The sequence below is a fragment of the Hyperolius riggenbachi genome, chromosome 1 (genome assembly GCF_040937935.1).
Source record: "Hyperolius riggenbachi isolate aHypRig1 chromosome 1, aHypRig1.pri, whole genome shotgun sequence".
Lineage (NCBI taxonomy): Eukaryota > Metazoa > Chordata > Amphibia > Anura > Hyperoliidae > Hyperolius > Hyperolius riggenbachi.
This window is the reverse complement of record NC_090646.1, coordinates 360,806,758-360,932,607: the sequence shown is the minus strand read 5'-3', so window position 1 is coordinate 360,932,607 and position 125,850 is coordinate 360,806,758. Positions and strand designations below refer to the sequence as shown.

Here is a 125,850-nt window from a genome sequence, read left to right as displayed (position 1 = left end):
TTGGCCATCCATAAAAACCAAATATCTTGTAGCTGAAAATAGGTGTCTCTTACCTCTGTATAGATATTGATTATAAACAAAGACCTAGTTTTTGGGACTTTTTTTTTAATGCATATTGTATGGAATATATCATAATTTGCAACTCCATTGTCTTTATTTCACAAACTATGTTTGCATTATTCATTTTATTATTTGGCTGGCTGGGTTCATAATGGTGGCTTCTTGCTAATATCAATGATACTGCTTGGATGAACTAAACAGCAGTCTATGTGCTGCCCAAACTACTCCCCATTCCATCACCACCCACAGGTAGTCAGGGAGAGCTAGGAGTGGAGACAATCCATGGTTTCTTCCTGAACTCATAGTGGATCTAACCCATCTGTGCTCCACAAAAGAAAGCAGAGGGAGGAGGTGAGCATGGTCTGATGTCGACTCTTGGCAGAGTAAGTCCCAGGCTGCAAGCAGCTCGGCAGTTTGAGCACATATCACTGGGTCATGTGACTGACCTTCCAAAGGGAATTTCTCTGGAACAGCGACAAATATAAAAATGGTGTGAGTAACGTTTACCTTTGCCAAAGATGAAAAATCTGGAAAGGGCAAACTGGGGCCTTCAGAATAATAAAAAAAAAAAAAAAAGTCCAACTGTTATGTTCGTCGTGCTTGTTGACCCTCCCACTAGCAGGCAAAGTGTTAACCAGGCATGGATCTACGCGACCACGGGTCTTCACCAGTGCTCCGCAAGGGACAATGGTCTTTGCAGCCTAATGCTAACCAGGTCATCCCTGGGACAGCTCCAGCCAGTGGTCAAGAGAACGGTACACTTCAGTGTGGAAGTCCAAGACCGAGCAGCAGATCAGGGCAGACATCATTGTTGGTATCCAGGCAAAGAGCCAGGGCAAGCAGCAGACAGGAGCAATCGGTATCCAGGGAAGAGTCGGAACAGGTGACAGAGGAATAATCTGTATCCAGACAGGAGTTGGGGCAGGCATCAGCCAGGAGTAATCAGTATCCAGGCAAGAGGCAGGTGGCAGACAGTATCATCAGGGTCACAGGCAGAGGTCAAACCAGAGGAGAGAGACCAAGCGTAGTCAGGCAGGCCAGGTCACAACAGGTGTATCAGAAGCAAGGTTTGGTCAGAGCAGGGAACACATGAACCAACACTAGTAGTCAGCACAAGTAGCATCAAATGCATAAGACTGGCCTTTTATACTTTTCCCCATTGCAACTTCACGCATGAATGTGCAAAGTCTTATGCTGTGCCACACAAGCGTGCACACACCCCCAGCCACAGTCTTTAACCCGCTGTCAGCAGCACGTATGGAAACGGAAGGACGCCTGTGCCTAAAGCGAGGAAGCCTAAGTATGGCACCAACTCTGTACAATATATCCAACAAGTCTCTAGACTGGAGACCACTGTAATTTTATTCTGGTCTTCCCAAACCTAACAGCATCAAGGGCCCAGACAGCAAGCACTGATGGGTCACAGTTGTGTTTTACGGTAATTCTCTGTGTAGTGACAGTTGTGTTTTTGCAGATTGGGTGACAATATAGAAATGGTAGCATGACCATGCTTGATATTGTAAAAGCTTTTATATTGAACACTTTGGGTTTGATTGTTGGGACAAATGCAGTTCGTTTTGTCCACCAGGAGCAAATGCAAACCTGTGGGTGACATTGCAACCTTTGGGGACATCTTTATTAAGTCTGGATTCTCAGCCAAGATGGCCCTTACTGGCCCAACCTAAATAGCCATTTAAAAGCATTAGCATGGATTCAGGCAATAAGATAACCAGCAACTAGTTGATGCCTTCTTCCATTAACTTGCATTGGTGTTGCTACCTACAGCATAGCAGAGCAATTCAGGCAGAGATCATTCATTGTTTCTTTAGCAATACCATTTACTATCATTTAACATTCCGAAATCCGCATTAAAAGAAAAATGAAATGAGGTGTATGGAGGTTGCCATATTTATTTCCTTTTGAACAAAACCAAGTGCCTGGCAGTCCTGCTAAACTTTCATGCATCAGTAGTGCCTGAACCACACACCTCAAACAAGTGTGCAGCTAATCTAGCCAGAATTCAGTCATAAATGCGATCTGCATGCTTGTTCAGGGTCTATGGATTTAACTATCAAAAGCAGAGAATCAGCAGGATAGCCAGGCAACTGGTAATGTTTAAAAGTAAATAAATATGCCAGTCTCCATATCCTTCTCAGTTCAAGTTCCCTATAAGTGCTACAATGGTAATTCAGTGATAATGCTGGTTTATGAATAGCACTCATAAGTTGCAGCAGTAAATGAGCAATAAATGCTTCAATGACATACGGTAGCTTTAGGGCTGGTTCACACGTTCGGCTCTCAGCAGCTCGTTACACTGTAGCCAAACACTTTTCTGTTGCCTAGCAGGAAAGCGTTTGACATTTTGTCATCAATTTTTTTCATCGTGTTTTTGAGCCCTAGGAAGATACTGTAACCTCGTTTACCACCGATGCTAGTAGCTACATGTCCGTCTGAACTGGCCCTTATAAATCAGCTCCTTCCTCTATACCATGAGACTTAAATTCAAACTACTTCCTCTGGTTGAAACAGTAGGCAGGGCAAGCTGCACATTTACCACAAGAACAAAAATCTGGCAGCAAACTTATAGATTTGTAGAGGACTCAATACACCAATACTGCATTATCCTTCAGATTGGTTTCCTAAAAACATCTAGAAGAAGGGATCCTATTACAGGAACTCACTTCAAAACTTAACAGTGTTTATGAAAGGAAACCTCTAGATCTTTGTACACTGCTGACACCTGGCATGTGTATGGAGGCTCCCGACCTTCCCTGATGCATGCCTGAAAGATCCAGAGTGACATCATTTTGGTTGAGCTCAGATGACTGTGCTCTGTCAGGCATTGCACATTGTGTCCCTTCAACTGGCTCATTAGCAACAGTACGTGTCACTAGTGACGTGACTGTACAATACTTGTCCCCAAACTGCCTCCTGAGGGATTGAGTCCTGATCCCTGTTGTCGGCAACAGTGTTTGTGCAACACCTTAATTCCTCTGTAGTGTTATAGGAGCTGTAGTGAAAATAACATAATGAATACAATTATTTATTTATTTTTTACAATATTCATTTATAGATTAGTCAGTGTTTGGCCATTGTAAAATTGTTCCTCTCCCTGATTTACATTCTGAATTGTATCACTGGCGGTGACATCTTTATTTCTACCAGGTTATCTGTATGGAATATTCATTACTGAGAGTTCTATGCACAGGGGGAGAAATGGCTTGTTTGGCAGCTGGAAAAAAAAGTCATTATGTCCCACAGTGCAACAAGGTTCACAGACAGCAAATTGTCAGCACCATGGTCATGACATCACACTGTGGGAGGGGTTTCACCACATTATCAGTCATACAGACTCCCCTAATGATCTATTCCAGAAAAGGTAATGATTTCTTGTGGGAAAGGGGGTATCAGCTACTGATTAGAATGAAGTTCAATCCTCAGTTTCAGTTCCTCTTTAACCTCCCTGGCGGTCTGAAGGCGGCGGGAAGGTTTTTTTTTTTTTTGCAAAATGTTTTTTTCTATCATGTAGCTAGCCTAGCGCTAGCTACATGATGCCCCCCTCCCTGCAGAGTCCCTCCCACCCCTCCGATCGCCGCTGACGTGCTTGCCCATAAGGAAATCCCGTTCTGAACGGGATTTCCTTTAGGGCTTCCCCCATTGCCATGGTGGCTATTGCGATGATGTCATCAATGTCGTTACGTCAGAGGGAGTCCCGATCCACCCCTCAGCGCTGCCTGGCACTGATTGGCCAGGCTGCGCACGGGGTCTCGGGGGGGGGCCCTCTAACGTGGCGAATCGGCGGCGATCGCAGTATACACACAGCTAGCAAAGTGCTAGCTGCGTGTAATAAAAAAACATTACGCAAATCGGCCCAGCAGGGCCTGAGAAATCCTGCGCGGCATAGCCCAAGCTCAGCTCGGGCTTACCGCCAGGAAGGTTAAGATTTTGATGCAGGCTACTGATTTGTATCCAAAAAATGCATGTAAAATCATGCATCCCAGACTGTTCTAGTATTCACTTTTACTGTACTATTGTTTTTCTGACCAATGACTTATTCTATTTTGCCGTGATTATCTCAGTGTTTCTAGGTCCTCACTGATTTTGTTTTGAAATTCTACGGTTGATATTAAAGAGGCACTGTAGAGACATATAGTAGAATTTAGTGTATTATTCAGAATACCCACTTTAACGGTAGTTTTCCTGGTTTCAGCATCAGAAACCCTTCCTAGAGCTCTATATTGGTATGTTACCCTGCCCTCACAGTGATGTCACCGTGTAGGCGGTTTAGCTATGTGGAATTCTCCCAGAGCATTCTGGGAGACCAGGTACTCTTTTCTATGTGCTTTGGAACACGGAGTACACAAACATTCCGCATAGGTGCACCTGACTGCACTATAGATGTTACCACCCATGATATAAATATCAGACTGTAAATCAGGGTGAGGAAAGATTTTACAACTGGCAAGCACTGACTAATTTACAATATTGTAAAAAAAAAAAAAAAAAAGCAATTTTCTTCATTAAGTTATATTCAGTACAGTTCCTCTTTAGAGATTTTCAGTTCATTTTGAAATTACAGGGCCAGCTAGCTCTGTTATTCTTTCTAAAAGCTCACGATGTTGCACTTTGATCCTTCTATTGAAATTATTGTATGAGGATGGTTTTAAATCCATACCATTATTGTGTAAAGCAAAATGACTTACAATCATCTGACATTTTCAATGCTGTGTTGTATATGAAGGCATCTTAGCAGTCCTTGACATTTTCCATTTCCCAACTGCTGATCTTGCTTTCAGTTCTCCTAGTTACGATTTTTTTTCTGCTGTGCTATGAGAAATTACAGTTTGCTGGGAAGGTATTGTGGAGCACAACAGACTGCTTCTTGGAGGGTCTCACTGACAAAACTGTATATTCTAAAATACTAATGCACACATTACAGTTGTATTATATTAAGCTTACAGTAAGTTGCACTGTGAATATTGTTTTCCCTATGTAGCTAGAACTTGCAGTTGGTATTATTGATATTGCAGCTCTGAACCACTTATCAACTGGTGTAGGATATTCTATCTCCTTAATCTAGTTTCAATCTGCAATGGATTTACATCAGAGGAGCCTATAGGCACAGATGTCCTGGCACCCTTGACTTCGCCCTCCATGAACATACAAACCCCCACCAAACTGCATGTCAAGTGTGCTGGCTAGCCAAGCTGTCACTTCTTCCTTACTTCGCTTGCCCTCCATGGGTAGGTTACAGGTGTCCCTTAGCATTAGGTAGCCAGGTGTTTCTCAATATTAAGTAGCTAGTTGTGCTCCCACTGAAGGGAGATCTCATTGGTGGAATGCCAAGAGCTGGATGAATAACCTCAGGGGTGTGCAGTGATGTCACTTCTTGTATTTGAAGTATAGGACACGGTCTCTGTACATCGCTCTCCTCTCGTCTCTGTGGCACATCGCTGATCTGGAGGTCTGACTATGGGGGCGGCCAGCGTAGCCATTTAGAGGAACCTTGACGTGCAGAGGGAGACCTGCTCTGTGCACAGATCGATGTGTGCGGGTGGGTGGGCAGGAAGGGTAAGGACTAGTGCATGCTATAACACTGCCCCAGGCTTTCCATTGCCCAAGGCATAGGCCTTTAAAAGGAGGGTGGTGCTTAATATCATCATTCTTCCTCCATTACCCATGGTTACCTGCTAGGAAACACGTGCATTCATCATGTTTGTTGCATAAAAAGGGCTCGACAGGCAAGGATATTACTACTGCTACTAAGATTGCACCTAAATCAACCATTTATAGGGTCATCAAGAACCTTGAGGAGAAAATTCAGTTGTTGTGAAGGCTTCAGGGCACCCAAAAAGTCCAACAAGTGCCAGGACTGTCTCCTAAAGGTGATTCAGCTGTAAGATTGGGGTGCCCATCAGTGCAAAGCTTGCTCAGGAATGGCGGCAGGCAGGTGTGAATACATCTGCATGCACAGTGAGGCATCTGGCACAATTCACTAAGCTTAACTCCTTGTCTTCAATAACTCTTCAGAGCTGTTTTACAGTTATCACAATTATATCACCATGGTGATAACTGTAAAACAGCTCAGAAGAGTTATTAAAGACAAGGAGTTAAGCTTAGTGAATTGAGGCCAATGTCTGGAGAAGAAAAGGTGAGCTCATGCCAATAGTAAAACATCCTGAGACAATTCATGTGTGGGCCTGCTTCTCATCCAAGGAAGTGTGCATTTAAGATGAACACAGCTAAATTTAGGCTCAGGGTGAAGCGAAAGATGGCTAACCATGCCCCCTGCTGAAACTCAGGGCCCAAATGATTGGCACATCGCTGCACAAAAATTAGCTGATCTTCAAGGGAGTGCTAATATTGCCATTTCTATTATATTTGTGTTTCATGACTTTTTTGCGACGTCCTTGCAATCATAGGCTGTATATGGTACAACATCAAGTATACCCATTCCGGGTCATGAAGTTCAAAAGTTATTAATTTCTGAATATTTGTTAGATTATGCTTTGAGAAGTGAGATGAATGAATTTATTTATTTCTTAATTGCTCATAAAGCACACTGAACTTATTTATCATTTTAATTTATTACGGCGAGCATGTGTATGGGTTTTTTTCAGACACCGTGTGAACCTGATGCAGGCTGTGACCTGCAAAACGCTTTGTTTTAGTGCTCAATAAAGACTCTATAATTTTTCAATAGTTTGCTGACTCATTTAACCCTCCATTAAGGCCTCTTTCACAGTGCGACGTTAAAGTTGCACGTTAAAACAACATTTTATTTAATGCCTTATGAAAGTAGTTGTAGTTGTGTTAGACCATCTGCACTCCAGTCATTCAATTGTAGAAAGCAAGAAGACCGGCACCATCCATTCAGTATCCAGTAAAGCTCTTTTATTAGCTCTTCAAAGGCATAACAGCAATAGAAGCGACGTTTCAGGGCAACCGCCCCTTTATCAAGCTATGGTGTGCAAAAGACAATCTAACAATAAATCTCACCATCTATATATACCCCAGCAGCCCACCAAGACAGCCAATCAGAAAATCCCACTATCAAACTAGCCAATCCTTCCAGTCTCACCTTGTGCGGACCTGATGGGTGACCTGATGGGTTTTCCTGGTACTGCTATTGGAGGATTCAAACTGTGTTCTCTCCACCTCACCCATCTCACCAACGGACGCCTCTATTCCGGCGCATGCCCTGCGCTGGGACCACTCCCACCAGGCCACCACACCGGCGGACCTGATGGGGAACTGGCTAACGTGACGCGGAACGCGGAAAAAACTCCGCCCACCGCGTCACCCAGCAACAACAGACGCAGGCGGCGTTGCTAACGCCGCTCTGCGTTGTGGATGTAACCATGGAGGGCGCCGGCCGAGGCGGCCAATGGGAAGAGACAACCCGATACTAAACAGCAGTTCCTCCCAGGAGGGTTTTTCAGACCCATCAGTAAATCAGGACGGATGCGGCGTGGCGGCCGAAAGAGGAGAGGGAGGAGGCGGCATGAGAGACCGATTGCGGTCACGACAACCGAGACAACCAAGGAAATAATTGTAGTTAATATATCCTCAGTTGCACTGACCTCGTCCCAGCTATCTGCTCTTAACTATGGCATTTCCTTCTCGCCTACTAACTCTCCAGACCCATTGGAAGTGGACATTGAATTGCAGCGATTTTTTCGGTCCATCAAATTGAAGTACTTTTTTTCAGTTCCTAGAACATTTGATAATAGTACTCCTCCTATAGAATCGGATTGTCTCACCTTGTGTGGTACTACGTTGCGGAATAAGAGCAAATTCCAGCCCACCTCATGTCAAATGATTGATATTTATATTAAAAAAGTACAAGATGAAGTGGACACTATGATGAGACAACCTAGCTATGAGGGAATTCGTGTACGACCCAACATCAGCAAATCAGAGAGATCGGCAATCAAGGAGCTGATGAACGATCCAGATATTACAATCAAACCCGCCGATAAAGGCGGGGCCATTGTGGTCATGGACACTAAAGATTATCAGAAGGAGGTCTTAAGACAACTTGCTTACGTTACAACTTATCGACCAATACCAAATGATCCAACAGTAGAGATTCAGGGGAAGATATTAGAAGCTGTGACTACAGCTAAGGCCCGCAGGGTTATTGATGATAAACTTGCTGAATATTTGATACAGCCATATCCGGCTGTTATATACATTTGTCCAAAGATTCACAAGAGACTGGACAATGCTCCCGGTCGACCAATAGTCGCCGGGATAGATTCGGTTCTAGCCCCTATTTCTAAATATTTAGATCAAGTTCTTCGACCTTATGTATTTTCTTTAAAATCATACCTGAAAGATACTCAAATGTTTCTGAATATTCTAAAACATCTACCTCCTATTGAGGAAGGGTGGCTGTTAGTCACGATGGATGTTGAAAGTTTATATACTGCTATACCGCATGAGAGCGGTTTGGAGGCAGTCAGTTATATGTTAGAAACGGAGTCAGATTATTCCAAAGAGCAGATACAGTTTATCTGTTCTTTGTTGGAAATGGTACTCAAATACAACTATTTCAGATATGAGGAACGGTTCTATATGCAGGTTAGGGGCACAGCTATGGGGTCGAATGTGGCCCCGTCCTACGCAAATATCTATATGGGAGTTTATGAGGAAATGTTTGTTTATTCTAGTGAACTTTTTCAAAAATATGCAATACAATGGTTTCGGTACATAGATGATATGGGCGGGGCCACATTCGACCCTAGTGGAATTTGTTGATCAATTGATGATAAAATGCCCAGACATTAGGCTTACTGTACACAGCTCAGATAAACAAATTAGTTTTTTGGATACATTGGTTATGTGCAAGGGCCAGAGACTGGTTACGGATCTCTATGTTAAGCCCACAGATGTGAACTCCCTGCTACATTTTTGGAGTTTCCATCCTTGGGCTACTAGGAGGTCTGTCCCGGTTGGACAATTCCAGAGATTACATAGAATTGTGGGTGAGGATGAGGTCAGGGCACAGAGGATGGAACAAATGCAACAAAAGTTTATTAATAGAGGTTATCCTGGGGACTTGGTTCAGGTAGCCAGATCTAGGGTGACAGATCTGCCATCTGTCACCCTAGATGACAGATGGCAGTCAGGAGACAGAGGGGGGATGTTCGGGAGCGGATACCGTTTGTCACTAGATATAATACACAAAGTGATTGTATAGCAAAAATAATTAAGAGACATTGGTTCTGCTCTCGAATAGCTTCCCTGACATACAATGTATGTATATGAACCCTCCACTTATCTCCAACAAGAGGGCCCCTAACCCGCTTGACCGTTTAGCTCATGCTGATTCAATTTTGAGAAGTCAGTCAAAGTCTAATCGCAGAGGCACGTTTCCGTGTATGCACTGTGTGCATTGTAATTCAGTGATTAACCACTTGAGGACCCACCCTTTACCCCCCCTTAAGGACCAGCGCTGTTTGTTTGGATCTGTGCTGGGTGGGCTCTGCAGCCCCCAGCACAGATCCGCGGCCACACAGAGCGATCAGATCGCCCCCCTTTTTTTCCCCCTATGGGGATGATGTGCAGGGGGGGTCTGATCGCTCCTACCTGCAGGCATGTTGCGGGGGGGCACCTCAAAGCCCCCCTCCGCGGCGACATTCATCGGCGGCCCGCAGGCTATTCACGGAGCCCCCCGCCGTGAATTGACAGGAAGCAGCCCCTCGCACGAGCGGCTGCTTCCTGATTAATCAGCCTGCAGCTGGCGACGCAGTACTGAGTCGCTGGTCCTGCAGCTGCCACTTTGCCGACGCACGGTATAAGCGTGCGGTCGGCAAGTGGTTAAGGGTGACTGTATTGTGCATCCACATAAAGGTAAAACATTTAAAATAAATGATTGTTTTACATGTGATTCTAGTTACGTGATATATGCGTTGAAATGTCCATGTGGATTATTATATGTTGGACAGACCATACAGAAAATGAAAAATAGGTTGTCGTCGCATAAGCATGCGATTAGAGAATCTTTGACTGACCAAGCGGTAGCTTATCATTTCCAACAGGCTCAGCATCATGTCAGTCAACTTAGATATATGATTATTGAACAGGTTGGCCCAATGAGGAGAGGGGGTGATAGGGTTAAGAAACTGTTATATAGAGAGGCATTTTGGATTAAAAAACTGGACACAATGGAACCAAGGGGCCTTAATAGAGAACTTGATTTACTACCTTTTATTTGATTATTCAGCCCATGTTCCATTGTGCCCAGTTTTGAGCTTGATGTGGGCTATTTTCTGTCTAACATTTTGCTCATTTTATAATATGTGCCATATGGGATGATAAGATTCACAGCTTGACTCCTGACACTGCCCCTATATATATGATATATGTTGATTGTGTTGGCTGGCGCTGCATACATGGTTCATGCGTCCAGCGCTAGCCTCTAATATGGTGATGTAACCTGAACTTTTTCTGCCATCTTCGGCGCTATGTCCATAGAATACAGTGTGAAAATGAGCGCTGCAGGGTCTTCCCTTAATATAGCAATGTTTAGTATCGGGTTGTCTCTTCCCATTGGCCGCCTCGGCCGGCGCCCTCCCTGGTTACATCCACAACGCAGAGCGGTGTTAGCAACGCCGCCTGCGTCTGTTGTTGCTGGGTGACGCAGTGGGCGGAGTTTTTTCCGCGTTCCGCGTCACGTTAGCCAGTTCCCCATCAGGTCCGCCAGTGTGGCGGCCTGGTGGGAGTGGTCCCAGCGCAGGGCGTGCGCCGGAATAGAGGCGTCTGTTGGTGAGATGGGTGAGGTGGGGAGAACACAGTTTGAATCCTCCAATAGCAGAACCAGGAAAACCCATCAGGTCACCCATCAGGTCCGCACAAGGTGAGACTGGAAGGATTGGCTAGTTTGATAGTGGGATTTTCTGATTGGCTGTCTTGGTGGGCTGCTGGGGTATATATAGATGGTGAGATTTATTGTTAGATTGTCTCTTGCACAGCATAGCTTGATAAAGGGGCGGTTGCCCTGAAACGTCGCTTCTATTGCTGTTATGCCTTTGAAGAGCTAATAAAAGAGCTTTACTGGATACTGAATGGATGGTGCCGGTCTTCTTGCTTTCAACAACATTTAATGCAGAATAACTCACTGCAATGAAAAATCAATGCCCTGTTCACAGTGCACACGTTGCGTTGGTGTCTAACGCTGTATGTTAAGTGAAAGTGCTGCATGCTGTGCGTTATACACGTTATTAGCTGCGTTAGACTGTTTGCACATGCTCAGTAATGACTTGGAAACATACTTTTCATTGCCTGTATACTCTACTGTATGCGACCATAACGGGGCATTAAGTTGCGTTGCGACTTTTTTGAGGCGTTGCTTTGTAATTTGCGTTGCGACTTTAACGTCGCATCAAACTACAATGTCCTACTGTGACAGAGGCCTTAGGCTATAAGAATTTTGGCTTAAGTCGTATGATCATCTGTGGGGTACCTCATAGCCCAGTATACATCCCCACTCCCCATGTTCTCCTTGGGGAGTAGGATGTATAATCCATTGGACACAGGCCCGGATTTACTGCACAGGAACCTATAGGCACAGATGTCCTGACACCTTAGACTTCACCCTCCATGAACCTACAAACCCCCACCGAACTGCACCACAGTATTAAATAGCTAGAGGTGCCCTCTGTCTGAAGGGAGATCTTATCAGTGGAATGCTGAGAGCTGGGTGAGTAACCTCTCATTTAAACTCTCATCAGAACTCTGCATAGGGAGGGAGGTACTTGGGGAGGGGAATGGGCCGCCTTTCCATCATCAAGCGCCTGTAGGCACGTGCCTACAGTGACTTATGGTAAATCCAGCCCTGATTGGACATCTTCCTGTAAGATCCTTTTCAAGGGAGAGACCCATCCCACAGCAGAAAATACAAAGACCAGAGTGAGAACAGGTTTTCCCCACCTGTTCAACACTGTGGCTGCAAGTTGTGGAACCCATACTTGGGAGTATTTATTGTTATAAGATCATAAATTCCCGGTACTACTAACTACTACACCAGAAGGGGGTTCTGTGTCCTTGTACCATTTGGAAGGCCCTTGGAAGCAAACCAGAAGTCTCCTTCATACAGAAACTTGGCTGTGTCGGGCAAAGTATTCGGCACCAGATTCTGAAGCTGAACTGGACAATGGAAGGTATGTTACAATAAGGTATACATTAGGTGTTAGGAGATGGGGGTATGGGTAGGTAGTGATGATGGAAGGCAAATTAATTTGTATGAAAATGTATGCAGCTTCAAAACGGTACAATGAAATCCCACTAAGGTAGAATTTGACCCATTCTGCATTAATTTGAATACAAAATGCATAATTATAATGTATGATCCTGCATTAATTTGGAATTTGCATCTCATTGACTATAGTGGTGCAGCACAACCCTGTGGACGGAGGGAGAACTGCTGCTCTAGAATCGGGGTGAGGTGAGTAATGTGCAGGGCTGCCGCAGATCTCTCTGCAGTATGATTTTTTTTTTCCTGCTTTTAGGGTCTAAAAGCAAGTGAAAAAAATTATAACACTTTTAGACCCTAAAATCTGGAAATATTCATATAGTCAGGGAGGTTAAAATTGGTACACACTTTCAATTATGATTGGCCAATCACTGACCAATTTTACCACCTTCATGTAGTATGAGAGTTTACCTACACCATCTGATCATAGTATTGTTAACCTCTAAACGACTGCTCCACGCCGATTGTCATGAGCATAATGGCTGCCCCAGGACCACTCCATGCCAATTGGCGTGAAGTGCTAGGGGCAGTGATTGCAGGAGATTGCGTGCATCTACGTATGAATGATGGAGCTCCGCTCCGCCATCAGTCTCCCAACGGCGATCGTCGCTAGGAGACTGTCAGACGGTGAAACCGCCGTCTATTTACTATGTATGGCGCTGTGATCTACGGCGGCACTGTACTGGGGACAGCCGTGTCACTCGGATGTCCCCTGGGGAGGCAAGACAGCGATACGCTTTCATAGGCTGAACCCTATGGCAGCCGATTGTGCTGATTGGCTGGTAGGAGGGGGGGGGGGGGGGGGAGGGAGAAAAAATATAAATGAAATAGGGAAATTTATAAAAAAAAATAAATAGATGTAAATGAATGTTACCACTGCCATGTATTATGAGAGCTTTCCTACACATTCTGTTAGTAGCATTCTTGTGGCCCTCATAGAACATTGAAGCTGTAAAATTGGCCAATCAAAGTTGCATGAGTATACACCCTAAAGCAAACTTGGCCCTCCAGCTGTTCCGGAACTACAAGTCCCACTATGCATTGCAGGAGTCGACAGCCAGTCATGACTCATAAAGGCAAATGCATTGTGGGACTTGTAGTTCCGTAACAGCTGGAGGGCCAAGTTTGCCCATGCCTGCCCTAAAGGCACACACTAGATTAAAGTCAGTTGAGGTAGCCGATAACTGCTTCTGCCAATAATCTAGTGTGTGTACAACAGCCCACTGCTGCCCTGCCAGTGATCCATCAGCTGGATCAATTTGTCCAAGCGACAGCTGATACCTTTGTACTCGCCGCGTAACGTGACGTCATGTCTGTGCCGCTTTGCCTCCCTGCATAGCAACAGAATGCATCATCTGTACAGCCTCAGCCCAGTGATCTCGTCTGTTATATTTGTGTCAAATGTAGAGTGGAAGTTCCTAAATCATGACTGAATTACTTCAGCAATCTGACTAGACCAAATCTCGAATTGTGTCAGTTGTAAAAAGTACATTCCATGGAAGCATTTTTGAAGAAGAGGCTATTCTCCCATATTGTCTGACAATTTTGTTTTGACTACAAAATCCTAAATATATACCTCCCGATTTTCACATTGCTTAAAAATATAGCAAGTAGTTAATAAAAACATTTAAGGTGGCCACTAATGATCCAATCTTTTTTCATCCAATTTTACCAAAACTATGTAGTAGAAGGTAAACTGAGCAAATATATTAAATGGATAATTTAGGCAGTTAACTTATATTACATAGAAATGGTAAGATTGGATAAAAAAGGTTGGATTATTAGTGGCCACCATTAGACTACTATCACCTATAGGAATTCAATTAATTTCTCCTTGCATTTAAATTTCATGTAAACGGAATAGAGCTTGAACTTGGACCAATAAATATTGACAGAAAGCTATTCTGATTTGTTCAGTTTAATGCTGCACTGGATTTACATGAAATTTGAATGCAAAGAGAAACTATCTGCATCTTATTGATCATCCCCATCACCTATCTATTATTAATTTCTCATACAGAGGCAATCCCCCATGTCATCTCAATAAACAGTGATTTTGGGTGGGGTGGAGCTCAATTCTTGTTCATAGACCACTAAAGGTGGCCTATGAGATATGAATAATTGCAGGTCTTATGCAAGATATAATGCAAATTGTATGCAGCATGGAATTAGACCAATCCAAAGCTGCTGCATACAAGTTGCATGCAAGCCAATATAACCATCTCTTCTTATCAGTTCTGACAAAGTGGTAATTTTATATCATATAAATGGTTTACTAAATCAATTCCAGACATAACTCACATACTATCACTGGTGTGTTCTGCGATAAAACATTTAAATAGTATGAGAAACTGCCTTAGCCCTGAAACCCACTAGCAGTACGTTACTAAGCAGGTGTGATTTGAAAATCTCCTGCTAATGTAATGCTATGGGTGTGATCCCACTTGAGAGATGTGATTTTATAAAAATCCCCCATAGCATTGCAATTAGCAAGAGCTTTTTCAAATCACTGGCGCTTAGAAAAGGCTGCTAGTGGGTTTGAGCCCTTAGGCTGGATTCACGCTGTGTGTTGCATAACGTTGCACATGTGTGAGTACTGCAATGGACATGTTATCTAGAAACGCACTGCATACTGTAAGTTAAGCCCTGTACACAAGCTAGATGAAACTCTGCCAAGGCAGCCGATAACTACTGCTCAGCCAGCAATCCATCCTGACAGATCATTTCGGCCAAGCGATGACCGAGAGCATTGTTCTCCCACTTACTCCGCCTGCCATGTAACATCACTTCTGCGCCGCTCCTCATATGTGTACAAGGCTTTAGGGCCCTTTCACACTAAGTCCATTGTGTTGGGTTGCAACGGGAGAATAGGAAAATGTTTTCAAAAGCAAAATTCTGGCACAAAATGTTGCTAGTGAGTTTGAGCCCAAAGTCTTCATTCCATATGCCTCCATGGCAGCATACGTATGGGTTAAGCCCCACCCCTACCAATTAACATGACCTTAGCTATAAAAGAAAGTGACCCCTAGCGAGCAGCAGTCTCATTTTTTTCTTCACCTCCGAATGGTAAAATGGGTTCACTGGCACATCTGCCCATTCCAATTAGGGTTTCACCATCAATGAAACCACCAGTGTTACTTTCAGACCATCTTTCTCGCTCCCACAATTAGAGACTGTCTGAGGTGGTGGCTAAACAACAACTATTAATCAATCGTTCAACCATAACTCGTAAAGATGCAAGCATGGTTTGGCATATCTACAGGTCGTATTAGCCTAGGTAAAATAGTCACAACAAAGCTGCTCTATCCCTGCAAATATACTCAAACGCAGGGTGCTTATATGGTGCTTCAAACCTTCAGCCATCACTGGAATGAGATGTCAGTCTCAGGTAGCAGAGTGGCACAAGGAGTCTGTTCCTCATGTTAGAGGTCAGCAATATTATCTCCAGTGCAGAAAGCAATCTCTGCAGCATCATGGCAGTTTATCTCATAGGGCCTCAGAACTCTGCGGCAGATTTTCTCAATTCACGGGGACTGAGACAAGAGCTTGTGGACACTCCGTAAAAGATATCCAGAGTGATCTGTGACCATTGGGTAGGTGGACCTGATGGCAGCCTACATCAACTAAATGCCAGCTCAAGGAGATTCACCCCCACATTCAAAAGCTCAGGGTGCTCTGGCAACACCTTCAGTTTCTGAATTGTCTGTTTTTTATCCTCCAACTCCAATTAACCACTTCCCGACCGCCTAACGCACAGCGGCGGCCGGGAAGTGGAGCCCTGAAGGACCGGCTCACCCACAGAGGCGGCGGTCCTTCTAAGGGCATGGGCGGAGCGATCGCATCATCCGTGACGCGATCCTCCGCCGGCGCCTGTCACCGCTCGCCCGCCGCAACATCCCGCCGGCTATACGGAAGCGCCGGCGGGATGTTAACCCCGCGATCGCCGCATACAAAGTGTATAATACACTTTGTAATGTTTACAAAGTGTATTATACAGGCTGCCTCCTGCCCTGGTGGTCCCAGTGTCCGAGGGACCACCAGGGCAGGCTGCAGCCACCCTAGTCTGCACCCAAGCACACTGATTTCTCCCCCTCTGCCCCAGATCGCCCACAGCACCCATCAGACCCCCCCCCTGCCCACCCCCCAGACCCCTGTTTGCACCCAATCACCCATCAATCACTCCCTGTCACTATCTGTCAACGCTATTTTTTTTTATCCCCCCCCTGCTCCCTGCCCCCTCCTGATCACCCCCCACCCCTCAGATTCTCCCCAGACCCCCCCCCAGACCACCCCCCCCTGTTTACTGTATGCATCTATCCCCCTGATCACCTGTCAATCACCCGTCAATCACCCGTCAATCACCCCCTGTCACTGCCACCCATCAATCAGCCCCTAACCTGCCCCTTGCGGGCAATCTGATCACCCCCCCACACCAATAGATCGCCCACAGATCCGACATCAGATCACCTCCCAAATCCATTGTTTACATCTATTCTCTCCTCTAAACACCCACTAATTACCCATCAATCACCCCCTATCACCACCTGTCACTTTTACCTATCAGATCAGACCCTAATCTGCCCCTTGCGGGCACCCAATCACCCGCCCACACGCTCAGATTGCCCTCTCACCCCCCCTTATCAATTCACCAGTGCATTAATTACATCTGTTCTTCCCTGTAATAACCCACTGATCACCTGTCAATCACCTGCCAATCACCTATCACCCATCAATCACCCCCCGTCACCCCCTGTCACTGCCACCCATCAATCAGCCCCTAACCTGCCCCTTGCTAGCAATCTGATCACCCACCCACAAAATTAGATCGCCCGCAAACCCGCCGTCAGATTACCTCCCAAATGTATCGTTTACATCTGTTATCTTCTCTAAACACCCACTAATTACCCATCAATCACCCCCTATCACCACCTGTCACTGTTACCTATCAGATCAGACCCTAATCTGCCCCTTGCGGGCACCCAATCACCCGCCCACACGCTCAGATTGCCCTCAGACCCCCCCCCCCCTTATCAATTCGCCAGTGCATTAATTACATCTGTCCTTCCCTGTAATAACCCACTGATCACCTGTCAATCACCTGCCAATCACCTATCACCCATCAATCACCCCCTGTCACTACCACCCAACAATCAGCCCCTAACCTGCCCCTTGCGGGCAATCTGATCACCCACCCACACCAATAGATCACCCGCAGATCCGACATCAGATCACCACCCAAGCGCAGCGTTTACATCTATTCTCTCCTCTAAACACCCACTAATTACCCATCAATCACCACCTGTCACTGTTACCCATCAGATCAGACCCTAATCTGCCCCTTGCGGGCACCCAATCACCCGCCTACACGCTCAGATTGCCCTCAGACCCCCCCTTATCAATTCGCCAGTGCAATATTTACATCTGTCCTTCCCTGTAATAACCCACTGATCACCTGTCAATCACCTATCACCCATCAATCACCCCCTGTCACTGCCACCCATCAATCACCCCCTGTCACTGCCACCCATCAATCACCCCCTGTCACTGCCACCCATCAATCACCCGCTGTCACTGCCACCCATCAATCAGCCCCTAACCTGCCCCTTGCGGGCAAACTGATCACCCACCCACACCAATAGATCGCCCGCAGATCCGACATCAGATCACCACCCAAGCGCAGTGTTTCCATCTATTCTCTACCCTAAACACCCACTAATTACCCATCAATCACCCCCTGTCACTGCTACCTATCAGATTAGACCCCTATCTGCCCCTAGGGCACTCAATCACCCGCCCACACCCTCAGAATGCCCTCAGACCCCAGCCCTGATCACCTCGCCAGTGCATTGCTTGCATCTATTCCCCCCTCTAATCACACCTTGAGACACCCATCAATCACCTCCTGTCACCCCCTAGCACACCTACCCATCAGATCAGGCCCCAATTTGCTCCGTGTGGGCTCCTGATCACTCGGCCAAACCCTCAGATCCCCCTCAGACCCCCTTCCGATCACCTCCCCAGTGCATTGATTGCATCTATTTTCCCCTCTAACCACCCCCTGAGACACCCATCAATCACCTCCTGTCACCCCCCTAGCACTCCTATCCATCAGATCAGGCCCAATACAACCTGTCATCTAAAAGGCCACCCTGCTTATGACCGGTTCCACAAAATTCGCCCCCTCATAGACCACCTGTCATCAAAATTTGCAGATGCTTATACCCCTGAACAGTCATTTTGAGACATTTGGTTTCCAGACTACTCACGGTTTTGGGCCTGTAAAATGCCAGGGCGGTATAGGAACCCCACAAGTGACCCCATTTTAGAAAAAAAGACACCCCAAGGTATTCTGTTAGGTGTATGACGAGTTCATAGAAGATTTTATTTTTTGTCAAAAGTTAGCGGAAATTAATTTTTATTGGGTTTTTTTCACAAAGTGTCATTTTTCACTAACTTGTGACAAAAAATAAAATCTTCTATGAACTCGCCATACACCTAACGGAATACCTTGGGGTGTCTTCTTTCTAAAATGGGGTCACTTGTGGGGTTCCTATACTGCCCTGGCATTTTAGGGGCCCTAAACCGCGAGGAGTAGTCTAGAAAACAAATGCTTCAAAATGATCTGTGAATAGGACGTTGGGCCCCTTAGCGCACCTAGGCTGCAAAAAAGTGTCACACATGTGGTACCGCCGTACTCAGGAAAAGTAGTATAATGTGTTTTGGGGTGTATTTTTACACATACCCATGCTGGGTGGGAGAAATTTCTATGTAAATGGACAATTGTGTGTAAAAAAATCAAACAATTGTCATTTACAGAGATATTTCTCCCACTTAGCATGGGTATGTGTAAAAATACACCCCAAAACGCATTATACTACTTCTCCTGAGTACGGCGGTACCACATGTGTGGCACTTTTTTACACCCTAAGTACGCTAAGGGGCCCAAAGTCCAATGAGTACCTTTAGGATTTCACAGGTCATTTTGCGACATTTGGTTTCAAGACTACTCCTCACGGTTTAGGGCCCCTAAAATGCCAGGGCAGTATAGGAACCCCACAAATGACCCCATTCTAGAAAGAAGACACCCAAAGGTATTCCGTACGGAGTATGGTGAGTTCATAGAAGATTTTATTTTTTGTCACAAGTTAGCGGAAAATGACACTTTGTGAAAAAAAACTATTAAAATCAATTTCCGCTAACTTGTGACAAAAAAATAAAAACTTCTATGAACTCACCATACTCCTAACGGAATACCTTGGGGTGTCTTCTTTCTAAAATGGGGTCATTAGTGGGGTTCCTATACTGCCCTGGCATTTTAGGGGCCCTAAACCGCGAGGAGTAGTCTTGAAACAAAAATGACCTGTGAAATCCTAAAGGTACTCATTGGACTTTGGGCCCCTTAGTGCAGTTAGGGTGCAAAAAAGTGCCACACATGTGGTATCGCCGTACTCGGGAGAAGTAGTATAATGTGTTTTGGGGTGTATTTTTACACATACCCATGCTGGGTGGGAGAAATACCTCTGTAAATGACAATCTTTTGATTTTTTTACACACAATTGTCCATTTACAGAGGTATTTCTCCCACCCAGCATGGGTATGTGTAAAAATACACCCCAAAACACATTGTACTACTTCTCCCGAGTATGGCGATACCACATGTGTGGCACTTTTTTGCACCCTAACTGCGCTGAAGGGCCCAAAGTCCAATGAGTACCTTTAGGATTTCACAGGTCATTTTGAGAAATTTCGTTTCAAGACTACTCCTCACGGTTTAGGGCCCCTAAAATGCCAGGGCAGTATAGGAACCCCACAAATGACCCCATTTTAGAAAGAAGACACCCCAAGGTATTCCGTTAGTAGTATGGTGAGTTCATAGAAGATTTTATTTTTTGTCACAAGTTAGCGGAAATTGATTTTAATTGTGTTTTTTCACAAAGTGTCATTTTCCGCTAACTTTTGACAAAAAATAAAATCTTCTATGAACTCACCATACTCCTAACGGTATACCTTGGGGTGTCTTCTTTCTAAAATGGGGTCATTTGTGGGATTCCTATACTGCCCTGGCATTTTAGGGGCCCTAAACCGTGAGGAGGAGTCTTGAAACGAAATTTCTCAAAATGACCTGTGAAATCCTAAAGGTACTCATTGGACTTTGGGCCCTTTAGCGCAGTTAGGGTGCAAAAAAGTGCCACACATGTGGTATCGCCGTACTCAGGAGAAGTAGTATAATGTGTTTTGTGGTGTATTTTTACACATACCCATGCTGAGTGGGAGAAAGATCTCTGTAAATGGACAATTGTGTGTAAAAAAAATTAACAAATTGTCATTTAAAGAGATATTTCTCCCACCCAGCATGGGTATGTGTAAAAATACACCCCAAAACACATTATACTACTTCTCCTGAGTACGGCAATACCACATGTGTGGCACTTTTTTGCAGCCTAACTGCGCTAAGGGGTCCAAAGTCCAATGAGCACCTTTAGGCTTTACAGGGGTGCTTACAATTTAGCACCCCCCAAAATGTTAGGACAGTAAACACACCCCACAAATGACCCCATTTTGGAAAGTAGACCCTTCAAGGTATTCAGAGAGGGGCATGGTGAGTCCGTGGCAGATTTCATTTTTTTTTTGTTTTTTAGAAGAAATGGAAACTTTTTTTTTTCTCACAAAGTGTCATTTTCCGCTTACTTGTGACAAAAAAGAATATCTTCTATGAACTCACTATGCCTCTCAGTGAATACTTTGGGATGTCTTCTTTCCAAAATGGGGTCATTTGGGGGGTATTTATACTATCCTGGAATTCTAGCCCCTCATGAAACATGACAGGGGGTCAGAAAAGTCAGAGATGCTTGAAAATGGGAAAATTCACTTTTTGCACCATAGTTTGTAAACGCTATAACTTTTACCCAAACCAATAAATATACACTGAATGGGTTTTTTTTATTTAAAAACATGTTTGTCCACATTTTTCGCGCTGCATGTATACAGAAATTTTACTTTATTTGAAAAATGTCAGCACAGAAAGTTAAAAAAATCATTTTTTTGCCAAAATTCATGTCTTTTTTGATGAATATAATAAAAAGTAAAAATCGCAGGAGCAATCAAATAGCACCAAAAGAAAGCTTTATTAGTGACAAGAAAAGGAGCCAAAATTCATTTAGGTGGTAGGTTGTATGAGCGAGCAATAAACCGTGAAAGCTGCAGTGGTCTGAATGGAAAAAAAGTGGCCGGTCCTTAAGGGGTAGAAAGCCCTAGGTCCTCAAGTGGTTAATTTCAAAATTCTTAGGAGACTCATCCTAGAACAAGTGGTACTTCTGGAGGTGGTTCCATTTTGGCCATGCGTCCCTGTAATTTGGAGCCTGAAATTGGAACCTCCTATTCCTCTTCCAGTCAGACCAAATCACCTGTCCCAGTGCCCAATTTGTCATCTGTCTCCTCGATCCCTTAATTTAATGGCTTAAGGATTGTGGGAGGAAGCTTAGAGACCTGGGAAACTCAGAATCATTGATAAACACACTGTTAAAAGCAGGAAAAATTACCACAAACACCTACTTTGGGATCTGGAAAATATTTTTTCTCAAATAATTTTAATCCAATGGCTCCACAAGCACAACATATTCTTAGCTTCCTCCAGATCGGCCTAGAAAAACAATTGGCCCACACTCTCAAAGTGCAGGTTTCTGCCATCTCTGCTTTGACGGATCACTGCTGGGTCTCTCACCCTTTAACCACTTGAGGACCTAGCCTTTACCCCCCCTTAAGGACCAGTGCTGCTTTTTCAGGTCTGTGCTGGGTGGGCTCTACAGCCCCCAGCACAGATCTAATGACAGGCAGAGCGACCAGACCGCCCCCCTTATTTCCCCACTAGGGGGATGATGTGCTGGGGGGTCTGATCGCTCCTGCATGCTGTAGGTGGCATGGGGGGCGGGGGGACCTCAAAGCCCCCTCCACCGCAGGATTCCCCCTCTACCTCTCCTCCCTCCCTTCCCCGAGAGATCGGAGGCTGCACAGGAATGGATCTGTCCTGTGCAGCCTCTAACAGGCTCCCCGCTGTCATGTGACAGCGATCCCCGGCTGCTGATTGGGCGGGGATCGCTGATCTACTACAACGCTGCTACTGTAGCAGCGTTGTAAAAATGTAAACAAAGCGGATTATTTCCGCTTGTGTTTACATTTAGCCTGCGAGCCGCGATCGACGGCCCGCAGGCTAATCACGGAGCCCCCCGCCGTGAAATGACAGGAAACAGCCGCTCGCGCGAGCAGCTGTTTCCTGTTTAATTAGCCTGCAGAGGTCCTACAGCTGCCACTTTGCCGATGCGCGGTATGAGTGCGCAGTCAGCAAGTGGTTAATAGTGCAATTTATGAAGGCTACCACCAAAACAAGCATCCTAATTGCAACCTTTTTCCAAGATGGGAACTATGCAGGTTCTCAATTACCTAGCAAAACATCTTTTTGACCCAGTGGAATACTGCAGGAGATGAGACTTAACTTTAATAACTGTACCTCTAGTCGCTATCTATTTGGCCAGAAGAGTTTCTGAGCTCCAGGATCTAGGGGCTCATTCTTGACATTCTACTCAGAGTAGTTTTGAGACCACTACAGCATTTCACTCTGAAGGTGGTGTCCAGGCTCCCCTTTACTCAGGATTGGACATTGCCATCTTTTATGGAAACAAATTCCTCTGATCTGCATTTTCTATATGTTTCAAGAACACTTAGAGCCTATGTGAATGTAACAAGGGAGCTACAGGAAATCAGAACAGCTCTTCATAATTCCATCAGGTCTGAGAAAGAGCCAGCTGACATCAAACTCAAAAGAGCTCTTTATGGTTCAAATGAATCAACAAAGCCTCTTATTAAGGCTAGCCTATTGTCAGGGTTATTGACCTTGTCTCTCTGGGTAGCATCACAGTGCACTCTTCTCAGGGCACAGCTGTCCCCTGTGCCACCTTTGCTATCCGGGCAAAGATTTGCCAGGCTGCCAACTGGTTCTCTGTCCATACTTTCGTTGTCCATTTCAGAGTCAATCCAGCAGCCTCCACTTCAGTTGAATGTAGAAAGAAAGTTATTTCTGAATCTGTTAAAGCCTTAATAGAAATTATTTTTGGTCAACAAGTCTTGTCCCTCCCTTACTTTTTTCTGCTAGCTAAATTCCTTACGTACGCTGCCATGGAGGCATATGGAAAACGGAAAATTGTATACTCACCTAATGGTAATTTTAATTTTTATGTGCATCCATGGCAGCATAGGGATTTCCCTCCCTTTCCTTTTGTTGTCTTTTTGCTGTTCTCCGGTTCGGCTAGTCAATGAGAATGCTGCTCGCTAGGGGTCACTTTCTTTTATAGCTAAGGTCCTGTTAATTGGTAGGGGTGGGGCTTAACCCATACGTATGCTGCCATGGATGCACATGGAAAGGAAAATTACCATTAGGTGAGCATACAATTTTCTGTTTTTTTGTCTTTTCCTGGTTCAGTGGAGATTGGGCCCTTTCACACTAAGTCAACACAATGCAAGAATATTCCTATGGAGCTGTAGTACAAATAATAATGTATTCATTGCTATTAAAGCTGAAGTTCAATCTTAATCAAATGTAGGCAGAAACAAGATGAGATGCCTATGAGTCTCAATAGAGTACACACAAAATTACCCATTTCTTAGGAATTTGTGTTTAAAGCAATAAATAAAAAAACAAAACAAAGGCATACAAAATATATTTTTATTGTATAGGTCGTATATGTACATCTTTACATAAACCCATGTCATAAAAAAGATCATAGCAAAAGGTTATCCATCAGCGTAATTTAAGGCTAGTTTCACACTGGGGCATTGCATAGCATTATAACGTACACATAATGCAAGAAAAAACATTTGCGGTGGTATGCATTGTGACGCAGGTAAAGAAGCAATTGGCCAATGTGCATTAACATTGTGTGCTTCTACCAACGCACTGTTTTCTGCATTGTAACATAGGAACCCGCTGCAACACCGCACAACTGATGACTGATGACGTGAACCCAGGGCAGGTTTAGACTTTTTTTCTGCCTGAAGCAAACTTTTGAGGCTGCTCCCCCCATACACAAATGTGTGTGTGTGTGTGTCTCACTGCAATCTCTATGGTGGAGCCCTTTTCCTTGTTACAGCCTGGATGCTGATGGGCGAGTGAATGGGTGCTGATAGGTGTTTGGCTGAGTGCGGATGTGTAGGTGAGTGGACGGGGGAAGGGAGACCACAGGGCAGAATGGCACATGGAGAGGAGGCGGGGTCAGCAGAGAGCAGTGCCTATTTAAGTAAGGGGCGTGTCAGCATACACAGATGTAGGCCTCGTTCAGACTATACGCTCTGCCTTGCGCATTTTGGCAGCGCATATAGTGTGCGACATGCAAGAATGGTAGAAGTGCATAGACAGCCCTTTTACCATTCCCATCATATGCACTGCGTAGCAGTGTGATGCGCTATCGCACTGCTGCATGCATTTTTCGGGAATCACAGCGCTGGCCCATTCACTGTAGTGAATGGGATCAGCAGCGAATAGTAGCGCAGATGGCATGTGATCATACGCGTTGTGTTCTGATTGCACTCCCATCTCCGCTAAACGATGTGAACGAGGCCTAATGCTGGGAGACGGTGTGTTTCTGCGGCATGATCGAGCCATTAGATGGCTCGATTGATAAATTCCGACGTGTCCGATCGCCCGCTGGATCGATTCCGCGCTCAATACCGCGGGCGGGACAATGGAAAAAACAAGCAGAAGATAAGAGAAGCGCCTGCGGGGATGAGCGGGAATCAATCCAGGCGCCCGCGGCGACGAGCAGGGACGAGCGGGAATCGATCCGGTGGCATAATCGAGCCGCAGAAACGCACCGTCTATTCCCAGCATAACAGCAGGCAAGCTCTGTGCTCTGTGAGTCAGGCAGAAGAAGAAGAGCAGAGGGAGAGACTGAAAAAGATCAGAGTGTAGAGATGATTCTGTCCCATACAGTCTGCTGCCATGAATCATGCGATTCAGTCTGCTTCGTGGTAGGGCCGCCCCTGTGTGAACCGTTCATATACTTTGAGGCCTGGAACCCTCTAGAAAACGCAAAACGCTATCGCAATCACTAGCAATTTGTGATAACGTTCTGCAATCGATTTTGGGAGCGATTTCCCTCCTTTTATACAATTCATTAGAATGGAAACGCTCCCAAAATGCTGCATGTTGTTTTTGTGATTTCCTTAATCGCAATCGCTCCAGTGGAATCAGTCCCATCCATTTACATTGGCAGAGCATTTAGGGAAATTAATAGCGATTGAAAGCGCTCCCTAAACATTTAAAAAAGCACATTTGACCTTGAAAGTTTGAGACTTATGCTAAGCCCTTACCTAAGACCATATGTAGCATTACAAAGTCCTCTGCTGTCAATTTACTGAGCTATAGCTGAGCCATGTAGCTGCCCTACGAAAAACAGATACAGTTCATGTAAGGGCACATGGGCAGAATGGTGGTTAAAAGCAGTGCTATGGTCTAAGGGCCTTCCACACAGTTGTTGCGTTGCATCCATGCAGAGAGGAACAGAGGCGCCAGCAGGGTAAAAGTGGATAAAACCTTTAAAATTTGCTTGGAGGAAGCAGTGGACTTACCTCCATAAAGCAGACACGAAACACTGTCTGTATAATAGTAATCACATTTATTATATAGTACCCCAAAAGTGCAACGCATTTCGCAGGCTACACCCGCTTCATCAGGCAATAAACGTGAGGACAAACAGAATTTCAGCAGTAGCAGGAGTAGCGCCTCAGACTGAGGCGCTACTCCTGCTCCTGCTGAAATTATGTTTGTCCCCACGTTTATTGCCTGATGAAGCAGGCGTAGCCTGCGAAACGTGTTGCACTCACAATAGGCTTGAAGGAGGAAGTGTGACGGTGTGAGGCTTGCAATGCGACCAATAGGATGCATGAAAGCTCATTGGAATGCAGGGCGGACAGTGGAATTATGGGTAAATAACCCATTCTATCCCCGCCGCACACCTGCACCAATTAAACCTCATTTGAATCATGAGTAATAACTTGTGATTGAGGTCGGAGAGCATCCCTGGTGAACATCCCCATACAATTGTATGGGCAGTGAGTTGATATGCAGAATTATTCTACAATGTAACTGAGAACTGGGCACATTCTGTTAACCATGCTATCATGTGATGACCCAGTGCTACCAGTCTTTACGCCTGGCCCCTACTATTTTCCTAGTAAGATCAATGTTGCAGCAGGAAATGTATTTGACAATAACGCAAACCTACAGACTAAAGAGGTACTTATCACATATAGAATGCAGTGTGACATATCCATACGGGATGTGTAGTTCAATTATATGACTTGTTTCAGACAATAAATACAGTTCTTCATAAACTAAAATGCTGGCAGTGACTTGCTTCCAGGATCTGCCAAATCCCCCTTTCCAAATACCATTTACCCTCCAACCTTAGAAACTAGATCTACTGTTTGTTAAATAAAACATCAGTAAGGGAGGACTGGATGCAGTTGCAGATGAACGCTGTTAAAACAGCACAGGAGATTTGGGTGCAGCCGGTGCCACCATAGGCCGTAATAGAAATTACGGCTATAGCTGCGCTCAGTGAATAATTTGGTTGCCGTCAAAAGACGGAGCTCAAATTACTTTTTAAACACTGTAATTCAGCCACCAGCAATAGCTTGAAGCCAAATTACATATAATTCCCTACCATACAAGGCGACCTGGAGGGGGAATAGTAGTAATTAACCACTTTACCCCCGCCCGTACGGATTTCTCCGTCCCTTTTTCCATCCTTTAACCCCCAGGGACGGAGAAATCCGTACTTTGCGCACTCCCGCCGCTGCCCGCACTCCCGCTCGTAAACACGCCGCCCGCCGCTAGTAAACACGCCACCGCCCACTCGCCCAGAGATCAACGAACGGGAAAATCCATTCCCGTTCGTTGATCTAAGCCCCGCAATGATCCGCTGCCGCTCGGCTGAGCAGCGCGATCATTGTGAGCAATAACAAACTCCCAGCCTCTTTCTACTTCCTGCAAGCGTCCGGAAGGACGCTTGCAGGTCGCATGAAACAAAAAGTTACTGTTGCCATCTTGTGGCCAAATAGTAAAACTACACCCTAAGCATTTTTTACACACAAATAAACTAGTTTTACACAAAAAATGTACTCCTTACCTCCCACACTCCACAATTTTTTTTTTGTAATTAAAAAAAAAATAAAAAATGTACAATTTAAAAAAAAAATACATAAATAGTTACCTTAGGACTGAACTTTTTAAATATTTATGTCAAGAGGGTAAAACACTGTTACTTTATAAACTATGGGCTTGTAATTAGGGATGGATGCAAAACTGAAAAAAATGCACCTTTATTTCCAATTAAAATATTGGCGGCAAACATTGTGATAGGGACATAATTTAAACTGTTTTAGAACCGGGATAAATAGGCATATACATTTAAAGGGACTCCGAACAGTGCAGAAACTATGGAAAGATGCATATCATTTTAAAGCTCTCTTTCTCCTCTTTCCAATGATATATAAACCACTGCCCTACGTCTTTTAGTTTTCGCTATTTTCGCGAATGAAATTGCAGCGGCCGCGATTTCAATCGCAAAAATAGAGAAAACTAAAAGGCGTAGGGCAACTATTTAGGTGTCGTCAGAAAGAGGAGAAAGAGAGCTTTAAAATGATATTCATCTTGCCATAGTTATATTGTATTACACAGGACGACACTTTCCCCAGTGTCAGCAGCTCCATTCTGCTGAATGCAGCTGCTGACTTTGACAAAAAGTCGCCCTGTGTAATACAATATAACTATGGAAAGATGGATATCATTTTAGAGCTCTCTTTCTCCTCTTTCTGGCGACACCTAAATCGTTGCCCTACGCCTTTTAGTTTTCTCTATTTTCGGGATCGAAATCGCGGCCGCGGCAATTTCAATCGCGAAAATAGCGAAAACTAAAAGACGTAGGGTGGCGGTTTATATATCATTGGAAAGAGGAGAAAGAGAGCTTTAAAATGATGTGCATCTTTCCATAGTTTCTGCACTGCTCGGAGTCCCTTTAATGGGTTTTAATTACAGTAGCATGCATTATTTAAAAACTATAAAGGCCGAAAACTGAAAAATAAATTTTTTTCCCACATTTTTTCCTATTTTCCCATTAAAACACATTTAGAATAAAATTATTCTTAGCATAATGTCCCACCTAAAGAAAGCCTAATTGGTGGCGAAAAAAACAAGATATAGTTCATTTCATTGCGATAAGTAATGATAAAATTAGACGAATGAATGGAAGGAGCGCTGAAAGGTGAAAATTGCTCTGGTGGTCAGGGGGTAAAACCCCTCAGTTGGGAAGTGGTTAACGACGGTGGGACTTGTGCAGGAGCAGGGAGAGCCATTATCGGCTTTATCCTGCGCCCAACTCTCCTGGGGGCTATTTCATAGTTATGCGTTGGAGAGCCTTGCACCAGCGCACCAAGTACATACCGAAACTGCGCAAAGTGACCCAGGGACATGCGGGCGCACCATGTGCCACCATAGGTGTAATGTGCAAAGACGGAACCCAAATTACTATAAAAACAAAGATAGCAATAGCTGGCATTGCTTCCCCCCCCCTCCCCCCACTCCTTCCCCCAGTCCATTGCGGCCTGGAAGAAGAACTGGTAATTAACACCGTCAGGACTTTTGCAGAAGCAGGGTGAGACGTTTTTCGTCTTCACCCTGCACCCAAATTTCCTGGTCCCATTTTCGCATGTATGCGCAAGTCCACCCTAATGCAAGTGATGATCTGTTGCTGGACCACTGTGGGCTATCCAGACAGAGACAGCTCTCACTCCACACCTAAGTCCTCTAGGCAAATGCTTCTATAGCGTCCAGCTCTGCACTGCAATCTAATACTGTATCCAGAAAACAGAACCAATTAGCAAGTAAGATTTGCTGTGCCATGTCCAGTTTCACTGTTCTCAGAGAAGCATCATGAAAATGCATTCCTGTATCTATGGGAAATGTGCTAATAAAGAAAAAAAAAAGAGGAAAAGGTAATTGAAGGATGTTGGATTACTATACAATGACAACACAGAGTACCTGCTTATTTTCTTAAAACCCAAAGTTTGAAATGTGAGAATTATCAAAGAGTTATCAACAGGAATTCATGAATCTATAGAAACAGAACACTATTGTTTTGATAAGTAGTAATATAGCCAGGGTTAAAAACTGCCTTATGTGAAAAATCCCATCTTCCCAAAGGTTTTGCATTGTGCTTGTACTGCGGTGTGTGGAGTGCCATGGCTGCCTGCATTATATCACTCTATATTTTAGGTAACTTCCCACATAAAATGCCGGTGGAATCACACAGGAAGTCTACAAGCTAGCTAGTTTTCGTTTCTTATTTGAGAATATTTCCTGGGCAAAGTGGATGCTGTGAATCTATTCCTCTGGTATTTGGAAGGGTAGAGAAGATATGCTAAAGGACAAGGTGTTACTTACATCCTTTAGAGTGTAAGCTCACAGGGGCAGGACTTTCTCCTATTGTTTCTTGTAGAAATTGTAAGCTTAGTTAATCACTGTACATTTGTGAATATAACAATTGTATTGTCTACCACTTCTGTATTATGTACCAATGTCTGTGTGTACAGCGCCACGTGACGATGATGGTGTTATATAAATCATGAATAATTATCACATATAAAGGGATATCCATAGAACAGAATGTTGTGTGCTTGATAGGCCTTCATGTCTTCTGTGAAATCCATACCGCTCCTTACTGAGGCAAATGACTTTCTCAGCAAAGGTATATTGGGATGCAGTGTTAGAATCACAGAATCAGCATTGCTCTGCAGCTAAAGTATTGTACAAAAGATGCTGCCATTGTTGTGACAACGCCCTTCCACTCGTGCCGCAATGCGAGTGGTGACATTGTTAACCCTTTGACCACTCTGCGTGCTGGAAACTCCTCTTGTACATCCTTCAATGTATGGCCTGGCTGGCGGGTTCTCTAGCTTCCATGTCACTTCACACCTGCAAAACAACATTAAAGTGGAACTCTAGTGAAAATAACTTCATGAATAAAATTGCAAAAAAAACTATGTACAGTTATCTATTATAGGCAGGGCTGGATGTGTACTTACCACCCAAGAACAACGGTTACCAGCCGCCCCCTGACCAATAGCATCTCAATCAACACTCCCACCCCTTTTCAATATTCAGATGCTCTCATCCCCTTGCAGTTTAGGTAGTCAGATGCCTCCCCCCCCCCATCACACATAGGTAGGCAGATGCTTTCACCCTCCACTATATATAAGCAGATGCGTTTCCCCCTCACCTGTAGGTGGCTAGATGTTTCCCCCACTCCCCCCAAAGGCAGCCAGATGCTTCTCCCCCAGTCCCCATAGCTAGCCAGATGCTTTTCCCCTCTCCTATAGGTAGACAGATGCTTCTTCCCCCTCCTCTTCCCTGTAGGTGGCCAAATGCCTCCCGCTCCAAATGGGTAACCAGATGTTGCCCCCGCTCCCCCCATAGGTAGCCAGATGCCTCTCCCCCACTCCCCATAGCTATCCAGATGCCTCTCACCCACATTACCAGCGAGTCACATGTGAGAGACGCTGGCTGGGGAGACAGATGCTGACTGGGACAGAGTGGAAGAGGACGTTTTGGCACTGGAGGTTAGTGGAGAGGTGAGTGACAGACGGCTGCTGTTCCTCCGCAGTGCCTGAGTCTGTAGCCACCAGTGGCTCTAATGCAGGGCTACTGCAGACGGGTCAGGTCTGACGGCCATGGCGGACTGAGTTTGTTTTTTTTAGTAATTACTTGCTTACTGCCCCGAGCTGTCCTTTATTCAGGCTATTTAATCTGGCGCCCTAGGCACTGGCCTATGTGGCCTTGCCAGAAATCTGGCCCTGATTAAAGGTATTACCTGAATCAGCATTTGTTGGTTTGATATTGGCACTTGCAAGTTCAATATGATATGCACTTACTTTTTCTTAAACGTGAGGAGCTTGTTGTGCTGGACAATGCAATCTTCAATGTTGAAGACCTGCTGCAAAATGTTATGACCCGCTTTCCCTTGAAAGATGATGTTTTCCTGCACAATCCCTTTGGTGTGGTCAAGAAGAGCAATTCCATAGTCACGAAATGACTGAATCCTGTTACGAGTCACCTATAAAGCAACACATGAGGTCTGTACAGATGGCAGTTGGAATACAGTAGTGTGAAAAAGACTTTTATAATAATTTGTAGAGATCATTCATCAGTGTACAGTCACTGCAATGGGCATGCTTCCCAGTTCAGTTATGAATAGCTTCCTTTAACATTCTACAGAGTGCAACTTTGCAATGTGCCATTTCACTTTATTTGATTTGCATTAATGCTGGTCTATCAGACTGATATGCTGCAAGATGTCGGCGGTAGCAGCAAATGATATCGGGACGAGCCTCAAAACCCTCGGCACTCTTCCGGCAGTGTGTATGTATGCATGTAATGTATATGTGCTGTAGTGTGCATTTATACAATACCTGTCCTGTGTCGTGGTGCCCATCCATCTTCCGCCGTTCTATTACCCCCATACACGCTGCCAGCACATAGCACACTGGCGCATGATGTCACACACATGCCATGCCGGCAGCGTATATGTGGTTAATTGAAGAGAGGCTGAAGATGGACGGGTGACCTAGGACAGGTAATGTATAAATGCACAATACAGCACATATACATTACTTACATCTCCACACACACAGGGGCGAGGCAGCGGACACAGCCGATTCTCAAGAGATTTAATGCTGAAATTGGTCGGGCATTGGCCTGTGGTGTATGGGCAGCCAACAGATCTCTCTCTTATCAGATTCAATTAAGAAAGAGATTTGTCTCTTAGTTGAATCTGCCCATCATTGCTAGATGTATGGCCACCTAATGTCATGCAATTGCTACCAAGGATTCTGGGATATAAAGCTTTTCCTTTAACCCGGGGTGTCCAAACCTTGTAGGCCAAGGGCCATATTGCCATTCTTAAGTGCTAGGGGGCGAACTAGCAAAAATAAGCGCAATTTTTGCCGATTGCCATTAGGTACACTATGCCTGTGCCATATTGTTAAATTAAACATTTCCAGGGGAAATAACCCTTATACCATGCATTGTTAGCATGCACTGTTAGCACAGTGGCAGCTGCTAATCAGTGACTGTTACTGCTGGTGGCCCCTGCATGTGGCACCAGCCACTACAACTTGCGGACCACATGGAATTAACAAATGCAGAGAGCTTTAGGAGCCATCAGTTAAGGGCCGGGCGGGCCACATTTGGCCCCCTCAGCCAGACGTTGGACATGCCTGTCCGCAGAGCATGTCCTGACATTGCTTAAAGAATCACTATTGCAGCTACTTGTAAAATGTAACCACTTACTGCGCCAGGTGCAGTATAATCACGGCCTGGGAAAACATCACTTAAAGTCCCAGTGAATATGAGTCTTCAGCGGCGGGGCGTGTCACTCGCTTTTGGGCTCTCGTCATAGCCCGCCAGTCTCCATGGCAATGAACGCTGGCATCAATGAGATGCCTGAGTCATTGTATCTTCCAGTTACAGTGCCGCGTATTACTTCCTATTCATGTACTCGCAAGTAGTAAATAATGCAAGATGACATCTTGTGGCCAAATAGTAAAAGTACACCTAAATACATTTTATTTAAGAATACCAACACTTACATTTAAAATTAACAGCTTCCCTCCCACACGTATTACACAAATATATTTTTTTGTATTAAAAAAAATGAAATAAAACAATGACATAAAAAAATACATAACTACCTTAGGAACTGAACTTTTTTTACGGGCTTGTAATTAGTGATGACGCAAAACTGAAAAAATGCACCTTTATTTCCAAATAAAATATTTGCGCCATACATTGTACTAGAATTATTTTAAACGATGCAATAACTGTGACAAATGGGCAAATAAAATGTGTGAGTTTTATCCACAGTAGAACATTGATTTGATATCCATGAGAAATGATTTTTTTTTTGCATTTTTTTTCTTCTTATTCCAATTAAAATGTATTTAGGATAAAACAATTCTTAGCATAATGTACCTCTCAAAGAAAGCTTAATTGGTGGCAAAAAACAAGATATAGATCCTTTTGTTGTGATTAGTAGTGATTAAATTAGTGGCGAAAGAAAGGGAAGAGTGCTGACAGGTGAAAATTGCTCAGGTCCTAAAGGGGTAAAAACCACTCAGTGGTCAAGTGGTTAAAATACATATGAAAAGTACATATGTCCCAGAGTAAAATGCTCTATAAATTACTTTTTTCCTATGTCACTATTGCTTGCAGTAGGTGGTAAAAATTTCACAGATCTGACAAGTTATGGACTAGTCCATCTCCTCACAGGGAATTACCAGTATTTCCTATACTCTTCACTAAAGCACTCCCTGGAAAGGATCTGTAGAAAGATGCCAGCCTGCCTATTCACAGGCTGCACACTATTCTGCCAGCTGCACTGAGCAACTGCCATTCAGTAAGGCCCAGTGCGCACCGGGCGGATGCGCCGGCCGAATCCGCCTGAAAATCCGCATGGCTAATGTATCTCTATGGGCTGGTGCACACCGGCGGTTTGAGGTTTTTTAGCAAACCGCAAACGTGCCTCTTGCTGCACGTTTGCGGTTTGCTTAAAACCTCAAACCGCCGGTGTGCACCAGCCCATAGAGATACAATAGCCACGCGGATGCTGATGCGGCCGGCGGATTGTATCAAAATCCGCCCAGTGTGCACTGGGACTAAACTCTGTCACCCGCACCCAAAACCGCTAGCGTTTTGTGGATCTGCTAGCGGTTTTGGTGTGCACTGGGCCTTAGTGCTTTTAAAGGACACCTAAACTGAGTGGGATATGGAGGCTGCAATATTTATTTACTTTTAAATGATACCAGTTGTCTGGCTGTCCTGCTGATTCTTTGTTTCTAATATTTTTAGCCAGAAATGGGTTAAGATGAAAATGGGACTCTAGCTAGCAGATAGCAGTTTTTGCCCACCACTGACGATCCCTTATCTTTTTTATCTTTTTTTTAGCAGGATTTGATTAGCATCCACCAGGCAATAGGCAACTGCCTAGGTTTGTCTTGTGGATGATCTGGCTCTGCTTTTAGCCATAGACCGTGAAAAAGCATGCAGATCAGAGGTTTCTGACTGAAGTCGAACTAGATTTGCTGCATGCTTGTTTCTGGTGTATGATCCAGATACTACTGCAGTTAAATGGATCAGCACTTCAGGTGTCCTTTAAAAATAATGAAAACCCTGAGAATACCTAACCGGGGGCTGAGGAACGATCTTTTGGGGTGACAGTTCTGTACAAACTGTTATTATGGAGCTGGAAGGAAGGTTGATGTGCAGTGCACTAAGGAGCAGCTACCAGCATGCAGGTGAGAAGGTGCACAATGTGCTTGGGGGCAGTTAGGCATCGGGCGGTATTAAACATCTGGCATGCTGGATCTATCTAACATCATTCCACTGATCACTCTGTAAATATATTGTATAATGTTCTGTAAGTTTGATCTAAAAACAGAATGCAGTCTCTTGGAACACTTCCCTACTTTGGCCATGATACTTTTTTCTCATTATTCCCCATTTCTACACTACTCCTGGTGTGGTAATCTAGCACTTACAACATCAAAGGATCTCACTGGAAAATATAAAAGTAAAAAAACAGTGATGATACCTTCATGTCAGCAACATGCATGAGCTGAATACCACAGCCACGATTTCCTATAATATCATTTTCTGTGATAGTTCCATCTCCCTTGGAAGCAATGCCATGGCTTCTGTTGTCATAGATACCGTTTCCCCTTAATTCCACTCTGCATCCTGCTTCTGCATGGACACCGCTCAGTCTGTTGCATGAGATGCTGTTGTTTCCAATCCGTACAAGCTGGTTGCTTTGAAACACAGCCACACCACTGTCACGGTTGCCATGTATGGCATTAGCTATGATGTTCAAGGCCTCGGTACTTTTAATGTAAAGTCCAGCAGCTGAAAAACAAAAAACAAATATAGTGACTTTGCAAAAGAAGTCAGCTCTACATTTAGCATTGGGAATATTTTATGTTGCATACTGGCACTAAAGCAACATACGCACTTTAGAGTTTCCGGAGCCAAAATAATTGTTTTCAACTGTTTCAGCTGGAACTCTGGAGTATGTATAGTAGAGATCCAAAATGGCGATATTTGAAGAAAAACAACCAATCGATATTGCTATTGAAGCAACTTCCATTGAATCTCCTGAAGCAGGGAGCTGCTGAGTCACCCTCTCCTCTCCAGAGAACAAAACAGGATGGTCAGCCAGGAGTTGAGCAATGTGTCTTTACAACGCTTGCTCCTAAAGAGTCACCCCAAATGAGCAATAACAATCATTTTGGGTGACAATAATTTAAAGTGGGTACACAAGTTAACTACTTAAGGACCCAGCTAATTGAAATCTACGCCCTTGTTTTGGTGGTCACCTGGCTGGCAGGGTGTAAATTTCAATTAGCCGCCACTGCGGGCATCCGCCGATCTCGCCGCTTAATCCCATCTGTCACCGCAGCTCACTGGCTCTGCCTGTCTTTATGACAGTAGAGCCCTGTGAGCAGGTCTGGAGCCGATTTCATTAGCTCCTGGCCCTGTCTTGCAACTCCTATTGGCTTACATTGAAAGACAGGGTCAGGAGTCAATAAAAGCAGCTCCTGACCGGCTCACAGGAACTCTGCCATCATAGAGACAGCAGAGTGGGTGGCCCAGGACACTTGCGGTGGGTATGTGCGGCAATTTGTTGTTATCCGTTGGGATTCTGCAGTTTCTGTACCAGCGGTCTCTGGTCCTTATAGGGGCAGAGACCGCTGGTACTTAAGTGGTCAATGGAGTCTGCCTTATCTGTAAAGGAAAATTATAGCATACAACCAAAATTGTTCATGATATGCAGCACATTATGAACAAATGCTACTCGATCCCTAGGGCTACAGTTCTGTGCACAAGCTCATACAGACATGTCTTTTGACTATAGCCAAGAAATGCGTTGTATTGTTATGGAGGGGAGGATAGGACAGAGCAGCAAAGGATGGAGTGCCTTCCAGCAGGCGGGGTGAGGAGGGGAACAATGTGCTTGGCTGTCTCCATTGCTTAAACATCTCGGGGGACACCTGAACACACACTAGGTTCTCAGCTGAAACGGATTTGAAAGGCCAACTCGGCCAATTTCCATCTAAACTGTATGAGGCTTAAAGAACTAAAACAAACAAATAAAAAAAAAGCTTTGACCATATTGCACCCACAGCATTATAAAAAAAAAAACCAAAAAAAAAAGAATACCTAGCTACTTCTCCACCATTGTTAAAATGTTTTGATAAGTGGGTTGCCGCATCAAATTTAGGCTACCACCATCTTAAAAAACATGCAACGTGCAAGTGTTTTTTCTGCAATTCTATTGGCATTTGTGATTCTGGGAGCCAGTGTAGTAGTTGTTCCCGAAGCAGGTAATTTCAGCGCATGGTGCTCAGCGCCGAAACTAGTCGCCGATGTGGTAGTAATGATATACTGTGCGGAACGCATAGGGGTAATTTGGGGTTCTGGGGGTCACCGGACCCTGAATTACATCTCCCACTGAGTTGTGACGACTTGGAGGGGGAATAGAATTTTACGCTGCAAGGGATTTAAGTGGAAGCAAGGTGAGCTGTCATTCTGCTCACCCAGCTCACCGGCAGCATACATATGTGTAATCGCAATCTCCGCTCTACTAACAATATTCTCCTGTCTAAGACTTCTCTCGATCCTCTCCCCTCCTCTGGAACACCCTCCCTCAACACATCATTCACTCACCCACACTAACCATTTTAGGTGCAACCTGAAAACTTACCTTTTCAGGCAAGAATAATAACCTACCTAGGTCTCTTCGGCCACTGACCACCATTTTTTTTACCATCTCACTCACAGCTTCCCTTCACCTATTGTCCTATCCCTTAAACCTTTGGACTGTTAAGCCCAATCTACACGATACGATTCTTTGTGCGATTCGATTACGATTCTATATACGATCCGATTAAATCAGACATGTCTGATCAGGATTCGATTCGATTTGCCATTGCATAACAATGGCTAATCGAATTGAATCGAATCCCTATCGGACATGTCAGATTTAATCGGATCGTAAATAGAATCGTAATCGAATCGCTCAAAGAATCGTATCATGTAGATGGGACTTTAAGCTTTTTGGCCAGGAATCTCTTCCCCTTTTGTCTCACAACGCTGTGTAACGTGTATGCATACCTCCCACTCCAGTGTAAAAACCTGCAGTTGACTTGTTCACTGTATCAGTTGAACTCCACCATTGTGTTGTATTGTTTACTTTGTATTGTTATGCCCTGTATGCTGTTGTACAGCACCACAGAAGATGTTGGCACTATATTAATCCATAATGATAATAATAACCCTTACTTGTAATTATAGTTGTTTTTGTGCTGAGAACTGTAGGGGTTGGGCCAACTAGCAGCGCTGTCCATGGGCTTGCTGATCACTGGCATTTGCTGGCGATTTGCAAAGTGCTAGGACAGTGGAACCCTATGAGGGCTATTCCAATACAGCGCTTGCGATTTGTAGAATTGCAAATGCACTGCCTGCACTTCTTTCAGAGCAATCAGGATTGAAGTAAGGCAGGAAAAAAATGGCATTTCTTGCGTTTGAGACTGCTAGTGGGTCCCAACCCTAAAGGTTCATACCCACGGCAAGATTTCATCTGCCAAGATGACACATGAACAATCGTTCAAACTGATATTGCATAGCGATCTTTCAAAGAAAAGTGGTAAACAATGGTTACAGATAGCTGATGTACTGCAATGCATGTGTATAGATCTTTAAGCAATCTTTATCTAGAACGTCTATGGAACTTCCCCCGCATCCTTCCTCGCTTAACAATCATATTATTGGTAATCTTCTTACAGTCTATTGCTGTTGTTAACATCCTAGCGATAAATATCCTTAGTATAAGGATCATGTAAACTCCATTGGCAGTTTCCAGGGATTGAAAAACACATTTTAAGGGCTGGAATGCACCTTCATGTTTTGTAGAGCAAAAGGTCTAGCCTAGCTTAGAACAAATAGTTAACCTATGGTGGCTTCACAGATTTTTTTTAAAGAAATTAGAAAATAACAAATGAGTATAAATCTTATCAATGTGAGTTGATATGTTACAGCAATGTTTCTGTGTAGATCACAGCACTGAAACGGCCCTCATCCAAATCTGCAACCACCTGCTCATGGCAAGAGACGGAGGAGAGTGCTCCATCCTGATACTGCTAGACCTTTCTGCAGCCTTTGATACAGTTGACCATGACATATTGATAAGCAGGCTACAGGAATACTGCGGCATTGATGGCATAGTTCTTTAGTGGTTCCAATCCTTCTTGAGTGGCAGAACTCAAAAAGTGTCTATGGGGCCCTTCCTGTACACCTCTGTACCATTTAAATCACAACATAATCTGGGCCATGGATACATGAAGGAAATGTTGCAGCTGCGTAGCAATCCCTGCAATCTCAGATCCACAGGTTCTAATAATCTAGTCATACCCAAAGTCCACCTGAAAACTCCTACGTTATGGAACTACTTACCTCAGCAGAGCAGGACAGCTCCATCTCTGGACGTGTTTAAATCCAGACTGAAAACCCACCTGTTCAGTTTGGCATTTGCAGAAATATAATTTTTGTAGTGTGAATACTTCATCCTACTACCAACTAATGAATCTGAAAGAGCCTAAGCATTTTGAGTCCTATGGGAAAAAAGCGCTATAGAAAGGTTATTGTTGTGATAGATTATATGCAAGCTCTGCCAAATGGTTGTGCATAAGGTTCTATTAAAATCTTTACCTACTAAAATCGCAGGTGTCTGCGACCGTGTGTGCGGCCTGGGGTAGTGCGCATGATCGGGCCGCGCGTGCGAGGGGGGTGGGCAGGAGGTTGCAGCCGTGCATATGCGTGCTGGAAAGTTTGTGTGAGGGCCCGTGCATGCAGCTGTAAGGGGGGGGGGGGGGGCCCGCCTGGTGCACGTTAATGCAACGGAACTAGCTTTGTTATAAAATGACAAGTCATTTGTAGAAAACTCATTTTGTAATTTAATTTTTTTTTCCATTTTAAAAGTGCCCAGATTTTTTTTATGCAACAGGGAGGAGATTAGCAGAAAACTTTGGAAACCTGCCCATACATGATAAAGAGGTCCCCCCAACTGCCGGCTAAAATAGATGGTATATGCATTTAGAAAAAAAAATGTATTGATAAAAACCGAAGAAATGGCAAATTGACGGAAGCCAGAGCTAAGCTCTAGCTAATATTACTGGTATGTTTATGTGTATAATCGGTTTACATTTAATGAACACAGCCTTATCCAGAAAAATGAAATTCATGTTCACTGTATGCAGCTAAACACCAGCTCTGATTGGAGCTGCCACTGAGCTTTCATGACAACTGAGGCATACCTTAAGTCATAAACAAACTAAAGAGACGGCACACAATTGGCTGCAAAAACTGTTGCTGTGTATTATGGAGCAAAGCACTGCATTGCATGTTATGGACTTCCGTCCTTCCTCAGATGGAAAGATGCATCTGAGGAAGGACGGAAGTCCGTAACATGTAATGCAGTGCTTTGCTCCATAATACACAGCAACAGTTTTTACAGTCAATTGTGTGCAGTCTCTTTCGTTTGTTTATGGTGAACCAGCGACTGCTTGGGCAATCCGGTCAAGACTGAGCACCGGCAAAGTGTACAGGTCATACATACCTGGTATACTGCTTCCAAGGCGTCCCTTCTACTAACTACATACCTTAAGTCATCCCCAACTAAATAATTTCTTCAACTTACTACTGGTTGTTTCCTTACTGCCCTATTATTCCCATGTTGGCATGATGGAGTGGTGGGCACAATTTTTTTTTTTTTATCAAAAAGGTTATGGCCACAGTACACTAGTCAGGGGCAAATCCAGGATTTCCAAGGGGGGGGGGCTCCTGAAAGCGGCGTGTGGGCGTGGCCAAAACATGGTGTGGGTGGAGCCAAATACTAGCAGTTTCTAGGCTAAATTGCACCCAGGGTGAGGGCGTAAAATGCGCCCCCAACGTTTAGACAGGTATAGGTGCCCGCAGTATAGGTAGCCAGCTATAGGTCCCCCCCCCCAGTATAGGTAGCCCATATAGTTGCCCCCAGTATAGGTTAGATAGGTATATGCCCCCAGTATAGGTTAGATAGGTATATGCCCCCCAGTATAGGTTAGATAGGTATATGCCCCCCAGTATAGGTTAGATAGGTATATGCCCCCCAGTATAGGTTAGATAGGTATATGCCCCCCAGTATAGGTTAGATAGGTATATGCCCCCCAGTATAGATTAGACAGGTATATGCCCCCCAGTATAGATTAGATAGGTATATGCCCCCCAGTATAGGTTAGATAGGTATATGCCCCCCAGTATAGGTTAGATAGGTATATGCCCCCCAGTATAGGTTAGATAGGTATATGCCCCCCAGTATAGGTTAGATAGGTATATGCCCCCAGTATAGGTTAGATAGGTATATGCCCCCCAGTATAGGTTAGATAGGTATATGCCCCCCAGTATAGGTTAGACAGGTATATGCCCCCCAGTATAGATTAGACAGATATATGCCCCCCAGTATAGATTAGACAGGTATATGCCCCCCAGTATAGATTAGATAGGTAAATGCCTCCCAGTATAGATTAGATAGGTATATGCCCCCCAGTATAGATTAGATAGGTATATGCCCCCCAGTATAGGTTAGATAGGTATATGCCCCCAGTATAGACTAGATAGGTGGAGGAAGGTGCCCCTGTGTGGGGAGAAGAAGATTGCCCTGGGAAGAGAAGAGAGAAAAAAATTGTGGCGGCGCCAATAAGGGATGCGGGAGCCGGCTTTATTCCTCGCTCCCTCCCTCCCTCTGAATGCCTCTCACCTGCAGTGATTGTGTGCCCGGCTCCCCCAAGAGTGTGTGCGCAGCGGAGCGGTAGGTCCTCTTACCGCAGATCAGGCGCATCGGCAACTGGAGTCTCCTGCTTCCTGTTTACCATGACGTCACAGGAAGCATAGAGACTAGTTGCCGGTGCGCCTGATCTGCGGTAAGAGGACCTACCGCTCCGCTGCGCACACACTCATGGGGGAGCCGGCACACAATCACCGCAGGTGAGGGGAATTCAGAGGGAGGGAGGGAGCGAGGAATAAAGCCGGCTCCCGCATCCCTGGGCCCCTCGCTCTAGTCAGAGTCCTTCTCGCCGCACACAGATATGAGCAGGCGGCAGCTGTGCATCTGTGGCTGCCGCTGCTCAGATTTAGAGGGAGACTTCCGGTCTTGGTGCAGGGGGGGTGTTCTGTACACCCGGAACAACCCCTTCCGTGCGCTTCTGCTAGTAAATGGTGAGCTTGTACACATACAATATTTCACTGATGGAAAACAGACTTTGGTATATTGATTGTTTAACTGCCATGTACCACTCAATAGTGATTAGACTTCAGCTGAAATCTATCATACAGCGGTACAAACACTGTGACTGCTGATTTTGTGCTGCTCAGTAACATACAAAGCTATGCATCTAGAGATGGTACACCACTCTTTCCTGTGCTCCCACAGCACTCATAGATAAAAAACGCCCTTTCCCGATCAAGCGAAAATGCACACAGTACTTAGGATCAAAGAGCGCCATTTGTACAGTGGTTTGAGGATAACATTTGCAAGATGTAATGAAAATGACTCATAACAAACAAGGAGCACCATAGTGGCATATAAAAGAATGTAGTAAATTATTCAGCATACCCCCTTTTACATTTTCCTGGTTTTAGCATCAGAAACACTTCCTATATCTATATGACTATAGCTGTATATTGGTGTGTAACCCTGCCCTCCCAGTGATATTTAGCCTAGGCTGTTTAGTTATGCAATATTCTCCTCCCAGAGTATTCTGGGAGACCAGGAGCTGTTTCTACTGACTTTGGAACACACTGTAAACAAATATTCTGCAGTGATGCACCTACCAGCAGTAAAGATGTTACCAGCTGTGATACATTAAGAATGTAAGGATAGATTTTACAATGTGCAAACATTAACTACTGTAAATAATTTATAAAGCAATATTGTTAAAAATATGCAATTGTATTCAATAGATTATTTTCTGTTCAGTTCCTTTTTAAATTTTCACTTGGCCATAACAGAAGCGGCACAGTTCCATTTCTGACTGGAATTAAACTTTTACAATGACAGGCACTAATGTTTCCTTTAACTAAAAACTGATGTAGAAAGCAGAGCCCCAGGACAGGAACAATAATGAATACTGTAGTCTAAATACAGGGTAACATTCTTGTGTTCTTTCATGTTTGAAATAAAACAGATAAATGATTTATCATATATGGCAGTAAATGACTTGAGCTCGTTTTATTATGATTCTGAAGCTGTCAGAAAGAGAAATTAGTGATTTTATCTAGTGTAAAAAAAAAAAAAATGAAAGTCTTTCTGATGAAGGAATTATGAGCAGTACATAACGTGCCAAGCTTGCCTTACCTCCATTGCTGTTAATACTGTTGGACTCAATAAGGGCCACATTTACAGGCCTCCTAAAGCAGTAACAGTCGTCCTCAGTGTCCAGATCATTTTCCCAGCTGGCTGCTTCTCCCTCATCATTTAAGTTTTCATTGGCAGCCCCGTTGGGTATGTAGTTACTGACTTCCTCTTTGCGGCAGAATACGGCTATCCCATAAATACTGTTGTGACCTATTTGGTTGCTGGTGATGTGTGGAAGGCTTGATGACATAATCCACACGCCACAGCCTTTGTTTCCTAGAAAAAAAAAATGCAACTGCATATTTTAGAAGGAAAAAATTCTGAAGATGGTATTGTTTGTCAGGTATCTTTCTCAGCAATGTTTATATAGGTAAATTCACCCCAGGCTTTCAGGTACAGTCCTTTGGTAATATCATGGGGCATCATTTAAAGTGGGATTATACTCCTAAAACTAAAGTTTTAGTAATAATTTCCTGACCACCCAATTGGTGCTGGTAATCGGCCAAACACATGTGCACATGCATACAAAGCCCCCACGAGTGTACTCTGATCTTCAGTCCTGTGAAACCGATTGTTTTACAACTTCTTTTTTGAACTGAAAAGTGCAAAAACAGGACGTTCTAAAATGTCTGTTTAGAAGAAATTAATTAAATTAAGTTCCTCCATATCTAGCAAGGTGACCAACATGCAATACAAAGTACAACAGGAGCATCCAGCCATACAGGTCCATGTTTGTGTAGAAGTAGTGCAAGCAAAGACAAAAATCAATAGGGCAGGATTCTACCTAGCTTACCATAACTTACCATCTAGAGGAGAGAGAAGTGGAAAAACTAGATACCTTAACAAAATACCACTGACAGTGGAAGCATCTGGTGTATAGGCAGGATGACATCTATATGTGTCTGGAGAACATCTAGAAAGATAATGGACAGATTTCCTTGCAGATGTGAGCACTGCAATATAGCAGGCATCCTCAAACTACAACAAACCAGAAAAAAGTGGCAATAGAACTTTACATTGGAACTTCAAATGTTGTAAATAAAATATCAACCTAGATATATCAAAAATTGTACTTCATCTTTCATGTTTGCCCTTGTTATAACAAGGGATGAGCTAGAAACATTTTTATGCTCTATCTCGTGGCAAATTGGGCCTTTCTTGCTCAGTGCGAATTTTGAACATATGGCACAAACTATGTTTGTTGGTTGTTTCAATGTGCTTTTAATGAGTTTTAAAATACTTTACAGTATCCCGTGTTAAAGTTTCAACTACCTCCTGGGTTTCCCGAGGTCCGTGTCTGCGGGGTTCCGGCACACAGCCCCCCACCTTGCACAAAAGCATGCTGGAAGACAGCGGGCACAGACCTTAGGAGACCCGGCAGGTAGTTCAAACTTTATTTAAAGCAAGAAATTCACCCACAAAGCCACTGCAAAATTGCTTTTGAAAAACAATTCAAAGCAATTTTGCAGTGGTTCAATCTTTTGCATTGGAGAGCAATTGCTTCAAAAATGCTGCTGGACCAGCGATTGTGATTTGGCCTAACTGCAATCGCTCCTGAGGGTTCACCTGCATGCACTGTCATTGGCATAGCACTTTTGGGATCACCAGCGATCATGGGCAATCCCAAAGTGCAGCTGAAATTACTCTAGTGGGCCACTAGCCAGTTTGTCCCTCTTTCTCATTTTAAAACATTAGGAGGTATCCGTACTCTGGGATGAATTGATGCTACTGTATACAGGCAATTTTATGATAATCCCATGTGTACAGCTGCAGACATGTAACGCCTTCAATGTGCTTTCACAGTTGGCTTATTACATGCAGAAAGCTCTGGGGACAGTTACAAGAAAACAAGCTAAACTAATCAGCCATTTTCTGTGTCTAATGAAGCTCTTAAGCACCATGTTGCTGTGATTTTCCTCCTGTAATAATACGGACCTCACAGCACAGACACATCCTTGCAGAATATTGGGCATATAGAGGGACTGTAAAGTTGTTCCTCCAATCTAGAAATATTAGATTTCCAAGACTGTGTCATTCATTTCAAGCCAATCAACACAATACCGTACTGGAAAGAGCTTTCCAAGCTTAAAGCTACACATAAGGATCTCTGACAAATGAATATAAAAATTGCCACTATGAGCAAAACGTAGTTAGAAACAAACAATGCAATATAAGAAATGGTATTTAAGTTCAGAGGTATTTTGGTGTAGTGCAGTACAAATCATATACCTGTACTCTTCAAACCCCATTCCTGGAAAACAAATATTGGAGTTTTGGAGCGTGTAGTAAAAGTTTTGAACTATTTGTGAATCTTTGTTCCTGTCCTTATTCTGCATCAGAAAATATTTCCAATGCTTCCTGTCCAGACTGGGGGTTAGGGAATCTCCTCCTGAGGAGACGCAGCAGACATCCTACCACAAGAGTACAATAGCAAGCAGCATGGGAGTTACTAGCCTCAAAGATCAGTGGCACGTGCCCCGGATCTATTATGGGGTGCCCAGGATGTCCCCCAGGCAAAGTCAGCTGTGGTGCATCAATGGTGGGCATGCTGGGAGCTGTAGTGCATCAATTGGGGGTATGCTGGGTGCTGTGGTGTCTCTATGTGGGCATACAGGGTGCTGTGGTGCCTTTATGGGGACATGCAGGGAGCTGTGGTTCCTCTATGGGGGCATGCTGGGAGTTGTGGTGCCTCAATGGAAAGCCAGTGGGAACATGGGAGGGGGTCCACTATAAGGTAAGGGAATGCTATGGGGGAACTGCCAGATAATCTGGCAGCAGGCCAGTCCTCCCAGCAGAAATCCAGACCAGCCAGTACAGAAGCCAAGTAACTGCCTGGTTATTTTTAAGTGACACTGCCTATTTATGTGATATGCTTTTTTTTTTTTTTTTTATTAATGGAGAGGGGACAATTATGAGCCATCTTCTTAGGTGACAGGAGTGTAAGCAATGGGCTGAGTTTCCATTACACTTTTACATCTGAGAATTCGCCTGTGTAGTTTCACACAGAAGAAAGAAAAATATGAAAATTTTGTGCCAATTTTTTATATGTGGCTAGCATATTTCCTTCTATGTAAAACATGCGAAACGTAGCATTTCACCTGCAAAGCCATGTTTCATTTGGATGCAAATGCATGCGGAATGCGAAAAAATGCAGCAGAGTGTATGATTTTTTTCAAGCAGCATCTCGTGAACGGAAATTTGCATTACATGGAAACTAGCTCATGACAATCATAAACATGCATGCTAATGTGAATTTTCGATCTCCTAAAAAATTTGTAAAAATACGCATAAATGGTAACTCAGCCTTAGTGTACTGATACAGCTGAGTCCCAGTTAACTAGAATGCAGCCATCCAGCCGTCTAAACTAACCGGCATGCCTGGCAGGGGGGAATGGGGGTGTTCCTATAACTATTTGCAGAGTAGTGTGAAGCAGAAGTGATGTATGAATCGTCCGGGCACCGGTCTTCTTCTCTCCAACTACTCCCAGTGGCTTTGCGGCGTACTCGTACGGCTCCCTGGCGTGTCACCTGACCCACATCAGGTCACGTGATGCATCAGAGCTATGCAGGTGGACACCAAAAAGCTGCTGGGAACTACAAGGGTGAAGAAGACCAACGCCCGTTCGATTCATAAGTGATTTGCGCTGCACACCTACAACTTGACAAGCAGCTTATTGGGCCAATCAGAGTGCAAGGATGATGTCCTTTATAGTGATTGGATGCAAAAGGGCTCAGGGCGGGAGGAGATGAGCGCTTCTTATTTGCTGGAAGGCGGCTTACGGTAATAGCGTTCACTATGCTGCACTACCCGCAGCCTAGGCGTGCGCTACACGGCTAATAGCGCACGTAGCATGCAGCACATTACATTTAAAGCACACTATAGAAATAGCGCGATTAACAGGAGGTTACTTGCGCTATTTCCTATAGTGAATCAACCCCATAGTGCGCAGCCCACGGTTTGCTATAGCTCACACAAAATAGTTGCTACCACAGTGAAAGATTGTGCTGTCATTCGAAACAACGCATGAATGGGCAATGTGCGTATAGATGCAGGTTTTCTTCTAGTTTGCCACATAATTGTCATTTCCTGTACAACTTTTCCACTTCTGAAACAATGTCCAGTGTATGTTTGTACACCTGTGCTCAAACATATCATTACCTTGTTGATTATGCCTCTTTGTGCATTTTTGTCTGGAATGTCGTTTGCAGGGAACAGTTGTTCATTGTTAATTATTCATTTCACATAGTTTTAGTGAACATTGTGCCATATTTGGCATAGATCTCCATTAGATTTCAGGTGAAACCTGTCTTTCCAATGCCGAACGTCACTATAAATCGGCATCCAGATCACTGGCATTGAATTTATATTTACATTGGACAAATAAGCACCATATTTAGGAGTAAATTTCTTTGATAAATGACTCAATGTTTACACAGGACAAGTACGGTAAAACCAGTTAACTAAGCTTATAACCAAAAACAAAACAAATACACGTTTTCATTTGTTTCCGATTATTCCCTCAGCTTTCATAGATTGATACCATCTCATCCAAATCTCACTGCAATTAATTGAAAAAAAAAATACTTCCTCAAAGTACTATAACTGATGCCACTTGTTCAAACATCCTCCCTGAATCTGTAACAATAATTGTATCCATTGAAAACCTCTCACCAGCCTTTTATCATTACTTAACCACTTGAAAATGATAGTTTTAGACACTTGCATGCTGCTAATATCTGGTTTTAAATATCAGGTGATTGGACATCTTCATCTTTTTTTTCCCCTGTCTCTTCAGTAGCCACATTTATTCTCAGAGCATGTCTAAAGCCATGGCAAGGCTCAGTTCAAATCATACTGCTAATATACTGCGCTGCTGTTATTTTACACCGTGTGATGTTTGTGCATCTGAAGCAATTAGGAGCATACAGAGGGAGAATACACTATAATGCAATCATTGTCTACTCTAGACAAAACTTAACTGGCAAACAAGACAATCTAAGTGTTAGCTTGCCTTCATGCTTCTGGCCTATTAGGTTAGAATTACATGTTCTATCTAAAAAACAAAAATAATAATTTTAGCAGATTTATCTGTTGTAGTAACAAGCTGAAAAGTAATGTACGATATGTTCATTAATCTAATTGTGACTTTAGTGAATGTATTTATAGACCATAGACCATCAAAATAAGTCTTGACCCCTAAAACTTAGTTAAGGCACACATTTTTACAAAGAAAACATTTTACTATATATGCAAAGCTCCCAGCCAGTCAGATCACTGTATTCTCACTTGTATGCTGCTACACTGCACCGCCAGCCACTCAGATCAATGTAATGCATTTTCAATTGTATGCCTGCTACACTGCACCACCAGCCAATCAGATCAATGTATTTTCCCTTATATGCCTTGCACGCTGCACTGCCAGCCAATCAGATCAATGCATTTTCACTTGAATGCCAGCCACCGTGGACCCCCAGCCGATCAGATCAATGTCTTTTCACTTGTATGGTCGCCACACTGCACCCCCAGCCGGTCTGATAAATGTATTTTCACTTGTATGCCCGCCACGCTGCACCCCCAGCCAATCAGATCAATGTATTTTCACCTGTGTGCCTGCCACAATGCACCCCCAGGCAATCAGATCAAGGCATTTTTATGTGGCAGGCACAAGTTAAAAGGATATCGGCCATTGTGTGCAATGTCTTCTTAATTCAAGCTCCAGTGCTCAACCGAGGCAATCTTTCCGGGCCACATGTTTACTATATAGTGGCATTACTGACAACCAATGTAAGTATATTATACACATGACTGGAGGGATACATAGTATCCCAAAGGCCTTGGCTCATTAGAATTAAATAGCACCACAAACACTCCCTGGAAAAATTTCTCTCAATGTTGTCCTTTTTTTGAAGAGTGGGGAAGAGTTGGCACTTTTACGTTACAATTCTTTTTTTGTTTTTAGTTGTCCCTCATTTCTTATCCCTGAGTCCATGTGGATTGTTTTTAAAGCCATAGAAAGCCCACAAACAGGGAATAGAGAAAACTTTGCAATAGGGGCACAGATAACAGTGAGAACCCACAAGAGGTTCCAACCCCTTTCCACACTAAGCAAAACCAAAATAATATTTTCCTGGAGAAAGGAACCTGGGAGGTTTGCAAGGCAATGAAATGGATACTTACCACGGGATGGGGAAGCCTTTGGATCCTAGAGAGGCTTCTCCCATCCTTCTCCATCGGCCTGTTCCAGTGCTGGGACCCCCCAAAAAATTTCTTGTCAACAGCTTGCGTATGCGCAGTAACATAGATCTGCTCCCATGGAAAAAGCTGAGCCCAATTGGGTTTGTGGTACTGCGCAGGCGACTCCCGTGTGCACAGTAGCACAGACCCGAGTGGGCTCGGATTTTTCCATCGGTACAGGTCCGCGTCGCTGTCGACAAGTGATTTTTCAGGGGTTCCAGCGCTGGAGGAGGAGTGGGGAAGCTTTCCAAAATCCAGAGGCTTCCCCCTCCCAAGGGGAGTACCCAGTAGGGACACTTTTCTCTGTACAGGTACACTTTAGGCCTCTTTCCCACCAGGACGTGGCGTTTTAGGGGACGTTATGGTCGCATAACGTGCCCCTAACGCAACGCCTGGTGGTGTTGGAGGTGGACACCAGAGTGAGCCGCATTGTGCAGCTGTTGGTGAGCCTTTTTTGTCTCATACCTTGCGGGGACCACGTGTTCGGAACACTCCGCATCACGTGGTCCCGCCAGCCAATCAGCGGCCGCTCCAGGAAAAAAAACACAGCAGAAGTGATGGGAAGTCCGTCTCTTTTCAATTAATCGATTCAATGAATCGAGCCGAACTTCCCATCACTACATGGCAATGCAGTCAATATTAATTAGCCATGTGGCTAACAATAGCGGACTCTCCCCTCCTTCTCAAAATAAAAAAACCCACAATACTGAGCATGTGCAAACAGTCTAACGAACGCACAGCATGCTGCACAGTTAAATAATGTGCAGCGTTACAATGTAACGCAACGTGGGCACTGTGAACAGCCCATTGATTTTTCATTACTGTGAGTTGGGCTGCGTTACAGGCTGCTCTAACGTGCGCCTGTAACGTCCCACTGTGAAAGCAGCCTTAAACTACATTTCTAGGACAAAAATAAGAAGAAAAAAAACTCCCTTCGCCTTTCCTGTACTTAAAAAAAAAAAATCTACTACAGTTTGAAAGCCTTCTATGATAGTACATGCATTGGAAGTATAGTATAGCAAGGTGCAAACACCAAGAATCATATGTGAATATGCTAGTAAAATATGCTCAATAACAGTGATAGTACAATGCACATAGATTTCTGCCCTATAGACAACAAAAATTTGCTTTCTTAAAAACAGAAAGAATTTGCGATAATTCAGGTTGGAGTGAGCTTGAGATGTCTCCAAGTGCATCACTGCTGAATATATGCAAATTAACCATTGTTACCCTTAGACGCTAAACACACCTCCAGATCCGCTGGAATGCAATGATGTGTCAGTTTGTTAATTTGTACAAAGCCATAATAATCCAACATGCATACAGACTGTTTCGGATTGTTTGATCCTCATCAGTGCATGGCATGGACTGCCCTATTGACAAAAGACATTACATTTGACCTGTGCTGTGGCCATACATTACTTTCCATCAAAGGACTACCAGTGAATCCCAGCAGCTCTGATAGTTCCTTGGTTGAAAGAATGATCAATGAAATATGAATAAGACTGCCTCTTAGCAATAACATAACAATCAATATAATCTGTTTACCATAAATGGTGTTTCCTTCAATAAGACCTTTGCCTCGTTCTCCAACAACCACTCCATCAGAATAACCACAGCATATTAGATTATTTCTGAGAACTGGGTCGCCACCTCTTCGGATATCCACACCTCCCCACTGATTTTCACGGATTACGTTTTCTGTTCAAAGAAAATAAAATATTTTAGATTTAAGTTAATTCACATTAATTTTATAATGACTAAAATACAAATAGTGACATGTTACTTTTACTTTTCCCCTTCAATTAGCATTTCTTTTGTTTTGGCTAAAATACATTTTTCAAACATGCAGAATTTGGTTCAATCAAAAAACATTGTAGAGATAACTTATGTAGAAAGTATAGTCACCTCCCAGCAGTCAATCAGTCAACCAACCATCAGTTTACTGATGAAAACTACTCAAATACATGGGCAGCACGGTGTCATAGTGTTTAGCACCCTCGCCTTGCAGCGCTGGGTCCCCAGTTTGAATCCCAGCCAGGGCACTACGAGCACAAATTTTGTACGTTATCCTCATGTCTGTGTGGGTTTTCTCCAGGCACTCTGGTTTCCTCTCATATACACAAAACATACAGATAAGTTAATTGGCTCCCCCCCCTAAATTGGCCTCAGACTGCAATACATACATTACATGATACAGTATAGACAAATGATTGAGATAGGAATTAGATTGTGAGCCCCTCTGATGAACAAATAAGTGAAAAGACAATATACTCTGTACAGCACAGCGGAAGATGTTGGTGCTATATAAATACTTAAGGTTATTAATGATAACAGTAATACATATTTTGATGTGCCTTAAATGCTTAATACCCCAATTAATATGACATTAGGGGGATAAACTGTTTAAGTACAAATACATAAAGATACAAGGTGTTGCTTGCTTTCTTCAAGCAAAATAGCAGGCCTATTTTTACGGCACAACGTCCATACTGCAACCCCACATAAACGCTAAAGGACATTCTTATGTAGATACAGCTACCACTATCTTTCTAGCTTCTGAGAAACAGTGGCCAAGCAATCTGAGATTCCAGCACTAAGGGGGGGGGGGGGGAGGGCTCTCAATTACATGATACACAGCATCCAATAGGGGTAGTGTGGAAACTTCATATAAATCATCATCAGCTATTGATTCTGTAAAGGGGTTTGAATCACACTTATATGGGAATCCAATAACCACTGTCTGAAAAAAAAATAACTGCATCAAGTCAACTGTGCATGGCAGACTATGCTTGCATAGACATCAGATCATCACCAAATCTGACCACAGAAGATCAGATCAGATCAGATCCTCATACTTGTATGAAGCATTAGCAGACAACTTGCATAGTAACATGGATTGGGAAATATGTTTATAGCTCAGAAATGTATTCCTCTTCCATAGCTAAGTTCATAATTATTATTATTATTTATATACTGTACCGCCAACATCTTCCGTAGTGCTGTACATAGTACAAAACAAATAGTATAGAGGATAGGTACATTAAATGTTCAAAACATTGTACAAACAGGACATCCAGCAATACAAATGCATACATTGTTGATGTGTGGTTGGAGACATCCCCAACACTGGTGCATGTTTATATGATAAATTACATCAGAATAAGAAACATTAGGAGAAGGTCCCTGCTCTAACAAGCTTACAGCCTAGAGGATGGTGGATTGGAGCTATTAGGGAAGGAGCCACAGGACTTAGCTGATGAGGCAGTATGCCTCATGCTATATATGGCAAACTATGACAATGCTATAAATGGCAAAGTATAGACTTGACTGAACAGGTGTGTTTTGAGAGTATGTATGAAGGTTTCCAGGCTCAGAGCATGACGGATTGGCTGGGGGAGAGCATTCCAAAGGAGAGGTGATGCTTGTGAGTAATCCTGGATGCAGGAGTGAGAGACAGTGACTAAGCTAGAGGATAAGAAGGTCTCCCGGGAGGAGCAAAGGTTTCGGGTGGGATGGTATTTGGAAATTAGTGAGGAAATCTAAGGATGTAATAACTTGCGCAGAGCTTTGTATGATAGTGTGAAGAGTTTAAACTGGATCCTTTGGGTAATTGGTAACCAATAGAGTAACTGGCAGAGAGGGGATGCCCCAGAGGTGCAGGACGACAGGTGGATGAGACGGGCAGCAGAGTTCAGTAGGGACTGGAGAGGTGCCAGTCTGTTTTTTTGTAGATTGCAGAGTAGGGTGTTACGGTAGTTAAGATGGGATATGATTAGAGCATGTACAAGCATTTTAGCAGCCTCTTGGGAGAGGAAGGGACACATTTGTAACACGTGTGTTTTCGGAAATGTTTTTGAGATGGAAATAGTAGAAGCTAGTTAATATGTTAATATGTGGTCCACATGAGAGTGCAGAGTCCAGAGTTACCCCAGACAGCGAGCTTTAACAGTTGAGGTTATTGGGATGTTTTCTACATTGATGGTGACTATGGGTGGGAGAGAAAAAGAGAGATAAAGTGGTAATACCTATAATATCAGTAAGCGCGTACAGAGAAGGGGGGAATATGTGTAATATATGTAAGAACAGATATGTAAGGTGGGAATATTTATTATATTGTATAATATACAGTGGGATGTGAAAGTTTAGGCAACCTTGTTAATCATCATGATTTTCCTGTATAAATCGTTGGTTGTTACAATAAAAAAAAAAGTCAGTTAAATATATCGTACTAGCAAAATGGCCTGCCCATTAAAAAACGAGCGCTAGGTCACAGATGCTACCCCCCTGGACCCCCCTCCGCGCAAAGCGCGCACTTATGCGTCCTGCGTGCTCGTTCCCCACCACTGTCATGAAGTATATGCACACAGAGCTGCTTGCTTGGCAGTTGGAAAAAGCTGTTATTTCCCACAATGCAATGAGAATCTCTGTGAACCACAGACAGCAAACTGTCAGGTCTGACCCTGCGTCCTAACTACCCTGGCTGCACACATGCTCAGTACAAAAAAGCCAGGCCACACAACCATTCAGTTGATGACGCAGGGACACTTGCATTTTATTGGATAGGATAGGAGACACACACAGTGATATTTGAGAAGTGAAATAAAGTTTATTGGATTTACAGAAAGTAATACTTGTTAAAATAAAATTAGGCAGGTGCATAAAATTGTCATTTTATTGATTCCAAAACCTTTAGAACTAATTATTGGAACTCAAATTGGCTTGGTAAGCTCAGTGACCACTGACCTACATACACAGGTGAATCAAATTATGAAAAAGCGTATTTAAGGGGGTCAATTGTAAGTTTCCCTTCTCTTTTAATTTTCTCTGAAAAGTAGCAACAAGGGGTCTCAAAACAACTTTTAAATAACCTGAAGACAAAGATTGTTCACCGTAATGGTTTAGGGGAAGGATACAGAAAGCTGTCTCAGAGATTTCAGCTGTCTGTTTCCACAGTTAGGAACATATTGAGGAAATGGAAGACCACAGGCTCAGTTCAAGTTAAGGCTTTAAGTGGAAGACCAAGAAAAATCTCGGATAAACAGAAGCGACGAATGGTAAGAACAGTCAGAGTCAACCCACACACCAGCACAAAAGACCTAAAACATTATCTTGCTGCAGATTAAGTCACTCTGCATCATTCAACCATTCGGCACACTTTACACAAGGATATGCTGTATGTGAGAGTGATGCAGAGGAAGCCTTTTCTCCACCCACAGTACAAACCGAGCCGGTTAAGGTATGCTAAAGCACATTTGGACAAGCCAGCTTCATTTTGGAATAAGGTGCTATGGACTGATGAAAATAAAATTGAGTTATTTGGGCATAACAAGGGGCATTATGCATAGAGGAAAAACAGCACAGCATCCTAAGAAAAACACCTGCTACCTACAGTCAAATATGGTGGTGGTTCCATCATGCTGTGGGGCTGTTTGGCCAGTGCAGGGACTGGAAAGCTTGTCAAAGTTGAGGGACGCATTGATTCCACACAGTATCAGCAGACCCTGGAGACCAATGTCCAGGAATCAGTGACAAAGCTGAAGCTGCGTCGGGGCTGGATCTTTCAACAAGACAAAGACCCTAAACACTGCTCAAAATTCACTAAGGCAGGCATTCATGCAGAGGAACAAGTACAATGTTCTGAAATGGCCATCTCAGTCCTCAGACCTGAATATAATTGAAAATCTGTGGTGTGAGTTAAAAAGAGCTGTCCATGCTCGGAAGCCATCAAACCTGAATGAACTAGAGATGTTTTGTAAAGATGAATGGTTCAAAATACCTTCAACCAGAATCCAGACTCTCATTGGAACCTACAGGAAGCGTTTAGAGGCTGTAATTTTTGCAAAAGGAGCATCTACTTAATATTGATTTCATTTATTTTTTATGGTGCCCAAATTTATGCACCTGCCTAATTTTGTTTAACAATTATTGCGCAATTGCTGTAAATCCAATAAACTTAATTTCACTTCTCAAATATCACATTTTTTTTTACATCCCACTGTATTTAAAAACAGAGAGAATTTGAGAATATTTATAATATATTTAAGAAAGACAGAGATACACTCAACGCAAAGCTGAAACAAAATAAAAACTGTAATGTATATCATTATTTCTGCCAATGTCAAATGTCAAATAATTCTTTTGACTGTTGTAAAAAATTTAAAAACTTTTAATAAAAAACTATTGAAACCTAAGAAAGACAGAGAAAGACAGAAAGAAGAATGGTTTGTCTCATGTTAGACCTTACAAAGAAATGATGTCAAAGAAAGACCATGGAAAGAAGAGGTGATCAACAAATAAATTCAGAAGTAAATCTTCTTTGTCTAGTTAAGATGGTTTTCATCGTCTATCAGGCCTTAGAAATAAATACAATAGAAAGGAAGAAGTTCCAAGGGGTGTTTGAGAATAGTCATCCAGTTAAATATCAGTGACCTACTTAGCAGTAATCCACATAGCTCTAAAATGTAAAGCCACTACCCTGCTTCCTCTTAGAACGAGTCAGTTGTTGTAAATATGTTAGTGCTGGACTTTCTGCAGTGTGTTCTCATCACCCAGGTGATGTATTATACATGAAGACTTCATTGTCTATAATATAGGTATGGCAGCGTGATCAGAATTACTTGTGTGATTGGGTCTACAATAGTCAAGCTTTTGTAACAAGGGATATCTCACAGGTCTATCGGGAAGCTTACAACAAATTCCTGTACTGCAGCTAGTCAGACGTGAAGAATTGCTACACTTGTAACAGGAGCTCTCCCCTCGGAACCGGAACTTGCATCTCATTTAGAACAAACAATCGTACTAGGATGGAGGATCACATTTCCCATGAAATCAAGTTAGCGGCTGATTCATAATGGACAGCAGCATCATCTCCAATGCAAAGTTATAGTTTATTAGAAATATACAGTTCCCCCGAAGCAGAAACTCAGTAAATCAACTTCAAATTAAAGCTGGCCGGAGATGCCTGAAGGGGGGCCCAATGCTGTTTCCAATCAATTTTCCTCAATCGCTACACTGATCGGGGAATATCAGAGGATGCAACACAAGGTACTTCAGATTCCAGTCACATGTCTGCTTAATCAGTGTTGCTGATATGTAGTTTTGTAGCAGAACAAAAGCACCACTTTGCCGTTCTTCACACTCAACAACACATCTACATTTTCTGGCTGCCCTGGATGCTATTTTGCTTGATTTCCCTCAAAACTGATCGAACAGGAGAATGGTTGAAGAATGATAAAATATCCCAGCTTGTTATTGATCAGGTAAATTGATCCATCTATGGCCAGTATCTGCATTTATTTGTGAGCTATTATTTAGAAATTATATAGAGCACATTTTAAGGAATTGCAGTATTTTTTGTGTTGTTATAAGTTAGCAAACGGCTATGTGTGCAACGCTTATTAAGCCGTTTCCATAAACATGGTACTCTTGATATGTGCTTAGTGCACATATACTGTATTTTTGGACTATAAGACTCACTTTTTCTCTCCCAAAAGTGGGGGGAAAAAGTCACTGCGTCGTATAGTCTAAATGCAGCGAGGTCCTGACTTGTGAACACCTGCCAACACCAACCTCCAACCCGTCGCAATGTCGGGGACTCCCTGTACCGTGCCCATGCAGAGGAGGACACAGGGGGACAAGCGGAGGGCACAAAGGGGCATAGAGGAGGACACAGGGGAACACAAAGGGGCATAGAGGAGGACACAGGGGAACACAAAGGGGCATAGAGGAGGACACAGGGGAACACAAAGGGGCATAGAGGAGGATAGAGGTGGACACATGGGGGGAGCACAAGGGGGACAGAGGAGGCCACAAGGAAACTCAAGAGGTACAAGGGGGCATGAGGTAGAAAGGCGGAATAATCCACAAGATGCCCCTTCACCATGGATGCACCAGGTTAATATATAAATATATATATATATATATATATATATATATATATATATATATATATATATATATATATATATATATATATATATATTTTCCCCCTGGTTTTTTCCTCTAAACCTAGGTGCGTCTTATGGTCAGAAGCACCTTAAAGTGCGAAAAATTCGGTACATTTTCTGCTGTTTAGTGAATCTGCCCAAAAAGTTGTTGCTAAGAAAACAATGCATCTGTTTCTATGAGGAGGGAAAAAAGGTAGACCGTACACACAACAAAGCAGCTGCCAGGAGTAACCCCCCACCAGAGTGTATGTTCCCAGTCGGTGAACTGGCTTGTGGCGTCTGACGCCACGCCAGCTCACTGGCCACAGCCTGTAAGTTCACTTCTGCAGCCTGCGGAGTCTGTGGGTTCCGGCAGGCAGAATAGGGGTACGGGAAAATTTCATCCAAAGCCTTGCACTGGAGACTAATTGTGTCTCCAGTGCAGGGCTTCAGGCGCCATTTTCCCATAGCCCTGCTCTGCCTGTCAACGCAGGAGTTCTGCAGCCGGAGTTGCTACATGAAGATCATCGGGGGAGCTGCTGCACGCCGGAGTGAGGCCGGGACACAAGTCTTCTGCAGGTGAGTAAATGTCTTTTTTTTTCTTATAGGTACAGGCAGGTATCAGGACTATTAGGGGGAACTAATGGGAAGGGGTGGGGTGGGGTAAAGGAGGAGCCCTGCCTATGTGCATTTTCTAGTGAAACGCTGCCGCAATACGATTATTTTTTGGTGACACGATGCCGCATTACTGTTATTTTTATGGGGGGGGGGGGGGGGGGGGGGCACAGGTTTTTTTCGCCTGGAGTGGCAAAATGGCTAGAGGCTCCACTGTATAAACCACTTACAACAAGTTACGGTAAACGATACTGTAACTTATAACAAAAATGTGTCATAAGCAAACTGTATAGTGCATTTTGTACAACTTTGTATGCATAAAACATTTGTAACTCAAGTGGTTTGTAAGTAGGGGGCTATCTGTATATATGTTTTATTATTATTTATCAGAGCATACATTTGAAATATTTTTTGTGAGAGGAATATGGAGGATGCCGTAATCATTTCCTTTTAAATAACACCAGTTGCCTTGCAGACCAGCTGATGCTCTGGCTCGAATACTTTTCGTCATAGACCCTGAACAAGCATGCAGATCAGACCAGAAAAAAATCTGACTAAATTAGCTTCATGCTTGTTTCAGGTGTGGGATTCCAACACTACTGCAGCCAAAGAAATCAGGACTAGAGGGTAACTGGTATTGTTTAAAAGGAAATAAATATGGCAGCCTCTATATACCTCTCACTTCAGGTTCCCTTTAAGTACGGTATAGGAAGTCTAGCAGCTTAGACATAAGTGGATGCCAAGGGGTGAAGCTAGTAGTGTTATGTGAAAATCTAGATACTTCTCACTGGTGCCTTGATACTAATGACAGGTCACTAGTGATTTCACAAAAGTGGTGCTGTCCTTCCCTGAAAGCTTGCATCCCAACATTATGGTTGTATGAAGAAAATACAATTAATTCAACAGGTAACAGATGTTCTGCTGAAAAACTGTATTTTTCACAATGTATCTATGACATAACATCTATTGTATTACTGGAGCCACAAGTTTTGAATCAGGATGATACCATTTATTGGCTAACTTAGAGGTAAATAAAAAGTGAGCTTTCGGCTAATAAGCCTTCTTCTGACTAGTTCCAGAATATTAACTAGAGATGCCTTGAACCTTCAATTTTAAATTCGCAAACCTCAAACGCGAACTTCCGCAAAAGTTCGCGAACCTGCGAACTTTGCGAAACGCAATAGACTTCATTGGGCAGGCGAACTTTCAAAACTTCAAACACTAATTCTGGCCACAAAAGTGATGGAAAAGATATTTCAAGGGGTCTAACACCTGGAGGGGGGCATGGCGGAGTGGGATACACACCAAAAGTCCCGGGGAAAATTACGGATTTGACGCAGAGCAGGGTTTGAAGGGCAGAAATCACATTGCATGCTAAATTGGTGGCATAAAGTGCTTTGAATACATGTTCAAAGCACATGAATCTTGCATGTGTATACATCAATCAGGTAGTTTCATTAGTGTACTGCTTCACACTGACAGACCAAACTCACTGTGTAACGCACCGCAAACAGCTGTCTGTGTAGTGATGGCCGTGCTGGAGTGGTGCGCACCATGGCGAGAGTGCAGGAGATGGCGGTTTTCAAGCCCATATGGTCGCCGGGCTGAGGTAGCTCAATGTCAACAGTGACTGTCCAGCTGATCGAATTTGGTCTGTCCACAATGAAGCAACGACCTCATTATCTTGAGTCAGGTGTGCCCCCCAACACACTCATATAGCCAGTCATTGCTTCATTGTGATACGCAAGCCATTTCACCGCAGCAAGGTAACGATCACGAAGGGGAATTGACACATGTACATGCCTTTTGTTTTGTTGTTGCAGCTGCAGTGCAGCCAAATAAAATTAGGCAGGCATGTACATGCACCAGAAAAATTGTTATTGTTTTTGTTAGCGGCCGCTGCTAGCAGTGGCCTTAAAAATTCAGCAATCCACCTGGAGTCCTAGACCATGTTGGTGGTGGCAATCAAGCGGCCTGCAGGCAGAGATGCTGTGTGGGGACTGACTTAGTCTTCGGGCAGGCAGTCACAAGGCATGCAGGCAGAGATGCTGTGTGTGGGGACTGACTTAGTCTTCGGGCAGGCCTGACCGTGCTTTGCAGACCAGGCATCCGTGGTCAGATGCACCCTTGACCCAACGCTGTGTGCCAGAGATGACACCACTTGCCTTTCAACATCACGGTACAGTTTGGGTATCGCCTTTTTTTGAGAAGTAATTGTGGCCTGGTATCTTCCACTGCGGTGTGTGGCTTTGCTTTTGTGTGCTGCTTTTCCTCAGGTGTCATCCCATTGCAGTTTGTGCTTTGTCATCATGTGCCTTCATAAGGAAGTTGTCCCTACGCGGGTCTTGGTCTTTCCATGGCTCAATTTTCCGTGGCAGAGAGTACAGATGGCATTGCTCTCATCTGAGGCAGACACAAAAAAATTTCCACACCGCTGAGCCCTGGGATGATAGCACTTTGGTGGCTGCCAACTGAGTGCTGAGTGGGGTGCCAAAATCAGAGCAGGAGGAGAAATCTCTGCGGCTATTTGCTTCACAGAAACTTGGCTATCTGAGCTTATTCCAGACAACGCTCTGCCGATAAATGGATTTACACTCTACAGATCTGACCGGGACCCACTTACTTCTGGCAAAACCAAAGGTGGAGGACTCTGCTTCTATATTAATGATAGATGGTGCACGGATGTTACAGTTATTAAGAGGACATGCTCGGCTGGGCTGGAAACACTCTTCATAAACTGCAAACCCTATTATTCACCCCGTGAGTTTTCTTCATTTATTTTGGCTGCTGTGTACATCCCTCCACAAACATGTATGCAGCCTGCGCTCCAAGATCTCGCAGATCAAATCACTGAGGTGGAAAGGGAGTACCCAGATTCTTTTTTTATCATACTAGGGGATTTCAACAGTGCTAATCTTTCCAAAGAACTCCCCAAATACAGGCAACATGTCACAAGCGCAACTAGAGAAGGTAAGACACTTGATCACTGTTACACTATGACTAAGGACTCGTATCACTCTGTCAGCAGGGCAGCTTTGGGGAACTCTGATCATGCTGTTATAGAGCTTATCCCAACATACATCCAAAGACTAAAAACTGCCAAACCTGTAGTGACCACAGTTAAGAAATGGACTAGTGAAGCTGTAGAAAAACTGCAGAGCTGCTTTGATTTAACTGACTGGAATTTATTTAAAGAATCCTCCAGTGACCTAAATGAATACACTGACGCTGTGACATCATATATTACCTTTTGTGAAGAGTCCTGCATCCCCACAAAAAAGTGCACCAGGTACAATAACGATAAACCCTGGTTCACATCACATCTTAGGAAGCTGCGCCTCGATAAAGAAAGGGCATATCGTACAGGCGATAAAGTCCTCTACAAAGCTGCGAAATACAAACTGCAGAGAGCCATTACCGCCGCAAAAAAAGATTATTCTCAAAAAGTTGAGGAAAATTTTTCTAACGCAGACTCATCCACAATATGGAAATCTCTACATGAAATTACCAGCTACAGGAAGAAATCTCCTCCCCCCTCACTACATAACCTGCAGATGAACTGAATACATTTTATTGCAGGTTTGACACTACTAACAAAAGCCAAACACAACAAGTCAATTTGCATCTCTGCCACAGGCAAACTGAACACTCTTCCTGCCAGCCAATGTCTCCACCCCCTGCGGTGCCTCAGCAACTACACAACACAGGAGGCCAGACACAATCTGCTAACCTGTCCCCAGATGTGCATGCTCTAACAATATGCCAATCAGATGTAAATAGACTCTTTAAAAAACAAAACACCAGGAAAGCAATGGGACCAGACGCTGTGTCTGCGAAATGCTTGAATCTCTGTGCCGACCAATTAGCGCCTGTATTTACAGACATATTCAAAGCATCTCTAGAACTCTCAATTGTTCCTGCCTGTTTTAAATGCGCAACTATTGTACCAATTCAAAAAAAAAAACCTACATGTTTAAATGATTACAGGCCGGTTGCCCTGACATCACTGGTCATGAAAGCATTTGAAAAACTGATAATGGCTTATCTGAAATCCATCACAGATCCCCTGCTGGACTCTTTGCAATTTGCCTACAGACCTAACAGATCCGCAGACGGTGCCGTGAACATGTGTATGCATTATGTACTACAGCATTTAGATAACCCAGGAACCTACACCAGGATTTTATTTATAGATTTCAGCTCTGCATTTAATACCATAATTCCATCACTGCTGCACAGCAAGCTCTCCCAGCTACACATACCTGAATCCCTCTGCAAATGGATAACCGACTTCTTAACCGACAGAAGACAGCGTGTTAGACTTGGTAAACTCACATCAAGCTCTCTGACAGTCAGTACTGGTGCACCCCAGGGCTGTGTGCTTTCCCCACTGCTGTACTCACTTTACACCAATGACTGCATCTCCACAGATCCATCTGTTAAGGTTCTGAAGTTTGCAGACGACACAACAGTTGTTGGTCTCATTCAAAACGGGGATGAGTCTGCATACAGGCATGTGGTGGGACAGCTTTCCTCCTGGTGCAGCAGCAACAACTTAGAACTAAATGCTCTCAAAACCATGGAGATGATAATAGACTTTAGGAGATCTCCCCCCCAGCACCTCCCCTTAACCATAAATGGATCCACAATAACCCAAGTAGAGTCATTCAAGTTTCTTGGGTCCACGATCTCAAACGACTTAAAATGGGACAACAACACTGCCACTATTGTCAAGAAAGCACAACAGAGAATGTACCATCTGCGGCAGCTGAAAAAGTTTGGCCTACCTCAAAAGCTAATGGTGCAGTTCTACACTGCAATTATCGAATCCACCATAACATCATCCATGACTGTATGGTTCAGCTCCTGCTCAGCATTAGAAAAGGGGAGGCTGCAGCGCATCATCCGATCAGCGGAAAGGATAATTGGCTGTAGCTTACCTTCCCTGCAGGATCTTTACACTAGCAGGTGCAGAAAGAGAGCGACCAAAATTGCCTCTGACCCCTCTCACCCAGCTTACTCCATCTTCCAGCGCATGCCTTCAGGAGTAAGATTCCGGTCAATCGCTACCAAAACCTCCAGACACAGGAACAGTTTTTTTCCTCAAGCAGTAGCCATACTTAATGCTGAACCACGTTAGAGCTGCTAGGACTGAAAGTAATCAGCACAGAACTAAACATGAACAATTCTCACATTGCTTACTGCCACTATACTTATAATGTCCTTAACTTGTAATATTCACACTGTCTGTCCTTGTATTGTTTTTTGTTTGTGTTTGTTAAGCAACTGCCAAGACAAATTCCTTGTAGGTGCAAACTTACTTGGCGAAAATAAATTGATTCTGATTCTGAAAGATTTCACAGTTCCGTGCAGAAGCTGAGGAAGATGAGGTGTTGTGTGTTAAATAGTCAACTACGTCCTGACAATCTTGGGGGTTGATGGCACGTGTCTTCTGAACACTGTACTTTGGTCCAGGGCCGCACAAAATCATGACACCACCTCGAACAGACCTGCCACGTGGCCTGCCTCTGCCTGTTTTTTCCATATTGGGGATGATGAAGTGAAAGGTGTGCACTGACTTGACTTATACAATGTGCAGTCACCCAGGTGCAGTGAAAGATACGCAGTTACTGCTGGTATAACAATGTGCAGTCACGCTGGTGCAGTGAAAAGGTATGCAGTGACTGGTATTACTGGTACTGGTATCTACAGCAACCTCTCTCCCTTCTCTCACTAACACAGCAGCACACAGAGTGAGAAAATGGCTGACGCTGCTGCCTTTTATAAGGGGGGGGGCTCCAGGAGGGAGTGCAGCCTTATTGGCTGCCATGTGTCTGCTGACTGTGATGTAGAGGGTGGAAGTTTAGCCCAATGATGTAGTATAGGGGGCGGGTCGAACTCGCATAAAGTTCGCGTACGATCGCAAACGCGAACCAGCGATGTTCACGCGAATATGTTTGCATGTGAACCGTTCAGGCCATTACTAACATTAACAAAATGTTAAAACACACAGCATATATACACTGGACAGGTTTGCAAATAATGTTTCACCTCCGAATGTCCAGTGTATATAAGCTGTGCATTTTAACACCTTGTTAATATTCTGGAACTAACTCCAAAAGCCCATGGATAACCGATATCAGCAAGTATAAAAGTGATGTGCACGTTAGCTCTTCACACGGCTGCTACGTTTGCTGGAAAGTCATACAAAACCCTCCAGGGGCTTATTTATAACTCAGCAGTTTGCCTGTTCTGTGCTTCTTCTGCAATTTGAAAAATAACTTGGGAACTTATTTAAGCTGTCACCGCTCTTTTCTGCTAGCTCTCTGCCAGATGTGTGGAAAACTCTCCGCTTCTGTTATTTCCCTGCTCCTAATATGCTTTTTTGGCGGCAATGCAGTATATTAATTCCTGTGGCAATGAATGAGAGGGGAAAGTGTTTCCTGTTAGCCACCTGTACTAAAGCTGTTCTTACACCTTCACCACTGTAACAGTAAATTATGGAATTGTTCTATGTGTTAAAGTGAATGTGCAGTTTCAACATGAATTTCAACCTGTGTTCTCCCTTCATCCTACATACTGAAGATATAGCCTATTTTGAGGAAAAAACACAGCCCAAATGCATACTTCTGTTGCGTTACCTGAACAGAGGTACCAGTCTCCTCAAGTGCACAACAATCTCCTCTATTGTCCCCATTAAATTGAACCTGAAGTGAAAATAATATGGAGGCTACCATCTTCATCCTATATAATAAAGTCCCTGTCACTGCGTTCCCCTATGTCCATGCATTTTGCCTGCCGCGCATGTGGACAGACTTCAGAAAGCAGAGGACGGGCACAGGGGGACAGGCATGCGTGTGGCCTTACGTGTGAGAGCGCGTGCGGCCATGCGTGCATTGCTGGTGGGGAGGGGGTCGCGGCCGAGGCCTAGTGTCTATTTTTTTAATGAGCTGACCTTTTAACTGGGTCTCTAATAAACCATGCCAGTTCCAAGACATTTTGCACTGATGCTCTGGCTCTAATGTGGCTATACACAATAACATTTTGAGTGTGCAGATTTACCGAATCTATGTAGTATAAGGGCCAACAGATTGAAAATACTTTGAAAAGATTGCTTATACTGCAGCAGCCAAAGGCAGCCATACACTGGTCGATTTCCACCAGATCTACCAACAGATAGATCCCTCTCTGATCGAATCTAATCAGAGAGGGATCTAATGGCTGCCTATACAATGCACACAGATTTTCACAATCTGTGGAGTGCCGCCTACCTCAGGTCACTCCTGCCCCCCCCAGCAGCAATACATTACCTGTTCCGCTGGCGCGAGTCCCTGGTCTATGCTGTTCCTTTCTCTGGCTGGCCTTCTTCATCTATTCTGCACTTCCTGTCCCATCCTGTCAGAAGGGGAAGTTCAAACAGTAAAGGGCGCTCTACTGTTTGAACGTCCCCTTCTCACAGGATGGGACAGGAAGTGCAGAGAAGATGAAGAAGGGCAGCTAGCGAAAGGAACAGCATGGACCAGGGACTCGCGCCAGCGGAACAGGTCAGATTATTGCTGCGTTGTTCGTCGCCGAATCGAACGCTGCTTACGACCCGCTGACGATCGTGCAAAATTTTCTGCCTGGATAGATCGATGAAATCTATCAATTTCGGGATGGAAATTGGTCAATCGGTCCACATTTGCGTTATCGATTTCACAGCAGATTCCATCACAGTGATCGAATCTGCTGTCTATAGGCGGGAAATCGAGTTAGTGTATGGGCACCCCAAGTCAGTAGGACATAAAATCTGGTCCATTCAGCTTCCACATGGTGAAACAAAACACCCTTTTGAACTTTTCGCCACAACCCTGTTAACAGGAGTCTTTGTTCAGATAGTTAAAAGAGTTCTTTCTTCTATGTACTTTTCAGGAGACCTGTACTTTGTTGGACTTCTAGTCCAACTGCCTCATTTGCACAGATAAAGCCATGGGCCCATATGCAATTCACTTTTTCTTTTGAGTTATCTCCCCAGAGATAATTTTCATAATCTCTTTAAAACAACTTTGAAGCATTTTACAATTGGTACTATCAAAATTATTTTGATTATTTTCTTGCTTGCTGGTGGGAATTTTATGACAAAGTGTGAAAGTATCACCTAGGAGAAAACGCAGAAGAAATAGTGAATTGCATAAGGGCCCTGCTTTATTAATCCTCGCAATGAAGATAAATAAGAAGGAAACACAGGAACACAGATATGCTTAAAAATATACATTGCAACTGCTGAAAACAACAAGCGTAAAAATGGAAGCAGATCCCATGATTGTGGACATGTTAAGGTCAGTATCTTCTCCATAGTTTCTTTCTGTGTAGTTGGGCAGGTCGAAGCTTAAAAAACATTGGTATTATTTACAGATATTTTATTAAGGTAACTTTCACTTTTAAAACATAGAATATTGTTAGAGACCCCACAGCCCTAGGCCCCCTGGTGGCTGCAGGAGCTGCAACCCTAGTAGTTATACCTTTAAAAATAAAGATGCTGTGGTCATGTCTCAGAGGATTGCTGGAATACTCTATTTCTTAATACAGCACAGTCCCCCTTTATTCAGCACCGACAGGGGTTGGCTGGTGCCAGATAAGTGTGCTTTCTGGGTGCTTGAGACTTAATATGAAAAATAGGCCTAGATAATACAGTACTATACCCCACTCTATATACATACCATGAGCTCTTTATTAAAGGTTTAAATGCAGTAATTGCTAGTATATTAACCTTTGGGGAGCAAAGGAACCGTCTTTGAGCACAACAGAGCCCAGAAACACCCTTAGAAGTTGGCCTGTGCTGGTTGATTGAGACGTCTGGTAAGTTAGTGAGTTAACTGGGACTTAACTGCATTCAGAAATTATTCCCACTAAGTTCTTCCTGGCAGGATGCTTTGCAGCTTATTAAATTTAAATGGTCAGCTCCATAGCACAGCAAGTATGTGTTTGCAATACAACATGCCTATTACACATCTCCAGCGATTGCCAACATTCTATAAGAATCTTCAGGATGATACCATAAACTTGCACTGGTGTCATTAAAAACGATCAGCTATCATGTGGTTAGCATTTTCCATATTCAACTCAGTCATATCAGATGCCAGTCAGTGTTGTTAAGAAATTCATGAAGTAATGGCTGAGCGATTGCAACTGTTGGCAGCATCCATGGCAAGGTTTTTTTTTTTTTTTATCTTTGGGCAACTCCTGAGGTAAAAAAAAAAGTCTCACTGTGGATCGACTGCATACAAATGTAATCAGACATCTCCTAATTTTCCAAGGTTTTTTTTTTTTTTTTAAGCAATCCTCTCTGTGTACCAGTTATCCAGGTGAGGGCTCAAAAATTTTACCACATAATTTAAGATAATTTTTAAAAACCTGAGCAGAAGTCTGTTGGATCACTGGAGATGCTTTGAGAGCTCTTGAGATTCTTTAACCAGTTCACCCCCGAGGGTTTTTACCCTAACGGACCAGAGCAATTTTCACGTGTCAGTGCTCCTCCCTTTTATTCCCTAATAACTTTATTACTACTTATCACAAGAAAATTATCTATACCTCGGTTTTTTCGCCACCAATTAGGCTTTCTGTGGGTAGTACATTTTGCATAGAATTCTTTTATTCTAAATGTGTTTTAAATGGGAAAAATAAGAAAATAATGGATAAAAAAATTATTTCACAGGTTTCGGCCTCTATAGTTTTAAAATTAAACGTTCTACTGTGGATAAAACAGACACATTTTTTTATTTGACCAGTTGTCACGATTATTAAACCGTTTAAATTATGTCCCTATCACAATGTACGGCGACAATATATTATTTTGAAATATAGGTGTTTTTTTCTGTTTTGTTTTTGTTTTGTCCGGTCCATAATTACCAGCCCCTATGTAGTAAAGTAAAAGTAATTTTCCATCATAAAATATAGATGAGCCCCTAAGGCAACTATTTACGTATTTTTTTTTTTTTTACTGATTTTTTTTTATAAGTATTTTTTTTTTAATTGGGGGTGGGGGGGCTTCGGTAATGCAAGTTATTACATTAATTAGTATTGTGTAAGTATGTATGTGTCTGTATGTGTAATTTTACTTTTTGGCCACAAGATGGCGCTCATGAACACTTTCCCGTTATAGGAAATGTTCACTTTTTTTTTTCTACATTTAAATACAATGTGACGGCTTCCTGTTTTATGAATCGACGCGGCCGCTGATCGCGGTCACATCCATGCATTCCAGGCATTGCGAATGGGTAGAGGACTGCTCGGTCCTCTTCCCCATTCGCTCAACACGGAAACCCAATGGAAACGGCGGCGGGACCGGCACGCACACATGCGGAGCGGCAGCGGGAACACGCGATGTATTAAAACGTCATGTTGCCATTAACAGGCTAAAACATGACGTTTTAATACGTTAGAATGTCATTAAATGGTTAAATTGCTATTGGTATTGTCATCATAAAAAAACAAAGTATGAAATAAATATGAAACACTATGAGGCAGCTCTGATGTCTTTTAAATGCACATTTGCACCTCACTAAGCTGACTGATATAATTGCCAGCTGCAGGACAAATATCAGATGTGCTCATGTACTCCTAGAGATGTGATTAGTAAGCAAATAGAGGGAACAAAGTTCTGCTCTCCTCCTCCAGGATACAGCAGAAGATTTTCTGCCTCGTTTACACAGTTTTACACATTGTATACACTTCCAGCACAATTTGATAAATCTGCCCAAGGCATGCTTATCAGTTAGCAGCTACATGAAGTATCATGCTGGGCATACACGGCTCGATTTTGCCGCTCGATTCTCCCGCTCAATCGATTTCCTGCTCGATTCCGCAGGCGATTTGCTTATCTTCCGCTCATTTTTCTTATCTTTTTTCATTGTGTTCAATGCAGAATCAAGCGGAAAACCGATCGGGCCGGAGATCGGAAATTGTCAATCGAGCCATCTTAATGGCTCAAAATTGAGCCGTGTATTCCCAGCATTAAACATGAGTTTTAACCCTTGAAAACTAGTCAGATTGTTTTAGCTGTTCATTTTGTGCTGTTTTTAGTGCTTTCAACCATAGATGACATTTTATGACAATACCACTTTAACGGCCCACTATGTAGCTGTCACATTAGTTATTACAAATCTGATAACTCTGAACCCCTTTCTGACAGGTTTTGGACTAGCCCAGCTTTTTATGGAGGTTTCTAAAGCTTTCTTTGAAAAGCCAGAGTTTGGTGGGGAAAACGCACCAGAAGAACATACAAACTCCAGGCTGGGAATTGAACCTGGTACTCAAGCCAAGAGTGCTAGCCACTGTGCTGCAATATTTTATGATGTGAACAAATGTGTGGTGTCCTCTTTGACCAGTAGTCTGTGTGTCACATGGCTCTCACTGTCACTGAATGTAATAATCTCAAACTTGACACAAAATAATACAAAAAGTAGATTAAGACTTTTCATACATACAACCCTGAGGGTAAACACAAGACACATGTAATGTAATGCTTCTACATGCTAAGAATGCAATAGCTATATATTACAAAATTTGCTTTTTTGAAAAGGAGACAAATATGATAAAAAAAGAATAACCAAACAATCTTTACTTGTGTTAACTTAGTGTTGAGTACCTGAAATTAGACCTTTTCCATTTTCATTCACTGCAATTCCAGCAGCCAGACCTTGAAATATATGGTTTCCACTGCAAGAAAGTTTATACAAAGTCAAATAAAATTACTAAAGGACAACAGAGGTGAAAATAAACTGATAAGAAAAACAATTGAATCTATCCTCAGTCTCCTAAAAATGACTTTTTTTTAGATATCCCACACTTTTAATTTTATATTTAAATCTAGTTTTTAAGTTTTTACTATTTCATTGTCTCAGCTCAATAACACCTTCGTTGAAGTATGCCAGAGCTCAAATCTATGAAACTTTTTATCTATTTCCTGCTCTCAGAAGCCATGTAATTACTTATCAGTGAGGGTTATGCTATAGTCTGACACAGTCCGACCCGGACAGAAACTGTCACTTGCATACCAGATGTTTACATTTTTCAGGCAGAGAAAGAAAAAAAGAAACACAGCCTAGTTATTTGTGACTGTACATACACATGTCTATCTCACATGTCACCTCGGTTGTCCGAGTATGAACAAAATTCTTTACTATTGCATAATTGAAATGGAGATGAATATTGTTTCTTCCCAATTCTCTCAAAGTCAATTGCTATGTACAACACAGAATATCCTAAACCTGGAAACCCCGGCAAAGGTAGACTGGCTCCTAAATTACATTGCCCTAGATACTGCAGAATAATGTTTGCAGGAACATGGATTTTTGGTCATGTTTTAGCGTATAAAAACTTTGAGCAGCAGTGTACCAACATAGAATCTCCAGTCGCAAAAAGGTAGGTTGCTATGGTTATTGTTGCTGGATCATATTGAGGATTCCCTCGCTACTCTGTTGACTCCTCTGCTGAGTGTGCCCCCCCCCCCCGTAAGATTAGCAACAAGACATTGTCGCTAATCACATTCGGTCCACGCAGCTCTTCCTATAGCATGGCCGTGGAATAGCAGACCAAGCCCAACCGTACATGCGCTGTAAGCCAGAGCCGCAGGCTCAAGTGGCCACGCTATAGGAAGAGGAGCTGCGCGTCTGATGTGGAGGGGGGCCACGCTCAGAAACGGGGGGCTATGGAGTAGAGAGGGAAGCCTCAATAAGATCCTGAGGCTTCCCTGTCTTAAGGTAGGTATCGGTTTTTGATTCAGAGCTTCAGTTTGGGATCACTTTAAGGTGCACATACACAGTACAATCAAATAGTTTGATTTTCCCATTTTCCCATTTTTTCTATCGATAAAAAACTTCCATGTGCAGCTGCTACCTCTTCTATGTGCCGCTAACCTTCCCTTCTTTGTGCTTTTGCCCTTCTGTATCGCTCTTCCATGTGCTGATGCCCTCCTCTTCCATGTGTAGCCTTCATATGTAATATTTCGATTCAATTTTCAGCTTAATCAAAGTACAGCATCCGGTCTCTCTTCCATATTCATCCCCCATAAGCAGAATTCCCCCCAGGCCACAGCCTATGAGGCCACTGAGGAAATCCAGCCGTGCATAGTCATCCTTTTTTGAATATAAAGCTTGTAAATACATTTATTTGTTGCCATAGTGCTGCTATTTTCTTACTACATAATAGAACGAAATGCATTTTATAGATTCTTTTTAATGTTTTGTTTCTCCTCCAAGGAGCAAAAATTTCATCAGCAGAGCTTCTGACCTTCAGCACCTGCCTGCCTGCTGAAACTGGAGCATAGTAAGCTGCTATTTGACATGCAGCAGGAATAGGCATCATGGTAGATCTCCTTAACCCATCAAGAAACTCACAGCATACCCACAGTATTTATTCCACTTCCATATGTTTATTTTTCAGACAGCACAATATACATTTCTTTTATACAGAGATCATGTATTGTTAATTGTATAGCATTAAGACATAATTGTTGGTTGTTGCGCTAACATCTTGCAAGCTTAGCAGGCTGTAGCCCAAACCATAATGTCATTATTATGCAGCTTGCTGGAGAAATTTCAATGCTTACTGGTTTATGCCAACTTGTTTATGGAATACAGACGTCATGGCAAACTGCTCTCCATACAGTACAACAGCCACATGTCTGAGTTTCAGTTGATGAACTTGGATATGATTCATTGCTTGACAACCACTGTTCTGTTTTACTGGAAAATGCATTACATTCAGGAGTCTATTTATAACAATGGTGATCAGCTGATCGCCAGAGAAGTGCTGCTGCTGTTTCTGTAGAAACAATGGCACTCTTCTGGCAATCTGCTAGCCACAGTAAACGATCAACACTTTTATAAAGCTTCCCTTGTAACTGGTGATAATCATCAGCAATAAGAGACCATCACCATATTTAAAGAAAACCTGAACTGAAAAGTGTCAAAATAAACATACACACATCATAATTACCTCCCATGTAGTCTACTCCTCAATCTCTTTCTCCTCTCCTACGTCCTGTTTGTCCATTGTGATTGATGGAATTCTCTGTCCTCCATTTTAAAAATGGCTATGAACCTGTAACAGCTTCCAGGTCAGCAGACTGTAGGTATCTGACATGTTTTGGGCTATTCCATCTCTCCATAGGGGATGATCAGAATAGCCTTTATTCTTTATAAAGACACTCACTGAAAAAGATTTATACAAAGATGCTGGCCAGCCTCCCTGGGTTCTGTCAGATTTCTACAACTTACTGTAAGTGACCGCAACATAGGAGTAATGTATGGCTCATTTTACTCTGGAAGAAACATACTTTTTATATGAATATGTTTATAAACATTTAAAATTGTATGATTTTCGTGACAGTGGTAACTTTTATATCGTCCACTTGAGCCCTAGGGAAGCATGGACATAACCTTGTACATGTAAGGCTTGACAGGTTATGTCCCCAATCAGTCTCTATGCCCCAATCTAGTGCCATGGCTCCGAGCCTGGCCCATGGTCTTCACCTATAGATAAGCCCCCACATGAGCAGGACACGTTATTAGTCTCCTGACTACAGTTACCCCCAGGTCTTAACGTGCAAGGCATACAGACTGGAGTAGAGAGGACAATAACCCACCAGAACCCCACTGAGTCAAGTAAAGCACAGTTCAATAGTTCATAAAGTATCACACAGGATTAGTACCTTGATTTTAGGAGGAGAATGTCGATTGCCAGTAATGACAGATGGTTAAGGGAACAGGCAGTGCATGATCCAAGTAGCAAGTGAGAGAGTTCATGCAAGGTCAGCATGCAAAATTATCCAAGCAACAAGCAAGGGTCAGTCCAGGTAATATGCAAGAATATCCAGGAAACAAGCAAGGGTCGGTCCAGGCAGCAGGCAAGAGTATCCAGGTAACAAGCAAAGGTCGGTCCAGGCAGCAGGCAAGAGTATCCAGGTAACAAGCAAGGGTTAGTAAACAGCAGACAAGAATGGTCAAATACAAGCCAGGTCAATTCCAACAGTTCAGACAATGTGAGTGCGCACCCAGCAACTAGCCACAGCTATGCTCATCACGGGAAATGACTGGAAGCACTCTGCGCGTTTAAATACAACTTTCATCCAATCAGTGGCCAGCCACACTCCGCACATCCTATCACAGCAGACACACCTGCCAAGTGTCAGCCACGCAATCAGCTGACGCTAGAGCTGTCAGCTGACCGCAATCAGCTGACTATTGTTCACCTTTGCAGAGGGCGTACTGAGAACGCGCCCTCCGCCTATCAGGAAGTGTGGCCTGTGTCCCAGCCAGCACGTCATCAGCAGAGAACAAGCACCGAGACCCAGAAGTGGCGGATTCCGTCTGGATCTCGGCAGAGGCATCAACATTAACAGGCAGGTTCCTTATAGCACATCAGTTGTCCTTTCAGTTATAACTGATAGCAACTGATATAGAACTGACAGCAACTGATATATTTCAGATCTGACAAAATCTTGTCAGAATTGGAAGGAATCATTGGAACTGTCAGCGAGGTAAGCATGTATTATTCATTTGCAGGTACATCGTGCTTATTTTAAATAGCTTGACTTGGTTCAGGTTCCCTTGACACGTGTTAAACTCTGGCCCGCGGGCCAAATTTGGCCCGCAGAGACATATTGCAACTTCTCGGACAGCACACCTATCTTGCTTCAATGACTGTGCAAGGTCTAGTCCATGTGGCTAGCACAGACTTGATATAGACCAAAAGCAAAAAAATGACCAGCACTTGCCGAATTCTTAAAAAGCAGATTGTTTATTCACAAAAAAATTGTGAACAAAATGTAGCCATGACATCCGGTCTTCCAGAATGTAATTATAGCTCAGTAGTGGTAATAGCTCTTAGCTGCATACAGATGCATGAAGATCTCCCCAAGTATAGGCTACGCCTTCATTGCAGCCCAATTCTGCTCACAACGGACTGTCGCCGTTTTGAATGGATCAACCGTTCTTTGTCAAGTGGTAGCATGATATGCTATCACTTGACAAAGAACGGTTGATCCGTTTGAAACGGCGACAGTCCATTGTGAGCAGAATTGGGCTGCAATGAAGGAGTAACTTATACTTGAGGAGATCTTCATGCATCTGTATGCAGCTAAGAGCTATTACCACTACTGAGTGTAACGATTGGGTGCTGCTACTCAGACGTCTGATTATTGGGTGATCTGCAGTATCACCAATAATGCAGATACTATACTGGATTATGTGGTGATCTGCAGAATCATCAATAATGCAAGTATAGCTCACAATGTACTGTGTGATAGTGATTGGTGCAACAAAAAACAATAAGAAGATAGAGCCTTCCATAGGGGCTGGGAGGCCTAGCAAGACTGTACTTTAATAGTTTGACTGAACCTTACCAGAGGAGCTAGTAAGGTACTATCCGTAGAGGTAATGGCGATATAAAGCAAGACCTTACCAGAGGAGCTGGTAAGGTACTGACAGAATGCGTGCCTGTATACTTTAACCAGACCTTACCAGTGGAGCTGATAAGAGACTACAGTGAACGTAGCTATGAAGTAGGTACAAGGCAAGATCCTATAAGTAAGTACTGAGTGCTCACTAGAGAAGCTGGTGGGCACTAACTGAGAACAACGCTAGTCCTCACCAGAGGAGCTGGTGGGTACTAGCTACAGCAGAACTGAATAGTTTGACAAGACCTTACCAGAGGAGCTGGCAAGGTACTATCAGACACAGTAACTGTATAGTTTGGCAAGACCTTACCAGAGGAGCTGGCAAGGTACTATCAGTAACAAGTGTCACCTCACCAGTGGAGCTGGTGGGTAATACTACAAACACCTCACCAGTGGCAAAGGACCACTGGTGAGAGGAGTGGTCAGACAGGCAAGGTTCGGCAACAGAGAGGCAGTATTAGTACAGAAACGACAGGCAGGAGAATAGTAGGTAATCAGGCAGAAGCTCAGCAACAAGGGTCAGATAGGCAGAAGTACAGAATCAGTAAGCAAATTTGAGGTCAGAGAATAGCCAGAATCATACACAGGTAATAAAATAATAACAATATACAATAGTCCTAGTCTTGTGTGAAATCCCTGGTTTCCTCCCAGATCAAAGCACACCGGATACTAGTCTAAGGTCTGAGCGCTAACACGAAGTACCGGTATTCACGACAGCAGAAAGCTAGCTAATGGAGAACGGAGGCTTAAGAAGCAGAGGAAGGCTCTCAGCCGCGCCCAGCTCGAAAACAGCCAATCCAAGCGGCGAGAGTCACCTCTGACGTCAGCCGACTGGCAGGTCAGCTGACGCGCCTTCTCCCAGCATAAAGGTCCTGTCTCTGCGCGCGCCCGCGCGAGACAGCGACCCTATGAGCTGATGACAATACCGTTCCCGGCGTGCTAGACGCCGACGTAACGGATGAGGTCTGGGAAGAGTGAACAAAGGCGGCTGCAGGTACACCCTGCGTGTCCCCAGCCGCCATTCCTACGGATGTTACACTGAGCTATAATTACATTCTGGAAGACTGGATGTTATGGCTACATTTTGTTCACTATTTTTGTGAATAAACAATCTGCTTTTTAAGAATTAGGCAAGTGCTGGTCATTTTTTTGCTTTTGGCCTGCAGAACCATAAAAATTGGCCCGTCAGTGCTTTATGATTTACATTGATTTTGGCCCGCGGCCACATTCCCAGCTCCGCCCCCTCCCGGCCCTGATCTGCTCTTCTGGTGGCCGGCTCTGCCCCTCTGCCCTCCCTCCTCGTATGAGTGATAGAGCGTGGCTATTATCACTCCCTTTCTCCGCCTCTCAAGGAAGGAAGGCTTATCTCTTTCTCCTCGGCCTGCTAGCCCGCCCCCTCCTTCCGCGGCCGCACGCTCCTTTACCTCATGGAGTCTGCGGCCCGTCTTGCACCGAAGTCTGCTTCCTTCATCCTGCTCACTACATGCCCGGCCCCCGGCATGCAGCACAGGAATAACCTGTGACGCGAAGACACCAGGTTACGTTGCACAGTATATGCGACGTTACTGAGGTAACCGATCTGGTGTCTTCGCGTCACAGGTGATTCTTGTGCTGCATGCCTGGGGCCGAGCATGTAGTGATCAGGATGAAGGAAGCAGACTTTGGTGCAGGACGGGCCGCCGACTCCATGAGGTAAAGGAGTGGCGGCCGGGGAAGGAGGGGGAGGATAAGGGGGGGCACCTACTTACCTAGTTAACCTATACTGGGGCCACTTACCTAGCGAACCTATACTGCGGCCACCTACCTAGCTAACCTATAGTGGGGGCACCTACCTAGCTAACCTATAGTGGGGACACCTACCTATCTAGCCTATACTGTGCACCTATGTAGCTAACCTATACTGGGGAAACCTACTTAGCTAAGCTATGCTGGAGGCACCTGATAGGAACCGGCCCGTGGCACGCCTGCGTATACGGTTCCCGACTGCGGGTTTGACCAGACTGAGAGGGGAAGCAGCCTTAGTCAAGCTAAAACAAGGCTGGGACCCCTCAGAACACCTCTCACTGCTACCACTAGCGGTTCGCTAGACACTTCCACTCTGCTGTCGAGCCCTCAGCACGCACTCCGCGTTTTCGTATTTGGGTCAGCTTTGCGCTTAGGCCGAATACGAGAATGCTGCGCACCCACACACACAGTACAGTTGTACAGTAACACAGCACAATCAGACACTGACTTGTAATGCAAGTTACACTGTCGTGCAGCAAAACCACTAACAGTCATTCCGAACGATACTGTTAGCTACTCGCACTGGCGTTTCGTACGTTGGGTCAGCTGCGCGCTTTAGGCCAACGTATGACAAACGCCCCCACACACACAATGCAAGTACAATTTCATATGGTAGTGTTGCTCAAACATACAACTAGGCACGGACTTATACACAGCTACACTGCAGTCTCCTTTAGGCTATGAGTGTTAGTTTAGTACGGCAGAAGTCAAGCTTATTAAATAATAATTTAATATTCCAGAAAAACATAGAACAATGCAGAACTTAATATATACAAAAGATTACAAAAAACAAAGTAAAAATAGTTACAAGATAAAAGTTACAAAGATAACACACACGGATATTCGCGTAAAATAAAAATGGGGATTAAAAAAACGTTACCAACTTGAAGGTCTCAACGTTGTCGGCAGGAGCATGCCGCTTGTTCGACCAGAAGTCGAGATCAACTCTAGCTATGCGCTAACTCCAAGAGCAGATCCTTATTAGGTATCTGCCTCTGCTTTTTATACTCTGAGCTACGCCTGGAGGCTGCAACTTCCTTGGGGAGGGGAGGAACTAGGTTTTAATTAAATCTCAGACATTCCATTTCCAGGTAACAGTCTATACATCAAAGATTGTGAAGTGAGGCTTTTCACCTCCACCAATAATTTAATTTCCTCACAGTGAAATAGTTTTTCTTCACCAAAAGTTGACATGTGTTAGACTTTTCCTGACTAGGCTTGCTTTGTGTATTGAGACAATGGGCCGTCTCCTGAGTTTAAAAGCCAGGCAGATAATCCCATTAGCAGAAACTCAAAGCACCTCATATGGTCAAGACAATACCCACTTCCTTGCCCCAAGCAATCAACGGCCACAGCTCCCTTCTAGCAGACCTACATGGAACACAGGCAGAAAAATGAAAGAATATGTTCCTGTTATCCTTACATCATAAGCACCCCAATATATTCCTGACACGCCCCCTCTTCCAGACGGCGCCGGCAGATGATTCTAACCAGTGGCGGACACAGCCAGCAGTGGGCCCCTGTGCAAAATTGTAATTGTGGGCCCCCTATGACCTGCGGCGCGCCTAGCGCGCCGCGGCAAAATATGGGCGTGGCTACAACCTGAGCAAAAATTAGTGGACAGAACCTGCGGCGCGTAGCGCCGCGGCAAAAAAATGGGCGTGGCAATGACCGGATGAGGGCGGAGCTAACTGTAACTTAAAGCGAACCCGGGGTGAGGGTTTATTTCCTTTTAAACAATACTAGTTGCCTGGCGGCCCTGCTGATCTATTTGGCTGCAGTAATAAACTGAATTACACCAGCAACAAGCATGCAGCTAATCTTCTCAGTTCTGACAATATTGTCAGAAACCCCTGACCTGCTGCATGCTTGTTCAGGGTCTATGGTTGAAAGAATAAGAGGCAGAGGACCAGCACGGCAGCCAGGCAACTGGTATCGGAGCAGTGCTTTTCAGCGCTGCTAGCTTTGGGCGCAGCCAGCGCCGCCATAGACTGTAATGGGAATCAGTCTATAGCGGCGCTCAGTGAGGAAGGTCGGCTCCGTCAGAAGACGGAGCCGAAGTTGTTTAAAAAACACAATAATTCGGCCTCCAGCAATCGCTGGAAGCCGAATTATTTCATTCCCCCACTATCCATGTCGGCCTGGAGGGGGAATAGTAATTAAAACGCCCCGGACTTGTGCAGAAGCAGGACCAGCCATTTAACAGCTGGATCCTGCGCCCAAGTCTACCAGCGCCGTATTCAAATGTACGCACTGGTATTGCTTAAAAGGAGAGAAATATGGCAGCCTCAATATTATTCTCACCTCAGGTTCCCTTGAAAAGTGCAACGCAAAGACAGTGGGCCCAAGTTTTGGTGACCCTTTCCCCAGAAAATTCACATAATTGTGCAGGTTTTCTCAAGAAAATACACATATATGCCCAGAAAATACGTGCAATCATGTCGGCAGATATGCCCAGAAAATACGTGCAATCATGTCGGCAGATATGCCCAGAAAATATGTGCAATCAAGTCGGCAGATATGCCCAGAAAATACGTGCAATCAAGTCGGCAGATATGCCCAGAAAATACGTGCAATCAAGTCGGCAGATATGCCCAGAAAATACGTGCAAACAAGTCGGCAGATATGCCCAGAAAATACGTGCAAACAAGTCGGCAGATATGCCCAGAAAATACATGCAATCAAGTCGGCAGATATGCCCAGAAAATACGTGCAAACAAGTCGGCAGATATGCCCAGAAAATACGTGCAATCATGTCGGCAGATATGCCCAGAAAATACATGCAATCATGTCGGCAGATTTGCGAAGAAAATACATGCAATCATGTGGCAGACCTGCCCAGAACATACACCTGCTAATATAAATAAAACAAAAACATTTACTCACCTGCAGCAGCAGACCTCCTGTCCCAGCCTCCATCCGGCGCGCAGCTCCCATGGGTGGTTGGGTGGATAGGTAGCCTAGTGGGTGGGTGAGTGGGTGGGTGGGTTGGTAGCCTGGTTGAGTGGGTGGGTGGGTAGGTAGCCTGGTGGGTGGGTGGGTAGGTAGCCGGGTGGGTAGGTAGCCTGGTGGGTGGGTGGGTAACTAGCCCGGTAGGTAGGTAGGTAGCCCGGTGGGTGGGTAGGTAGGTAGCCTGGTGGGTGCGTGGGTAGCCGGGTGGGTGGGTAGGTAGCCTGGTGGGTGGGCTGGTAACTAGCCCGGTAGGTAGCCGGGTGGGTGGTTAGGTAGGTAGCCGGGTGGGTGGTTAGGTAGGAAGCCTGGTGGGTGGGTAGCCGGGTGGGTGGGTAGGTAGGTAGCCGGGTGGGTGGTTAGGTAGGTAGCCGGGTGGGTAGGTAGGAAGCCTGGTGGGTGGGTAGGTAGCCGGGTGGGTAGGTAGGTAGCCGGGTGGGTAGGTAGGAAGCCTGGTGGGTGGGTAGGTAGCCTGGTGGGTGGGTAGGTAGGTAGCCTGGTGGGTGGGTAGGTAGCCTGGTGGGTAGGTAGGTAGCCGGGTGGGTAGGTAGGAAGCCTGGTGGGTGGGTAGGTAGCCTGGTGGGTGGGTAGGTAGGTAGCCTGGTGGGTGGGTAGGTAACCTGGTGGGTGGGTTGGTAACTAGCCCGGTAGGTAGCCGGGTGGGTGGTTAGGTAGGTAGCCAGGTGGGTGGTTAGGTAGGTAGCCGGGTGGGTGGTTAGGTAGGTAGCCGGGTAGCCGGGTGGGTGGGTAGGTAGCCTGGTGGGTGGGTTGGTAACTAGCCCGGTAGGTAGCCGGGTGGGTGGTTAGGTAGGTAGCCGGGTGGGTGGTTAGGTAGGTAGCCGGGTAGGTAGGTAGGTAGCCGGGTGGGTGGTTAGGTAGTTGAGTGGGTGGTTAGGTAGGAAGCCTGGTGGGTGGGTAGGTAGCCGGGTGGGTAGGTAGCCGGGTGGGTGGTTAGGTAGTTGGGTGGGTGGTTAGGTAGGAAGCCTGGTGGGTGGGTAGGTAGCCGGGTGGGTAGGTAGGTAGGAAGCCTGGTGGGTGGTTAGGTAGTCGGGTGGGTAGGTAGGTAGCCGGGTGGGTAGGTAGCCGGGTGGGTAGCTATCCGGGTGGGGGGCCCGACTCCTATCCTCCCTCCCTCCCTTCCTTCCTCACCTCGGGGGGCCCCCTCCCGATATGCGCGGCGGGAGAGTGAGCGGCAAATGCAGGAAGTCTTCAGGGCTCTCCAGGCATCCGCTAGAGGCCCAGCCGCTGAGTCTCCAATATGTCTCCAACTGGAGACATATTGGAGACCAAGCGGCTGGGCCTCTAGCGGATGCCTGGAGAGCCCTTCCTGCATTTGCCGCTCGCTCGCTCTCCCGCCGCGCATATCGGGAGGGGGCCCCCGAGGTGAGGGAGGGAGGGAGGATAGGAGTCGGGGGGCCCCCGGGAATAAAATAATAAAAAAAAAAAAAAATATTAAAAAAAAAAAAAAAAAAAAAGTACTTAATGCCATGGGCCCCTGAAGAAAACGGAACTTCAGGGGCCCTCGTGCGGCGGCACGGCCTGCACGGCCGTATGTCCGCCCCTGATTCTAACGAATCGTCCTGCCAAAGCCGACACTGACGGCCGGGCCTGGGGGGGTAACTCCTTAGCTCCAAGCTACAGGAATGGAAAAGTTGGTCAGGTTGCTGCAATGTGTCGTTGCCCTTGGCAACCTGACGTAACCAACCAGGGGAATGCGAGTCAGTGAAGACCGTGAATTCGCGACCATAGAGACAGTGCTGCAGCTGGGGGAGGGTTCCAACCGTCGCTACACACACTTTCTCTATAGTGGCAGGAGCTATCTCTCGGTCCCTTTGGGGAACGATTCTCTGCCGGGCTGCCTCCTCCACTTCGGACAGCTCAGAGGGAATAACTTCCCAGAACCCTCTCAGCCCGCCCCTCCCAGCTGGTGACCTGCTGGCTAGCCCCCTGAGCTCTTCCAGGCTGCTGTCAAATCGAACAGCCCCAGAGAGCTCAGTGCTGCCTGTCACACATTCTAGGAAGGCTGCAGACGGAGAGGCTCCTGGGCCCTCAGAGCCAGGTTCCGAAGTGGATGTTGCTGACCCAGCAACATTTGTCACTTCAGTGGACAGTCCCTCTGCTGTAGACTCGCTAGCGCTGCGGGTTACCACGGCAGCGGAGGGAGTGCCCACATTACACATATCATAAACCACATCACCTTTGGTCTTGAAAACATCTGAAGGAGGAAGATCTGGCCTGTTGCTGTCTGCCCCTTCAGTGGACAGTCCACCTGCTGCAGCCCAGCGACCATTGCTGGTTACTCCTGCAGCCGACGGAGTGTCCACAGGACAAGCATCATTATGTAGCACCACACATATGATATCAACATTATCCGTCTTATACATATTGACATTTAGAACATCACCGAAAACATCCACATTATCGGTATCATTACACACATTGCGACTCAGCACTTCACAAGTATCATCAACAGTTCCCGCATCGATCGCCTCGATAGTCCGGGCGTCATAAATGACATCATCAGTTTCTGCATTCTCCATATCAACATGTCCCACTCCAGGCCTAGGCACTGGAGAATCACTAGGGCTGGCTCCTAGTACACAGTCCATAGCCCCTGGGGCCTCGCCAGCATTCCCCACTTGCACAGCATTATCAAACAGTACCTTGCAAGAGTCCTGAACTTCTGCTGGGGAAGAGGGCTCCATGGGTTTTGGAGTAGGCTCATACCGGGGCCACTAACCGTCCCAGGTCAGTACCCAGCAAAACGTTGGTGGGGATTTTGTCTGTTACCCCAACTTCTTTCAATCCGCTGCCGGCCCCCCAATCCAGGTGGACCAAGGAGGCGGGTATTGCTGGGGTGACACCCCCAATTCCTCTGACAGCAATCATTTTCCCAGGTATGTACTGCTCCGGGTTCACAAGCTGGGGATGTATGAGAGTCACTTCTGCTCCAGTGTTTCTCAGCCCAGTGGCAATTGTACCCCCCACCGTGACAAGCTGCAGATTCTCTGCATAGCCAGTAGCATTCCTGGTAGCACACAAAGCCGTTGGGACTTCACTGGGGTTTGAGGCCTCACTGGATTTGGGGCCTCCCTCTTCCTCTCTGGGCAAGTCGTGCTGATATGACCCACCCTGTCACATACAAAGCATTTCCGAGTGTCAGTGGTTGCTTGCCTGAATCCAGGAGACAGCGGTGCTTGCCTCCTCTGGGTGCTGGATGAAACAGGTTTAGCAAAGTGTTCTCCTCTCCAGCTGGATGGAGTAGCCCTCCGGGACTCGGGTGCTCTATGGGCCGTGTAGGAATCGGCCACTTCCGCAGCCTCATCCACTGTCTTTGGTTCTCGATCCAGCACAAACAGCCGGACATCAACAGGACACGTGTGGAGGAACTGGTCTTTTATCATCAGTTCCTGCAGGGCATCCAAGGTTTTCACTGACAGTCCTTTTAGCCACTGCTGGAAGGCAGTGCGCAGGTTGCAAGCATGATCCAGGTAACTGTCATTAGGACCTCGCTGCACTGTCCTGAAACGTTTGCGATACACCTCTGGCGTGAGGTGGTATCGCGCAATAATGGCTTTCTTAATTGCCTCAAAGTCTGTTTCTTCCTCCTGGGGGAGACTCACAAACGCCTCCAGGGCCTTGCCTCTCAGCCCTGGTGTGAGGTATCTTGCCCACTGCTCACGGGGCACCCCATACTGCCGACAAGTCCTTTCAAACCCCTGTAGGAAAGTGTCTATGTCAGAGTCCTTGTCCATAGCGGGGAACTTATCCAGGGGGATTCTGTGGGCTCGCTCACCTTCGCGTTCTGCGGGTCCAGCAGACCGGTTCTGCTGCTGAAGTTTAGCCAGCTCCAGCTGGTGTTGCCGTTCAGCTCTCCCCTCCTCTGCCCGGCGTCTTTCACTCTCGGCCTGGCGTCGCCGTTCAGCTCTCCCCTCCTCTGCCTGTCGGTGCAGTAGGATCAGCTTTAGGCGCAGTTCAGGATCAGCCGAGTTCAGTAGCTGTAGATCAGCTTCCAGAGATGGCATCTCCCTGCTCGGTGGATCGTCCAGGACATCGTCTCCACTCGCATTCTGTGGCGGGAGCGATTCCTCCTCTGGCGTGTCGTGAGCTGCATCCGCTGACGTTGAAGCACAGGCTTGCTCTGCCTCATACTCCTCGAGGGCACGAACCAACTGCTCCTTCGTCTGGCCGCTCACCGTCTCGATGCCTCTGTGCTCACACAGGTTGAGTAGCATCTCTTTGTTTTGCCTTGCATAGCTGGATGCTTTCTGAGCCATCGTGTTGCAAAAAATAAAAAGAAAAAAGGGGGGAAGGGAAAGCAAAATACCACGTGTGTATCTTTGAACAAAAAAAACGTATATAGATTCTGCACTGAGTAGACTTCTGTAGGCTAGTTGCTTCTAGCAAGCTTCCAGCCTTTAGTACTCAGAATAGCGAGCTAAACTGCGTACTAATGTACTAAACGTTCCCACCACTGCCAGCCAATTAAGTCAGGAACCGGCCCGCGGCACGCCTGCGTATACGGTTCCCGACTGCGGGTTTGACCAGACTGAGAGGGGAAGCAGCCTTAGTCAAGCTAAAACAAGGCTGGGACCCCTCAGAACACCTCTCACTGCCACCACTAGCGGTTCGCTAGACACTTCCACTCTGCTGTCGAGCCCTCAGCGCGCACTCCGCGTTTTCGTATTTGGGTCAGCTTTGCGCTTAGGCCGAATACGAGAATGCTGCGCACCCACACACACAGTACAGTTGTACAGTAACACAGCACAATCAGACACTGACTTGTAATGCAAGTTACACTGTCGTGCAGCAAAACCACTAACAGTCATTCCGAACGATACTGTTAGCTACTCGCACTGGCGTTTCGTACGTTGGGTCAGCTGCGCGCTTTAGGCCAACGTATGACAAACGCCCCCACACACACAATGCAAGTACAATTTCATATGGTAGTGTTGCTCAAACATACAACTAGGCACGGACTTATACACAGCTACACTGCAGTCTCCTTTAGGCTATGAGTGTTAGTTTAGTACGGCAGAAGTCAAGCTTATTAAATAATAATTTAATATTCCAGAAAAACATAGAACAATGCAGAACTTAATATATACAAAAGATTACAAAAAACAAAGTAAAAATAGTTACAAGATAAAAGTTACAAAGATAACACACACGGATATTCGCGTAAAATAAAAATGGGGATTAAAAAAACGTTACCAACTTGAAGGTCTCAACGTTGTCGGCAGGAGCATGCCGCTTGTTCGACCAGAAGTCGAGATCAACTCTAGCTATGCGCTAACTCCAAGAGCAGATCCTTATTAGGTATCTGCCTCTGCTTTTTATACTCTGAGCTACGCCTGGAGGCTGCAACTTCCTTGGGGAGGGGAGGAACTAGGTTTTAATTAAATCTCAGACATTCCATTTCCAGGTAACAGTCTATACATCAAAGATTGTGAAGTGAGGCTTTTCACCTCCACCAATAATTTAATTTCCTCACAGTGAAATAGTTTTTCTTCACCAAAAGTTGACATGTGTTAGACTTTTCCTGACTAGGCTTGCTTTGTGTATTGAGACAATGGGCCGTCTCCTGAGTTCAAAAGCCAGGCAGATAATCCCATTAGCAGAAACTCAAAGCACCTCATATGGTCAAGACAATACCCACTTCCTTGCCCCAAGCAATCAACGGCCACAGCTCCCTTCTAGCTACCTACATGGAACACAGGCAGAAAAATGAAAGAATATGTTCCTGTTATCCTTACATCATAAGCACCCCAATATATTCCTGACAGCACCTACCTAGCTAACCTATATTGGGGGCACCTATGCCTGATTAACCTACACTGGGGTCACCTACCTAGCTAACCTATTCTGGGGCAACTATAATGGCTACCTATACTGGTTGCATCTATGCCTGACTAACCTATCCTGGGGGCACCTACCTAGCTAACCTATAGTGAGGGCACCTACCCAGCTAACCTATACTGGGTGCACCTATGCCGGTTTACTGTTTTTTTTTTTGTTCCACCACGGTGCAAAATTGTCAGGTGTTGTGCAATCATTTCAAAGGGGTGGGGGGTTGATAAATATGACTGTTGGCCCTCGACCTGGTCTAAGTTTTTCATTTCGGCCCTCCGTCTTTTTGAGTTTGACACCCCTGCTTTAAAACATAGTTATCAGTGTGATAAGTTGCGACTGACAAATATATTTTGCCACTTTTGAAAATGTTATAACTCCAAGCAAGGTCCACCTGAGGCTCGTAGCTATTCATAAAGCAAGAAATACTGGGGGACATTTATCAAGAGCAGTGGTCCTCAAACTATGGCCCACGGGCCGAATGCGGCCCCCCAAGGCTTTTTCTGTGGCCCCTAAACACAAAATGTACAACTTATAGGTGTGGCCCACTGCACCTTTAAATATCGGCGGCCCACATATAGAATAGCAGTGCTGGCACCACCCATCCACATACCATAAGCAGTCATTCGCTGGCTTTCAATCCAATTCTGCATCAGGTGACACTGCTGTCCAAATGGATTGCAGGTTGTTACCCGAGTATGCTTCACTGTCTGGTGCACAAAGACGTTCTTCGGGCGCCGCATGACTGATTGGCTGCTGCTCGAAGTTCTCCACCAAGCATGATTGGGGGAAATCAATACCTAGATTCAATGTAATGTTTTTCAACATCATTTTATGTATGTTCCGGCCCCCCAGCAGTCGGAAGTATGTTGACCCAGCCCTTGATTGAAAAAGATTGGGGACCCCTGATCAAGAGTGTCTGAGACAAAATATTGGTAGATTTTTAGAAATGTGTACAAAACAGTATCAGACAGCTTAACAAATCCCTTGTTTATGCAGTTTCCTTCTTAAACTGTTGTAAAATAGGAGGATTTTCCATAGTATAATCCATTCGGTTCCTTGGCACTACCTTAAGCACTTCACTACTGGGGGGCTTTTCCCTTTCTGTACCAGAGCAATTTTCACCTTTCAGAGCCCCTTCCATTCATTCACCTATAACTTTATTACTACGTATAACAATGAAACTATCTATATCTTGATTTTTTCGCCACCAATTAGGTTTTCTTTTGGTGGTACATTTTGCTAAGAATTATTTTATTCTAAATGTATTTTAACAGGAAAAATAAGAAAAAAATTTTGAAAAAAATTCACTATTTCTCAGTTCTCGGCCATTATATTTTTAAAATAATACATGCTATCGTAATTAAAACCCACACATTTTATTTTCCCATTTATCCCAGTTATTAAAGCGTTTAAAATATTTCCCTAGTATAATGTATGACGGCAACATTTTATTTGGAAATCAAGGTGCTTTTTTAATCTTGCATTCATCACTAATTTTAAGCCCATAATTTCATAAATGGCATGAATATACCCTTTTGACATACATATTAACCACTTGCCGACCGCGCACTCATAACGCGCGTCGGCAAAGTGGCAGCTGCAGGACCAGCGACGCACATCTGCGTCGCCAGCTGCAGGCTAATTAATCAGGAAGCAGCCGCTCGCGCGAGCGGCTGCTTCCTGTCAATTCACGGCGGGGGGGGGGCTCCGTGAATAGCCTGCGGGCCGCCGATCGCGGCTCGCAGGCTAAGTGTAAACACAAGCGGAAACAATCCGCTTTGTTTACATTTGTACAACGCTGCTAACAGTAGCAGCGTTGTACCAGATCAGCGATCCCCGGCCAATCAGCGGCCGGGGATCGCTGTCACATGACAGGCAGGAGCCTGTTAGAGGCTGCACAGGACAGATCCGTTCCTGTGCAGCCTCAGATCTCCGGGGAAGGGAGGGAGGAGAGGGAGGGGGGGAATTTCGCCGCGGAAGGGGGCTTTGAGGTGCCCCCGCCCGCAACACCCAGGCAGGCAGGAGCGATCAGACCCCCCCAGCACATCATCCCCCTAGTGGGGAAAAAAGGGGGACGATCTGGTCGCTCTGCCTGGTGTTTGATCTGTGCTGAGGGCTGCACAGCCCACCCAGCACAGATCAGCTAAAACAGCGCTGGTCCTTAAGGGGGGGGGGTAAAGGCTGGGTCATCAAGTAGTTAAAAAAAGTTCAGTCCCTAAAGTAACTACAGTATGTATATTTTTTGTCTTTTTTTTATATATGCATGTAATTTATTTTGGTAATTTTGGTATCATGTGGGAGGTAAGGTGTTAATTTTAAATGCAAATGTGGGTCTTTTTATTAAAATAAAAGTATGCAGGTGTAATTTTACTATTTGGCCACAAGATGTCCTCGTGCATTATTTCCTATTAGCGTACTAGAAGTATGTTAACAGGAAGTAATTTGTAGACGTGTTACTTCAGAAGTTACAAATGATCTCGGCATCTCATTGATGCTGGTGATCTTTGACATGGGGACTTGAATGAAAGGGAACACAGTTCCCATTCATTAATTTATCTCCCCTCTAACAGGCGGCGATGAGTATCCACGCAAGAGCGAGCGGTAGCCATCCACCACCATTGACGATTATCTACGTGGCAGGGCAGGAACTGAAGTCCTGCCTGACATAGATATACCATAGAAAACCATAAAAGTGGTTAACCAGTGACCTAAGATGGGGGCAAAACACTACCAAAGAAGTAGAGCAGAGTTTAGGCTATTTTTCCTGCGCCAACTGGACAAAATTGGTATGCTGCGGGAACTGTTGACCAGCTTCTACACAACTACTACGGAATCTATCCGCTACTCCTCAGTTATCTTCTTTTATGCTAGTGCAACAGCTAGCAACAGGTATAAACTGCAAAGAGTCATTAGTGTTGCAGAATAGATTATCAGATCAACCTTGCCACCTCTCGATCTCCTCCACACTGCAAGGATGAAGTAGAGGGGCCACCAGGATTTCCTGCGATCCCTCCCTCTTAAGTACATTTTTTTTCCTATGCCATGTGAACCACAAGCAATTCCAAGTGCGGCATCGTCGTACTTGGAGAATAAAAGTGTTTCTGTTTCGCTGTGCCAGGCACCCCCGCTGGCCGCATCGGTCTGTCCCTGCAATGCTACTGAGCACCCTCGGCACTGTCATTACCTGTTCCCGCAACGCCAACACTGTCGAGACCAGCATCCCCCAAGCTGCTCCCTCTGGTACTCCACAGAACTACTATACAGAGCACCCACTAAACTGACCAATGGGAATCCTCTCTGGGGAGAATTCGTATTGGTCCATTAAACTGACCAATGGCAACGTTCCTCACAGGAGCCCCAGCGGCTGGTTTAAAGAAAGTTTTGCTGCGGCAAAGTGCAGTGCAGTCATATCGGAGAGTGAAGTAGAAAGACAGCTCCACTGCGCAAAACCTCGCACTTCTCAGTTATCACCGAGGTAAAACCAGTACTTGAATTTGCCAGTAAAGGTGCCCATACATGTAGCGATTTTGCAGTACGATTGACCTTTCGTTTCAATCATTTTATAGAATCGAGAGAGAATGGAATGTGCTCCAGAATTCCCAATCGATGAAAAGTGGCTGATATCGTGTGAAATCGATCAGCTTACTCGGTGGAGCAGGATGCAAGATATCAGTCGATCGCACAGGAATCAGCTACTGTTCACATATCATTCAATCGATTTTTGCATTCAGAGAATGGAGACACAACATTGGTCAGATTGCTTCGTGAAGATGAATCACATAGGAATCATTTGTACTGTGTGGGTCACTAGTCAATCAACTTTCGATCAACTACACCGAAGTCTATTCCCCAATAAAGTTGATTGCTTTGTTGATTGAATCAGAATCGGTAGATGTATGGCTACCTTATCTCTCAGACAGTGTCAGGTGATAAGAAATTCACAAACCGTGACCTTCTTATCACTTGGAATTGCATTTGGCCCACAGTTTACTTTCTTCCTTGCAATTTGTGAAAAAAAAAATTGTGAAAAAATTGTGCATGGTTTACAGGAATTGACCACAAGACAGGATCAGGTATTTAATTGATATTTACCTGTATTTCAGCTTTACACACATCGTAAAAAGCATTGTTATATAGTAATTTATAGTAGCAAACCGGAAATGTGTAACCTGAAGCTTACAATGTCTGTTGAGAGGATGATGATTTAACCTTTACAAAGTCTGAGAATACCTCACAGAGCTATTTAACAGAGGTAACAGGCTATTTCTGGTGTCACAGAAAAGAGACGGCACAGCTCACATTTTCCTATACTATATCATATTTGTCCCTTGAGCTTATTGCCAAAGCTGGAAAGAAAACCAACGAAGAACTATATATAATTTCTACCTGTCCACCTTTATTATTTAAGCTATAAATATAACCTTCCCTGTGAGTCAACCTTCCCCTTACAGTATAAATACAAGAAATTATAATGGCTTGCGTCACAATGCAGCAGAAATAGTAGTCTGTAACAGGCTGCAACCATTTATTTATCAGTATGAAGAAACTAAGAGATTTTAAGGTGTATAATAATTCACAGATAGTACAGGCTCTGTTCATTTTATACATTACTGGCACAGCAGGAAACATTTTCCAGATGTGTCTCACTTAACAACCCTACAGTATCAGTGGCTGCTCTCTTGAGGGCCGTCAAGCTTGTAGTATTTGCCAAAGCACCTTACACGGTTCATCTCCTTACAACATACTGAAGCAACTAAACCCCTCTGGTATTAGTGCATTATTTATATATAGATGATGTGAAGAAAACAATTGTGGCACACTGTTACTGTTGTTAGAATCCCACAGACCAGAAAGCTTGGAATTACAATATTGTTAACTAACTTAACAGAAAATGAGAGCTTTTAGTTTCTTCATTTGAATACTTTATTACAATATTAATCTTAAAAGCATACATTTGTTTAGAAAACAGCAACAACAATATACGAACCTTAGCATCTTGACGCAAGAGCAATATCAACTATTGTTCAATTTTAGGATGGATACACACAGGGCCGGTTCTAGACTTTTTGATGCCTGAGGCAAACTTTTGAGGATGTGCCCCCCCGATCGGAATAAATCGCACAGCACCCGACAATTTGCACCACACGTTATAGCTGTGGTGAGCTCCCCAAAAAACACCCTCAGTATAGGTAGGTAGCCAGGTATTGGTGCCCCCAGTATTGGTAGCTAGGTGCAGTTGCCCCTAGCATAGGTTAGCCAGGTAGCTGCCCCATGTATAGGTTGGCCAGGCACTCTCTTCACCTCCTGTTTCTGCCTGGTGCTGTCCCCAGACTTCTGTCGCCTGACAAAATTGCCTCACTTGGCAAAATGGGTGCACCGGGCCTGGATGCACATTATAGGTTAGAACGAAAAGATTCAGACAGTTTTTTTAGGAATCGGAATGAGTATTTGAAATAAGGCAATCTGATACACTTAAAGGTACGTACACACGCACAAAGGATGACGTGTGCAGAAATCAGGAATTAATCCCTTGGGCATCAGTTCAGGGCCAAGTACAGTGTAGATGCATCGTGCAGCTAGAGCCTCATGATGCCTTCTGTTACTATGGAGGGACAAAAATGGAGCGGCTCTCAGCTAGAGGCGTAAGGAGGAAAACTGTGAGCTAAGCCACCTTAGACAAGAACCATCTAGTGTATATATTGGGCTTAAGGCCTAAAGCCATGTACACATGCAAGATGATTCTCGGCCAAAGCGGCCAGTCAGGGCTACCTATTTTTTTTTTTTTTTTTTATTATTATGATTTAGTATTTATATATAGCGCCGACATATTACGCAGCGCTGTACAGTGTGTGTATGTATATATATATATATATATATATATATATATATATATATATATATATATATCTTGTCACTAACTGTCCCTCAAAGGAGCTCACAATCTAATCCCTACCATTGCCATATGTCTATATTATGTAGTGTAAGTACTGTAGTCTAGGGCCAATTTTTAGAGGGAGCCAATTAACTTATCTGTATGTTTTTGGAATGTGGGAGGAAACCGGAGTGCCCGGAGGAAACCCACGCATACATGAAGAGAACATACAAACTCTTTGCAGATAGTGCCCTGGCTGGGATTCGAACCAGGGACTCAGAGCTGCAAGGCGAGAGAGCTAACCACTACGCCACCGTGCGGCTACCTATGCCAAGAATCCAGTGTATATACAGCAGACCCCATTCCCCCTCTTCCACAAGAGATCTAGCCTGATTAATTACAATGGTCTATGTTTTCATTCAAGGGTGTGATGTCATTTCATCAGAGAGTGTATTATGAGCCAGTATTTCCCTTGTTGTAACCCTCTTTCTACAATTGTTGGCATGTGTCCAGATTGGGGATGGCTCCTGATTTGAGGTCAAGAATGATATTTTGTAGGTTTGCTGTATTTTGGTTGTGATGCAGACCTCCTTATTATGGACGTTGCTACAGTATTTGTGCTTTTCTGCATGTCACTGCACAGCCTAATCCAGTCACAGGCTTTTCAGGGCAAAACAACAGGCCTTTAAAGAGTACTATCTATTTTTTTTTTTATTTAACTCAGCAAGTCAAGTTTATTTGGCGATAGAGGAAATAAAAAAAAAAAAACAGGAACAGCTAATACAAGACTGATTACAGCTTAATTATAAATGTTGGACAATGGAGAAAGTGGTTACAGCAAATCAGAGCCTTATAAAGAAGCTAATCAAACTGGTTCACATGCTTCTCCATTAATCTTCACAAAGATGATAACACTAGGTAGAGGTTAGTCACTGACAAAAACAGAAGCTCAGGAATCATCTGGTCTTATGCTAGGTACATATGATGCAATTTTCTGACAGATTCACTGTCAGATCGATTATTTTTAACATGTCCGATCTGATTTCTGATCAATTTTTCGAACGATTTTTCATAGCTGTGAATGAAAAATAGTTTCAAAAATCGATCGGAAATCAGATCGGACTTGTTGGAAATAATTGATCTCACAGTAATTCGGTCAGAAAATTGCATCATGTGTACCTAGCATTATGCTAGGTACACACAATGAGATTTTCTGGCAGAGTTACTGTCAGATCGATTATTTTCAAAATGTCTGATCTGATTTCCAATCGATTCTCTGTAGAAGAGAGCAGAAAATGGATTGGTAAAATCTATCAGAAATCAGACAGGACATGTTGGAAATAATCGATCTGACAGCAGACAAACTGCTACTGTGATAATCGCAGTGCTCTTGAGATTGGCAAAATTCATGTGCTTCGAAAATCGGCTTGCAGTGTGGAAGGTGTATATGTAGCTGAATTCAACATAGAAAATGAGGTTTTTAACCTTTTAGCACTTAAAGTGGAACTGTAAATTCATTAAAAAACAAAAACAAAAAAAAAAACAGCTTCACTTACCTGGGGCTTCCCCAGGCTCCCAGCATCCGTCCTGTCCGGCACCGGACCTGCATGAGTCTTCGTTCTCCTGCCCAAGCTAGTTTCGTTACCGCCGACTTGCAAGTCGATGGCAACTGCGCCTGCGTGCCCAGGCAACGCAAAGCTTTCTTCGCGTTCCAGCCCGCAATAGCATCCTGCGCTATAGTGGGCGGGAACACGAAGAAAGCTTTGCGTTGCACGGGGCACGCAGACGCACTTGCCGTCGACGACAGTAACAAAACCAGCTGGTGTGGGAGAACGGAGGCTCGTGCAGGACCGGCGCGGGACAACACGGCTGCTGGGAGCCTGGGGAAGCCCCAGGTAAGTGAAACTGTTTTTTTTTAATAAATGTACACTTCCGCTTTAAAACGAGATGCCTGACAGCCTCAGTAGGGATAACTCAAACAAGTGTGTGGGAGTAAGGAGTTAAAATATTTACCTGCTCCGGACGACGTCTTCTCTTCCTCCACCTGAACGCTCGGCAGGTCTTCTGTGTCCTGGTCACTTCCAATCACGACATTACATGTGATCGGGATCCAGTAGACTGTATCAGCAGGGCAGCACCACCCCGTGATGGAAGAGAGTCTTCCAGCTGTCCGGACAGGTATGTATGAGCGCTCCCTCCCGCTTCCCTAATCTACCACCGCATATGAAGCCGAGCCTGCCAGGCTGGGGAAGGCACACTTCCCCAGCGGCAGGAAAAATTTGGCCCTGCAGCCAAATAAAGTTTTACTTTACTTTATTTGGCTGCTAAACGGTCAAAGTGTACCGGAGATGGGGAATTAAGCAAAAAATATATATACCTGGGGCTTCCTTAAACCCCCTTGCCATCCTCCAACTCCTCGTTGATCCGCAACTGGCCCCAGAGCAGGTGTAGCCCCGCCGCTAGTGCTCCCTCACTGCGCTCCCGTCATTGGGAGCGTTGAGGCGCAGAACGGGCGACGTGAGCGCACACAGCCGCGCTGCGCATGTGAAGTTGGCTATGGAGCCAATTACGGAAGAATGAGGAGGCGGAGGAGGATGACGTGGAAGCAATAAGCCTGGAGGGGGCTGGAGGAGGTCCCAGGTATGTATATTTTTTTGCTTAATTCCCCATCTCAGGTTTCCTTCAAAGTTCTCCCTATATGTACATGGCCTTTGATATCTTTGCCAGTACAAACTTCTCTGCATATTGTGCAATTGAATCACTTGAACAGGAATTACTTTTTTATATTTTGTCACAGTGAGAAGTAAAGGGGTCATTTTGGTTGCAGTTTCATACTTTTGCTAGAAAGAATAACCAATAAGCCATGACATAATGAAACACAACATAAAACATTGCAGTTCTTAGTAGAGATCAGCTGCTTATTAAATCTAATTAACAAGACATTTTCACTGCTCCACAATGAAGGCATAGCAAACACTTGTAAGTTATGGAAGGCCAATGCTTCTACAAACTTGATTCAACATTACATATATTGATTTTATTAAATGGAGTTCCTTTTTAATGCTTTTAAAATTATTAAATTGTGTTTTTAGGTTTGGAAATCTGCTTCAACGCCTTACACATATGCCCAGTTCATTTTGATCGATGAATTGTTGTTCAATCATTACGATGACATTTAAAAAAAGGAGTACTACACCGGCATGCTGTTTGGCTGTAGCTTAGCAGCGTGTACTGTGCAGATAAATAGACAGGTGGCGAATGAGGAACAAAAGAAGACAGTGTAGTAATTTGTCATATAGCAAGCACCTGTCGTGGATTGGTAGTATTGTATTGTCAACAAAGCAGCAGGCTCTAATATTCCCAGACAGCTCTGTCTGCTTTTCCCCTTTGCAGCCTGACCAGCATGATGATAGCCAAGCAAGCAACAGCAGCTGAATACACACATAGAGCTTGCTGTTAACTCAATCAGCTGCTTCACTCCAAGTGACCACATTTTAAAAATTATTTTTTTTAGCTGCAGAATCATTATTTGACCCACAGTTTCTATTTCCTAATTGCATTTCACGTACTATATAAATCTTTTTACAAGTTTATGGCTGTACAAGAGTACATGAATAGTATTGCTTAATTAAAATAGTATTGCTAGTATTAAAATGCTTGCTTTTTACAACTCCTTAGTATATACAATATATAAATCACATGAGGTATTTAAAAGATAGAGCACAGCAGACTAAATACAGTAGTTAAGTATAATCGGTACATTACTTTTGAGACCTATTTGTGCAAATAATGTGCTCTGCAATTTGAAGACAAAGCCGCAGAGAAGAAATGGTGGCAATAAAAGCATGACATACCTCACCAGAGGGTTCCCATTGTACAGTATATAAATACCAGCTTCTTTATTCCCATAGATCTGATTGCTGCGGATGCTGCCTTTCCCGTTGCCTAGGACCACAATGCCAGAGCGAAGGCCGCTGTGGATTCTGTTACACTGCCAGATGCATTATGCAGAAGAAGAAGAAGGAACACACAAATGCTTTTAGAACCCGCAGAAAATTACCCCAACCTTTTACATAGGGTAGGTTATTTTACACTAAGTAAATCAGGAAATCTGCAGGCATAACTCTAAAATGTACCATTCAGTGTTCATGAAAACAGTAAAGTGTTAGCGTGCTTTCATCTAAGTGTTTTATAAAATAACTAAAAATGAGGCCCTGATCATTCATGGTGTGTACGGTACTCATCTTACCGATTTTGCTTATGTTTTTTTTAAACATCCTTTTATTGATGCAACATGAAAATGTAACATACATGAGATGCATTGCATGATAAAACCCATCATTGCCATTCACATTGCATATATAAGATCAGTCAAATACAAATTCATTCCTCTTGCATATCTTCTAGAGTTCATAGAACAAAACCAGAAGAGTAGATTAGAAGAGTAGAGTAGTAGTAGAAGAGTAGATTAGTAGCCTCCGGAGCGCACGGTCTCCCTAGGTGTTCACAAATTCACTCCATACACCATGGCAGTGGTATCCTGATGTTATGGAAAAGGGGTGGCGGCGCAGCCTGTCTTAGATGGTCTCATCTTACCACATCACTCCCCTACCCCAGGTCCCTAGCTAGTGTTTTAGCATCCCCCCCAGGAATTACATTCCTATGAAACCCCAGGGACGGGGCACTCCAGGTATGCAACAGCACAACCATCTTTTGTACAAAGTTACAATTCAACATAACCAACTGAAAAACAAGCCACTCTCCCAGTCCCAAGAGATCGAGAGAGATGGGCGGACGAGCATGTGCAGTAGTCCACAACCGCAGCTGTGGTCAGGGATCTTTTGGAAGGACCTGATAGACTGCTAGGGACTGAGAGAAGCTCCAGGTCAGTAAATCTAATCGCTACATTCAGACATCAGATCAAATTATTTACTATAGTGGTCCTTTAATATCGCTTTGCCCGTAGATATCCTCGCAAAGCCATTGAAACAACAACAAATATTCCGAATTCCAATTTTAATCTAGTGCACAATTGCAGACGCAAACATGAGAACACGTATTGTTTGTCAGTCATAACTCTGGATCAGAGGAGACCAAAACAGTGTGTTCACAGAGAAGTCAAGAGATCTCTGGGGACTTACAGGCGCTACCTGAGGGACAGTCAGTCACACAACTGATCTACCCCCCCCCCCCCCCTCCACCCTTTTCCAATTTCCACATAGTCAACATTTGTCTTCAATATCTGGAAATTACTTGAAGCATTCAAGGTGATTTTGTTAGATACCATGAAGATTCATTTTCTCTCATGTGAGCATGGAGGTAGCCATATTCAGATCACCAAAATCTCTTCACATGTTTGAAACCGATGTTACATAAAGTTATGAATCCTCAGGCTCCCCTCCCAATGTGCATGTGCCTCAGTCCGCCAAGCTGCATGCTCAGAATACTGAGTCATAGAATTAGAATAGTTACGCTATATGTATGCAGATCAGGTGCGTCACTAGAAGAGATCTTAGCAGGGGCGTCCTGATCCTTCTGCTAGACTAAATAGTCCCACTCAGGATAATGCAGAATAGCAGCACAGGGGAGTGACCTTCTGCATGGCAAGGCTATCTCAAAATGACAGTTCCAGGTGATGCAGAGGGACATGTGCTGAAGCCCCAACACCTTCATTATAGTCCTGCCTGACGGCTGGAGGCAGATTGACTGGCTGCACTGAAGATGCAAGGAGTCAGGCTGCTGAGTATCTGTCTTTTTCTGTTACAGGTGCCCACCACTGATAACTGATTGGGGACACACTGCACATTGTGAGGGAGCTCTGCCTAATTCTTTTTCTGGAGGGAACACTGCAGCATGATGATGAAGGATTGGGGGGGGGAGTAATGGGGTGGGGATGAATTCTGTCCGAGGCCTGGGACCCATTAACAGCGCTTTTCTAAGCATTTGTGATTTGAAAAGCTCTGCTATGGGTGTGATACCACATGAGGGATGTGATTTCTTAAAAATCCCCCATAGCATTACATTAGCAAGAGCTTTTCAAATCACAAGCATTTAGAAAAGTGCTGCTAGTGGGTCCCAGGACTAATAATGTTTCGGGATGGGGGGGGTTGATTCTGCTTGACCCCCAGGGGTTTATACCCCCCTAGCGACCAGACAATCTTTTACAATTCAGCACTTCACAACTTTAACGGTTTATTGCTCGGTTATACAACTTAGCACCCAAATGAATTGTACCTCCTTTTCTTCCCACTAATAGATCTTTCTTTTGGTGATATTTGATTGCTTCTGCTATTTTTATTTTTTGTTTTATTAATCAAAAAAGACCTTTATTTTTTGTAAAAAAAATATATTTTTTATTTCCCTTCCCACTAAACTGGCCTTAGACTAAGATACATACACTACACCAATCATACATAGACAAATGCCTGTGATAGGGGTTAGATTGTGAGCACCTCGGAGGGACAGTTAAGTGACAAGACTATCCTCTGTACAGTGCTGAGTAAGATGGCAGCGCTATATAAATGTTATTTTGTTAATAAATAAATAAAAAACAGCCTACCAGTGCTGATCGCTCCTGCAATGCATTGTGGGATGTGTAGTTCCTCAACAGCTGGAGGGCCAAGTTTGCCCATGCCTACTTTAGCCTATGGGACCCAAGATGGCCCCTACAGGAACAGACATCTCTGGATTTCACTAATGTTTTAAATTCTTAATGAAAACGTGGACAGTGCAATACATCTGTTAAGCAGAGCAAGTAATTATCTACTTGCTTATGTATTTCATTTCATGGCAATGTATGGCTAATAATTGCTCTTTAAAATTCATAGTTTTAGTTGTCCCCTGTTAAGTAGTAGGTCAAATGTTATTATATTATGGTCACTATTTCCCAAATGTTCTCGAATTTGCACATTTGCACATTAGATATGCATATAGCGTCTGGTCTATTTGATATGACCAAATCAAGCAGAGCATCTCCCCATGTTGAAATAGTACATTCACAATGACACATTGGCAGAGCGGTACAATTGAATCTATTGGGAGTAAAATGAGGCATGCAGTGCAGTACCGTCTAATGTGTGCATTAATAGCTAGAGTGAAGCATACTTTATATGTACTGCATGCTTCAATAAATGTGTTGCATCAAAGGCATAACACGAGATGCGGCTCTTCCCTTCTGTTGCAGTACAGGCTTTTGTTTTGCAGGCTATGCACCACAACGTGTCACTATGAACATGTTTTTGTTTATGTTAAAGAGAGAACTTTGCCAAAATATGTTTGAGGACTGGGGGGGGGGGAGTTGGCTATGCCTAATTACGGCTTCAGATTCAAGGTAGGGGCTCAGGAATTGCTTCTGCCAAACACTGCATGTGGCAAAAGGAAGGCAGTGAGGGGAGCATCACATATTAGCGGGGTGAGGGAAGACCAAAAATGGCCCTAGTTAGATGAGCAAGTCAAATCAAGGGAGGGGGCGGCATTGGATGCATGGGTCGTATTTTGGGGACCACTAACTTAATAGATCAAAGGAAAATAAGAGAGTTTGCTTTTAGAGGGAACTCACATATTGATTCAGTAGCATAGAGGTCTGAAATTACTGTACATTCTGATACAGAGGAAGCCTTTCACTATGAACATTGTCATCATAGACTTTTCCTACTACTTCCCTAGAATAGGACAGTTTTGCTATCAAAAATACCATAAAACTACATTCAGATTTATAATTCAAGTGCTTTTAAGACTCCACTTGGACAGTGAAGAGTCTCCAACCTGAAAGCACGGCATACCAGTATTGCAGGGTTGGCTCCTTTGCGCACATCCACTCCTGCTTCTGTGTTTGAATGGATGTTGTTGTCAGCTATGAGACCTCCGGCTGCCAAACGCAGAAAAACTCCCGATGCTTTGCAATGACAAATTTCATTCTTTAGCATTACAACCTGTGGATAAATACTGGCAATTAATCATTAATACACAGACAACACTACATGGTGCAAAAGAGCATAACCATATAAATACTTGAACCCCCCCCCCCCCCCCCACCCCTTCAAGCTAGCCCTCAAAACACATTGCTTTAACATGGCCTACCCACCATCTACCACACTTAACTCTCTCAGCTGAGCACCTTTTCCACAGCCCTACCTTATGTGTCCCCCCCACCCTTCAGATTGTAAGCCTTTGGTAGGGGTCTCTACCCTTCCTTAGTGTGTCCTTCTTGATCTTGCAACCCCACCAATGTCACCCTTCTCGTGGACTAACTCAGACTTGATTTTCTGGGTCTCTGTACAATCACATGATCATGCATCTTATACCGTCTGCACATATAACCTTGTGCTCTGTTGTATACGTGTTAGCTACCTCTCTGTCTGTCACCCACTGTTTACATTGTATGTATCCCTAATTATTGTCCAGCGCTGCGTAATATGTTGGCACTTTATAAATACAATAAATAATAACAACACTTTAACTGCCGTGCTCATTATGAGCGATTTTGCAGTGATTTACCATTTGCAAAGCCCTGCAACAGTGGAAGCCTACGAGGGGCACAATCAAACTGCCTGCAGCATTTTTGGAGCGATCAAGATTAGTATGCCACATTTATGACTTTTCTGATTTCAAGTCTATACCTTATCAACTATATAGAGAGATGAAAAAGTAACCAGCGAAAAAAAGAGGAGGGAAACCAGAAACAAAGAGAAAGAGAGATAAAATGAAAGAGAGGGAGTGAAAAAAAAAAAAAAAAGGCAAAAGGGAGAGAGGAGCAAGAAGGAAGAGAGAGAGAGAGAGAGAGAGAGAGAGAGAGAGAGAGAGAGAGAGAGAGAGAGAGAGAGAGAGAGAGAGAGAGAGAGAGAGAGAGGAGAGAGAGAGAGAAAGGAGAGAGAGAGAGAGAGAGAGAGAGAGAGAGAGAGAAACTGAGAAGGGGGGGGGGGGGGGGGGGGTGAGAGAGAACACAGAGGGCTTGATTCACTAAACCGTGATAACTGCGCGTTAGCATTTTAGCGTGCATTTTCGTGCACAATCTAAAATGTTTACGTGCAATCACGGATATTTTCACACAAAAATTTGCTATTGCGTGCGAAAATGCTAGCGCGCCCATGATATGAGTTATCACGCTTCAGTGAATCAAGCTGAGAGAGAGAGAGAGAGAGAGAGAGAGAGAGAGAGAGAGAGAGAGAGAGAATGAGAATACGGAAAAAAAAAACCTGCAGATTAAAAATGGAAGGACAATTTATGGAGAAATATTTGGAATTGCAAAATATGGATTCAGTGCATGCATTCTAAGAATGTTTTAAGCATTCAAACCCATGGCTGGCGAAAATGCAAATGCCTGGATAACTGGTAGAACACTATCTGGCAAGTTAAAATAACTTACATTACTATTTTGTATACACCGAACTGCATAGGTCAAGTTCCTGAAAATACATCCTTCCAGCCTGGCTTGTCCTTGAGAGCAGATGAAGACTCCGCCCTTGCCATCTCTGAAAAGGCACTTCCGTACAAGACATCCTTGTATCGTGCTGGCAATATGCTGAAGTTCTTTGTCTTTTTGCAACTCTTGTTGCAAGCTTTTCAAAGCCATATCACTTTGTAAAGTGAGAAGGCCACTGGTCTGTGGCTTGAAAAGAATAGATTTGGTCAACATATCACTTAGTCCATGGGACTGATAGGACAGTTTGTATACTGACTGATCATCATCCTCATTTTCACTGATTGTGCTCAGTTCACTATCACTGTAGTCTGTTTCCAATGTCATTGCTTCTCCTTCTTTGCCCATGTAAAAGTTACAGTTTAACTCAGTCTCCTTGTCATCCAGTATTTGGGGTTTGGAGTGAGAAAGTAACTGATTTTGGTCTCCATTCACAATGATCTCACATGTCCGTAAATTTCTACCAAGCGATCCATTGGCCACATGGTCTGTACTTCCAGTGTTTCCCAAAGTTGCCTCTGATGCACTGCACAGCATAGTACTTGACTTGGCAAATGCTGAAAGGTGTTTGCAAGACCAGTTTTTCTCACACGTTGGTGATCCTTCAACAGTCACTGAGGCATTGTCGCTATTAACAAATTCACAGTTCTCCACCACACTGACAGCCACATTGTGGAAATGTATGCTGGACTGATTAAAAGTGCAAAATTTAATCTGGCATGTTGCTGGTGCACGGATTTGCAGCTCAGTATTCTCAAAACTGCAGTTGTCAAATTGGACATAGCCTGTAGAAATCTAAACAGGCAGAAAATAGTGTAAAAAAGTATTAAAGCTTTATTTCACGGATTATTATTATTTCTCCCCAACAGACTGTTCCCTCTACCCTCCCAAACATAATGAAGGACCTCTTCTTTTCAAAAGTCATCTTATACTCACTTACAGTGGTCCTGAACTTCAGTGATCATGTGACCTTTCCGATTCCGTGAAGCTGCCCCCCATACAATCAGCACAAACAAAAATTCCATCATGTTTGGCAAGTGCTACGATTGTGACTATTTGTGCTGGAAAAGTTAAAATCTGTGCTGCTTTCATTTTGAAGATAATAGCACTTACTATTTCCAAAACAATACCATCACTCAGCCCCCATACACCAACAACAACCTACAGACATGAAACTGGTATGGATGGGTAGTGTTGTGCATGTGCTGAAAAAATCATCTTTCTATCTTTTAGTGTTTTAAAGATATTCACGTTTTTTTATAAAGGTCAAAAGTTCACTCAGCCTTTGCGATGCTGTAGGGGGGCTAAGTGAACCAAGTATGATGGAATTTTTATTTGTGCTGATTGTAGGAGGGCCAGCTTCATGGAGCCGACCTTTCCCCCTCCAAGTAGACTTCTTGGCTCTTCATCACTTCTCACTCCTCTTCCCTATCTGGATTATACCCTTCTTGGGCTGCCCTCCTTCCATAGAAAGCAATGGTAGGAAAGGTTGTGTTCAGAGGGGGAGAAACTGCATGTGTTGTGAAGATGGTCTTTTGAGAAGCCACCCATATAGAAGAACAAGTAAACTGTCTGAATGAGTGTGAATTATTCTGAAGGAACTATTAAAGAAAGATTCTCCTCAGTGTATCCCAAGGAATCCTCGGTCTCTATTCTCGGCTCTTCGTTCATCTCAAATGCCACACTCAATTGCTGCAGTGTCCCATAGCATATTAGATCACATATTATCAAAGGTTTACTTGGTGACTGAAAAGGTGACAACAGTTGGCATGATAATTCATAAATAGAAGGAACACAAAATAACTGTCAATCTCACTCGGCCTGGGGCCACATGCAAGATCTCACCTCATGGAGTTGCAATGATCATGAGAACGGTGACGAAGCAGCCCAGAACTACACTCAGGGAACTTGTCAATTAACTCAGGGCAGCTAGGACAAGAGTTACCAAGAAAACAATTGATAACACACTGCGGCATGAAGAACTCAAATCTTGCAGAACGTGCAAGGTCCCTCTGCTCAAGACAGCACATGTACAGACCCATCTGCAGTTTGCCAATGCACATCTGAATAATTCAGGGGAGAGCTAGGTGAAAGTGCTGTAGTAAGATTAGCTCAAAATTGAGCTCTTTGGCATCAACTCTACTCACTGTGTTTGGAGGAGGATGAATGTTGCCTATGACCACAAGAACACCATCCCCACCATCAAACATGGAGGTGGATACATCATGCTTTGTGGGTGTTTTTCTGCTAAGGGGACAGTACATCTTCACCGCATTGAAGGGAGAATGGGTGGGGTCAAGTATCTTTGGTGAGCTCCTTCTTCCCACAGCAAGGGCATTGAAAATGGTTGAAGATGAAGATGGGTATTCAAGAATGACAATCACCAAAAACACATGGCTAGGCCAAGAAAGGAGTTGCTCAAAAAGAAGCACATGAGGGTCCTGGAGAAGCCTAGCCAGTCTCCAGACCTTAATCTAATCGAAAATCTGTGGGTTGCCAAACATCAGCCTCAAAAACTTACAGACTTGTAGAAGATGAAGAAATGTCTGACCTATGTGATTGCCAACAAGGGTTCTGCCCCAGAGTACGAAATCATCTTTTGATAGGGGATACAATGCTTATTTCCCTCATTACAATGCACATCAAGCTCTAAAATTGGGGCACGGGGTTTGAGGGTTCCTTTGTTGTTATTCTGTCTCTCACAGCTACAATAACTTTACAATTATACATTGGTCTTGTCATGGTCAGAAAACAAGGAAAGTCAGCATTGGCTCTAATACTTCTTTCCCTCACAGCATTGAATGCCGTGGAGAGGTATTCAAAACTTTTGGGAAGTTTATTGCTATTTATATCTCCACAGCATAATAACTTTTGTTTCTGTCTCTGTCAGTCTGTGAGAGACGTCTCCACTTCCCATCTAAACAAGAAGTGATAAAAAGTCTTCCAGATGGGGATATTATAGCAATAAAAATCTAAAGTGAGGTTTTAAAAAAATATTAAACTTTTGTTTCTGGAACTGTGGTTTAAATTTGTTTTAGTTGTTTAAAATGTGCTGGTTTGTGTTTTCCTACACCCTCTATTCAGAAAGACAATTCTGGGAATTGAGAAGATACAACCAAAAGTACTGCACATCATCTGGAGGACTGACAGTTAACAGCATGCAGATAAGTATTCTGGCACAGATTTGAACAGGGACTCTGGCGCTGCAGGCAAGATTGCAAACCACTACTCCACCACACTGCCCAATCTTAGATTTTACCAGTAATCCCCCGATTCTTTTCAAGAACCCTCCATGCACGCACCCACTCTCATTTCCTTCCCTACTGTTGTAAGCACAGAAGGTGGCAGTTGTAAGTTCACAACGTGCATACTTACAACTGCCGAGTAGATATATAGATTTCTGTCTGGGTTCATAATGCAAAGATTTTTCAACAATTACTGTTGTATGTGGCAACAATTACTCAGACAGGAAGAGAGGAAGTGTGCTAAATCGGGGCCCAGACAGCAATAAAAAACCTAATATGAATATTTGCTTTCTACCATCAAACTAATATAAAAATGTTGGTACCTGTTAAGGTTAATCCACAACAAAGGCGTTAAGGGAAAATGATGTCAATCAAGTGCCAGACAACACAAACCTGAAATTGATTCGAATCTATCCCCACCTTAACCAAAAATATAACCATGTTTTTACTGTTGTTTCAACTGAATACCAGACAAATAATGATAATGATATTGATGAATGAATGCTACTACTGACCCTGTAGTTGAGATGGTAAAAGTGTGGAAAATTCCAGTGTAGCTAGAGTTCTGTGAAAATAGTTCAAGTAAGTTATCGGAGATAATTACTGTATTTCTGTGGGTTACTGAGGGCTTGTTCACTAATGTTTATAGGGGGCAGACAGCATGCATAGGTTAGCAAGCCTTGCGCAAATAGAGTAACTTGCGTTATGCACACAGTGTAGATATTTGAGGTTTAACATGGGTTTATGACTTGGTTGCACATTCTCTGTAACATTTAGTGAATTAGGGTCAAAGTGAGAGAGCAACAAGTTTTTTCAAGCGCTAGAACATGTAGATGGCATTAAAATGCTATACATTTTTCAAAGCCATAGATAAGCATACAAAAATACAAAGTAAAAAAATGTACAGTATAAATATATTGTCTCATATTATACCTCGATAAAATTGAACTTACCTTGTACATTACTGGTGTGAACCAAGATGGCATGAACACCAAGTTGCATAGGCGAGATGTTGGACACTGATGGTCAAAGCAAACAAGTAATGCCACATCACCAAGCTTTCCTTGGCCCATGATCTCTACAGGGTTTCTTAGAACTACTTCAGCTTGTTCTTCATACACACCTGGCTGGAGCATGATACGGTCATAAACATTAGCCGAGGCTAGAGCTGCCCTAAGGGTCTCGTATTCACAGCCATTACCAACATAAAGGACTCTACGATCCTTCTTCCTCCTAAAGAGGTATAAACAATTTGAGGACTCAAGATCTTGAGCATTCTTAGCCCAGATTTTTGATGCTACATAATGCTGCTTGAAAGCCTCTCTCCAGGATTTTGGCTCTACTTCGGGCCTAATAGGCCAGTTAGGATGCCTGCACTCCACACATCCCAGGCAAAGCTGGCGCCATCTTGTATTGTCCAGGCTTATTATGAGGTCATACCAAGATCGACAGACTAAGCCACACCGCCCAAGGTCCCGCAAAGGCAAGTAGGCTAAAATCAGGCGCCACAGTTCAAGAGGTAGACCACCAGTCTCCATGATATCCTAAAAATTAAAAGGCCAGAAATCAGGCAAATTACATAAGAGAAAAAAAGATAAGACTTCTATACCTAGGATTTGCCAAATCAAATGGGGTTTAGAAATGAAGCAGCATTAACTAGATGGCATGAACAGGAATTAAAAACAATAAAAAAAAAAAAAAAAAAGACAAATCTGTCAAGTGCTGCCAGTCCATGTAGAGTTATAGTCTGTAGAGTTGGTGTCTAATATTCTGTATAATGTACCTATAGCATAACCTCTGAGAAACAATGATAAATATTTCTTTACATTTTGCCATAGGTATAGTAAAACAAATAAACTACACAGCTACGGAGAAATTAGGAAACAAACCAAAATGGTTTTTCATAATTATGTTACCTTTCTTAAAGCTTTATGTTTGTTGTTCCTTTAGCTTTATGTTTGACTTTCATTTTCTTCATTTTCATTTTGAATTTTTCCATGCCAGTATCTCATTACACCTCCTAGCCAACAACAACAAGGAAACATGAGAATATTTTAAACACGTTGCTTTAGAAACAAGAGTAAAAGGATAAGACATGAAAAGCTAAAAATGTTTTTTTTCATTAAAAATATAATGCAGTCAGTTTGGCGTACTTTTGAATGCGGACATCTGAGTGAAGTGGCAAGTACTGAATATTGTTCTCCAAATGTGAATGTTGAGCTCCCTTGCACAGTATTTCAGCATGCACCCCCATATGAAAGTTCACAAAACCTAACCTTTGACACATTCCTGTATGAGTTTAATTAGATAAAAATGTTCAGCTTACATATCAATTATAACATTTTCTAAACCTCAAAACCTCATATTTGTTTCTGGGGTTCATACAAAGTAAACCATCAGAGCCCCTTTACAGCCCATTATACAATAATCTTTAGGACCCCACTACCTAGGGCCCATTACTGTATACCCCTGCATCCACCAAAACAACTGTCTGAAATATGTGCACTGCAAGCTGAGGCTCTACCACTATCCTTCATACTTTGCCCAACAAGAACATTCATTGCTGCCTAAAGCTTTGTACAGACTTCAGATAAATGTTATTTGTAACTTTCTTTTCTAATCACACAGTGTGAATGTATCCCCAGCCACTGTACAGGCGAGACACTTTTTTCAAACAGACCATTATGGAGCCTATTAAGAAAATCTGCAATAGTGGAAAATCTGCCCAGTAAAAGCCTCCCTAGTAATATTACTCGTAGAGTGCAATAAAAATGTAGCGGTCACATGAGATACTAAAAAAAAAATAAAATTAAGGAACTGCGTGCTCTTCATAATGTCATTGTGCATGTGTCCCCCATTAAAAAGACACTGGTCAGTTATGCTTCCCATGGGAGAGCTGTAAGGTAAATATCACTGCTAAACATTAGAAACATAAATGCTCATTTAATATCTGCTTAAACATAAACCTTGCTTACCCAGAAAACTTTTGGGATAATGTTCTGTGGACCCACGAGTCAAAAATGGAACCTCCTGGGAGACATGGAACCCAACAGAATGGGTGCAAAGGTAACACAGCTTAATAAAATAGAAACATCATGCCCACAGTCATGGTGTTATTGCCATGCTTTACTGCATCAGGGCAACATTGAGTCGGATAATGTGCATAAAGTACCAGTTGTTGTTATGCCCTAAATTACACATAAATAATACCACTGTATATTAACATCATTCAACAGGCCCTTGTTCAATACACTTTTTCTCCTAAGCTTCCTCCTGGTTGATTATTTTTCATCTTCTGTTTAAAATAACTTTTCAGCACTCAAAGTAAGTGAAAAAGTACTGTCAAAATTACTGTTTTATAATCGCTTGTCTGTTGCTCATTTGCTAGACATTTGCAATGTGCATGTGCATATGAGTGGATGGGAGCTGCGCCTGGATGCTGCATTTTTTACTGGGCAGTAACTAAACCATGTGTCAACCATTGACATGCTTGTGGTTGCAAATGCTCCCGTTCAACCTCAGCAATTGGGGTTTTAAGTAAACCGGAGATCCACCTGTCATAAGTGGCTCGCAGTAGCCCATGACTCAGCCAGTCATATGGACTTTAACAGGGGTTACAGCAGCATAACGGATGGGACCAGGAGGACACCGCAGGAGCTGACAGACTACAGGGGGTTGGAAGACGTCCCAGGTAAGTAAAAATCCTCTTGTTCCCCCTGTCTCAGGTACACTTTGCCATTTGTGTGAATTTGAACTTGATGGGCAGATGTCTTTTTTCAATCAAATTAAAGTGGACTCAAATTAAAAATACACGATTTCAGAAATAAAATCTATTTTCTAAATTATAATAATAAATAGCAGCTCTTTTTCAGCTGCATGATGACAAATATAAAATATTTTACATTTATTGGTGGAACCCCTCAATTCCTTTCAAATTGCTGGACAAAATCCGGCAAACTGGTGGAGTAGATGGTGTCTGGCAATGGAGCAATTGCTAATGGCTGCCCCCAGTATAACTCTAGCTATGAAAAGAGAAGGGTGAAAAGCATGCACTGAAATGCTCATAGGTTTGAAGGAGTGTTTATTTATCTTTGTATGTGTCAGAGTGGTGCAACTAAATATTTTTAATTTAAAAAAATGTTTCTTTAGGGTCCGCTTTAACTACATTACTGTTAGTTTTTCAAAATGTGAAAACAGTAAAAAGACTGTAAAATGATCAGTTGACTTAAAGGCCAGATCAGTGTTTACCTTCCTTGTGTAGAGACTCAATGGCAGAGCCTGGTTAAACTTGTGTACAAGATTTGTAATTAAAAATAAATTACCATATATTCCAGCGTATAAGACGACCCCCCCACTTTTCCAGTTAAAATATACATTTTAGGATATACTCTCCCTATAAGACTACCCCTCTTGACTCTTGGACATTTGTATACAGTACTGTATGTACTGGTGCTATACTGTACAAACTGGAACAGATATTGGTGCTGTACTGTATGTGGTACCCAGCATACAACAACCCGGCAATCACAGCAAGCGATGTACCTTACCAGCAATTGGCTGGTTGTTGTATACAAAGCCTGCTTGGAATGGTCAGCTATCCCCATCTCCAAGACTATCAGAGTGGTAGCGCAAACATGCCTCTTTCACCCATCTGGCCCGCCCTTGTATACCATTACCTCCTTCTCTGCCACTCAGATCTCGCACATGCACACCTGCGCCGCTTCACTGCAGTGCTCAAGAGTGAGATCTGAGTGGCAGAGAAGGAGGTACAGGAATAGGATACAAGGGCAGGCCAGACGGGTGAAAGAGGCGTGTTTTTCTGGGCACAGTGCCTTTTTTTCCATACCCTGGGCATCCAGGATGCCTGCAGCTTGCTCCACCCTTCACTTACACCTTCCCAGTGAGGTGCCCCCTCACCTCATCATCGGGACTACGTTAAGTCACATCTTTCCACAAATCCTGGTGAGTGTATTTTCTTCTACCATATTTGTACAGCACCGCCCTTGCTGCCTTCATACTGTCACCACATATGGTGGGGATGCGGCCTCGGACGTTTTTAGCTCTCCCCACCGTTTGCGGCAAACGCAGATACTCCAGTCCGGCTTGGAAGTTTCAGTACCTGCCCTATAAGATGACACTTTTGAGTCGTCTTATCTGTCTTTTACGCCAGAATATACAAATACCTGAGGAGCCCCTTTACCTGGCATGTCCTACAGCACAAGTTTACAGATGTGCAGGCTGTTATTTACTCAGACAGAGCCGTCCCTTTGGAGTTTGAATAGCGGGTTGATACTGTGCAAAGCAGTTCTTCCTTCCACAGAGTTTGCAGGACTGCTTCAAGTCATCTGGCATTTTTTACAATAGGGATGTTTAGCTGTGTAAGCCTCATTTAACTGAAAAAGTAACATTTGAGCACTGGGCCTGTGAGTTAGATGAGATTACTTGCAGTAGTAGAAAGGCAAATTTACCATACACAATGTCACTAACTATACACAGGCAGATTAAAAGGATACTTTAAAATGAGAACGGAGAACATTTTTGCAGGACACATAAGGGGAATGAGACACTTCCACTGTCATATCATAAGAGATTTCATAATCAGCAAGTGGACAGAACTATACTTTGTCAATTGAAAGAAAATTGATACTGATTAGAGAGGTGAGTTATTTGGAGAAATGCCCACAGCTGAAACTGAATGGACATTTAAGTTTCACACAATGGTCCTTGCAGGTCTAATGGTACGATCGATCTTTTGCTATTAAGTTGTGAGATTAAACCAGTCCTATTATCTACTCTTTTCTGATCATCCTTGTAATATTATTCTCCCATTTTCATATTTTTAGGTCACAACAAAATGATAAAAATGGTATGATGTGCAGCACTGAAAAGGAGGCTTTAGAATATGCAGGTTTAAACATCCTTAAGAGGTTGGAAACCCATAGAGTTAAATGGAAGCAGTAAAAACAGTTCTCAAATGTTCAGAAACATTAGATGCACTGGTGGGTCTTTTGCACTGAGTGCACTGAGCACCATATGTATAAACATATTTTACAGCCTAATTCCAGAATGTAGGAAAAACACAGCGTGCCTTCACTTTTCTCTCATCTGAATACAACCAGAAGACTTGTTAAATGAAATAAAAAAATCCGTAAATGCCTACTGCACAAGACTGAGCACACAGTTTTGTGAAATCCATCTCCGGTCATCATGATCATCATGGAATATACTACTGTACATTTACCCATATAAATGTGGTGAAGTGGATGAGGCCTGCAAATTCCAACTCATATAGCACTGCAGGAGTGCTGCATCATTGACTTGGGACATGTTGACATGTTGCTCAACCTCCAGAACAGGTGAAAAGAAACCAGGAAGAGCTGGTCAGTGGTTAAATGACTGTAGGGATAAGCATTTATTTATTTTTTAATGTTGATCTTTATAGGGTATTCAAGAAGCAGGATGTTTTCTAAAACCCCAAAGATCAGCCTTGGTCTACCATCTGCTGACCATGATCATTGGCCCTAAAATCAAAACTGTGGATAGTTCAATGTTAACATTGGGGGTCCCAGCAAAGCTATGGGTGAACTTCACAAAGGAGTAATACTAGACGTTGGTATAATGGTTCATTGCCCAATCCCCAATCAGTAACATCTGATTCACAGCTGGTGTTTGAAAACATACAAATGGCCTCTAGCTGCTCCAGGAGGTAATAAATCTCTAATGGGAGCACTTTGATTTTCTTCCAAGCTTTTCTGCTGATCCCCTAGTAGGTAAGCCAGTGTGACTAGTGAGAAAGAATAACTATACCATTATATACAATACTATTATCACCTGTTCTCCAAGGATGAAATAGAAGTAGTGAGCCTAAAGGATCCAGCAAACCTGGACTAGAATATTTAAAGAACTGCCTACTGTTAATTGATAAAAGGTTGCAATATTTAACTGGGTCACATTAGATCACAGCAAGGACTGGTTAAAAAAAGAATACAAATAGAAAACCCAAAAGAAAACAAAAAGTGGTTTGTCAACTTGTACATTAGGTCTTGATAAAGCCCCTATGGCGGGGCGAAGCGATCGTCGACCATGACTCCTCCGCACATCCTGTATATCTTCTTCTGTATACTGAGCTGTATGGGCTGATAAGCATTTTCTACTTATTTTTTTTATTGCTGCTGTTTTTTCTAAGAAGATTGTTGGATTAAAGTTTATGAAGTTTTTACTGCTACAAGTGAGTTGCTCCTGGTTACTTTATCTTATTGTGGTAAAACAATTTAATGGTTTCAAAGAGGTTAGTTTTAGGCATAGACGATAGGAGGTTAGTGTTAGGCGTAGGTAGGGAGTATGTTAGTGTTCGGAATAGATGGTGGGAGGTTAGTATTTGGGGTATATAGGGGTAGGTTACTGTTAGGCATAGATGGTTGAAAGAAAGTGTTAGGCATAGGTAGGGGGTACGTTAGTCTTAGGCATAGACGGTGGGAGGTTAGTGTTAACAATAACAATAATATTTCTATAGCGCTTTTCTCCCTGGGGACTCAAAGCGCTGTGACCCTGCATTATGCAGTCTCAAAGGCTAGGGAAAAGAGGTGAGTTTTTTGCCTTTTTTTTTAAAGCTGTCCAGAGAAGCAGCCTCTCGTACTGATTGTGGAAGTGAGTTCTATAGAGTAGGGGCTGCATAGGAAAAGGCCCGGGCACCAAATGTTAAGTGTATCCTGGGAGTAACCAGCTTCATCTTGTTGGCAGAGCGGAGGGTGCGTGGAGGGGCATAAAGTTCCGCTATGTATTTGGGTCCCATGTGGTTTAGAGTCTTAAATGGTAGCAGGCAGATCTTAAAATTGATTCTCCATTTTACTGGCAACCAGTGAAGAGTTTGCAGTACTGGGGTGATGTGTGAGCTGCGGGGGGCATTGGCTAGGAGTCTGACTTTAGCATTCTGTACTAATTGTAAGGGGCGCAGAACCTTATCTGTAGATCCGATGAACAGGGCGTTGCAGTAGTCTAGGAGGGAGGATACAAATGCATGAACCAGGGTAGGTAGGTCTTCAGCTGGGATAAGGTGTTTGATTTTCGCTAGATTTCTTAGATGGAAGAAGGAAGACTTGACGACAGCTGATACCTGCTGTCTGAGTATTAGATTTCCATCCAGGATCACCCCAAGGTTTTGCACAGAGTCTTTATACTGTACGGTATCTCCCCCAATTGTTAGTTTGAGGTGGTGAGCGTTTTGAACTTTATCCATCATGTGTGAACCACCTGCCACCAACACCTGTTTTGTCAGAGTTCAGCCACAGCCAGTTGGTGTTCATCCAATTTTGTAAATCCACAAGACATGCATTTATGGATGCTGATGGGTCTTGGGTGCCAGGCTTGAAGGACAGATACAGTTGTGTTTCATCTGCATAACAATGGTATCCTAGGTGTTAAGTGTAGGTAGGGGGTAGGTTAATGTTAGGGGTAGGTAGGGGGGTAGCTGTGATGGCTCTGGTACAAGTTGACTGTGACGGTCAGTTTAGTAAAGAAAAGCATTTTCCAGTTAATGTTCAATTAATAAAACATATGCAAGTGACTTTACTATATACATTATTCTCTGTACATGCTCTAGTGTTATATAAATACAAAATAATACTAATCATCAGGAGTGCCGAAAGGTGCTTAATAAAGCAAATCTGAAGTGAAAAAAAAAAAAAAAGAGAGAGAAAAGTCTGATACTTACCTATGGAGGGGGAAGGCTCTGGACACTATTGAGCCTTCCCAGTCCCCTCTCGGCGCCTCATTCCATTCCATTACCCAATAAAGGTACGCTGTCTCCGTGAGCCCTTGGAAGGCTTCAGGAACCCGAGTGCTCAAAAAGATGGGCTGCTCCGTACTGCACTTGCGCAAGTGAGTGAGTACTCATGCAGTAGGGAGCTGACCATCTTAGGGATCACTCTGAAACACTCAGAATGAGGGCACAGAGAGGGGAGAGGGAAGACTCAATAGGATCCAGAGCTTGCCCTCTACATAGGTAAGGTTTTTAAATGTTCTTCAGTTTTACATCAACAGTACAAATTTTAGAGAAGAATTGTATTTTGGATCAGAGAATTCAGATTGCATGAAAACAGAGAAGCTGATCCTGAACGATTGCATTACTGATCGTTTCCTCAATCAAATGATCATTTTTTTCCTAGCTACTATGATAAGTGGTGGAGATATCACTGCAAATTGTGTGGCTCGATTAAAAATGATTTTTTTTCAGTCTGAATGATGATTTTGAAAATGATTGTTTGCTAAAACGTGTACTGCTAATGGGCACCTTTTATTTGTAATCGATTTTCATTAGATATAATTTTTTTTTTAATAAAATCTAAGATATTGAAATATTTAATTCTGTATGAGAGAGTTTATCCAAGGTCGTAAGTTAAAAATTCTATTTTTTACATGGTTATGCCTTTTGTATTTTAGTTTTGGCTTTTATTTTTAATTATGTACTATGGGAGCCCAGTGTTTATATAATAAAACATTTTATGATTTACATTCATCACAGTTGGCTACAGATACATTTGCAGTACCACAAATTGGTACTTTGTGCTTCATGCTTTTATGTTTTCCTGCATGTTTATACCCAGGTACTACAATATGCAAAGTCTAATGTGCTGTACTTGATGGAAACATAATAATCCTTTTTATTTTTCATTTTAGGGTCATGGCCATCCATTCAAGGATAATGCACAGAGCAGATAACATCTATGGAAGGATGTCCCTGCTGGCATTACACAGCATCTATTAAAGATAACTGTAAACAAGGCACACTGTGTCTCTTGAGACCTTGTACTCTGTAGTAATGGTCTGAGGCTAATAGTCACGTTAATACTGATAGCAGAAAAGCAAGCCCTTATGGAGAATTTAACTCAGCGCAAAATTCATCATTTCATTTGTATCATGTTAAGTCCAAACTTTAGAACTAGTTAGACAAGGCTCTTCAAAAATTAGATCTGGCTCCTAACTTTTGATGTTTTATTTCACTGTCTTCAATGGACTTGAGTACTGCAAATTTCCTGCCTGCTCCTGAGCCACATAGGAGCAGGCAGGAATTAAAAAAAAAAAAAAACAACTAAAATCTCATGTCTGGTTTTACATGGTGGTCATGCAACAAATGCTCTCTTCTGCAGCCATACTAAAGGGGCCCATACACTCAGCCGATTTTCTGGCCATCGTATCGATCAAAATTGATCGATTGCAAATCGGTTGGCCAATCGACCGATCGACGGCCGATTTCGATGGATTTCCATCGAACTGGCAGGGTGGAAAATCTAGGTCGATCTGATGAGATTGCTTATCATTTTGCATTGGCCCTAATGGAAATCTGATGGTAAAAAAATGCCATCAGATCGAATTTCAATAGATTTCAAACTGAAATCTATTGGAATTCTATCCTAGTGAAAAATGTTCTAAAGACACATCAGATAGATAAAAAATTCATCTGACGTTCTATCTGTTGCTAATCTGACGAGTGTATGGGCACCTTTAGACTGCCAGGCATTGTATAACACAGTCCAGAGCCCTGGCAGTTTAACCCCTCCCACTTCCCTGGAACTGTCAGGCAATTTATGACACAGTCCAGAGCCCTGACAGTTTAAACCCTACCCCACCCCCTGGACTGCAAGGCAATCTGTGACACAGTCCAGAGCCCTGACAGTTTAAACCCTACCCCACCCCCTGGACTGCCAGGCAATCTGTGACACAGTCCAGTGCCCTGACAGTTTAAACCCTATCCCACCCCCTGGACTGCCAGGCAATCTGTGACACAGTCCAGTGCCCTGACAGTTTAAACCCTATCCCACCCCCTGGACTGCCAGGCAATCTGTGACACAGTCCAGAGCCCTGACAGTTTAAACCCTACCCCACCCCCTGGACTGCCAGGCAATCTGTGACACAGTCCAGAGCCCTGACAGTTTAAACCCTACCCCACCCCCTGGACTGCCAGGCAATCTGTGACACAGTCCAGAGCCCTGACAGTTTAAACCCTACCCCACCCCCTGGACTGCCAGGCAATCTGTGACACAGTCCAGAGCCCTGACAGTCTAAACCCTACCCCACCCCCTGGACTGCCAGGCAATCTGTGACACAGTCCAGAGCCCTGACAGTCTAAACCCTACCCCACCCCCTGGACTGCCAGGCAATCTGTGACACAGTCCAGAGCCCTGACAGTTTAAACCCTACCCCACCCCCTGGACTGCCAGGCAATCTGTGACACAGTCCAGAGCCCTGACAGTTTAAACCCTACCCCACCCCCTGGACTGCCAGGCAATCTGTGACACAGTCCAGAGCCCTGACAGTTTAAACCCTACCCCACCCCCTGGACTGCCAGGCAATCTGTGACACAGTCCAGAGCCCTGACAGTTTAAACCCTACCCCACCCCCTGGACTGCCAGGCAATCTGTGACACAGTCCAGAGCCCTGACAGTTTAAACCCTACCCCACCCCCTGGACTGCCAGGCAATCTGTGACACAGTCCAGAGCCCTGACAGTTTAAACCCTACCCCACCCCCTGGACTGCCAGGTAATCTGTGACACAGTCCAGAGCCCTGGCAGTTTAAACCCCCCCCCCCCCCCCCCGCCCTCCCTTGAACTGCCAGGTAATCTATGACACTATCCAGACCCCTGCCAGTTTAACCGCCTCCCCCATTCCCATTTACCACTGCAGGGAGAATAGAGGAGCTGAGTCATTATCCTGGGACGCTTTGTCCACCTTGATACATGGGCAGAGCTAGCTGGAGGAAAATGCTGTCACATGATTGCTGCTTTAAAACTATAAATAAGGCATTTTCTTCAATAGTTCCAGAGAGGTAGCCCAAGGCAGTGTGGGGGCATGCAATGTAGACAGCGAGTTCCAGAATCTCTGGAAATGGTCATTAACACTCCATAATAACAAACAAAAAAAACAAAACAAACAAAAAAAAAGGTTCAATCCAATTAGCCGGTTGCTGTTAAAGGTGCCCATACACTCGTCAGATTGGCAGCAGACAGATAAGAAATGCATCTGATGATCTATCTGATGCGTTTTTAGAACATTTTTTACCAGGATAGAATTCCAATAGATTTCAGTTTGAAATCTGTTGAAATTCGATCTGATGGCATTTTTTTGCCATCAGATTTCCATTAAGGCCAATGCAAACTGATAAGCAATCTCATCAGATCGACCTAAATTTTCCACCCTGCTAGTTCGATGGAAATCCATCGAAATCGATCGAAATCGGCCGTCGATCGGTCGATTGACCAACCGATTTGCGATCGATCGATCGATCGCGATCGATCGGTCGGCCAGAAAATCGGCTGAGTGTATGGGCTGCTTAACTAACCAACTGACTCAGCGCTGCTTGGTTCACTTCTATTTTTGAGCAGCTGCTGCTCACTAAAGCTGCATCCATCTTAGGTTACCTAAAACCACATAACTAAAGAACCCTATCCACCATACTGTTTTTCAAACGTTAGATTTACGATTTGTTGAAACATACAAACAGAAAATCAATCAATTAGGATCACAGAAAACTGATTTCAACTAAACTATAAAGGCCAGGGTCACACGTAGCAGAATCACATGAGTTGAATATGTTCTACGGGGAAAACTCGTTCTCAGGCGATTAGTGGGTGATTCCAGGTAATCCGAAGCGAAGCGCTAGCACAATACAAACATAATGGCAGTGATCTCACTGCCACGATTGCCACCGATCGCGGGTGATTTACGATTATCAGCAATCACTAAACCCATTGCTTGCAGCATTTTGCCGCAATTCAGGAGTAATCGTGATACAGGGCAAAAAAAAAAAAAAAAAAAAAAAAAAATCGCTGATAGCAATCGCTCGGGAATCGTGAGAATGTACAGTGATTTTACCACGCTAATCACGGTACAAACCACCCACGCAAAACGTAAGAGCTAGCTAGTGTGAATGGGCCCTAAGTGTGACCCTGGATTAAATGTGATCAGGAAGGGCAGTAGGTTTTATCAAGCATGCAGAGGGAGAAGGGTACAGCTGGGCCATAAAGCTCACTACAAAGTTAGTGATGGAGGTAGCTCAATCAATTCATAGGCCATACGTCTGTTAAAATGTAAATGGAAAATGAGTGGTGGAAGGCGATAAACCAATTGCTCCTCTCTGATCTGATGGAGAATCTTTTTTTTTTTATTGCGACTGTCACATATTGTCCAAAGCAGAAAACATGCTTTTATGGCAAGGCTCCATTCTGAATTCTTATGGCAGCTGAAAAATCACATAAGGGCCTATTTATAAAAGTTGAAATCTGCAAATTGCCAGAAAAGTGTTATTTATGCAGAAATAATGGCATCTTACTGGAGATCTACAGTTTGTCATATTAATCAACATAATTAATAACCACTTTTATAAGTATTGACCTGTTTCCCTTGATCGCCACTTTTGCCAATAATTATCAGCAGTAAAGAGACGAGTGCCATAATTATAAATCAGCAATCAGCAGGACTATATCACTCTTATAAGTGTCCAAGTTTTCCACAAGCCCATAAATGAACAATCAGTGTGCCTGCTACTTTACTGATCACCAAAGAGCGTTACCCACTTTATAGTGATTCTGAGGTGAGAGTAATATAAAGACTGCCATCATGTTTCTTTTTTTAACAATGCAAATTGCCTGGCTGTCCCGCTGATCCTCTGCCTCAAATACTTTAAAGCTACGTACAGACATGCGATAACGATCGTTCGTAAGCAACGACGAACGATCAATTAAGGAGAGAAATGAAAAGGTCGTTAGTAAAGAGGTGTTGAAAGTGGGAAACGATCAGATCGTTTCCGAACGAACGATGCGGAAGTGACGAACGTATGATGCAGCGCATCTAGTATGCTAAACGTTATTCAGATCAATGAACCCGGAACGAACGTCATTGTTAATGGCCAGTAGGAAAGAGGAAGTTGCGTACAGATATATATATATATACACAGGGAGAGAGAGATATAGATAGATATATCTCTATCTATGTCAACATATATCTATATATCTCTATACATCTATCTACATCTATATATACATATATATATATATATATATATCTATATACATATATCTATATACATCTCTCTGTCTCTCTCTCTCTGTCTGCGCATGTACGGTACTTAACGAACGATCGTTTTTGTAACGATCAGCATACACACGTACTTTTGCTAACGATCGTCGTTACAAAAAATCCGCCAGGACGGATTTCCAGTTTGCAACGACTTCAGTCGCTGATCGTTACCCTTAACGATCGTTAGCGGTTATTTTGTAACGATCGTCGTTATAAACGATCGTTAGTCGTTCGTTACCAACGACTTTAGTCGCATGTCTGTATGCCCCTTTAGCCGTAGACCCTGAACAAGCATGCAGATAAGGTGCTCTGACTAATTAACCCATGCTTGTTTCTGGTTTGTCACTCAGACACAGCTGATGCCAGAAGATTTAGGCCTCTTTACCACCGACAGTGGATCGCAGTGAAATGCCTCTCAAACTCTTAGGCCCAGTGCACACTGGGCGGATCCGCCGTCCGCATCCGCTTGAAAATCCGCGTGGCTAATGTATCTCTATGGGCTGGTGCACACCGGCGGTTTGAGGTTTTTAGCAAGCCGCAAACGTGCCTCTTGCTGCACGTTTGCGGTTTGCTTAAAACCTCAAACCGCCGGTGTGCACCAGCCCATAGAGATACATTAGCCACGCGGATGCTGATGCGGCCGGCGGATCACATACAAAATCCGCTTGGTGTGCACCCGGCAAATATCGGCTCTCTGCTCCCAAAACCACTAGCGTTTTGACGATCTGCTAGCGGTTTTGGTGTGCACTGGGCCTCACAACTGCTTGCTGAGCACACAGTTCAACTGTCCACTGAAAAGGGGCCTAACAGGACTGCCAGGCAACTGGTATTGTTTAAAAGGAAATAGTTATGGCAGCCTCCACATTACTCTCACCTCAGGTTTACTTAAATGGAACCCGAGATGAATTCTGTCCTAGGATTTATACTTACCTGGGGCGCAGAACACTGCCGGTCACACGCACAGGCGCGATGAAGAGCGACTGAGCCAATGTACCAGGCCATCAAGCGGGGGACCGGAGTAGCCCAGGAAGACTGTAAGGGCCCGTTTCCACTATCGCGAATCTGCATGCGTTTCCTGCATGCAGATTCGCACAGCCAATACAAGTGGATGGGCCTGTTTCCACTTGTCAGTTTTCCTGAGCGTTTTTCTGCACGGCAGAGCCCTCAGAATTCGCCTGCGTGTGGAATGCATGCGAATCGCCGCTAATGTATTTAATAGGGAAATCGCCTGCTGCTTTGGTATGTGAATTTTCATGCGAATTTGCTGGCGAATTCGCATGGAAATCAATGGAAATGCACACCGGCACTGCCATGGTTAAATTCGCATACAGCGTCATTCATGCGAATTTTCATGCAAATTTTTACCGCGGCGATTCGTACCGCACAAGTGGAAACGGGCCATAAAAGACCGCACAGCCTGAAGGGGGCTGGAGGAAGCTCCAGGTAAGTATAAATCCTGGGACAGTATTTGTCTCAAGTACACTTAATAAGATACACAAGGTGACATGTGACATGATGAGATAGACATGTGTATATACAGTAACAAGCACACAAATAACTATGCTGTGTTCCTTTTTTTTTTCTCTCTCATTTGAAGGAGTTAAACATCAGGTATACAAGTGACAGTTTCTGTCCTGGTAAGAACTGGGTCGGACTATAGCGTAACCCTCGCTGATAAGGAATTAAAACCATACATTTTCCTAGGAGGAAATGGCTTCTGAGAGCAGGGAAGAGAAAAAAGGGTCAACAGTTCATACATTTCAGCTCTGGCATACTTCAATGAATGTGTCATTGAGCAGAGACAATGAAACAGTAAAAGTGGGGATATCTAAAAACGTTAATTTTAGGAAAAGGAGGATCGATACAATTGTTTCTCATCAGTTTATTTTCACCTTTCACTCTCACACAGAACACTCCCTTGGCGCCTAACCCTAGGATCCCCCTTTTGGTGCCTACCCCTAAGACACCCTCCCCCCCACCAATGGTGCCTAACCCTAAGACGTTGCATGTTTCAAAACCGAAACATATTTCAGAAACTTTAATGTTCTAATGTTGAAACCGATACTTATCAGACGCCCATATTTCTGCTTTGCCCAAATCGTCCACTAGCCGCAAAATTTCCTGCTTCCCTTGTGCTGCTCTACTGAAAAGATGAGATAATCCGCCCTATACCAGGAGTACTCAGTAAGGCAAGCTTCCATTGAGTGGTACACACCAAAATAAAGCAGAGAAAAGCCTCATTCATTCTGGGAATCGTAAAACGCTAGCAAAATTGCTAGTGCTTTGCGAAGTGGTTTTCCAGCAATTTTTCACTATATGGGAAAGTATTAAAATTCAATCGCTCCAAAATCACTGATCAATGTTGCATGCGCTGCTTTAGTGATTTCAGCAAATCGCTGGCAAATGCTACAGTGTGAACACTGCCATACACTTTACATTACAATAGCGCTTTTCAAAACACTGGCGATCACCAGCGATTGAAAGCACTGCTGCAATCGCTAGTAAACCGTTCCAGTGTGAACGGCCCTTTAAACACTGGACTAATAGGAGAGGGAGGAGGTAATTTTCACTGGACAGGTCAGGGTCTGTAAACAGAATCTTACATCAACAGTAACTGTTAAAATAATATAAAGGCATAGCAATATCAAACAACAACATGGAAAAAGGGAATAAAGGTTTTATTGTATCTACAATAAAACAAACTATATGGGATGGAATAACAAGAAACAATTATATACAGGTGGACAGACAAATGCAATATTGTATTTGTATATCTACATAGTCAGATCCCTTTGTCACCAGTCTGTACACTTACAAGCTACAACATGGGATGATGCTGTAGAACCCCTCTGCTTCCCCAGTCCTCAGCATCACAATGTCACACAGGCAGCTTTTAGCTGATACAGCCGTTTGTGAAAATCTCTCCATGCAGAGAATATACAACTGGTTACCAGCAACAGCAAAGCACCTAAAGCAGAACAGCTGGAGCTGCAAATGGAGAGAAGCTATGAATTAATCAGGGGAACAAAGACGCACAAAGTTACCAGAGAGATGCGCTGCTGGGTACCTGGAGTCGCTCGCTCAATACACGCTGCACACACCGCTCTGAAGCCGGCAGGATAAAGCTGCTGCTGCTGCTACTACCCAGCTGTTGTTGCTAGTCCTGAGGCTGCCTGTAGACTTCTTGCGGTAGCAACCATAGAGTACAGGAGAAGAATTCACCAGAGGAGCCCCTCCTGTTGTTCCCGGAGAATACAGCACTGAAACACCATAGAGACTTGAGGGAACGAAGGAAAGAGTCGTAAAGATGAAAGCAGGGAGCTGAATGGTGTTCACGTAACTCCATCATGTGGTAGCCAGACAGAAATCTACAGCTTGCTTGCAGCCGAATGTTGTGTTCAAGTAGTTGATAAAAAAAATAGGTGCAAGCTGCCTATCATTCTACCATTCAGTAGAAAACAAGAAATTAATTTATCACGTACACATTGCTATACCATTTGGAAGACAAAAACACTTTTTTCTATTTATTTACAGCCAAATTTGATTTTTGACACATGTAGTGTGAATTGCAGAAGTGGTATAAACTCTTATTATTTTCATTACTTTATCATAGCAGTATTATTTGCTTGTTTTGTACTCGTAATATGGAGGTATTTTAAGGTGTGCAAGTTGTTTCTGTTTAAATATAAACTATTTCCATGTGCTTTAGCTGGTGGAGATGCTGTGGTATGCTTCTGTCTTTGGAATCCCACTGGAGTTTTGAGCACAACATGCATGTTGTTGTTTTTTTTAAGCGCTGGAGATTTTTAGAAATCACCCCAAAAGCGTTTGTGCAATGATTCCCTATGAGAGTGTTCACATGTAAATGTTTTGATTTCATTGAAATCCCAAATGCCCTACTTGTACCATTTTCTGAGCGCTTTGGCTCAATGGAAGGTATGGGGAAATCGCAAAGCGCTTGAAAAAGCGCTTTCCTGAGCGCTTCTATGAATAAATACATTGTATTTATTCATTTCTGGGTACAAGAGCTCACGTCCTGACTGACATCAGGAAGTAAAAAATAATCATCGCTGAGCAAAAGCGCTTACAAAAGCTCTTTTCTAAGCGCAAAATGCAGCAAAAAGCGCTTTAATAAAAGCTCAATAAATTGCTCAGCGCTTGCGATAGCGCTGGCGATTTATAATGTGAACAAGGCCTCTCAGACAGATGGCTGAACTGCATGTTTGCTGAGCAGTTCAGTATCCCTTCTGCCACCCGCCAGTGCAATTCAGGTGCAATTTAAATGCAGCGATTGTAACATCACGCGTGTCAAGCAGTGGTGTTACTGGGTGGCGGAGGAATGCGACATGATGACTCTGAGCATGGCGGTCTCACTCAGTGGGGATACCTGTAGAGCGCAGGTACCAGGCGCTAACAATTGCCTGGTCAGTGCAGGAGAGAAGCTGACAGGCAGTGAATTCATCGCTTGTCAGCTGCCCGTGTGAAAGGGCCCTTAGGCCTGTAACCCACTAGCAGCATTTTTCTAAGCTTTTTGTAAGTGCTCAGACACACTATAAGCCCTTTTTAGACCACTTTTTTGGCCTCCAGAGCTTTCTGAGAGCTTTTTAAAAAACGCTCCCATTGACTTACTTTAAAATCGTGCGATTTTGTCACAATTTTACTGCAATTTTAATGTGATTCAATGGGAGCATTTTTAAAAAAGCTCTCAGAAAGCTCTGGAGGCCCATTCACAGTAGGGCAATTAATTGATGAACCTGCTAATCGCCAAAGCGCTAGTGCAATTGTAACCCTATGGCAGTAATCTCACTGCCGCGATTGCCACCGATCGTGGGCGTTTTGCGATTATCGGCAATCACAAAACGTGTTACCTGCAGCATTTTCTTGCGATTATGGAGCGATCACGATACAGTGCTTATAAAAGCGCTGATCAGGATCGCTCTGAATCACGAGTGTACAGTGATTTTACCACGCTAATCGTGGTAAAATCACCTGTGCAAAACATTAGCGCTATGCGCTACCGTTTTGTGACTCACAAGTGTGAATGGGCCCTTATAGTGTTTCTGAGCACTAAGCGCTTGTGATTTTAAAAGATTTTGCTAATGTAATGCTATGTGTGTGATCCCACTTAAAAGTGATTTTTTTTTTAATCCTTCATATAATTACATTAGCAAGAGCTTTTCAAATCACTAGCGCTTAGGAAAGCGCTGCTAGTGGGTCTTAGTCCTAACGGTCATATGCAACTAGCAAAGCTTGAGGACAGCTCCTTGGGATGTACAAGACTATTTAGGCCCTATCCACAATTGTGACTGCAAAACTCTGATATTTGCGTTTGTTCTGCGACTGCAGTTTGCATTCAAGTTCTACATGCAATGTATTTGCGATTTACGCAAATGGCAAATGCTGTAGTGAGAATAGTACCATAGGGGGACATTAAAAATAACTCTTTGCTGAACGCTGGGAATCAAAAAAGTGCTAAAATGCTGCAGGCAGGTGCCCCAGTGTGAATTGGCCCTAAGGGCCCATTCACACCTGAGTGGAAATCGCGCAATCCCCGTTATGGCAAACCGCTAGCAGTTTTGTAAAAAAGGCTACGCATTGTAGCAAATGGCAGTGTTCTCACTGCCGCGTTTGCAGTTAGCATTAAGCGCAAACGCGTTGCATGCAGCGGTTTTCCGGCGATTAGCGTTTTGCGTTTAGCGATTGTGATTAGCTAATCGCGATCGCTCCAAAACCGCTGCAGTGTCCAGTGATTTTTCAGCGTTAATTGCGGGAAAATCACTACTGCAAATTGCGATTATAGGTGTGAACTAAAGGGAACCTGAAGTGATAGGAATTTGGAAGCTGCCACCTTCATTCTCTAATAAGCCATGCCAGTTGCCTGATTTCTGTGCTGTGCTAATGCTCTCCCTCTAATACTTTAAATGAGTACCTACAGTGGATTATAGCTTACTAATTTACTCCTCACTTAAAGAGAACCTGTACTGAGTAAAAATATTTAAAAAAAACACATGAGGTAACTTCAAATGAACATTACATAGTTACCTTGCCATCAGTTCCTCTCAGAAGCTCACCATTTTCTTCTGACAATAATCCCTTCCAGTTCTGACAATATTTTGTCAGATCTGAAATATATCAGTTGCTGTCAGTAAAATATCAGTTGCTGTCAGTTATAGCTGAGAGGAAAACGGATGTACCTGGTAATGTCCATATTTCCCTATGGCTCAAGTGGGCGATGTTACAGTTTAACTGTGTGCTGACCAGAAAGCTGTTATGGGTAATGGCCATTTTCAAAATGTAGGACGGAAAATTCCCTTGATCACAGTGAACAAACAGGACGCGGGACAGGAGAAAGACACTGAGGAGTAGACTACATGGAAGGTAAGTATGACTTGTGTATGCTTATTTTGACTTTTAATTTTCAGTTCAGGTTTTCTTTAAAGGAGTTATCAGGCTAAACGCTCACCTGGGGCTTTCTCCAGCCCCTTGCTGCCGACTGTCCCACGCCGACTGCTCCGCTCCCCGACGCTGTCCCGGTCTCCGTTTTCAGGCCGACCGCGGGGTCGGCCTTACTGCGTCTGCGCAAAGTGCCGCTGTCAATCATGGCCACGTGGGCCGCAGCAAACTGCGCAGGCGCTGAACTACTGTGCCTGCGCAGTTCGCCGCGGCCCACGTGGCCATGATTAACAGCGGCGCTTTGCGCAGTCGCAGTAAGGCCCACCCCGCGGTCGTCCTGAAGACCGAGAACGGAGACTGGGACATCGGCGGAGAGCGGCTGACAGTCGGCAGCAAGGGGCTGGAGAAAGCCCCAGGTGAGTAAAGCTCATTTTGAGCGATTAGCCTGATAACTCCTTTAGGCTTCTTGCACACCAAGACGTTGTGTTAGGTGGCACGTTAAGGTCGCATAACGTGCACCTAACACAACGTATGGTGCTGCAAAAGCCGACGGTAGAGTGAGCCGCGTTAGGCTGCTCGATGCCCATAATATCTCCCAGAGTGGCGCTGATTGGCCAGCGGGACCACGTGATGCGGAGCGAGACACTCCGCATCACGTGGTCCCGCCGGCCAATCAGCGCCCGCCAGTGCAGTGAATATTAAGTAGCCATGTGCGCGGCTACTGTAGCTGGCTCTCCCCGCCTCCTCCGCCCCCCACTGCGCATGTGCAAACAGTCTAACGCGGCTATAGCCGCTCCAACGCCGTAGCATGCTGCACTTTGCACAGAACGTGCAGCGTTACATGTAACGCAACGTGGGCTGTGTGAACAGCCCACTTGTGTTACATTGCTGTGCGTTGGGGGAGCGTTACAGGCGCACTAACGTGCGCCTGTAACGTCTTGGTGTGCAAGCAGCCTTAAGGTAGAAATTGAATTGGTGAATAACTCACCCATTCTCAGGAAAACTGACATCATTCTTACCTCGTCTGTTCCCATAGGTTTCCATTGCATCTGATTTGTCTTTGCAGCCTGGCTATGGAAAAATGCAGCAGGACGGGACTTTGTATTTGCGGCCCGGCAAATTGTGATGTGCATTTTTGTTCCATTTGACAGCAATATTGATAACATAGGGTGCATTTACCATCCATTTTTGCAATTAACTGCGTTTCGGTAAACACGTTTTTTCACTTTAGTGCGAATACTTAGTCCACACTGGCCCAAAATGAGCATTCAGAACAGATAGATGCTTTTTTTTAATAAGAATTTTTTTATTGAAAATGTTCAACAAAACAAAACACACTCCAATAATGGAGTAAACATAACATCAAAGAAGAACATTAACCTAGGTGGGTTACAGTCAAGGTCTTAGTCAAACATTGAAAAAGTTGTACATGAAAAACTGATCAAATATATATAAACAGCATTAGCACGTTACATAGGATCATATAAAAGAGAATAAATAGCATAGTAATTGTTCAAGAAAGCACAATAAGAGTTTAGGAGCTTCCATTGGTTGCATACATAAACCATAAATCATATTCAGTTAAAAACTATATCCTGGACCGAGATGTTGATATCTACCGTAAGTTAGGTATAACGGTATCTGAAGAATCAACCCACTTTGACCAGATTTTATTTAATTTATTAGGCTGATTACGAGATTGGTAAGTTATCTTATAAAGAGGTAAAGCCAGGTTCACCAACCTCTTCCAATCTGACAGGCCCGACACCGTACTCAGTTTCCAACAAAGTACCAGAGACTTCCTAGAGTAGAATAATAGAACCTGGAGAAGCAGTTTTTCCTCGGCGGCTGCATGTAATATCTTGCAATATACAGTGGGTTGCAAAAGTATTCGGCCCCCTTGAAGTTTTCCACATTTTGTCACATTACTGCCACAAACATGCATCAATTTTATTGGAATTCCACGTGAAAGACCAATACAAAGTGGTGTACATGTGAGAAGTGGATAGAAAATCATACATCATTCCAAACATTTTTTACAAATTAATAACTGCAAAGTGGGGTGTGCGTAATTATTCGGCCCCCTGAGTCAATACTTTGTAGAACCACCTTTTGCTGCAATTACAGCTGCCAGTCTTTTAGGGTATGTCTCTACCAGCTTTGCACATCTAGAGACTGAAA

At 43.8% G+C, this 125,850-nt stretch overlaps 1 protein-coding gene across 3 annotated transcripts; it reads right to left on the bottom strand.

Moving 5' to 3' along the window:
* Nucleotides 1–28,966: 28,966 nt before the first annotated feature.
* On the bottom strand, nt 28,967–120,490 carry FBXO10 (F-box protein 10). Of its 3 annotated transcripts, none has more exons than XM_068271303.1 (13): nt 120,344–120,490; nt 108,406–108,598; nt 105,122–105,225; nt 104,159–104,749; nt 99,907–100,755; nt 98,324–98,473; nt 94,397–94,533; nt 69,272–69,342; nt 50,651–50,803; nt 42,868–43,143; nt 35,014–35,324; nt 31,298–31,479; nt 28,967–30,341 (listed from the first exon to the last, which is right to left on the bottom strand). In XM_068271303.1, exons 4-13 carry the CDS (start codon nt 104,741–104,743, stop codon nt 30,164–30,166), a joined length of 2,892 nt encoding a protein of 963 aa, XP_068127404.1. In that variant the 5' UTR covers nt 104,744–104,749; nt 105,122–105,225; nt 108,406–108,598; nt 120,344–120,490; the 3' UTR covers nt 28,967–30,163. The 3 variants fall into 3 exon arrangements, with proteins under 3 accessions (XP_068127404.1, XP_068127403.1, XP_068127402.1); XM_068271302.1 differs by lacking the exon at nt 120,344–120,490 and adding an exon at nt 120,092–120,290; XM_068271301.1 differs by lacking the exon at nt 108,406–108,598 and having other exon boundaries at nt 120,321–120,490.
* Between the last annotated feature and the right edge of the window lie 5,360 nt (nt 120,491–125,850).

What these genes read in the sequence shown, in the direction of transcription:
- FBXO10 (XM_068271301.1), bottom strand. Translation starts at nt 104,743, where the DNA reads ATGGAGACTGGTGGTCTACCTCTTGAACTGTGGCGCCTGATTTTAGCC. An exon ending in TCACACCAGTAATGTACAAG is followed by an intron (nt 100,756 to 104,158) that starts GTAAGTTCAATT and finishes CTGCCTGTTTAG; the next exon opens with ATTTCTACAGGCTATGTCCA. An exon ending in TGGAAAAGGTCTAATTTCAG is followed by an intron (nt 50,804 to 69,271) that starts GTACTCAACACT and finishes TTCTTTGAACAG; the next exon opens with AAAACGTAATCCGTGAAAAT.